The sequence below is a fragment of the Mesoplodon bidens genome (genome assembly GCF_964165515.1).
Source record: "Mesoplodon bidens genome assembly, chromosome: 1".
In the NCBI taxonomy this organism is placed as follows: Eukaryota; Metazoa; Chordata; class Mammalia; order Artiodactyla; family Ziphiidae; genus Mesoplodon; species Mesoplodon bidens.
In genome coordinates, this window is record NC_138176.1 from 33,185,827 (window position 1) to 33,314,248 (window position 128,422).

The following is a 128,422-nucleotide window of genomic DNA, read 5'->3' on the forward strand; positions in this document are numbered from 1 at the left end:
TACATAGAGAATCCTAAAGATGCTACCAGAAAACTACTAGAGCTAATCAATGAATTTGGTAAAGTAGCAGGATACAAAATTAATGCACAGAAATCTCTGGCATCCCTATACACTAATGATGAAAAATCTGAAGGAGAAATTAAGGAAACACTCCCATTTACCATTGCAACAAAAAGAATAAAATACCTAAGAATAAACCTACCTAAGGAGACAAAAGATCTGTATGCAGAAAACTATAAGACACTGATGAAAGAAATTAAAGACGAGACAAATAGATGGAGAGATAGACCATGTTCTTGGATTGGAAGAATCAATATTGTGAAAATGACTATACTACCCAAAGCAATCTACAGATTCCGTGTAATCCCTATCAAACTACCAATGGCATTTTTCACAGAACTAGAACAAAAAATTTCACGATTTGTATGGAAACTTAAAAGACCCCAAATAGCCAAAGCAATCTTGAGAAAGAAAAATGGAGCTGAAAGAATCAGGCTCCCTGACCTCAGGCTATACTACAAAGCTATAGTAATCATGACAGTATGGTACTGGCACAAAAACAGAAATATAGATCAATGGAACAGGATAGAAAGCCCAGAGATAAACCCACACACCTATGGTCACCTTATCTTTGATAAAGGAGGCAAGAATATACAATGGAGAAAAGACAGCCTCTTCAATAAGTGGTGCTGGGAAAACTGGACAGCTACATGCAAAAGAATGAAATTAGAACACTTCCTAACACCATACACAAAAATAAAGTCAAAATGGATTAAAGACCTAAATGTAAGGCCAGACACTATCAAACTCTTAGAGGAAAACATAGGCAGAACAGTCTATGACATAAATCACAGCAAGATCCTTTTTGACCCACCTCTTGAGAAATGGAAATAAACACAAAAATGAACAAATGGGACCTAATGAAACTTCAAAGCTTTTGCACAGCAAAGGACACCATAAACAAGACAAGAAGACAACCCTCAGAATGGGGGAAAATATTTGCAAATGAAGCAACTGACAAAGGATTAATCTCCAAAATATACAAGCAGTTCATGCAGCTCCATACCTAAAAAACACACAACCCAATCTAAAAGTGGGCAAAAGAAGATATGGCACATATATACAATGGAACATTACTCATCCATAAAAAGAAATGAGGGGCTTCCCTGGTGGCGCAGTGGTTAAGAATCTGCCTGCCAATGCAGGGGACACGGGTTCGAGCCCTGGTCTGGGAAGATCCCACATGCCGCGGAGCAACTAAGCCCGTGCGCCACAACTACTGAGCCTGCGCATCTGGAGCCTGCGCTCCGCAACAGGAGAGGCCGCGACAGTGAGAGGCCTGCGCACCGCGATGAAGAGTGGCCCCCGCTCGCCGCAACTAGAGAAAGCCCTCGCACAGAAACGAAGACCCAACACAGCCATAAATAAATAAATAAATAAATAATAAATTTATAAAAAAAAAAAAGAAATGAAATTGCGTTATTTGTAGTGAGGTGTATGGACCTAGAGTCTGTCATACAGAGTGAAGAAAGTCAGAAATAGAAAAATACCATATGCTAACACATTTACATGGAATCTAAAAAAAAAAAAAATTCTGAAGAACCTAGGGGCAGGACAGGAACAAAGATGCGGACGTAGAGAATGGACTTGAGGACCTGGGGAGGGGAAAGGGTAAGCTGGGATGAAGTCAGAGAGTTGCATGGACATATATACACTACCAAATGTAAAATAGATAGCTATTGGGAAGCAGCCGCATAGCACAGGGAGATCAGCTCGGTGCTTTGTGACCATCTAGAGAGGTGGGGTAGGGAGGGTGGGAGAGAGATGCAAGAGGGAGGAGATATGGGGATATATGCATATGTATAGCTAATTCACTTTGTTATAAAGCAGAAACTAACACACCACTGTAAAGCAATTATACTCCAATAAAGATGTTAAAAAAATAAAAGTGGGCAGAAAACCTAAATAGATATTTCTCCAGAGATGATATACAGATTGCCAATAAACACATGAAAGGATGCTCAACATCACTAATCATTAGAGAAATGCAAATCAAAACTACAATGAGGTATCACCTCACACCAGTCAGAATGGCCATCATCAAAAAATCTACAAACAATAAATGCTGGAGAGGGTGTGGAGAAAAGGGAACCCTCTTGCACTGTTGGTGGGAATGTAAATTGATACAGTCACTATGGAGAACAGTATGGAGGTTCCTTAAAAAACTAAAAATAGAGTTACCATATGACCCAGCAATCCCACTACCTGGCATATACCCTGAGAAAACCATAATTCAAAAAGAGACATGTGGGGAGGGTGGGAGGGAGGGAGATGCATGAGGGAAGGGATGTGGGAACAGATGTATATGTATGACTGATTCACTTTGTTATAAAGCAGAAACTAATTAAAAAAATAAATAAATAAACTTAAAAAAAAAAAAAAAAAAAAAGAGAGACATGTACGACAATGTTCATTGCAGCACTGTTTACAATAGCCAGGACATGGAAGCAACCTAATGTCCATTGACAGATGAATGGACAATGAAGATGTGGCACATATATGCAATGGAATATTAGCCATAAAAAGAAACGAAATTATTTGTAGTTGAGGTGGATGGACCTATAATCTGCCAAACAGAATGAAGTAAGTCACAAAGAGAAAAACTAATACTGTATGCTAACACATATGTATGGAATCTAAAAAAAAAAAGGTTCTGATGAACCTAGGGGCAAGACAGGAATAAAGATGCAGATGTAGAGAATGGACTTGAGGACACAGGGAGGGGGAAGGGTAAGCTGGGACGAAGTGAGAGAGTGGCATTGACATATATACACTACCAAATGTAAAAAGATAGCTAGTGGGAAGCAGCTGCATAGCACAGGGGGAACAGCTCGGTGCTTTGTGGCCAATTAGAGGGGTGGAATAGGGAGGCGGGGAGGGAGACACAAGAGCAAGGGGATATGGGGATATATGTATACATATAGCTGATTCACTTTGTTATACAGCAGAAACTAACACAGCATTGTAAAGCAATTATACTCCAATAAAGTTGTTTTTAAAAAAATGGCTGAAAGATATTCTGCTTAGGTGGAAAAAACCTAAAGGAAAATTTTAGATAGATTAAAAGAGACTTTGTTTTGAAGGGGGAGAAAAGCCAGATGACAGCAAAGACAGAATTCTTCCTGCCCTCTTCCTTTTAACTTACCCAGCACTGGCAGGCCTAAGTAACACAGCATATTAGCAATTTGGATAAAAAGGGACTGTACCAGGGAGAAAAACAGGCTTCTTTATAGAAACTATTGAATATTTACATTAAAAATGTGCTAGACTTATCCCACAAAGGTATATTTCAGTCGTACTAAAAGAGAGGTTTTAGGTTTAAACATACATGAAAAGCAAAAATTACAATTTAAAATAGGTGATTCATTAGCCTTCTTCAGCTTCTCAGTGTAAAAGGAATATTTTAGAAGAGACTGTCTATAAGTAACGTAATCCACTGATTTGCTGCTACACCAGAATGATTCTGTTATTCTCTTTAACTTCATAATCTAAAAAATAAATAGGCAGGTGTAGCTGTGGTCCTGATTCTTCCTGCAGCTTGAAGAGGGGCCTATAAAATATGTCCCACCTCCTTTCATGCAAGATGCATCCTTCTATTAAGGACCTTAGCCCTCTACGTACTTTACCATGTTGCACCATGCAATGATTCTGCCCACCTTCACCATTTGACTGTTGGTAAAAAAGTATATTTTACTCTTTTCCACGAAGTTTGAATCCTGTTTTATCTCTGATTATAATTAACACTTGTTTCTGCAAGTTTAGCAAAATGATGACAACTGATGAATTCTGTAATGGACACATGGATGTGTATTGCATTATTCTACTTTGTGTTAGAAAATTCTCATAATAAAAAGTTAAAAATAACTTGTTTCTGTTTAGACCTCTCTGTCCAGGTGATAATCGAAGAATATATCCTTCAAATGGATTTAACTGCAGGAGACAAAGCAGATTCACACCATATTCTTCACAGGGACTTCCATCTTCATGCGTATTCCTAAAAGATGGTTCGGTTGACTAATGTAGAGGTAAAAATCCAAGAGGTACGGCATAGCACAAAAAGTCATATTTTTAAGCTACTGATTATAAATATGTATGCCTGTATATTGACGAGCTTTAGAGAGAGCATTATGATTTACCATCAGAAAAAAGTTCAATTGGTATTGAGCAGTTCACTTTACAAACAGCCCACCATTTACCTATCTTTGCCCCTTTTTCATTGTTACTCGGCCAAAAATCATTTCATAATAGAAAATTTAAGTTGTATGTCAACAGGAAACTTGTGTTATTACAAAATGAGCCATCTACATTTTAAAAAATATTTAAGAGTATTTATAAATATAAGGGAACTAACAGTGTGGAGTATATATAATTGTTGCTTTTTCAAAATCAGAAATCTAATTTATTGAGGCTGTACTTTTAGTTACATATGCTAATGAAATGCATTTCTGGTTGTAAACTTTGTAAAAAATAATTTCCTTATGATTCATTTTTTTTCATTTTACAAATAATTCTTGTGTGCATATGGCAAGAGATTGTAGCTTCTACCCAGCTGGCTAGACTACAAAATCACAGTATTTTCAAACCCATCAGAACTCTTTCATCCTTGGTAGAGTGACAGCAAAGGAAAAAGCTATCAGAGCCAAAAATAATAAGAAACCAGCAGAAATTTTAAAGAATCTTTAAAGGTTGCATGTAGGCGTGCATTATGGATCACCTTCCAGCTCTTTCCCACAGGGTTCTACCAAGAGCACAGAGGCAGTAACTGAAGGCTAGGGGCAGGGTGAAGAGCTGGGAGAAATCCCTCTGAGGCACACCAGTTCTTCACTTGAGTGCCAGGCAGTGGCTCCCCAAAAGCAGAGGGCAGCACAGACAGAAAACTCCTGAGGCACAGAAAACTGTCAAAGGAAGAAACACTTGGGGATGGTTGTGTAGCAGAGGGAGTAAGCTTTGTAAGTGGCAGTCGAGCTGGCCCACGGTGGAACAGGCTGCCAAATGAAGTATGGCAGTCAGGTAGTAGATGGCCACTTATCTGAGAGCCATTAGAAGGAACTCCATGGAATGGTAAAGTAATCTAGATCTTTGATACCCAAAGTTTGGTCCCCATACAGCTGTAGTGGCATTACCTGGCAGCTCGTTAGAAATGTAGAACACCTCAGCCTCACCCCAGACCTACTGAATCATTTTTTATTAATTAAAATTAAGTAATTTTTACTTCAACAAGACCACTGGGTGAGTCATATACACATTAAATTTTGATAAACGTTACCTTTTAAGGTGCATTCTAATCCTTAAAATTCTACTTTAATAATATGTACAATCAATTCCCATGTAGTGAGCTATATTGAAACTAAATGCATGGTCCAGAAGGAAAAGTTCAATGTGGGTAATCAAAGAAGTCTTCATTGAGGAATCAGGAGTTGAGCTGGTCCTTAAAAGCTGGAGGAAGAGGATGGTCATGTCAAGAGAGAACATAAATAAGTATACTGATGCAGAAATAGTGGCAGGGACCAGCCCATCTGGCAATGGACAGAGCGATTAACTAGGACTGTTACCTTAGTTCCTGCTAAAATACCCCTGAGCCCAACTTTTCAAAAAGAAATAGGTCACATATCTTGTCCCCAAGAAGCTTAACCCAAATACTGAATAGGATGGTCTGAATGTTCTAATGGAGGCCCAGGTAAAGGGCTGTGAGAGCACAGGGAAGAAGCAGTTTACGCTGACGCAGAGATTTGGAGGAGACTTCACTGAAGAAGGGTCATTTGAGCTAAGCCTTAAACGCAGAGTGGGGCAAAGGTGCTCCAAGTTGAGCAAATAACCTGAACAGCTCTGGGTAAAGAATCAGTCTACCTTTGCTACAGTGTAAGGAACATCAGAGGGTAAAGTGGGAGAGCTTATAGGCATGGATCAAAGGGCCTGAATGTCTGTTGGAGAGTTTGACCTTATTTCATAGGCAATAGAAAGTCACCAACAGTTTTAGTTGGGGAGCAATGTGATTAAGCCCACTTTTTTTTTTTTTTTTTTTTTTTTGTGGTACGCAGGCCTCTCACTGTGTGGCCTCTCCCGTTGTGGAGCACAGGCTCCGGACGCGCAGGCTCAGCGGCCATGGCTCACGGGCCTAGCCGCTCCGCGGCATGTGGGATCTTCCCGGACCAGGGCACGAACCCGTGTCCCCTGCATCGGCAGGTGGACTCTCAACCACTGCGCCACCAGGGAAGCCCCAAGCCCACTTTTTATAAAGATTAATCTGGAAGTAATAGTTTGGAGACAAGATCATTGTTCCTGATATCAGGTCTCTACTGTGGTGGTAACAACAAGATTGTAAAGGGGAATCAAAATGAAAAATGCTGCAAAAGCAGAATGGGCAGGTCTTGGCCAGGACAGGCCCCTGTCACTTCAACATCGATAAAGTTGATTCTGATCTTGGTTACTAGAGGCAGTGGTGGCATTAATCATGATAAAATGCAGGAGGAGGAGCAGGTTTAGGAGGAAGGGCAGAGTTCAGTTTAAGTCAGCCTAAATACATACTGTTCCCTATCTGGCTCACATGACTTTCCTCCCCTCTCTTCTTAGAACTTCATTATAAGAAATGATGTTGTTTCTTAGGTGACTGTATCTCACTTCTCATTGACTAATTCATGTTCTCTGCTATTCATCATGCAAAAGGGATATAAAAATAAAAAGTCAACTCAGATGCTGATTAGAGTGGTGCCATCATTATATCATCAATTTAAATTTAGAAATTAAATTACTTAAAATAGAGAAATGCAAAAAGTACAACAATGCTTTTACCACATGCAGTCCTAAATACCACTTGTGAAAGAGAAGGCTTTTGGAGACATTCCTTCCCCCTTTATTAAAAAATCCATTATACCTGTGATAAAACCAATTATGTATGTTCAGTTGTATTAGGTTCTTATGCAAATAAAAACTTGGGTAGTTAACTATACACCGTCCTAAACATATAAGGAAAATAAATAGATGGACTCTTAGGAAATCTATCATTTTAGAATGTGAGACTAATTTAGGAGCTGCCAGAGCACCCTGATTAAGGCTGTGAAAAGAAGTTGTAATTGATGATGTCACAGAAGAAATGACATTTTTTAAGAAGAATATTCTTTGGCAAGATAAGTAGATTTTAATTTGAAGAAAACGTACTTTATGTTTTAGTTAATGAGACGCTGTGGTAGATTGAATCGTTGTGCCCAAGTTTCACGAATTTCCTGTGTTAGAATTAGTTATTCATGTCCTTTGTCACATGACTCTGCTATTCCTCCCAGTGTTTCTCCAGCTTCCTATGTTGGGCTTAGTCATATGACTTATTTTGGTCAGTAGAATGTGGATGGAAGTGACAGGGGCCTGTCCTGGCCAAGGCCTGAAGAGGCATCCTGTATTTTCTCTCCCTTTCTTGTGCCCCTACCACTCATCGTGGGAACATGGCTCAGGAAGCCACCAGACAAGGAGAGTGGGAGATATATGGAGCAGGCCTGAACCAGACCTACCACCACAAGTAGATATACTAGCTGACTTGCAGACCCATGAACATGAAAAATCAATGTTTATTGTGGTAAGCCACTGAAATTTTGAGGTTATAAGAAATTTTAAAAAATAATAAAACTAGCACAAACTGAAAGAAATACCTGGCTAGTACAGGCTAACTATGAGCAACTCATGTTCTAATAAGATAGCAACGATTAGACTCTGAATCAGAGAGGAATGAGACCAATTTCAGTGAAATTCAGCTCATCTTTCAAACTGACAATAAATGAGAATATATTTTAATAGTAATGTTACTATTATATGGTAAACTTTGCTCTGTGAGCTATTAAGAGACTAATCTTTATTTTAATATTCAAATTTACATTGTGACCATAGAATATAAGCATCCAATTATCTTGTATTATCTTTGAATCCAGATTAAATTTCCCAAAGGTCTTTCATCAGGCATCTTGGCCTGAATAATAGGCATCTGTGTCTTCACACAAAAGGCAATAAACCTGAGGAGTAATGTGAAATTCTGAGCTGGGATGTTAAAAGCTTGTTAAGAATAATGTTAAACTTCATATATAATAAATAATAGCAAGAATGTTATAGCATCTATAGCTGTTTAAAGAAAATTTCCCCCCTCAAGAGAAAGACAAAGTGTTATTGCCTGTGTCTTTTTAGCTTTGAATGTACTTTTAGACATGTGCTATTCAATATGGTAGCCACTAGCCACACATGGCTATTGAGCACTTGAAATGGAGTCCTGATTAGGATGTACTGTAAGTGTAAAATATGCAACAGATTTCAAAAACAATATTAAAAAACAAAAATCTCATTAATAACATATATTAATTACATGTTGAAATGGGTTCTAGGTACCTTCACCATAAGCATCTTTGCCATTGACATCTCTGCCACAAGCACTTCTGCAACAAACATTTTCATCGAATAACTAATTGGCTGTAAGGCAAATTCCCTGTGAAAGATAAAATAACTGGTTGACAGTTTTTGGTTTGACAGTTCGGTTTCAACTGGTTGAAATATGTTAGCATTTCTTCCAGTTGGCGACATTATTGATGGCTTTATCGAGCTGGCATATGAGAGTGATTTGCCCCAAAAGTTGGTTTCTTATTTTGAAACACATTACAGTGGAGGCGAAAGAGGCCAAAGTCCTGGAAGGTGCAGAGGTGAACCCACATTTCCCACACAACTTTGGAACATCTATCAATGGACACGTGACAATATGCCAAGAACAAACAACAACCGTGTAGAAGTTTTCAAAACACAACACAAAGCTCAGTTACAAAGATGTCTCTAAGTATTTGGAAACTTACATCGCTCTTTACGAAGGAAGAAATTTTAGCAAAAAAGAAAAAGTACGATGCACAATGAGGAGACAAATCAATGAGCAAAAAAAAAAAGTATAAAAGGCTATGAATGAAAGACTTGGAAGACAAGTGCTTAGATACAACCCACAAAATAAAATCAGTTATGTGCACAGTATTGCCATTAATCAACACACACTTTAAATGTACTCAAGTATTTTATATTTCACAATAAGTCTTGAATTTTGTTATTCGTTTCATTATGTCCTTTTAATTATCCCTCTTTGATTTTCCATTATTTTATCTTTTATGGCAAAATTGCTTTAGAGCCAATTATTTGCAGTGAAATGTTTGTGGCAAAAATGTCTATGGCAAAGATGCTTAAAGCAAAAGTACCTAGAACCGGCAGCAAAACTTACAGATGTGGTTCCTGGCACATTTTGTTGTGTAAATACCATGACAGCAAAAAAGGCATGCCACTCTGCACTAATGCAACTCTTTCACTAAATTAAACCCTGGGACAGTACGATATGGCATGGCTTTAAAACTCAGTGAGCATTTGTGGTGCAACTGGTTAGCATGCTTGGCTAAATGGAAAGGTCGATGGTTCAAGCCTACCACAGGATGGTCTAATCCCTAGCCAATAATTTCTTAGTGATGAAAATATTCTGGAATTAGATATTGGTGACAGTTGCACAACATTGTGAACGTACTAAATTTCACTAAATTGTATATGTCATAATGGTGAATTTTAGGTTATATGCGTTTTACTGCAATAAAAACGAAACCCCAATAGATGTGTTGGAGGATGCACTTTCCTGATCTTGTGTTGTAACTGTATTTTTCTTCCTGACATGTGTACACCTACCAGATAATACGCCCTGATATTTGAATGCCCATGTATATGTACAGCAGCTTTTTAAATAATCTCTGGTCTGGGTGTCCCACTCTAGCATTTTGGCATCACCCAGGAATATGTGACTTACCCACATCCCTTTTTTGTCTTAGATTAACTGCACATCCCACAAATTCCTTTGTAGGACTCTTTCGCCCTAGCACATACTTGCCTAGACTAGAAAATTCTCCCATGCAAAGGGCAAGCTGGGCACGGGATATGTGTCTGTCTTCTCCAAAGGCATTGGATGGCTTTCTTAATAAATGGGAAACAGGAGAGAGAAAGGGTCTGTAAGACCACAACTGAATCAGTTCCCAAGTTTCTTCTTTTAGCCAGGGCAACTTCCCAGCACAGGACTCAGGACTCTCAGTTCTTCTGGATAAAGTCAATATTGTTCTTTTATAAAGCAACTATCATGAAAGGAGGCAGGTCTTCAAGAGCTACACAAGCACAGAGTACAAAAGAGAAAGTGGGGTGGGGGGGAGTTTGGAGAGACTCACAAAAGAGACAATGTCTGCCAGGAAGTTCTTGAGGCAGTGGGTGGTAAATACCTCCCATGGAAAGGCTTCAGCAAAAGCCTAGGAAGCTTCATGCTGGTCAAGACTGGCCTTGTACACCACTGTGGAGGAAAGTGCTCCCTGGGCAAGTTTTCTTCTCACTCCAGCCAGCAGATTTCAGCTGTTCCTGCTATACCATGTCTTTCCAGAAATACGAAGGCTTGTGAAAGATAAATATGCCTATTATGACCACTATGACCAGGATCAGGGAGAAGAGGACCATGAGGATGACATATGTGGAGTGGGAGAGAGGTGTGGACAATGGCTCTTCAGATGGGATCATGTTGGTCAGGTTCAGCATGTAGCCCAAAGTCCACCCGACGCTGGTGCTCCGGACCTGCAAACAGTGGGGAAAGTCTGTTGTTTCTGCTCCGAGGATTAAATGAGCTTTCATGCAACCCGATCCATAACACTGAGCAACCAGGAAGTGAGAGCACCACGTTCAATTCTCTAAATGGATTACTTTTGTATTCTGAATTGGGAATATGGCTGTGGGGAAAATGGAGCAGAAGCAAGTGATTAAGAAGGAGAGTGTGGGGCCTCACCACTAAATTCCCCAAAGTCAGAAGAGTGTGGGGCCTCACTACTAAATTCCCCCAATTCAGAAGAGTGTGGGGTCTCACTACTAAATTCCCCAAAGTCAGAAGAGTGTGGGGTCTCACTACTAAATTCCCCAAATTCAGAAGAGTGTGGGGTCTCACTACTAAATTCCCCAAATTCAGAAGAGTGTGGGGTCTCACTACTAAATTCCCCAAATTCAGAAGAGTGTGGGGCCTCACTACTAAATTCCCCCAATTCAGAAGAGTGTGGGGCCTCACTACTAAATTCCCCAAATTCAGAGAGGAATTTGGGGAATGACGGCTCAGTTCTCCTGACTAGAAGAACTTAATTCAAATTAGGCCTTTGGAAATTTGCATTCTTCTTTTTGCTGTTTGTGTGAATGTGGGTGGCTGGGGTGGGGAAGGGGGGGTGGATGACAGGAAGCGGGCAAAGAGTGAGAGAATAATGACTGTCCCTGGCCTTGTGCATCAATGTCAGGCCCAGGAATCTCCTCCATATGAAACCAGGACTTCTTTTATGATTCAACTAGGGAAAAATTAGGGAATAATCCCAGCAAGTCAGTCTTACTTGACAAGATGAAAGACCACATATGCATGAGAAAGGATTATTCTTAAATGAAAAAACATTCTCCAACCTTGCCATCTTCCTAGGAATATTTTCAAGTCACCTCAAAATGTATTGAAATACAGGTAGTCTATGAATAACAAAGAACTGTGGAAATGTTTCTATTACGTGAGTTGTATGTCATCATGGTAGGAAAATCATGAAGTATAGATAATCCTAAAAAAGAAAATAAAAACCACCCCTACTTCATCACTCAGAACTTGCTGCTATTATCATTTTGTGACATATCCTACCAGTCCTCTCTGTGCATGTTTTTCACATAAAAAATGGAATTAAATTGTATGTAGAATTATTCACTTAACAATTCCTTGTAAACATCATCCCATGTCTCTTAAGGGATTTCTGCAACATCATCACTGACATGAACTGCCTTATATGTTCATTTTTACTCACTTTGTTCAATTATTTATAAATCCTAGAAATGGAGCAATTGGCCAAAATGATGTACATGTTTTAAGGCTCCTAGCACATGTTGCCAAAACAGTCTTCCCAAAGGCTATGCCAGTTTACATTCCAACCAATACCATGTGGAATGCTCCTCTCCCCTAAACCTTTACCAGTACTGGGAATTAATAATTTGTAAAAAGGCCCATGTCCCTTTATGGGGAATGGAACCGTATCTGACTGCCTGTGTCAAGGAAGCCTCCAAAGTTAGAGGACTTATCACTTAAGGTTTAGAAACAATGGATCATAGATTGGAGTTCAAAGAATATAAATCACTAGGTAAATTTGACATAGACATATCTCTCAAAGAGACAAACTGATGGAATGGAAGGAAGACTGGGATGTTAAAACAAGGAAAAGATTTTAATTAGCAAAGTCAATATTGACAAGAGTGTGATGAAACTAGTCTCTTTAAGGCTACTACAGCTCTCTGCTGCCTCAATGCTTTGTTTTACTTGAAGTCACCATATTTAATAAAGGGATAAATTGTTTTTGCCATTAGTGGGTATGGGTTTAAAAGGTAGAGAAACACTGTTTTTGATATTTTTCATCAAGCATGAGTGTGCCCATGAGTCTTGCTGCCGATGTAAATGTTGCGCTATGCCTGGATACCTTCAGGTAATGCTATGGTAATGCAAAGCTATGGGCTTGCTTCTTTAAGGCTCATGCTAAGCCTGGCTTCTAAGCAAAGGCCCCCATTCACAGCCACTCATCTCATTCTTCACAGCGAGCTTTCAGATTGGTCAGTCTTGAAGCTACAACCAACAAGGCCTTCACCCCTTATGACAAACCATGATCATCCCTTCTGGATTCACGAAGGGGCCTTTGAGATGGATGTTGAAGTCAGCATGCAGAATCACTGTGGCTGTTGAAATACTGTTATATTACTTTACTATCTCATGTTTTGTTTTATAAGGGGTTAGTCACTGTTATGTGAGCAGAAAGGTGAGGCTGAGAATACAAGTAGCCCTCCTTAGATAGGATACCCACAACTGGCTGGTCAACATTATCAGGAGAGCTGGACACAAAATGCCATCTTGGGTTAGAGGTGAAGTGGTAGGACAGGACATCAGGCCAAAATTAAATCAGGTTGACTCCTACCTCTTTTAAGCCCAAAGCTGCTTCAGTCACTACAACCCAACCTCCCCCCAACCTAACAAACCTTGCCCATGAAGTGAATATTCTTCCAGGACTCAGCTGTAAAATGATAGCCATTCAGAAGAAGAGCGAGGATGTAGGTGCCAGAAAAGCAGTATTCACTCAGGTACTTCTCCTTCACTTCACCAAAATACATCTGCAGCTGGAAGTGAAGTGAAGAAAACATCATACTTGTACAACAACAGGCACTCCTCCATAGCCCTCATGTTCGCGATTAGAGCTGATCAAGAGAGGAAAAAGCCCCAGCTCACATGGGCCTGAGAGTTGGCCCCTGCAGAGAGCTTTGGGAGTGGTGCTGCACTCCTTCAGTGGGTGCAGGGGTTCACAGTTTAGGGTCTGTTAAGTAATCTTTTCCTCCACAGGGTTCTATGAGACATTGATAAGTGTTCTAGGAAAAAAGTAGTTTCTGTGGTCTGATAGGTTCAACAACACTGAATTTTACTCTAGTTTGCCATCCCTTGTGAAACTTGAGTTTCACAATCACATTAGCATATTAAAAACTGTGAAAAATCTTGCATGAAAGAAATCTATTAATCTTTGTTTAACCAGAGTTTTCTGTATGCTCTTGACCAAAGTCTTTGGTTTAGAGCCTCTATAAGCATCTTGAGGAAACAGTTTCATAAAAAGCCTTGCCACTCAGTTAGGTCTCTGGACTAGCATCAGCAGCATCCCCTGAGAACTTGTTAATCCTCACCCCTGATCTGCCAGTGCAGAATGTGCTTTTTAATATGATCCCTGTATGATCACATACATAGTAACATTTGACAAACACTGCTCTGGAACCCAGTTTAGGAAGCATTTTGCTCAAGAACCCGAGATGCTCGTCTTTCTCCACAGATCACCACTAGCTGCAAAAAGCCTCCCCTAAATGTTTTGTAAAGTACTGAGGCATATTTGAGCTGCTCTTTCCAAAAGCCCTGAATACCCTTCCTTCATGTTCTAACTCAGACAAAATACTTAGAGAAAATTTCAGATGTCCAGGCTCTTGCACAACCTTCCTTCCTCTGTTGTCAGTGCCCACGAGAACAGCCTTCATTTTTAATTAATTGCATATCTTCAGAATGAAAGCACTGGTCACTTTTGCGATCACTTTTGCAATCTCTCTTAAAATCACTCATTTTAAGTCACTTTTGTCAATTTAAAACAGCTGCTGTTTTGAGCCACTCCTAGGTGATCTGTTCTTTTAAATCAGAGTAGACTCCATATCTTTCTCTCACGTCCCTGGAAACTTTCATCAGGTAGCACTGGATCTTGAATGACTCAGTGCCTCAGACAAGAAAAATTTTGTGCTTCAAATTTATGAATAAGTAGGAGATACCTTGGACCTGTCTGATGAAAAAAGGGTCTTACCACAATGGTGTCTGTGGCAGATTCTGTGAATTGCCTGTCTTCCCTGGGTGTCGGGGGAAGGAGTGGGCGACAATGCGCTCAGCTCCAGGAAGTAGCTCATGATGGATCTAGGGCTCTAAGCCAGTCATAAAATCCTGCATCCTGCTTTCCCAGCCAGTCCTGGCCAATGAGATGTAAGAGAAAAGACTACTAGGAGCTTCTGGGATAGCTTCTGCTTTCCTATAAAAAGGAACAGATGTATCTGGCGCTATTCTTCTTCTGACCTTGAACGCGGCCGTGATCCCTGAAGCTACACCTTGCTTCCATGAGGAAACAGGCCTAACAACAACTGAAGAATGGCTGAGATAGTCAAGCTGCCCACCCCATGCCAGCAACTGACTACTTCCGGACTTCGAATTAGGTGAAAACAATAAGACCTTTTTTGTTTAAGCCATTGTATGCCAAGTTATCAAGGAATGCCAGTGAACTTACTCTTAATAGGGTGCACCATCTAGGCTTCTCTAACATGTGTGCTGGATCTTGGTCACATTACCATGACTTGAAGAGCAGACTCACATCCTCCATGCTGTCAAGGTCAGAGAGCAATGGTAACAGATGCTGTTTCTAGTCACTTACCTCTTCCCAAGGCTGAGAGCAGAACTTTTCCAACGTGTTAATCATCTTTTTATGAGTTGACTGTTCCTCTGATGTAAGGTTTAAAAACTCCATCACATAGTAAAAAGCTGAAAATGCCTGCAAGAGAAAAATGCTGAGTTTGGTGCAGTGTCCAACACAGAGGGACACTGATTCACTCTCCAGAGGGCCTAATGGAAGTTCCTGGAAATCTCTGATGAGTAAATTATGGATCAGGTGATATTCCATCCCCAACAGTTGCTTCCTTCCTGGAAGGGGGTCACTTTGCTGCTGACATGCATTTCTGAGCCATCTGGTAGCTAATTTTCTTGATAATTTTAATGGGAGAGTCAGGGAGAAAGAAAGATGGGGAAAAAAGAAGATAAGAGGAAAAGTTACAAAACTCTCATCTTTAAAAAAATATGTATTATGTATGAATTTTTAAAAATAAAACCTGGAAAATTCTATACAAAGGTAAATAACAGGAGTGATCTCTGGCAAAATTATAAGGTGTTTTTTTCCTTTTTATTTATGCCCCTTTTTTGCCTATTTTTATAATATACATGTACTGCTTTCTTTAGATAGCCAGTATTTCTTTAACAAATATTTATTGCAGGCCTATCATGAGCTGGGCACAACTTAAAAGTTTTAAAAAATCATCAACATCATACATGAGAACTATGTAAAAAGTTAAATAAACAAAGGAGTAAAAAAGAAAACATTCTAGAGAAATGGAAATAAAAATAAAAATAACCAAATGGGACTTAATCAAACTTAAAAGCTTTTGCACAACACAGGAAACCATAAACAAAACAAAAAGACAACCTATAGACTGGGAAAAAATATTTGCAAATGATGTGACCAACAAGGGATTAATTTCCAAAATATACAAAGAGCTCCTATAGCTTATTAAAAAAACAAAGAACAAAAAACAGCCCAATCAAAAAATGGGTAGAAGACCTAAACAGACATTTCTCCAAAGAAGACATACAGATGGCCGACAGGCACATTAAAAGATGCTCAATATCACTAATTATTAGAGAAATGTAAATCAAAACTAAATGAAGTATCACCTCACACCAGTCAGAATGGCCATCTTACAAAAATCTACAAACAATAAATGCTGGCGAGGGTGTGGAGAAGAGGGAACCCTCCTACACTGTTGGTGGGAATGTAAATTGGTGCAGCCACTATGGAGAACAGTATCGAGGTTCCTTAAAAAAGCTAAAAATAGTGTTACTATATGATCCAGCAATCCCACTCCTGGGCATATATCCAGAGAAAACTCTAACTCGAAAAGGTACATACCCCCGAGTGTTCATACCAGCACTATTTACAATCGTCAAGACCTGGAAGCAACCTAAATGTCCATCAACAGATGAATAGATAAAGAATATGTGGTATACATACACAATGGAATACTACTCAGCCATAAAAAGAATGAAATAATGCTGTTTGCAGCAACATGGATGGATCTAGAGATTATCATACTAGATGAAGTAAGTCACAAAGAGAAGACAAATATCATATGATATCACTTATACATGGAATCCAAAAAAGTGATACAAAAGAACTTATTTACAAAACAGAAAGAGACTCAAAGACATAGAAAACAAACTTATGGTTACCAAAAGGGAAAGCTGGGGGAGGGGGAGGGATAAATTAGGAGTTTGGGATTAACATATACACACTACTATATATAAAATAGATAGACCCAGCTCTACCCACCACCAGTCCCTCCCATCAGGAAGCTTGCACAAGCCTCTTAGATAGCCTCATCCACCAGAGGGCAGACAGCAGAAGCAAGAAGAACGACAATCCTGCAGTCTTTGGAACAAAAACCATGGTCACAGAAAGACAGACAAAATGAAAAGGCAAAGGACTATGTACCAGATGAAGGAAAAAGATAAAACCCCAGAAAAACAACTAAATGAAGTGGAGATAGTCAACCTTCCAGAAAAAGAATTCAGAATAACGATAGTGAAGATGATCCAGGACCTTGGAAAAAGAATGGAGGCAAAGACCAAGAAGATGCAAGAAATGTTCAACAAAGACCTAGAAGAATTAAAGAACAAACAAACAGAGACGAGCAATACAATAACTGAAATGAAAAATACACTAGAAGGAATCAATAGCAGAATAAATGAGGCAGAAGAATGGATAAGTGACCTGGAAGATAGAATGGTGGAATTTACTGCCACAGGACAGAAGAAAGAAAAAAGAATGAAAAGAAATGAAGACAGACTAAGAGACTTCTGCAACAACATTAAACACACCAACATTCGCATTATAGGGGTCCCAGAAGAAGAAGAGAGAGAGAAAGGACCCGAGAAAATATCTGCAGAAATTATAGTTGAAAACTTCCGTAACATGGGAAAGGAAATAACCACCCAAGCCCAGGAAGCGCAGAGTCCCAGCCAGGACAAACCCAAGGAGAAACAGGCTGAGACACATAGGAATTAAATTGACAAGATTTAAAGACAAAGAAAAATTATTAAAAGCAACAAGGGAAAACGACAAATAACACACAAGGGAACTCCCCTAAGGTTCACAGCTGATGTCTCAGCAGAAACTCTACAAGCCAGAAGGGAGTGGCACAATACATTTAAAGTGATGAAAGGGAAGAACCTACAACCAATATTACTCTACCCAGCAAGGATCTCATTCAGATTTGACAGAGAAATCAAAGCTTTAAAAACAAGCAAAAGCTAAGAGAATTCAGCACCACTAAACCAGCTCTATAATGAATGCTAAAGGAACTTCTTTAAGTGGGAAACACAAGACAAGCAAAGGACCTACAAAAAAAAAACCCCAAAACAATTAAGAAAATGGTAATAGGAATATACATATTGTTAATTACCTTAAATATGAATGGATTAAATGCTCCAACCAAAAGACACAGGCTCGCTGAATGGATACAAAAACAAGACCCATATATATGCTGTCTACAAGAGACCCACTTCAGACCTAGGGACACATACAGACTGAAAGTGAGGGGATGGACAAAGATATTGCATGCAAATGGAAATCGAAAGATGGAGTAGCAATACTCATATCAGATAAAATGGACTTTAAAATAAAGAATGTTACAAGAGACAAGGAAGGACACTACCTAATGATCAAGGGATCAATCCAAGAGGAAGATATAAAAATTATAAATATATATGCACCCAACATAGGAGCACCTCAATACATAAGGCAAATGCTAACAGCTATAAAAGAGGAAATCGACAGTAACACAATAATAGCAGGGGATTTAACACTCCACTTTCACCAATGGAGAGATCATCCAGATAGAAAATTAATAAGGAAACACAAGCTCTAAAAAACACAATAGACCAGATAGATTTAACTGATATTTATAGGACATTCCATCTGAAAACAGCAGGTTACACTTTCTTCTCAAAGGCACATGGAACATTCTCTAGGATAGATCACATCTTGGGTCACAAATCAAGTCTCGGCAAATTTAAGAAAATTGAAATCATATCAAGCATCTTTTCCAACCACAACGCTATGAGACTAGGTATCAATTACAGGGAAAAAAACATAAAAAACACAAACACATGGAGGCTAAACAACAATACATTACAAAATAACCAAGAGATCACTGAAGAAATCAAAGAGGAAATCAAAAAATACCTAGAGACAAATGACAATGAAAACACAACAATCCAAAACCTACAGGATGCAGAAAAAGCAGTTCTAAGAGGAAAGTTTATAGCAATACAATCCTACCTCAAGAAACAAGAAAAATCTCAAATAAACAATCTAACCTTACACCTAAAGGAACTAGAGAAAGAACAAACAAAACCCAAAGTTAGTAGAAGGAAAGAAATCGTAAACATCAGAGCAGAAATAAATGAAACAGAAGCAAAGGAATAGCAAAGATCAATAAAACTAAAAGCTGGTTCTTGGAAAAGATAAACAAAATTGACAAACCTTTAGCCAGACTCATCAAGGAAAAAGAGGGAGAAGACTCAAATCAATAAAATTAGAAATGAAAAAGGAGAAGTTACAACGGACACCACAGAAATACAAAGCATCTTAAGAGACTACTACAAGCAACTCTATGCCAATAAAATGGACAACCTGGAAGAAATGGACAAATTCTTAGAAAGGTATAACTTTCCAAGACTGAAACAGGAAGAAACAGAAAATAAGAACAGACCAATTACAAGTAATAAATTGAAACTGTGATTAAAAATCTTCCCACAAACAAAAGTCCAGGACCAGATGGCTTCACAGGCAAATTCTATCAAACATTTAGAGAAGAGCTAACACCCATCCTACTCAAACTCTTCGAAAAAATTGCAGAGGAAGGAACGCTCCCAAACTCATTCTATGAGGCCACCATCACCCTGACACCAAGAACAAAGATTCCACAAAAAAAGAAAGCTACAGACCAATACCACTCATAAATGTAGATGCAAAAATCCTCAACAAAATACTAGCAAACAGAACCCAACAACACATTTAAAGGATCATACACCATGATCAAGTGGGGTTTATCCCAGAGATGCCAAGGATTCTTCAATATATGCAAACCAATCAATGTGATACACCATAATAACAAATTGAAGACGAAAAACCATATGATCATCTCAATAGATGCAGGAAAAGCTTTTGACAAAATTCAACACCCATTTATAAAAAGTCTCAGAAAGTGGGCATAGAGGGAACCTACCTCAACATAATAAGGCCATATATGACAAACCCACAGCAAACATCATTCTCAATGGTGAAAAACTGAAAGCATTTCCTCTAAGATCAGGAACAAGACAAGGATGTCCACTCTCACCACTATTATTCAACATAGTCTTGGAACTCCTAGCCATGGCAATAGGAGAAGAAAAGGAAATAAAGGGAATACAAATTGGAAAAGAAGAAGTAAAACTGTCACTGTATGCAGATGACATGATACTATACATAGAGAATCCTAAAGATGCCACCAGAAAACTACTAGAGCTAAGCAATGAATTTGGTAAATCTGCAGAATACAAAATTAATGCACAGAAATCTCTTGCATTCCTATATACTAACAAGGAAAGATCATAAAGAGAAATTCAGGAAACAATCCCATTCACCATTGCAAGAAAAAGAATAAAATACCTAGGAATAAACATACCTAAGAAGGTAAAAGACCTGTACTCAGGGAACTATAGGACACTGATGAAAGAAATCAAAGATGACACAAACAGATGGAGAGATAGACCATGTTCTTGTATTGGAAGAATCAATATTGTGAAAATGACTATACTACCCAAAGCAATCTACAGATTCAATGCAATCCCTATCAAAGTACCAATGGCATTTTTTACAGAACTAGAACAAAAAGTCTTAAAATTTGTATGGAGACACAAAAGACCCCGAATAGCCAAAGCAATCTTGAGGGAAAAAAATGGAGCTGGAGGAATCAGACTCCCTGACTTTAGACTATACTACTAAGCTACAGTAATCACAACAATATGGTACTGGCACAAAAACAGAAATATAGATCAATGGAACAGGATAGAAAGCCCAGAAGTAAACCCACACACATACGGTCAACTCATCTCTGACAAAGAAGGCAAGAATATACAATGGAGAAAAGACAGCCTCTTCAATAAGTGATGCTGGGAAAACTGGACAGCTACATGTAAAAGAATGAAATTAGAACACTTCCTAACACCATACACAAAAATAAACTCAAAATGGATTAAAGACCTAAATGTAAGACCAGACACTATAAAACTCTTAGAGGAATACAAAGGAAGAACACTCTTTGACATAAATCACAGCAAGATCTTTTTTGACCCACCTCCTAGAATAATGGAAATAAAAACAAAAATAAACAATTGGGATCTAATGAAACTTAAAAACTATTGCATAGGGCCTCCCTGGTGGCGCAGTGGTTGAGAGTCCGCCTGCCGATGCAGGGGATACGGGTTCGTGCCCCGGTCTGGGAGGATCCCATATGCCGCGGAGCGGCTGGGCCCGTGAGCCATGGCCACTGGGTCTGCGCATCCGGAGCCTGTGCTCCGCAATGGGAGAGGCCACAACAGTGAGAGGCCCGCATACCGCAAAAAGAAAAAAAAAAAAACAAAACTATTGCATAGCAAAGGAAACTATCAACAAGATGAAAAGACAACCCTCAGAATGGGAGAAAATATTTGCAAATGAAGCAACTGACAAAGGATTAACCTCCAAAATATACAAGCAGCTCATGCAGCTCAATATCAAAAAGCAAACAACCCAATCAAAAAATGGGCAGAAGACCTAAATAGACATTTCTCCAAAGAAGACATACAGATGGCCAAGAGGCACATGGAAAGCTGCTCAATATCACTAGTCATTAGAGAAATGCAAGTCAAAACTACAATGAGATATCATCTCACACCAGTCAGAATGGCCATCATCAAGAAATCTAGAAACAATAAATGCTGGAGAGGGTGTGGAGAAAAGGGAACACTCTTGCACTGCTGGTGGGAATGTGAATTGGTACAGCCACTATGGAGAACAGTATGGAGGTTCCTTAAAAAACTAAAAATAGAACTACCATATGACCCAGCAATCCCACTACTAGGCATATACCCTGAGAAAACCATAATTCAAAAAGAGACATGTACCAAAATGTTCATTGCAGCTCTATTCACAATAGCCCGGAGCTGGAAACAACCTAAGTGTCCATCATCGGATGAATGGATAAAGAAGATGTGGCACCTATATACAATGGAATATTACTCAGCCATAAAAAGAAACGAAACTGAGCTATTTGTAATGAGGTGGATAGACCTAGAGTCTGTCATAAAGAGTGAAGTAAGTCAGAAAGAGAAAGACAAATACCGTATGCTAACACATATATACGGAATTAAAAAAAAAAAAATGTCATGAAGAACCTAGGGGCAAAACGGGAATAAAGACACAGACCTACTTGAGAATGGACTTGAGGATAAGGGGAGGGGGAAGGGTAAGCTGTGACAAAGCGAATGAGAGGCATGGACATATATACACTACCAAACGTAAGGTAGATAGATAGTGGGAAGCAGCCGCAGAGCACAGGGAGATCAGCTCGGTGCTTTGTGACCGCCTGGAGGGGTGGGATGGGGAGGGTGGGAGGGAGGGAGATGCATGAGGGAAGGGATGGGGGAACAGATGTATATGTATGACTGATTCACTTTGTTATAAAGCAGAAACTAATAAAAAAAAAAAAAAAGACACATGCACCCCAGTGTTCATTGCAGCACTATTTACAATAGCCAGGTCATGGAAGCAACCTAAATGCTCATCGACAGACGAATGGATAAAGAAGTTGTGGTACATATATACAATGGAATATTACTCAGCCATAAAAAGGAATGAAATTGGGTCATTTGTAGAGATGTGGATGGACCTAGAGACTGTCACACAGAGTGAAATAAGTCAGAAAGAGAAAAACAAATATCGTATATTAACGCATATATGTGGAATCTAGAAAAAATGGTACAGATGAACTGGTTTGCAAGGCAGAAATAGAGACACAGATGTACAGAACAAACGTATGGACACCAAGGGGGGAAAGCGGGGTTGGGGGTATGGGGGTGGTGGTGGGATGAACTGGGAGATTGGGATTGACCTATATACAACTAATAAGTATAAACTAGATAACTAATAAGAACCTGCTGTATAAAAAAATAAAATAAAATTCAAAAAAAAATTAAAAAATCCATTCATCTGTCAACATCCATCAGTAGAACTTTAGGTTGTTTCCACACCTTGGCCACTGGGAATAGTGCTGTAATGGTCATTAGTGTGCTAATATCACTTCCAGATCCTGATTTCAATTCTTTTGGATAAACACCCAAAAGTAGGATCACTTGATCATATGATAAATATATTTTTAATTTTTTGAGGAACCTCCATACTGTTTTACATACTGGCTGCACCCACACTATACAAGGGTTCTTTTTTCTCCACATCTTCACCACACTTGTCTTTGGCTTTTTTTTTTTTTTTTTTTTTTGAGGTACGCGGGTCTCTCACTGTTGTGGCCTCTCCTGTTGCGGAGCACAGGCTCCGGACGCACAGACCCAGCGGCCATGGCTCACGGGCCCAGCCTCGCCGCGGCATGTGGGATCTTCCCGGACTGGGGCATGAACCCACGTCCCCTGCATCGGCAGGCGGACTCTCAACCACTGCGCCACCAGGGAAGCCCCTGGCTTTTTTGATAATAGCCATCCTAACAGGTATGAGGTGATACCTCACTGTGGTTTTGATTTTCATTACCCAGATTATTAGTGATGTTGAGCACCTTTAATATACCTGTTAGCCATTTGTATGTTGTCTTTGGAGAAGTGTCTATTCAACTCTCTAGCCCATTTTTTTTTTTTTTTTTTTTTTTTTGCGGTATGCGGGCCTCTCACTGTTGTGGCCTCCCCCATTGCGGAGCACAGGCTCCAGACGCACAGGCTCAGCGGCCATGGCTCACGGGCCCAGCCGCTCCACGGCATGTGGGATCCTCCCGGACCGGGGCACGAACCTGTGTCTCCTGCATCGGCAGGCGGACTCCCAACCACTGCGCCACCAGGGAAGCCCTCTAGCCCATTTTTTAACTGGGTTATTGTTTTTCTTGCTATTGAGTTGTTGGAGTTCCTTATGTATTTTGGAAATCAACCTCTTATCTGATACACGGTTTGCAAATATTTTCTCCCATTTTGCAGGTTGCCTTTTCACTCTGCTGATTGTTTCCTTTGCTGTGCAAAAACTTTTTAGTTTGATGTAGTCCCAGTTGTGTCTATTTTTGCTTTTGGTGCCTGAGCTTTTGCTGTCATATCTGTGAAGTCATTGCTAAGACCAATGTCATGAAACTTTTCACTTATGTTTTCTTGGAATTTTATAGTTTCAGATCTTGTGTTCAAGTCTTCAATCCATTTTGAGTTGATTTTTGTGGATGGTCTAACCATATATTTCATTCTTTTGCATGTGGATATACACAGTTTTCCCAATACCATTTACTGAAGAGACTGTCCTTTCCCCATTGTGTATTCTTGGCACCCTTGTCAAAGATCAGTTGATCATATATGTGTGGATTTTTTTCTGGACTCTATTTTGTTCCATTGGTCTATATGTCTGTCTTTATGCCAGTACCATACAGTTTTAATTATATTAATTTTAATTAAGTGTAATGTAATATATTTTAAAATCAGCAAGTGTGACACCTCTAGCTTTGTTGTTCTTTCTCAAGACTGTTTTGGTTATTTAGGGTCTTTTGTAATTGCAAATGAATTTTATAAATTTTTCTTCTATTTCAGTAAAAAACACCACTGGGATTTTGATGGGGATTGCATTGAATTTGTAGATCACTTTTGGTATAATAGTATGGGCATTTTAACAATGTTAAGCCTTTCATGAACAGAGGATGTCTTTCCATTGTGTCTTCTTTAATTTCCTTCATCAGTGTTTTGTGGTTTTCAGTGTACAAGTCTTTCTCTGAGGGACTAAGTGACCAAACAGAAAAGCTACCAGGAGGAGCTCCTCCATGCTTTTCCAACTCTGTATCCCTACCTTGATTGGGGGAGGCACATTCAAAGGCAAGAAATTCCACCCCCAACCCCCAACCCCCAACCCTGCGAAGTCAGAAGCGTTTGTCAAGCTTGAAGGTGAGAACTGGGCCATGTTCTCCCAGGAGGCAAAGGTTTCAAAAAAGTGAAAAGGTCAACACAAAATAATATATTGTTTTTCCTTCAGATGTACTGCAATACTTCCTAGCAATGTCTGGAATGGAAAGGGCCCTTGGCTGTTCCCAGCATTCCTGGCCACCGTCCTCCCTTCTGTGGCACCCTCCTTTCTCTTCCAGCAGCTAGATCCAAGGCAAGGGACTTGGCTCAAAAAAGTCCAGGATGGGCAGCCAGTGCCAGTTCAGCTATAGGGCATCCAGGTGAGAGTCTAGTTTGTTCTGAATTTGGGGTTGGAGCCAACAAATGACCAAGTATTACTCTGCCATCATTGTGCAGTCATGTATTTCCCTCAGGAAACTGGAGGGGCAGGGAAACTGCAGTCTGGGCCATGGTTAAGGTAAGCCAGGATCCTTGATTCTACCCACTGCTGTTTTCCAGAGACCAAGGGAATGAAGAGCTCCATATAGTTCACAAATGGCAAAGCCAGAATTTAAGCCAGATATGATTACTACAGGGCCTGTGCTCTCTCCAGGAAGTTCTTTCTGTGACATTGGGTTGGGCCAGGAGACCTTGGGAGAAACTCTTCTGCTGGGGTTTGAGAGGGGAGTAGAATCTCCTTCCTTACATGTGGATCTATTTTTCTGAAAAAGGGAGAAAGAGTGTGAAGGTAGACAAAAGCTCACTGTTTCTTTGAATGATATCTTAAAGTGATTAAGTGAGATAACAGATCTGTTAGTCAATAATTGGAACTCAATTGATGGTAGCTAACTTAGCAGTATACTAATAAACAATGATTACTATCATTCTTGGTCTCCAAGACCGAAATATGACATTTGAATAATGACTAGATCAAGGGGCACCTCTTCTATTTCTGCTCAAATATTTTATCTTATTCTGGAAAATCAGGAAAAGAAGGGATTTGGAGTCAGGATTCAAATGGTCCCCCAACGCTTCAAAATGTAATGAAAATGATGCTATTTTCTTGTTTCCTTGGGACTCCCTGAGTTTCTACTTCCTAAGTGTCTTTATAGAGGAAAATCCTTATCCAAGACATCTAACTGCTGCTTCTCCTTCTTCTGACATCTGAGAAGCCACCTGTGGCAGATCCTAATGGGTGCCTACCCAACAGCCAGCTCCCATCTCCTGGATTACAGATTCCTGATTATACCTAGTAGAGGAAAGCAGTTTGCTCAGGAAGACTCCCCAGTTTCAGGGGATGAACAGTGATTAGTCTAAACCATCATGGTAACCCATTCCCCTTTATCACAGATTGGTTCAGAGGTGTGCATTTTTTCTTTTTTTTTTTTTTGCGGTATGCGGGCCTCTCACTGTTGTGGCCTCTCCCATTGCAGAGTACAGGCTCCAGATACACAGGCTCAGTGGCCATGGCTCACGGGCCCAGCTGCTCTGCGGCATGTGGGATCCTCCCGGACCGGGGCACGAACCCGTGTCCCCTGCATCAGCAGGCAGACTCTCAACCACTGCGCCACCAGGGAAGCCCCAGAGGTGTGCATTTTACCAAATTCTGGCCAATGGCATCTGAAAAGATGTTTGTTGGCAATTCTGCAAAGTTGGAGAGAGATGTATGTGAGATAAACTTCCTTCTTTCCTATGCTGGCTTTGCATGTGAAGACATAATACTTAGTTAGAGCAATAGCTGCCATCGTAGCACCACAATAAGGCCAAGAAAATAACTGAAAAGCTGAACCCACGGCCTGACATAATTAAGCTAAAGAACTAACCCTGAATTATCTACCTCAAGGCTTATTACCATGTGAGAGAAAAATAAATCCTACTCTTTAAACCCTTTGTAGGCACATGTTCTGTAATTTGCAACCAAAAACCATTGTAACAAATACATCATCATGTCACAAACTTACCCCGAAATTCCCTTGGAGGGGTGGCAAGAAAACCCCATTGAAGGAACAGCTGGAGTAAGGGCAGTAACTGGTGTTAAAGAGTTGAAGGATGCTTCGCCGGCATTGTCGATAGTTTCCAGTGCCACGGATTTCAACTTCAGGGAATGGAAAAAATGGAAAAGTCTCCTCAAATCTCCTTGTGCAGGGAGCCTCATAAATGTCACTCATGTTCATTTTCCTCCGGTATCCAGAGTGAAAGCATGGGTCACGGATGGTTCCATTTGTACCCTGAATAGAAAAATCACTTGAAGGCATCATGTGCAAATGCTTTGAGTACAAAAGCACCAGTCTGACTTCAATAATGTGTAGCAATTGAAAAACAGCCAGGCACTCAGCCCTGGCATCAATATGCCCCTGCTCTGCCTTTTTTACCCTTGGGTAACAGTCATATTTGTATAACAGGCACCAGAAGTGGTATCAGATGTAAATGAACTTTCGCTATTCACAGAAAGCTAATATAGTTGAAGCTGGGCCCAGAAATTCCATTAGTTTAGAATGGCCCCTAGCGCTTGGTACTAATCGCGTAGGTCAGAAGCAGATCCACAAGGAAAACTCTCAAGGCGCTCAAAATTCCGAGCCTAGGGTAGTTCTCTGGGGGTCTGCCTATATCCCTGGCCCTACCTCCAAGCCAAAAAGCAAAAGCTTCAAGAGCTGGAAGTGCCTCAGATCATTTAAGGCAGGAGTATCAAAATGATTTTCAACCCACAACCCAGTATGTTCAAGAGAAGTAAAGGGGCAGCTGTGGATGAGAGGCTTAGTGGAAACTTAGGGCTCACTAGGCATCTCTCAGCAGCCCCTCCTCCCATGGCAGTCATCTTATTGATAGTGTTTCTGAGAACCAGAGAGCGAGCTTTGGAGGAAAGCAGAGAACTGGTTGTCCTTTCAGTAGAGACAGGGAACAGCTGGATTTGACATCCTTGCTCTGTGTTTGTCAGGATGTGCCGGTACTTGCATGATTTTGAGTATGTTTAACTTTTCTCGCCTTCAAAATGCAAAAAGTGTCTGGGGACAAGATTTGAAGTGTTGATCCATAAACTCTGCATTTCCCTGAAGTTTTTTTCTCCTCCTCTCCAGGTTGTTTCTAATAGCCTTGTTTTCTGCAGTTCGTAGGAAATGGAGATTGAAAAGTGGGAAAGAGCTTAAAAACTGTGTGTGCGCGCACACGCACACACATACACACACTACTGTAGCATGTACTTTTCATTGTCAGCCCCACAGGGGTGAGAAATTATTTCCAAAGAAAGGATTTGAGTCATGTCCTTGGAGACAGTGCAGTAAACAAACATAGGAGGTGGTGTCTGGATGGGACAATTCACAGGGCTTGAACAGATGTAGTTAGATATCCTGCCTGAAAAGGTTTGGAAAGTACAGTAACCAACTTCAGACCAGTTACTGAAATAGAAAGAGAAAACAAGGACACGGGGGCTGGTGGCCCAGTTGTGGGGAGGGTGGTCTGGATTCAGTTACACTTGCCTGAAGGTCCTTGGACAGTTTCTGCAAGAGGGCTTGATCCTTCCCATAGCACAAGAAGCTGTGTGTGTATACACCATAGTTCTTGCCATAGAGGCGAAAGTGCAGAGTGTTGTTAGGAGACTCAGTCGTTTCGTTTCGAGGCACAAAAGTGATTTGTGTAGAGGCTCCCCCAAGGTCTAAAGCTCCATAGGTTTCCTGAGTATTGCCTTCACTTGGTTTCAGGTTAAACCAACCCAATTTCTGAAAGACAGTACAGTCACCAGTGGTAGAAGGATCTGGACATCCCCCTTTTCATGCTATTTCTTGGACTCAGGGACTTCCTAAGGCAAAGGAGCAGGAGGATAAGGGTGAAACTAAGCTCACCAGAGGTTCCTGAGTCTGCATCAGATCAACAGCAAGAAAACAGGGGCTTCAAAGACATAGCTCAGACTGCAGCAACATAGGAGCAGTTTACAAACACGAGATCTGGGGCCAGAAAGACTCAAGTTCAAATCCCTACTCATTGGCTTATTAGCCATGTGACCTTGGGCAGAATAATTGTCTCCTCTAGGCCTCGATTTGAGGCTCTAAAATGAGAGAACAACTCATATGGTTATTCTGAAGATTAAGTCAAACAGTACATGAAAAGTGCTTTGCATAGCACAAGACACATGGCACTAGGCAAATATTAGCTATCTTTATTTTTAATGATAGATTAAAAATTTTTTTTCTGTATCTCTGTATATGGCTTCCTTATTCTCCAATAGTAAGAGTTCTTGTGAGAGAATTATACCTCTGTTGACCCCTGCAAATGTGAGGGTAAATTAATTTGTTCATTTATCCATCATTCATTCTGTCTAGTGATCCAAGTACTGCCTGAGATATCAATGGCATTGACCCACAGGGAGCAACCTCCATGGATGCTGTGAGACAATCACCTGAGTGAATCTCCCCAGCAGATAGTTGATAGTAATCCAGCCATAGGCACCTTCCTCTTGGCCAGTGATGATTCTGGCACCCTGGAAGTCAAAGGGGTAGCTGCTGATGCTCTTTGCCACCGCAGCCAGGATCTTGTCTGCCAACCGTTCATTTTCCATCCTGCACAAAGAGCTGAGGTTACTGGTTTTGTCTGAATAACTATGACTACCCATTGCAGCCAGAACTTCCAGCCAGTTCCCCTAGGAAGTGAAGCATAAACTCACTGCAATAAATAGAAGGATGGAGATCCCCACACATGGTGTCTGAGAAGCCCTCCTTTGGGGAGAAGCATAACTACTCTTTTGGCCCCTCTTCTCCAAATCCAGATCCCTTCAATCCCTACATAGGTTGGTCCTCTTAAAATACCATTTTCGTTGTTGTTCCCTGGCTCCAAGAAATTATCAGAGTAATTTTAATTGCTGTGGTGGTGGTAGCTGGATATTGTTTGATCACCAAGCCTAGAGCTGATGTGTGCTACATTAGCCATTGCCGGTGGCTTCAAGCTACTTACGTAGCCTCAAGGCTCTGCTTGAAGTTTTTAATTAGGGCTCTAGTAGACACCAAGTGGAAAACGGCCTGGGACAGATACCCAACCTCAGCTGGTGCCAGAGTGGGGTAAAAAAATCTTTCTCATATTTTGCCTTGGTTTTTAGGTCTGAGACCTTGAGATCTAAAGAAGAAATCTTCCAGGGTTGTCACAATGAAGATGGAATACAATTGCTTCCGAGATCTAGGCAATATAATACTGAGAGTCTCTGGGTCAGAAAATGCTGCCTTCCAACTGGCATTAGACCCCAGTAAGCTCTCATTTGAATGGCTTCCTTACCCTATCAACTGGCCTCCTTATCCCTAGTTTTCCTCTCCTCCAATCCACCTCTCTATCATGTTGTGTAACATCCTTTAACGGTTTCCCATTGTTTCCCAGACAAACTCCAAACTCCCTAGCATGGCCCACAAGGCACTTTGTGATCCGAGTCTTGCCTTCTCAGAATCCCACTCAGAATCCTGGCTCTACCACTTGCCAGGTGTGTGACCTTTGGTGACTTACTTAACATCTGTACACCACAGCTTCCTTCATCTGGTTAATAATAGTTAATAATACCTGTTACTTCATAGAGTTACAGTGATTTAAATTAAAGCACAGTGCTAAGAACATAGTAAGGGCCCAACAAATACAAGCTGCTACCATTACCATTGTCATTATTAGTATTAACTCTATGTACCCTACGTTCTATCTATGCAGAACTATCTATACTCCTCTGAACATGCCCTGGTCTCTCACATATCACTCCTTTGCACATCTGTTAGAACACAAGATCCAGGAAAGCAGGGACTTATGCCTGACACGTAACAGGTGCCAAATAAACATAGGTTATGGAACGCATGATGTCTGCTCTGCCTGTAATGCCCTTCCCCCTCCCCCCACAAGTCCTTCATGATTTGGCTCATGTATCCCCTCCTCTGGTGAGTCTTCTTGACCTCCTCCCATTCTTGGCAGGGACAAGTATGCTCCCATAGCAGCTCTGAGCACTCTTCTATCAAAGAATTGGTCGCCTTGTATCAAAACTCTGATCTTGGAAGATGAGTCACCTACTTCCATGTCCTGGGACAGAGCAGGCAGTCAATACAAACTGAATGAATGAATGAACAAACAAATGAACAAATAATGCCCACAGATACTAAGTGGTGACCAGTAAAGATGTGCTAATTGTGATGATTTGTGTCTCCGGATGTCTGCGAATCTCCTCTGGCCTTCCTCCTCCCAGATGTGGAACTGCTAAATCTGTAGGCCCAAATCCCAGAGTATAAAGGCTCAATCTTCCTCTTTTTGTGCCATCACTCCCTTGAATTCCCTGTGGGGAGATGAGCAAGAGGCTTTTTTTTTTTTTTACATACTTAAACTCCCATCATTATGCAAGCTAAGAGTTTGGGAATTTTACCCACTTACTGAGATTTTCTTTCTTAGGTGTGGACATTTAGCATGTCTAGAATTGGGGTGTTAGAGAAGTGTGGCATTCGCCCATAACTCAGAGGCTCTAGCAACTGCCAAACCTATCTCCCTGCAGCTCTCAGTCCGTACAGGCTGCTATACCTGAGCAACCGCATGCCTGCCGTGGCTCCCAAGTAAACAGGTGTCTCTGTGTGCTGGGATGTTGGAATCACTTTCCTGGCTCTTTCCATGCATTCAGTCAGATAAATGTCTATTTCACTTAATTTTTGAGCAAATTCTGAGATTCCAGGACCTAGAGAAAAATGTAGAAGCAGATGAAAATTGTTTTTAAAAGTAAAGGACATATCTTCACATTATTAGAGAAAATACTGATGTTTTCTGAGAAAATGGAAGGAGACAATTTCTTTTTGTGATATCTGTTAAGTTTTTGTACTTAGAGGGTAACTCACTGAATCTAGCCTCGGTAGGATTTATTTTCAGGCCTCAAGCCCGGTCTGTCTGCTGTTCGGTAATCTTGCCATTGGATGGCGCAATTTTCACATTCAATTGCATGCATAACCTTCCTAAAACCAGGCTCTCTCAGAGTTAAATGGGGATCTTATAGATAACTACTCTATATAGCTGCTTTATTACATTTCTTCCACTAAGTTGTAATTAATAACACTAATTCCTGGAAGATGGGAAAGGCAAAAGATAACAGTTAGAACAAAAATTAAAATATGTACCAGGCACATGGGCTTTTACTGAAAAGACAGGAACAGCTACTAACTAACCCTAAAATTTCTGAAGTAATGTTTCTTCCTTTGTTAGAAGAAACAGGCATAGAACCCATGTCTCCTCAGCAGTTTTTCCACTCTGATACCCTGTCTGCCTAGTAAAACTGTCCAGTTTTAGAGCCATTTTAACTGCTGCTGTGGAGAGGATTAGAGAGCCAAGATGCTTTACGCTTTTTGAAGTTATTTAACAGTTAACAATTTTGGCTCACTTTAAGCTAAACATCTACATTTTCAGTGCTTTATAGTGAGGATTTGCTCTAACAATAAGTAACCAGATATCTGATCCATATCATTCACCAAATTTTAAATAGCCTGTTTACTTAACTGTAATGAGAAAATCAGCTCCAAGTTTTCAGCTAAGTGTTTTGACTCAAAAAGCCTGGCCTTCAATAACTGGTAGCTTTCAACTCACCTTTCTATTTAAATATTTGATTAGAGAACTCCATCTTTTGAGAAGGGAAAATTACTGCATTTATTAGGCCAAACACGCATGGGGATATGTGTCTCAGGAGACAGCTGCTAGGTTAACACCACAACAACACGTGGAAGAAGAAATGGAAGGCAGTGAATTATTAAATAGAAGTCAATAAAATGAGGGATTTGGATTTTAAGAAATGCTTGAAATACTACCTCAGAACTGATGGGGCCAGATTCTGAGGACATCAGGCTACTGGGTAGAACGACTTGCTCTCTTGGAAACGTATCCTACCTACAGCTTTCTTGATAAACTATGAAAATTAGTGGACCCCACAGGCCACCAAACTAAAAGTCAATTATCTTCTGGGGCCTAGGTTACTTGTCTGACCAAAACTAAACAGTGAGTCCCTGGCTCAAAAGGCCAAGAGAGATGAAGGTCAGAAAGGTGAGGGCGCGGGCGGGAGTGTTGGGTGGGAGGGAGAGGGAAGAGCTGCTGTCCGCAACTCTAACTTGTCTTGTGGCCTTAAAAGGAAACTAACTAGGAAAAGACTCAATATGCAATGCGGTGACTCAGAGTAGCAGGAAGCCTGCAGTGCAACTTGGAGGTCCAGATTCTTGTCCTGGTTCTGTTCCTCCTTGCCAGTCACTAGTCTTTCAGGTTTTTGCTTCCTTTTCTATAAAACAAGACTTCAGTGATCCACAAGGTCCTTTTCGCAGCCCTAAGGGTCTATGATTTGCCTGCCTATACAGAAGCTAAAGGCTTTTGAAAATTCCTTCCAAGCCATAGATTAGAGGACAAAGATTAAGAGCAGCAATCCTCTGGATCCACCAGCCTCAACATCACCTGGGTGCTTGTTAGAAGTGCAAATTCTCAGACCTCATTCCAGACCTACTGAACCAGAAACTCGGGGGCGAGAGCGAGCACCTGTGCTTTAACACACCCTCCAGGTGGTTCGACGCAGGTTCAAAATTGAGAGCCACTGGCTAACACATGGGTTTAAAGTTGGGCAGATCTTTGCACAGCAAAGGAAACCACTGACAAAACGAAAAGACAACCTACTGAATAGGAGAAAATATTTGCTAATCATATGACCAATTAGGGCTTAGTTAAATTTGGGCAGATTTCAGTTCGAGCCCCAGTTCCATCACTTACTAGCTCAAGTAACCTTAAACAAGTGCCATAACTTCTTTCAACCTCAGTGCCCTCATTTTTAAAAAATGGGAATAATAATACATTCCTTAAAGGGAGATTGTGAGGATGAAATAACACATTTTCAGTACTAAGTGCATGGCACATAGAATTGTTCTGTTGATGGGAGTTACTATTACCCAATTATTTGAAAGTTTATCTTTCAAGGGCTTCATCATTAAGGACTGATTTCAGTACCGTTTTCATAATAATAAAATAACAATTATTTATAAAATAGCAACAATAGCAGCTCTGCTGCGTTCTCACTTGACTTCCCTTTTTCTCGCATGGTTGTTTCACTTCCCACATGCCTCTCATGCTCTCATGCCCACTGTCTCCCGGTCCCTTTTTCTTCATCTTACCTTTTACCTTGCACTCTTCTATCTGAGTCACCACCCCTGTGTCATTCTCCTTTTCTGCTGGCCACTTATAGATGTACAAATTCGTGTGAGAAGAGCCCGCATCCAGCACAATCCCAAACTGAGGGCAAAACAAACCAAGAACTTATCAGCATTACATCATTCTTCTCCATATTCAGCTTGCAACAGAAAGGAGACAGAGACATGGGTTTTCAAAAACACAGATGAGAAAGTATTTTAATTCATAGTGGGGGTAGGTTGGGGTGGAGTGAGTCCCTGGAGTCGTGCTGATCATAAGATCTACCAGGACACCAATCCCTCTAGAACTATGGCTCTCAGTGCTGGTTGCACGTTAGAAATATCCAGGCCTCAGCCAAGGTAGAGCCCAAGCACCCATATTATTAGAAGTTTCTCAGGTGATTCTAAATTGCAGCCAAGATTCAGAACCATATACTGAAGTAGCCGAGACAATATAGAGGGAGTAGAAAGCCATCAATCTAGCAGTTCCCAAACGTGTATGCACATTGGAATCATATTAGAATCATCTGAAGAGCTTCAAAGGCTACTGATGCCGATGTCTGACCCCCAGATTTGTGATTTAACTGGCCTGGTATGTGGCCTGTACTCTGGAAAAGAGACATGGAAAAAACTAAGTGTGCTTGTTTATAATTACAAATATAACTATAAATTGTATTCAATAAATTTTAAAAGATTTGTACTTTAACATCATGCTTTTGGCTCTTAAGCATAGAAGGCAATGAAAGGAAGAATAAAGTAAGAAAGAAGGTGGAGGAGGAAAGGTAAAAAGACAATATGAGAAAGAACTAGGTGGTCAGAAGAGAAAGGAGAAGAACAAAGTCACCACATCACATTTCATGAGGGCATGACATGCACCAGCCAAGTGTTGTGAGGAGTATTTTATAAGAATTATCTGACTTAACTGCTAGACCAGTACTATAAGGTCCATACTGTTTTCATCCCCGCTATACAGATGAGAAACTAAAGTACAAAGAGGTTAAGTAATTTCGTCACGATACAAAGTGATTAGGTGACAGGGCCTGGTTTTCGATCAGAGGCAGCCCTTTCAGTGGGGCACCAATTTGAAAACTATTGTCCGGACCTTGCTCCTTTGTTCCTCTGTAAAAGGAGCACAAGGTCTTGGGTCTGACTCTGATCCAAATCCAGGCTCCGTCACCTAATCACCTTGCCCGAAGCAAGCATGCGGGCCCTTTTCTTTACGGGGGCATAATGCTGATAACCACAAGGAAGCCCCGCTGTGCAGAAGGAGGCAGAGAATACTGCAGATGTTATGGAAGGTCAAGGATGCTCACACAGCAGCACAGTGATACTCCCTGGGGTGAAATGGAAGAAAACGTGACACCTCAACAAGCTCTACGTTTAGTTATCCGCAGTGGTCCAGGGAGTTGAATTCCAATTCTTGTCTTCTTTTCTCCCTGGAGTTTTTAGGTTCTTCCCAGGTGATAAGACAATATGAGGGGACGGATGTACAACACCTGCTGACTTAAGCATTATCAAGTGGCAGATGGCACTGTGAGGGCCACAGCTCAGATGAGCAACAAGGAAGGAAGCTGCACAGACTCCTCAGCAACTAGGCTTGCAGTGAGATCAAACCAAGAACCGGCTTAGGCGGTGACCTCTGTGAGCAGACAGGGGTCTAAACTGAGGTCTGGGGCCTTTGAACCCGTGGGAAACCTCTCAGGGTGGAGCAAAAGCCTCAGGGGTTACATGGCAGAAAATCCTGCTGTTCCCTAGCAGGGTCCCTGAATTCTTCCTGTCAGAAGATGTTCCAACCACAGAAGTATATGATAAAAGATAGCAAGGCAGCAGCAGCAAGCAGCCTTTATCTGGAATCAGGGTGTTCTATTCCATCTACTATGTTGACATGAAAGATCCTCTTCCAGTAGAGCACAGGAACCAGCCTTGCTCCTATCAGCCTGTTTCTCTAAGACCTTATGCAGTGAGGTGGTTGAGAAAGGAAAACTTTTACTACATTTCATTTGGCAAGTGCTTGAGAAGGGTGGGTAGCGCATTAACACGGGAATTGAGGGCACTTCCTGCTGTATATAGCAGCCTGGAATGCTAACCTGTTGAACTGGAACAAATGGTTTTTGTCTTCCAAATGGATTGCAGAATAAAAATTTGGCATCGCTTGCTGCCTTTAGGGAAAGATAAAGCTTGATGGTCTGAAAATTCTCTGTTTGAACATTCAGGGAGTTTGCCTTTCATTGTCACAAAACTACAAGCATATTCACTTGTTTTTAATAGCTGGCCCATTTTAGAGCTAGAAGTTCATTTCATCCAATCCTCTTATTTTATAGTAGAAAACTGGGTCCAGAGCAGTTTGACTTGCTGAATGGGTAGTAAAGATAGTTATATCTCACCTGATCCATCTAGAGCCCCAGGAGCCACCAGCTTTTGCTCTCTTTCCCCACATAAGCATTTTCCAAAGCATGTTCCAGAGAGCACTAAGCCTACAAGGGCCTGAGTGAAGAAAGTTTCCCAGAAATCTGGGGAATGCTGCATGCTCTCTCCCCATCCTGGGCTCACGAACCCACTAGATAATGACTGCTTCAGAGAAGTCTGACAGTGGAGAAACCTGCTTAACCTAGTTTAAACCAGCATCCCCAAGACTCAGCGACAACAGAATTCTGTTTTAAATTAAAATTCCATCCTATAGAAATGTTTTGTGAAACGCTGTGCCTTGTCATGCTATTACTCGTACCCAATGTTTCTCTGTAGCTCATATTTAAAACATTTCTAAAAGTCCCTATAAGTATGTCCTTCACATCAAAGAAAAATCAAAGATTTGAGTAGTGAGGAAGAGATCTGACATCTCCTTAATATTATTATTTCAATATGACTTTCTCTTTTAAGAGTACTATAATTTTATTAAGTAACATCTAGAAAATGAAAGGAAAACGAAAAAAAGACATTTAAGATTTCACCAACTAGCCCCAATGTTCATTTACAGCACTATTTACAATAGCCATGTCATGGAAGCAACCTAAATGTCCATCGACAAAAGAATGGATAAAGAAGATGTGGTACATATATACAATGGAATATTACTCAGCCATAAAAAGGAATGAAATTGGGTCATTTGTAGAGACGTGGATGAACCTGTCATACAGATTGAAGTAAGTCAGAAAGAGAAAAACCAATGTCATATATTAACACATATACATGGAATTTTAAAAATTGATACAGATGAACCGATTTGCAAGGCAGAAATAGAGACACAAATGTAGAGAACAAACGTATGGACACCAAAAGGGAAAGGGGGGGATGAATTGGGAGACTGGGATTGACATATATACACTAATATGTATAAAACAGATAACTAATGAGAACCTGCTGTATATATAGCACATGGAACTCCACTGTACAGTAGAAACTAACACAACATTGTAAAACAACTATACCCCGATAAAAAAAATAAAATTAAGGAAAAAAAAGATTTCACCAACTAGACATCACTGTTCTTTTAATTTATTTCCTTCTGGTCTTTTTTAATGTATGGCAATTTTTATATAGTTGCAATCATACTGTGTATAAACTTCATCTTAAGCTAGTTTTTTATCATACACATGATTTTATCAACCATAACTGATCTTCATGAGCTATGCTGAGTGAACAGAATCAGTGGTCTAGAAAGAGGGTCAACAGAAATGACCTTGCTTGGTTCATGAGACACCAGTGTGCCTTGGTGAAGATCTGGAGATGTGGGTAGCAACAGAGCCCGAGCTCAGGGAGACTGGAGGCCATGTGGAAGTGGGGCAGATCCTGTCTTTGGATGGAAATAATTCTACCTGTGCAAATGTCCCAGGTCCAGGCTTCTGAGTAAGTCTCCTTCAATGTGAAAAGAAAGAGAAAATTGGAACAGTAGATGATGTACTTCTACTCCTGACTCAGCAGAAGTGGGATGTTCAACCCTCTCCTCATTCAGAAAACACCCACCCTCACACTAGCGTACTCTCAGTTCCCCACTGGCCATGAGGTTACTGTTCCAGAGACTTTGCCCAGAAAGCCCTTCACCTGAGATCCCAGCCTTCCCTGACCTTCTCAGATCTGAGTCTACCCTCCTAATCCATGTCTCAGACAACCTGTATTTTCCCTCTAAAGACAGCACTTGCCACAATGTGTAATTACATATTTATGTGGCTATCTGATTAACGTCTGTCTTCCCTATTAGATCCTAAGCTATATTAGGGCAGGTCTGTGTTGCATACTATGGTATATCCAGCATCCACAATGGTAGATCCTATTATATGTTAGGTACAAAAAAGGAATTCAACAGACAACTGTAGCTCAAAACACATGAATGAATAAGGGGAGTTAGAACTATATAGTCCCTAAACTCCTTCCAGTCCTAAAAGATGTTAATATACACAGTCTAATATAAAGGAGTGCCATGGAGCTGAATTCCACCCCATCCCCACAACAAAAACCCCAGAAGCCAAGTAACATGGGCAATGGTGGGAATTAACTTCTTTTGGTCTCTTCAGACATACTGGTCCTTTAGAATCTTTCTTATAAGTCCCTGTAGCTTTTTTATTATTTTTTTAATCAAATTTATACACATCAGTGTATACACGTCAATCTCAATCGCCCAATTCATCACACCACCATCCCCACCCCCCCGTGGCGGCTCTCCCCCCTTGGTGTCCATGCGTTTGTTCTCTACTTCTGTGTCTCAACTTCTGCCCTGCAAACCAGTTCATCTGTACCACTTTTCTAGGATCCACATACATGCGTTAATATACGATAATTGTTTTGCTCTTTCTGACTTACTTAACTCTCTATGACAATCTCTAGATCCATCCATGTCTCAACAAATGACCCAATTTCGTGCCTTTTTATGGCTGAGTAATATTCCATTGTATATATGTACCACATCTTCTTTATTTATTCATCTGTCAATGGGCATTTAGGTTGCTTCCATGACCTGGCTATTGTAAATAGTGCTGCAATGAACATTGGGGTGCATACGTCTTTTTGAATTATGGTTTTCTCTGGGTATATGGCCAGTAGTGGGATTGCTGGATCATATGGTAATTCTATTTTTAGTTTTTTAAGGAACCTCCATACTGTTCTCCATAATGGCTGTATCAATTTACATTCCCACCAACAGTGAAAGAGGGTTACCTTTTCTCCACACCCTCTCCAGCATTTGTTGTTTGTAAATTTTCTGATGAAAATCAGAAATTCTAACTGGTGTGAGGTGATACCTCATTGTAGTTTTGATTTGCATTTCTCTAGTAATTAGTGATGTTGAGTAGCTTTTCATGTGCTTCTTGGCCATCTGTATGTCTTCTTTGGAGAAATGTCTATTTAGGTCTTCTGCCCATTTTTGGATTGGGTTGTTTGTTTCTTTAATATTGAGCTGCATGAGCTGTTTATGTTTTGGAGATTAATCCTTTGTCTGTTGATTCGTTTGCAAATATTTTGTCTCATTCTGAGGGTTGTCTTTCCGTCTCTTTATGGTTTCCTTTGCTGTGCAAAACCTTTGAAGTTTCATTAGGTCCCATTTGTTCATTTTTGGTTTTATTTCATTACTCTAGGAGGTGGATCAAAAAGATCTTGCTGTGATTTATGTCAAAGAGTGTTCTTCCTATGTTTTCCTCTAAGAGTTTTAGAGTGTCTGGTCTTACATTTAGGTCTTGAATCCATTTTGAGTTTATTTTTGTGTATGGTGTTAGGGAGTGTTCTAATTTCATTCTTTTACATGTAGCTGTCCAGTTTTCCCAGCACCACTTATTGAAGAGACTGTCTTTTCTCCATTGTATATCCTTGCCTCCTTTGTCATAGATTAGTTGACCATAGGTGCATGGGTTTACCTCTGGGCTTTCTATCTTGTTCCATTGATCTATGTTTCTGTTTTTGTGCCAGTACCATATTGTCTTGATTACTGTAGCTTTGTAGTATAGTCTGAAGTCAGGGAGTCTGATTCCTCCAGCTCCGTTTTTTTCCCTCAAGACTGCTCTGGCTATTCGGGGTCTATATTGTCTCCATACAAATTTTAAGATTTTTTGTTCTAGTTCCAGAAAAAATGCCATTGGCAATTTGATAGGGATTGCATTGAATCTGTAGATTGCTTTGGGTAGTATAGTCATTTTCACAATATTGATTCTTCCAACCCAAGAACATGGTCTGTCTCTCCATCTGTTGGTATCATCTTTAATTTCTTTCATCAGTGTCTTATAGTTTTCTGCATACAGGTCTTTTGTCTCCTTAGGTAGGTTTATTCCTAGGTATTTTATTCTTTTTGTTTCAATGGTAAAAAAGAGTGTTTCCTTAATTTCTCTTTCAGATTTTTCATCATTAGTGTATAGGAATGCAAGAGATTTCTGTGCATTAATTTTGTATCCTGCAACTTTACCAAATTCATTGATTAGCTCTAGTAGTTTTCTGGTGGCATATTTAGGATTCTCTATGTATAGTATCATGTCATCTGCAAACAGTGACAGTTTTACTTCTTCTTTTTCAATTTATATTCCTTTTATTTCTTTTTCTTCTCTAATTGCCATGGCTAGGACTTCCAAAACTGTGTTGAATAATAGTGGTGAGAGTGGACATCCTTGTCTTGTTCCTGATCTTAGAGGAAACACCATTGAGAATGATGTTTGTGGTGGGTTTGTCGCATATGGCCTTTATTACGTTGAAGTAGGTTCCCTCTATGCCCACTTTCTGGAGAGTTTTTATAAACAGATATTGAATTTTGTCAGAAGCTTTTTCTGCATCTATTGAGATGATCATATGGTTTTTCTTCTTCAATTTGTTAATATGGTGTATCACATTGATTGATTTGCATATATTGAAGAATCCCTGCATCCCTGGGATAAATCCCACATGATCATGGTGTATGATCCTTTTAATGTGTTGTTGGATTCTGTTTGCTAGTATTTTGTTGAGGATTTTTGCATGTATATTCATCAGTGATATTGGTTTGTAATTTTCTTTTTTTGTAGTATCTTTGCCTGGTTTTGGTATCAGGGTGATGGTGGCCTCATAGAATGAGTTTGGGAGTGTTCCTTCCTCTGCAATTTTTTGGAGTTTGAGAAGGCTGGGTGTTAGCTCTTCTCTAAATGTTTGATAGAATTCACCTGTGAAGCCATCTGGTCCTGGACTTTTGTTTGTGGGAAGATTTTTAATCACAGTTTCAATTTCATTACTTGTGATTGATCTGTTCACATTTTCTATTTCTTCCTGGTTCAGTCTTGGAAGGTTACACCTTTCTAAGAATTTGTCCATTTCTTCCAGATTTTCCATTATATAGGCATAGAGTTGCTTGTAGCAGTCTCTTAGGATGCTTTGTATTTCTGCAGTGTCTGTTGTAACTTCTCCTTTTTCATTTCTAATTTTATTGATTTGAGTCCTCTCCCTCTTTTTCTTGATGAGTCTGGCTAATGGTTTACCAATTTTGTTTATCTTCTCAAAGAACCAGATTTTAGTTTTATTGATCTTTGCTATTGTTTTCTTTGTTTCTATTTCATTTATTTCTGCTCTGATCTTTATGATTTCTTTTCTTCTGCTAACTTTGGGTTTTGTTTGTTCTTCTTTTTCTAGTTCCTTTAGGTGTAAGGTTAGATTGTTTATTTGAGACTTTTCTTGTTTCTTGAGGTAGGCTTGTATAGCTATAAACTGCTTTTGCTGCATCCCATAGGTGTTGTATCGTCGTGTTTTTATTGTCATTTGTCTCTAGGTATTTTTTGATTTCCTCTTTGATTTCTTCAGTGATCTCTTGGTTATTTAGTAATGTATGGTTTAGCCTCCATGTGTTTGTGTTTTTTTACATTTTTTTCCCTGTAATTGATTTCTGATCTCATAGCATTGTGGTCAGAAAAGATGCTTGCTATGATTTCAATTTTCTTAAATTTACTGAGGCTTGATTTGTGACCCAAGATGTGATCTATCCTGGAGAACATTCCGTGCGCACCTGAGAAGAAAGTGTAATCTGAGGTTTTTGGATGGAATGTCCTATAAATATCAATTAGATCTATCTGGTCTATTGTGTCATTTAAAGCTTCTGTTTCCTTATTTATTTTCATTTTGGATGATCTGTCCATTGGTGTAAGTGAGGTGTTAAAGTCCCCCACTATTATTGTGTTACTGTCGATTTCCTCTTTTATAGCTGTTAGCAGTTGCCTTATATATTGAGGTGTTCCTATGTTGGGTGCATATATATTTTTAATTGTTATATCTTCTTCTTGGATTGATCCCTTGATCATTATGTAGTGTCCTTCCTTGTCTCTTGTAACATTCTTTTTTTTTTAGAGTTCAGGTAGTGTTTTGGTTTATTAGTGTTGCCACAGTGACAGGAACACCCAGAGTAGGAAGAGGAACTCCTACTAGAACCTTTTTCTTACCATTCCCTTCCCCTGGGGCTCAGAGCCTCTAGGCTTTTCCTTTCCCCCTACTTCCAGGCCTTTCCTTGGCCCTTAGCATGCTAGGATGTGGACAGGAATCAGAAATGGATCCTTTTCCCAGCACTAGCTGTGTGCTGCATTCATGGAAAGCGGGAAGCTATACACAGGTATCCGTCTTGGGTACCAAGATTACCAGTTCCCATAGGGCTGGATCTTGGTTGTCTGGTAAACCAGTGGCACTTCACTGCCCCAGGGTGGTTGGCCATCCTTCTGGATTTTTTCCCAGTGCGGCAACTGCCACCATTCAGGATGGCTCCCTACATCTGGCATGGCCACCATGAGTTCTAGGAGCCAACAGGGCTTCCTCCTCAGAACAGTGCTTGGGCAATCTTCCTCCCTGTGGCCTTGATCTTGGGAAAAGAACCCCCTCCTCCCTCACTTGGGGGAGCTCCCGAGGCAGAAGGGCCACTGGCACGGCCCAGTGTAGCAGTGGAGGGCCGTCGCCACTGCCGCAGGAGGAAATTGAGTGAAGCTCCACCCATAGTGTAGAAGACGTTAGCCGAGCGGGGGATGGTCAGCTCTCACTCCCCTGGGAGCAGCTGCACTAGCTCATACTCTGAAGCCACCGCAAAATCATGATTGTTTTTCTTAAGAACATGACTGATGACACTTGGAGCCTTGTACTGGCTTGTCACCAAGATGCTCTTGTAGACACTGCCATCTTCCCCCAACTCCATCTGGACTTGGATCATGTGGCAATCAGAGGCCCCCTGACCCAGGCCCCCCTCCCCCATATCCAGCCCCCCTGGAGGCCCCTTCTGCACCCCCACTGAGCGGGGAGCCACAGGAGGCTGAGCGGCAGTGACCTCGAGAAGGCCTCGGGGAGGAAGCTGGGGGAGAGAGGTGGCTGGGGTCAGCGGGACCCTGCAGGGCTGGAGTGCTTTCCAGGGCAGAGTCCAGAGATGAGACAGACGGTCACTTCATGTGCTGAGCCAGCTGCGTCAGCAGTGGAGCGGGGGTTCCAGGCACCTCCTCTGCCCCCACACTGGGCCAGTCCCAGGAAACAAGGGGTGTGGGACCTCCAACAGAACCCAGCACCTCTGTCCACTGCAAGATGACCAGCGTTGGTCAAAGCACCCGCGGGGCAGGAGGGTCATTGGTACTGGATGGCTCCACCTCACAGGGCACTTGATGGCTCTGGGCCTCTGTCAGTGGCTGGAGCCCCTGTAGCCACCGCTGGATATCGGGGTCAGGTCGGAGGTCATAGACACGACATTTGTTCTGGAGCTGCCTCAGCTCAGAAAGGACAGCAAACTCCTTCCTCCGCTTGTCAAAATCGATGTATCCGTTCTCCAGCTCATCCTTGGAGGCTGTGTCCAGCATCATGAGGTCCTTCAAGAAGGTGCCAAGGTATGGGACCACACCCCCACCCCGGGGACTTCTTGGAATTTGGCTCCAGAGAAGGCTGCAACTTCACCTCCTGCAGGAGGAGCTCCCGGCTCTGGGAATAATTATCCTCCTCGGGGAAAATCTGGCAGAGGCTGGAAAAGACTCTGAGGCTGTCCCTGACTGCTTCCCCCAAGGCTGCCCGAAGCCTGTAGATGGGGCTGGATTGCAGGGCCAACACCACAGCATACACTGAAGAGAAGTTTTGGAGCAGATGGCACTCCTCTGCCACACAGATCCACTTCTCCAGCATCCGGGCCCTCTGGGGTGGATGGAGTGGCCATATGGTTACCTCCTCAGGCCCCTCTCCGGTTGAGGTAGCCCCCCAGGACAGAGCTGACCACTGCCCCTGCCACCTTGTTGAACTGTATGACAGTAGCCTGGACAGATGGGAAGAGGTGGGAATGTCCTGGCCGGTCTCTGTGACCCCACAGGCCCCCAGGCACTGAGAGGGGACCAGATTGAGAAATAGGTCCGCATCTAGCAGGGTCAGCTGTTTGGCCAAGTGGTCAGTGAGGAACACCAAGACATCCGTGGGGTCAGCAGGGCGATCGCCGGGGAGGGCCGGGGCTTAGGAAGTTCGGGGGTCTGGGGGTCCACCCAGGACCAGAGGTTGCGGATGAGGTCAGCGCCACCCCCCCCAACACCCTCCCCTGCTACATACCCTCTCTGAAGCAAGAAGCTCTCAAGCCATTCAATCTGACCCTTGACCTCAGAGCAAAAATCCTCAGGGTGAGAGGCCAGCCAGGTTGACAGTACAGAGATGGCTACCCCTTTTGTCCTCTCTAGCTCATCAGTAGGATGAGATTCAAGGGCTTCCAGCCTGTCAGCCATAAGCCCTAGCAGGGCAGGCGTGGAGGTAAAGGCCCGGTGAGTAGCCAGGAAGGCTGCCGTGAAGGTCATGTCAGTCCCTGATGTCCGGGCGTCCAGCAGGTGTCTGACCAGGGCTTCCAGAGTGCCAGCTCGGAGCCTCCAGGAGGAATGCAGGGGAGGCCTCAGGGCCAAGAGATCAACAGGCCGATACTGGCAACTTGTGACAGTAAAGGTGACACCATCCTCCTCCTCATCCCAGACAGACACAGGGGCCTCGTCATCTTCCTCCTCCTCCTCCTCCTCCTGCCCCCCGCCCACACCCCGGCCACCTGCGCCCCCACCCTCTTTGGGGTCTTGACTCCGGAAGCTGCTCAGCACCACTCCCCCGTGGGGGCTCATGTCCCAAAACAGCCGCAGGGGCCGCGGGAGCATGGCCGAGTGAAGGAATCAGTGGGGTTGGGCCATGGGGGTGCCTGCTGAGGAGGGGTGGGGGCAGCACGGGTCCCGGGCCGCTGTTCCCGTAGGTCTCCGGCCCCTGATCCTCTTGTAACATTCTTTATTTTAAAGTCTATTTTATCTGATATGAGTATTGCTACTCCAGCTTTCTTTTGATTTCCATTTGCATGGAATATCTTTTTCCATCCCCTCTCTTTCAGTCTGTATGTGTCCCTAGGCCTGAAGTGGGTCTCTTGTAGACAGCATATATATGGATCTTGTTTTTGTATCCATTCAGCAAGCCTGTATCTTTTGGTTGGAGCATTTAATCCATTCACGTTTAAGGTAATTATTGATATCTATGTTCCTATGACCATTTTCTTAACTGTTTTGGGTTTGTTTTTGTAGGTCCTTTTCTTCTCTTGTGTTTCCCACTTAGAGAAGTTCCTTTAGCATTTGTTGTAGAGCTGGTTTGGTGGTGCTGAACTCTCTTAGCTTTTGCTTGTCTGTAAACCTTTTGATTTCTGAATTGAATCTGAATGAGATCCTTGCCGGGTAGAGTAATCTTGGTTGTAGGTTCTTCCCTTTCATCACTTTAAGTATATCATGCCACTCCCTTCTGGCTTGTAGAGTTTCTGGTGAGAAATCAGCTGTTAACCTTATGGGAGTTTCCTTTTATGTTATTTGTCGTTTTTCCCTTGCTGCTTTCAATAATTTTTCTTTGTCTTTAATTTTTGCCAGTTTGATTACTATGTGCCTCAGCGTGTTTCTCCTTAGGTTTATCCTGTATGGGACTCACTGTGCTTCCTGGACTTGGGTGGTTATTTCCTTTCCCATGTCAGGGAAGTTTTCAACTATAATCTCTTCAAATATTTTCTCTGGTCCTTTCTCTCTTCTTCTTCTGGGACACCTATAATGCAAATGTTGTTGCATTTAATGTTGTCTCAGAGGTCTCTTAGGCTGTCTTCATTTCTTTTCATTTTTTTTTCTTATTCTGTTCCACAGCAGTGAATTCCACCATTCTGTCTTCCAGGTCACTTATCCGTTCTTCTGCCTCAGTTATTCTGCTATTGATTCCTTCTAGTGTAGTTTTCATTTCAGTTATTGTATTGTTCATCTGTTTGTTCTTTAATTCTTCTAGGTCTTTGTTAAACATTTCTTGCATCTTCTCGATCTTTGTCTCCATTCTTTTTCCGAGGTCCTGGATCATCTTCACTATCATTATTCTGAACTCCTTTTCTGGAAGGTTGCCTATCTCCACTTCATTTAGTTGTTTTTCTGGGGTTTTATCTTGTTCCTTCATCTGGTACATAGCCCTCTGCCTTTTCATCTTGTCTATCTTTCTGTGAATGTGGTTTTTGTTCCACAGGCTGCAGGATTGTAGTTCTTCTTGCTTCTGCTGCCTGCCCTCTGGTGTCCCTGTAGCTTTAACAGCAACTTCAGCAACCTTATCAGTCTGCCTCAGTTAGCCCTTTTGAATAAACAAAGCTTGTCCTTTTGAATGTGACTTTAGTACTCTATAAACAAATCAGGTCTCCATTAGCTACAGTGATGCTGGCAGGGCCTGGAAATAGAGACCATTTTCCTCCTTTGTTTTTTCTTCATTTGGAGTTTCTAGACCTTTAATATAAACTTCAATTTTGTTGTTGTTTGTTGTTTTTATTTTTTTAATTGTGGTAAAATACACTGAATATAAAATTGACCATTTTTACTATTTTTAAGTGTACAGTGTGGCATTAAGTACTTTCAAATTGTTGTGTAACCATCACCACCACTCATCTCCAGGTGTTGTTTTTTAAAATCCAGTGGAGTAAAAATAATATATTTTCCAAGAGTATTTGAGGTTGAAAATTGAGGTAAATTCTTCCAAATTCTCCATAAAAAGATAAAATCACAAGCGCTCATCTAAGAACAGCACTTCAGTTCCCGGTGACAAAAGAAGATGCCTGGGGACAGGCCACTTTCCCTTAGCAGCAGTTGGAAATCCTGGGAGTACCCAGCTCAGTGACCACAACACACCAACAGCTAAGGGCCTTTCCTAGAACTCATCTCCCCCAAAGCAGTGTTGACAGCTGGTCTCCACTGAGGGCTTCTGATGTGCTGGGCACTCTGGTAAGTGAGTCAGTAGTATGATATTATTCCATTTAATCCTCACAACCATCCTCCAAGTAGGTACTATCTCCATGTAACACATAAGGAAACAGGTGTAGAGAGAATACACTTGCCCAAAGTCTCAGAGCTGGCAAATGGCAGATCTGGGATTGAAATCAAAGCTGTCTCATCTCTGGCCAGCATTCCACAGAAGTGGCAGCTTTTAATTAAGGCGTGTGGTTTGGGACTGGATCAGTTTGGTGCCTTCGAGAGAAACCTGCGGGGTTCTGTGTGTGCCAGAATGTGCAATGTTTGTGCTAAAGGAATATCTGACAACTCGCTGCCAGTGTTCAGTGACAAACCAGCAATTAAGGAAGTGGTAAACCAAGCAGACCTCAACTCTACCTCCCCACCAAGTCCACCAGGACAAAGGCACTTGCCCAGAGGACACAGGTGCAGCTCATGATTCTTCAGTTCATTAAGCCCTATGTTTGTTTGTTTCTGCAATGTGGTCATTGCGTATCTACTTGGCAGTAGTTCCCAGACTTCAGTGTCATGAGAACAGCCCAGGACGCCTGTTACCTGTGTAGATTCCCAGGTTCTACAACCTGGAGGTTTGAATTGGGTATGCTCTGGGAGTGAGAACGAGGAGTCAGCACCCACAGGGGAGCCTGAGGCAGAGGCTGACGGATTCTGTTGCCAGGCTAGTCCTTCACACGCTCTTCACAGCCAAGGAGGGAGCAGTTTTACCTGTTCAAGATGCTCACTCTGCTCACTGAGTCAGCAAACTTCTATGAGGCAGCCACCCAAGTCAGAGGCTGTGCTGTCGTAATTTAACATTTATTTTGTGACTATTTGGTTAATGATTATCTCTTCCACTAGACTATAACCTTCATGAGGGTCAGGACTTTGCCAGTCTTGCTCACTGCAGTATCCCTAGGGCCTAAAGTAGAGTAGACGGTCAATGACTATTTATTAAATGAATAAATTGAGTGAAAGAGTATTAAAACATAGGCAAAGACAAATGAAACCCAATTCTTGTCCTCAATATGCTTACAACCTGGGTAGCTGGGCAAGTAGAGTCATCAGTACAATAGACTTCCTGTGTTTTGCCAGATGTGGCCCAGGCATGAGGCCACCACCTTCCCAGCAAGGCTGAACCCAGACTGGACCAGGCAGGAAGACAACAAGCCTGGATCTTCAGGACTGGAGGGCCGACCAGAACTGGGCTAGAAGAGGGCAAGTCAGATGGGAAGAGGCAGGGAAAAAGATAAGTGGCGATTTGTCACCATACAGATAGGCTACAAAGATGATAATGATAATACATGAGCTACCAACCACTGAGTATCTGCAATGGGCCAGCATCCTATTCCATACTTCACACTGCATTTGCTTTATCCCACTTCATTCCTACAGTAATTTATGAGATATCAATTATCAGTTCTGTTTTACAAATGGAAAAACTGGGGCTCAGAGAAGCTATGTCCTGTGACTATAAGAGCAGGGCTGACGTTTAAACCCAGGCAGTGTGAATCCATGGCCCATGTTGTGTCACACTCTGAGCAGACAGAATAATTATCCCTGCAATGAGACAGGGATGAAGAATCAGAGGCAGTGGGTAGAGAGACAGCTGAAAGTCTTTCCATAGAGGGGCTTATGGCCACCACCCTCTTTAAACAGAAGCATGCAGAGGTTGTTCTCAACATTACATCCCAACGTGTTCCATCTTTATCCTAAAAGGTCCTCTAAGGAATCTAATCACTAAGATCTGGTCAACATAAGTGTCTCTCACATTATCTCCTTAATGCCTTAATTCCACAGACAATGCCTTAGTTCCAGGCTCAACTGCCTTGTCTACACAATGTCAGGAACATCCTAACTGGTCTCTCCTCCTCTAATCTGCTCTCCAGCCAAGAGGAATCTTGGAAACACAATCTGGGCATAACCTCCCTGTTTGAAACCTTCGAAGCAGTGGTTGGCAAGCATGACTGCTCATTAGAATCACCTGGGAAGCTTTTAAAATATACCAGTGCCTAGGCTTCACCCCCAAAGATTCTGATTTAATTGACCCAGAGTAGGGCCCAGATATGAGTATTTTTAAAAAGTTTCCCAGGTGCTTTTAATATGGAGCCAATCTTGAGCACTACTAGAGTTGAATGGATGAGACGTCCACTCCTGAGCTAGGCAAACTAAGCTCAGACTAAAGTCTCCTCTCCCACCATTTCTTCCTGCCCTATATTTAATATTCCAGCCATACTGAACTGCTGGTGATTCCCCAAGATCACTTGCTATTTTAAGCTGCCACTCTGTAACACATGGTATGGTCTTTGTAAAGAACATGTCCTACCTCACCTCCTGGGAAACTCCTTAGTGTTCTTTATTAGACCCAAGGCTGCCACCTCCATGAAGTCTTCATATGACCAGGCACAATTGGTGACTCCTTCCTCTGGGCTGCCATAGCACTGCACCTACCTCTGTATTAATATGTCTCTATTGTTCTGAAACTATTTGTACAAACGACTCTCTCCCCCCACAAAAAGCAATAGGTATAGTGATGCTTCAGATACCTCTTGTGGCCACTTCACATGTCCTTGACCAATCTTCTTACTCCAGCTCCACCTGTACCTTCTCATCTCTCTATTTTTTCTCAGGGTCTTCTCTCCTACCACCTAGTAGGTCACCTGTGGTACCCACATAGCCCTTCTGACACATGTGCAAAACTGGAAGTGCCAGGGAGTTAACAACCTCTGGGACGACCCTTGACCAACAGGGGATGAGAACCAGGAGATAAATACCTAGGGTAGATCATTCTGAAGTGCTTTCTCCACGGCTCTTCAGAGGGTCCTAGTGGGATCAAGCCAGTGACATTGCTATAAAGATTCACTTCAGATGCCAAAGACCTTGCTCCGTTTTCCCAGGCAAACACAATAACACAGAATCCCGGCAGTCTTGAAGACAACCATCATGAATGACGGAAGGTCATCCACGACCACGAGCATTCACCGAGAACACAGAGCCTAAGTCTGTCGTGGATTTTGCCTCCTAGGCAGTCTCCCTCTCCAGTGATGCAATAATGAACATATAAAAAGTTCAAATCAAGAAGGCAATCATGTACTTTTGGAGCTGGTAAACAAATAGCAAAACCAAGATGTCATGAGCCTTCAGTTATGAGTGAAGTTTTGCCAGGAGAGCCAACATCACTCAATATTAAAAGGCAAGAGACCATTGACAATGAGATAATATCAGCCTTCTGTGCTGACAAAGGAACTGCTGTGCACAGCCCCACTGGGTTGAATCTGTGTGGCAAACGGATGCCAATGTAATCCAGGCCTCTGCTATATAGCAAATGGTTTGGGTGGTTGGCAATAGTTTCAGAGGCCTGGCATATGCATCCATTTTTCCAGGCTCACAGTTTGGGATTTTCAAATGCAAAAAAATATATACTTCTGTATATGTATTCCAGGGCCTCTGTAGTCAAGTTAACTTCTGGATATGTCACTGCCCACATGTACATATGCATTCATTAGCATATTGGTCTCTTGGCCCTTGAAGATTTATTTATTATAATTCAAATGAAAGTTTAACATTGGTGTATTTGCAATACAAATTTAAACTTACCATGTGTTTCTAAATTAATGGATTAAATAAAATGATGGCCATATTACAAGGTATTAGTGAGCTATCCATGTCTCTGAAATTCTACTTTGATGAATTTGAAAGGAAGCAGAAATAAATCACAGCAGAGTTAATGACCCTAATTATTTTTAATGATACTAACTAGCTCCTCAAATGTGGAAATTTCACAAGAAGTCTGTCCATCCATGAATTCATTTCAAATTACTATATTTGATACATGTATGTGTTCTCTGGGGTCTTTTTTAAATTGATTTTAAAATTGATTTGTTTAATATTTTGGAGATGAGGAACAAGTCTTCTCCACAATCTTTGTCTCCCAAAGTGCTTTATACAGAGCTGTCTAATAAATTTTATAACTTTGGTGATAGTGATAATAACAGAGTAAGGGGACTTCCCTTGTGGCACAGTGGTTAAGAATCCACCTGCCAACACAGGGAACATGGGTTTGAGCCCCGGTCCCGGAAGATCCCACATTCTTGTTGGTTTTTTTTGTTTTGTTTTTGTTTTTTTGTTTTTTGTGGTACGTGGGCCTCTCACTGTTGTGGCCTCTCCCGTTGTAGAGCACAGGCTCCGGACGCGCAGGCTCAGCGGCCATGGCTCACGGGCCCGGCCACTCCGCAGCATGTGGGATCTTCCCAGACTGGGGCAAGAACCCATGTCCCCTGCATCGGCAGGCGGACTCTCAACCACTGTGCCACCAGGGAAGCCCCGGAAGATCCCACATTCTGTGGAGCAACTAAGCCCGTGTGCCACAACTACTGAACCTGTCCTCTAGAACCCGCGTGCCACAACTACTGAGCCTGAGTGCCACAACTACTGAAGCCCACGCGCCTAGAGCCCATGCTCCGCAACAAGAGAAGCCACCACTATGAGAAGCCTGCACACCACAACTAAGAGTAGCCCCCGCTCACCGCAACTAGAGAAAGCCTGAGCGCAGCAATGAAGACCCAACACAGCCAAAAAATAAATAAATAAAATAATAATGGAGTAAAAAGAACAAAGAATGCAGTGTTCAATAAACAAAGAGTTCACTGTTTCCACAATGAAACAGTGAGTAAGAAGCAGAGATAGCACTAGATTGTAGAATACCAGCACAGTATATCACAGATCTGGATGTGGTGAATAAAGCATTTGTCTCTATTAGAATATTGATTTAATCAATTTGCTGAACAATCAAAGACAATCATCTTCCCACCACTAATTGATTCAAGGCATTCTTTCCTTCAGAATGAGCATCCGCTGCCATTTTACTTGCCTAGTTCCACGGAGACTGAATTGCTCCTGGGCTTCCAGAACCGCAACTCCTACTGTATGCTCTGATTTACCATAACCTCACTTTCCCTCCGCCCCACCCAGGGCCCCTCAAACACATTTGCATGCACACACACACACACACACACACACACACACTCAGGGGTTTGAGTTACCTTAACATTTTCTGGCAGTGGTTTGTTCTGGGTCAGTCCCAGAGCGAGCAGTGCTACCACAGCGATGACAGAGGAGAAGCCAAGGATGCCCAGTATGTTTTTAGAGCAAAATATCTTCACTGCAGACTCTAAAAACAAAAGAAGAATAGAAAATATCAACAAGAAATCAATAGACATTGATTTTCTTCCCCTTTCTATATGGCCTTGTGCTGGCTTTCTGGAGACAGCAAAGATAGATAAAAGCTGATCTTTATCCATGAGGCACTTGCAAAGTAATTGGGAAATAATACAAGAACAAAAGGATTTGTCTGTACTGTGATGAGGGCCAAAACTGAGTTAGTGGCTATGGTAAGGAGAATGGGCAGAATTAGATCAGTGATCAGATATGGGATGAGAAGGAAAAATCCCAAAGTGGCAGTTTGTTTAATAGGTCATGTAGGTCTATCAAGGTTCAAGTAACAAAGAAAGCAAGGATAGCCCTCCTCATTTTCAAAATCTACTGGAAAATGAGTATGATATTAAAAAGTATTCAGAGTATATCATCGAACATCGTAGTCCCTCTACTTCATGACATTTCCTGGCTTGACACATTCCTTCACTTCAACCACACTTATATGTTAAGTAATTGGTAACAGCGTAGGGGCTATGGAGTTTTGAACATTTCATCATTCACATTATCTTGTCTATCCTGTTCATACTCTTACCATCATGGGGCATAAAAAAGTTCCAGAAGGAGAATTCTACAGAAGGCAAATTTACTTTGATCAGGATAAATAGAGCTTACAGCAGAGGTGAACAGGAAATGGAATGGTTACACCATTCCCTCCATTCTCATCCTTCCTCTCTCAGCTTCCCAAGCTATCCCCAAGCCTTTTTCTTAGGCTTTGGGGAAGAAGGATAGGATCAAGTAATAAAAAAGCATGTGGAAATGAGATGGGTTCTCCAAAATAGTTTTCACTTCTCTAAGGACAGGGCAAGGGATTAAAGCAACTGAAAGAGGAACCTGTGTCCCCTCCTCCCCTTTCTCTCTTTCTCAGCAGCTATGGTTGCACCAACACAAGAGCTCCCCTTCGAGCTTGTGAGCACAGGTTGGACTTAATCCAAAGGACTGGAACTGCCTGGGTCTCCAGTCTGCATCCATCTCTAGAATCTTGGACCAGTTTGTACCCATCAAACCGAACAGTACAAAACTTAGGAGAAAAAGTTTTATCAACACCATTATCTATTCCTTCCAAACAAGGGAATCATAAATGAAATATACAGCACTTCCCCCCTTCTCGCTTCCCAAAAGAACCTCAGTTTTGTTCAGATGCCTGCCACTCCCCCAAGCAGCCCATACAGCTCCTAGAAAGGGGCTGACTGTTCTGCATAATCTCATTCCCTGTCCAGTGATTGGTTCAACAGTGGGCATATACTCCCAAAATGGCCTGTGAGACCCTGGAGGAAGTCTGCTGGGGCAAGCCCAGGAAAAGAAAGGAAGCATTCTCTCTTCTTCCTCAGATACTGTCCAGCCAAGGATGGCTGAGCAGAGAGATGGAAAGAACTTGAGTTCTTAAAGCATTTTGAGCTGCTAAAACAGCTAACCCTGATCTGATCCTCCCATGAGACTTATGCTTTGATCCAATTAGAGTCATGATTTAAAGACCTTGAAGCCAAAACATCCTGGTGTGGGAGAAACGTCCTTTTTGCTGCCAGGGCTCTGGAATCTGGAAAAGAGCCCCCTAAGTACTACCTACCTACCTGAGTACTACCTACCTCACTTCCCAAAGTCGTGATATTGACAAACACAGCTTACAACAGCACGTTTTAGACGAAAAATTACATATCTAATACCCAAGGGTTGCACACTGCAGCAATGTTTCTACTATAATAGAACTTTGAATGCTTTACTCCTTCAAAATGTCCAAAAGGTCTACCTATTCGTTTCCGTAAATATAACAATTTTGATTATATCATTTTCCTTCCATCCATTCAGGCACTAATCTTAGTAGCCAATGAAAATGACCAACAAGGTCCCTGATCTTTGGAGTTCACATCTAGTTGGGGAGATAGATGAACCAGAAAAGAAGTATGCAAATAAGTGACTTCAGGTCATGAAAAGTGTTGAGGAGAAATTAAAACCAAGGAATGTTACAGAGTGACTTGCAGCAGAGTTGGGGTGGGGAGATTAGACTGAGGGTCAGGAAACGCTCTCTGAGAAGGTGATGTTTGAGCTTAGACCTGGATGATGAGAAAACAACAGCTACGAGAAGGAGAAAGAACTTTCCAGGAAGAGGAATTATCAACTGCAAAAGCCCTGAGGTGGGAAATAGATTGATGTGACTCTAGTAGTTTCTTCCTTTTCTTAATGAGAATATTTACTAACTCATTATTATCACTGAACAGTTGAAAGCGTACTTTTCCAGGGAACCCTCCTATACTGTTGGTGGGAATGTAAGTTGCTGCAGTCACTATGGAAAACAGTACAGAGGCTCCTCAGAAAACTAAAAATAGAGCTGCCATATGATCCAGCAATCCCACTGCTGGCATATAACCCGACAAAACTAAAACTATAATTCAAAAAGATACATCAATCAAGACAGTATGGTACTGGCACAAAAACAGAAATATAGATCAATGGAACAGGATAGAAAACCCAGAAGTAAACCTCCACACATATGGTCACCTTATCTTTGACAAAGGAGGCAAGAATATACAATGGAGAAAAGACAGCCTCTTCAATAAGTGGTGCTGGGAAAACTGGACAGTTACATGTAAAAGAATGAAATTAGAACACTTCCTAACACCATACACAAAAATAAACTCAAGATGGATTAAAGACCTAAATGTAAGGCCAGACACTATAAAACTCTTAGAGGAAAACATAGGCAGAAAACTCTATGACATAAATCACAGCAAGATCCTTTTTGACCCACCTCTTTGAGTAATGGAAATAAAAACAAAAATAAACAAATGGGACCTAATGAAACTTAAAAGCTTTTGCACAGCAAAGGAAACCATAAACAAGATGAAAAGACAACGCTCTGAATGGGAGAAAATACTTGCAAAGGAAGCAATTGGCAAAGGATTAATCTCCAAAATATACAAGCAGCTCATGCAGCTCAATATCAAAAAAACAAACAACCCAATCCAAAAATGGGCAGAAGACCTAAACAGACATTTCTCCAAAGAAGATATACAGATGGCCAACAAACACATGAAAAGATGCTCAACATCACTAATCATTAGAGAAATGCAAACCAAAACCACAATGAGGTATCACCTCACACCAGTCAGAATGGCCATCATCAAAAAATCTAGAAATAATAAGTGCTGGAGGGGGTGTGGAGAGGGAACCCTCCTGCACTGTTGGTTGGAATGTAAATTGATACAGCCACTATGGAGAACAGTATGGAGATTCCTTAAAAAACTAAAAATAGAACTACCATATGACCCAGCAATCCCACTACTGGGAATATACCCTGAAAAAACCATAATTCAAAAAGATACATGTACCACGATGTTCACTGCAGCACTATTTACAATAGCCAGGACATGGAAACAACCTAAATGTCCATCGACAGATGAATGGATAAAGAAGATGTGGCACATATATACAATGGAATATTTCTCAGCCATAAAAAGGAACGAAATTGAGTTACGTGTAGTGAGGTAGATGGACCTAGAGTCTGTCACACAGAGTGAAGTAAGTCAGAAAGAGAAAAACAAATGCTGTATGCTAACTCATATATATGGAATCTAGAAAAATGGTACTGATGCACCTAGTGGCAGGGCAGGAATAAAGATGCAGATGTTGAGAACGGACTTGAGGACACAGCGAGGGAAGAGGAGGCTGGGATGAAGTGAGAGAGTAGCACTGACATATACACACGACCAAATGTAAAATAGATGGCTAGTGGGAAGCTGCTGCATAGCACAGGGAGATCAGCTCGATACTTTGCGATGACCTAGAGGGGTGGGATAGGGAGGGTGAAAGGGAGGCTCAAGAGGGAGGGGATATGAGGATATATGTATGCATGTAGCTGACTCACTTTGTTGTACAGCAGAAACTAAAACACTGTAAAGCAATTATACTCCAATAAAGATTAAAAAAAAAAAAAAGACACATGCACCCATATGTTCATAGCAGCACTACTCACAATAGCCAAAACATGGAAACAACCTAAATGTCCATCAACAGATGAATGGATAAAGAAGATGTGGTGTATATATACAATGGAGTACTACCCAGCCATAAAAAAGAACAAAATAATGCCATTTGCAGCAACATGGATGCAACTAGAGATTATCATACTAAGTGAAGTAAGTCAGAAAGAGAAAGACAGATACCATATGATACCGCTTATATGTGGAATCTAAAATATGGCACAAATGAACTTATCTACAAAACATAAACAGACTCCCAGACATAGAGAACAAACTTGTGGTTGCCAAGGGGGAGGGGGGGAGGTAGAGTGATGGACTGGGAGTTTGGGGTTAGTAGATGCAAACTATTACATTTCGAATGGATAAACAACAAGGTCCTACTGTATAGCACAGGGATCGATATCCAATCTCCTTAGATAAACCATATTGGAAAAGAATAAAAAAAAGAACGTATATATGTGTGTATAACTGAGTCACTGTGCTGTACAGCAGAAATTAGCACAACACTGTAAATCAACTCTACTTCAGTAAAAAAAATAGAGAATAAAAATAAGGAAGTATACTTTTCCACATGTGCCCAGTGTTTGCAATGATATCCATATTATTAGAATATATTCAAGGCTTTCATCATATTTGTCTTATTAAAGATATGATAAGGAAAAGAACTTAGATCAGAGAAGAAGTTTAGGAATTTTTCATACACGATTTTCAAAAGCTGTATTATCAAAAAAAATAATGGCTGTTTGTTTTTCATGTGACCGACTAGATTACCCAGAGGGGAATAATTAAAACACTGTGTTTTCTATGAACCATGGCAGGTAATTTTCAAAAGCCCTTATCACACGGAGGAAGCCAGACTCTCCTTAGGAAGTGGTAGCAGACGCGGGGGTCCCGGTGGGCATATCTAGGATGTATTCATAAAAGGGAACCACTTCAGTAACTGCCCTCTCTTCCCAGGCCCCAGAGCTCTTTCAGATGCCATGACTGCTACAGTCAAGTTCTGTTACAGAAAATTCACAATGACTGTATTTCCCCCTGAAAAGCCATTCATTTCCCTTGTGGATAACAGAAACTTGACTTGTATCATACAACGTGAAACAGTATTTCCAAAAACAATTTCAAGGAACATTTTTACTGAAAATATCTAACAGCAAAGTGTTGTATTTGTTTTCCTTTGAATTGTCTCACTATCCTGGAGAATTCAAGACTGCCACTTCCCTCCCATTCTCCTCCTTTCATATGACAAATGAGAAAGCTTTTCTGTTTGAGGTGAGAGCCAGGTAAAAGTGTCAGCTCTTCACTTGACAGAGACAAAAGTGAAGGAAACCAAGCTCTGAGAAAACACAAACTGATTTCAAGCCAATTAGCTATGTCAGAGGCAAAAAAAAAACAAAAAACTGATTCTTTTTCATTCTTACAGAAACAGCCATCGTGACATCCACAGTTGGCATCCTATTAATGATTAAAATTATTAAAATCTGTCCTTAGTCAAAATTCTGCTATACAGAGAAATCCCAGCATCTCTACTTCATGATACCAAAGATGTGTTATCCTAAAATTTTACTCCATTAATAAAAAGATTTGGGGTGTTGACAGATGTGGTGGGTTTTTGGCAAAAACAACAAAAGTTTTGCTCTGCGGATTCAGTGAGACTCACTAGATTCAAATCACTTCCAACTTCTGATGGGTCACATCCGGACCAAGCTTGGCTTGTCATATAGAGAACAAAGCAGCCAATACAGACAAGCACTGGAGAGTAAACATCAGTGCAGTGCTGTGGTCCTTCCTGTGTTTACACAGCCCAGTGATGGAAGAATCATCACTGAAGCTCAGGGGACTGGTCCTAATCTGGCTTTGCCATTTCCCCAACTCCTAGATTCTCTGCCCCCTTTCTGCCATCTTCCTTCCTCTCCATCACGGGGGAGTTCTTGGTGATGCGCATTTAGATTGTTCTCCCACTCAAGGGCTTTAAGATCCTTTCCCAGGTACTTCATTCCAGGGCCCTTAAACCCAACCTCTTCTATGGTGATATCCACCCCCCTGTTCCAGTCACCCCCACCTCTTCTACAATAGCCCTTTCTGGTATTTCCCTAATTCCCTTTCCTATCAGAATCCATCCTTCATGCGGCTGCAGAATTCCTCCATAATTGACATTCCCAGGGTTCTCCCTAATTAAGAATTTAATGTAGCTTCCTTCTGCTTGCCAGATGAAAGCCTCACTGGTCTACTTGGACCCCTCAGCCCTTCAGAAATTTAAGTCCTTCCCATCTCCCCATTCCAATAAGCAGATGTGTGTGCCCGAGATCATAATTCCTGACATTATGACCACTAGACTGTAAGTTCCTTAAATGAAGAGACTTTTTTTCTGGCTCATTCATTGCTATATCCCTAGTTGAACGCATAAATGAATTCTGGATTCTGACATTTGTCAACATGAGATTTCCTTCCGTTGGAATTCTATTCCTCTCTTTCTCCAACAAATCTTTTTCCTTGTCACCTTCAAAATCAAGCTCCCCTCCGTATGCTTCAAAGCTCAATTGTTCCAGTAGTCCTCTCTTCATGTGCTACCTCTAGATATTTAATGGATTGGCCTATTTCAGTTTGGGAGTTCTATAGTTGTTGTTTCATTCATTGTTCAACTAGTCAACAATTATTTATTGAATGTATTATACTATTCACTAGACCTGCCCTAGGCTCTGAGCTACAGTAGTGAACAAATCAAATAAACACCCCCATCCTCATGGTGCTTAGATGTTAGTCTGAAAGAAAAGATAATAAGCAAGATAAGTAAAATTTATAGTATGTTACATAATTATAAGTGCTAAGGAGAGAGAAAAAGCAGGTGAAGAGGCAGGATAGGGTAATTAGGAAAGACCTGAGATGGTGATATTAAAAGTGATAGGAATAAAGAGAAAGCAAGCATACCACTTGGGCAATAGAATTTAAGGTAACTGGAACTGCATGTGCAAAGGACCTGGGGTGGAACAGTGCCTGGCCATAAGGCCAGTGTGGCTGGATGAGTGATGAAGGGGAAAATAGTAAGAGGTGGTCAGGGGTGGGGTCAACTGGGTGCCTTGCTTGTGGGACCTTGCAGGTTCTGGGCTTTGTCTTTCTTTAAGTGATCCGACTTCCTTCTAGTTTGTATAATTTACACTCAGCACCATAGGGGTAAACAAGGAACCACCAGGAACCTTTGAAGTACCTGGACAGGAAGGGTGTGGTCTTTTAGGTGGCGCACCCCTGTCTCTTGTGATGAGGTGCTGAGGCACCCCCATGAAGTCAGGTCATAGGACAACCACACAGTCAAGCGTGGACAGAGCATGGCTCTGCTTGTGCCAGACCAGAACTGAGAAGACGCATCCAGGAGGAGCAAGTACCATATCATGACAGCTCTTCTCTATACCTTCTGGGCTTCTTGGTGACCCAGGACTGGTGAATCTTTGCTGAGAGAGCACCATTATGAGGGGTCGCCAAGCCAACAGTCACCAGGATCCATCAGTAGAAAGCCAAACTCCACAGACTTCTGAAGGGTGGCTCAAGCTAGAGCAGAGTCCAAACAACCCTGTCTTTGCTCACTCTCTCTAAGCCTCCAATTCCTTGCATGCAAAATGGGAGTCACAATAGTACAGAATTCATAGGGTTGCTAGGTAACAGTCAGTGAGCTAACAATTTACATAACAACCTACAAAAGAGCCCTCACTGCATTCAGGTTCTGCTCACAGCACTTTAAACACAGCAACTGATTTAACCTTCACAACACTCCTGTGAGGTAGTACTATTATCATCACCTGTATCAGTTTCCTAGGGCTGCCACAACAAATTACCACAAACATGGTGACTTAAAACAATAGAATTTTACTCTCTCACAATTCTGGAGGCCAGAAGTCCAGAATCAAGGTGTCAACAGGGCCAAAGGCCCTGGAGAGATTCCTTTCTTGCCTTGTCCAGCTTCTGGTAGCTCCCAGCATTCCTTGGTTTATGGCTGCATCACTCCAATATCTGCCTCTGTCTGCACATGGCCTTTTTCCCTGTCTCTGTGTGTATCAAATTTCCCTCTCCTTTCTCTTATGAGGACAGCAGTCATTAGATTTAGGGCCCATCCTAAAGCCAGAACGATCTCAAGATCCTTAATTACATTTGCAAAGACTTTACTTCCAAATAAGGTCACAAATTACAGGTACTATTATTATCCTCAGTATTGTCACTTTACAGGTGAGGAAACTGAGTCAAGAGAGAGGTTAAGAAGACTGCCCAAACTTACACTGATGTAAATGTTGGGACCAGGAATTAAAGTCAGGCATTCTGGATCCAGAGGCCAGGCTTTTAGCCACCACCCTACCCTATACCACATGACTAAGGCTTAGTACAGTGCCTGTTGTGTGGTACTAGCGCTGTACGTAGAAGCCAATCTCATGATTCAGAAGTGAAAAGTGACTGACTTTGAGGATTTGGCTGAAGGGGCTGTCTGGACTGTTGTCACTGATGACAGCAGACAATGTTATATTTTTAAAATATGAAGTCTTAGAGAACAGACTGGAGGGCACAGTGGGGGAAGGGGAAGCTGGGACGAAGTGAGAGAGTAGCATTGACATATACACACTACCAAATGTGACATGGATGGCCAGTGGAAGCTGCTGCATAGCACAGGGAGGTCAGCTCGATGCTTTGTGACCATCTAGAGGGGTGGGATACGGAGGGTGAAAGGGAGGCTCAAGAGGGAGGGGATATGGGAACATATGTATACATATAACTGATTCACTTTGTTGTACAGCAGAAACTAACACAATATTGTAAAGCATTTATACTCTAATAAAGATGTGAAAAAATAAAATAAAATATGAAGTCTCTCGGTCCCTGATGGTCAGAAGCTAGCAGCTAAGAGGCAGAGGCTGGTATTACTGTTCCTAGGGAGGCTAAGGGACTTGCTCAAAGTCACACAGCTTGCAACTGACAGAGCAGTGACTGGATCCAAGTCTCTCAACTCCACTCCACTGCCTCAAGCACTGCCCTGCATTAGAGATGCATAGAAATTACTCAGCTTCATTCCTTCTCAGGTGACACAATGCAAAAGAACTCACCCAAAGTTCTGTTCAAATAGAAAGATCTTACATTTCACACATACCCTCCCCCCCATATTTTCCCAAGTAATAAATCCAGAGTCAAGTTTGAGGATAAAGCAGTTTAATTTGGTGGGGTTTTTTTCCTGCCTGCTTTTAAGTCGAGGAAATCAGTACAATGTCAATAAATAGACAAATACTAAAAATGTACTTCAAGGCCTCAATGATGACCAGTTAGTTAAAGGGTGAAAAGTAAAGGAGAGGGAGGGAAAACAAGATAGACACAGGCTTGGGAGAAGGAGCCAGAGAATAAGAGGGGAAGGGATAGGCGGGGGTGGGAATAGAAAGAGAGGTAGAGAGACAGGTTATTGAGCAAATACCCATGTCCTGTTCCACTCATCTCCTGAACCCAAGACTTCAGAGAAATTTACTTGCTTTTACTTATGATCTTTTGTTTCTGCTCTTTGAGATGTTAATTAGCTGGTTAGTCTCAGTTCACAGCTCTTTAGTTAGAAAAGGAGTGTATTTATCCTAACAAAGTAGACTGGCTGATCCTGAGTGGGCACCTCAGAGGTTCAGCTTTGGGTGGGAAGAGGCCATTTAGTGACCCGGGGCAGTGGAACCGGGGTGGGAGTGCACAACAAGCTCTTCCTGCAAATCAGACTCTGCCAACCCCACACTCTCCATCCCACCATTCTTTTTGCTGTGGGCTGTGCTCTTCTCAGATTAGCAGCAAGTAACTGACTTGGCACTGGTGTGCCTGACTCTAAAAACGTTAATGACTGCAAAAATCAAATGCCAACAGAGGATCTGGGTGTGGGAAATAAGGAAGCAAAGGAATCCCCTTCCCTCTCTCTCCTTCTCCTCACTTCCTCCCACCATTTCGTCTACCTCCTCACCCACACCCCTTCTGGCCTTTCCTGAATTCTTTTACCCAAGACTGCATGGAGCACAATAGGTCTTTGCGGACATCGTGGAATCCCCTACTCAAGTATAGGGTTGGCAAGGAGGAGGGTTGTTTCCGGCAGAGTGATATCATTGAGACTGCAGACAGGAATACCCTGTGTCCCAGCCAACAAGTGTTAACAATCTCCTGTATTGATGGTCTCTGCAATAAACACATTGCTTCCTCTAAACAAATCATCTTCCACATCTGAAATTGAAGAATTGTGCCCTAGGGATTCTATCTTTTCTCAAAGCAGCTGCGTTTGTCAACAAGCCTTGGGTATGTGTTGCTGGTGAGAAAGACTGAGACAATCTGTGCTGGCTAAATATCACTAGTGTGGGGGGTCAGAGTGGGGATGGGGTGAACTGATTCACCCACGTTGCCCAGCCTTACAGCCCCCTGTTTTCTACATCTCACATTTGTAAGTTATCTTATTTCTACCTCCTCATTTTTGTACCTACGAGGTACAAAAGTCAGAAGCAACATAAAAATATTTCTGCAGCAAAATATGCCATAAGCAAAGTAAAAAATAACAAACTGAGGAAAATGTCTGCAACGACTATGAAATAGTTGGTTTCCTTAATATACAGTCATTAAAAATCATTAAGAAAATGATCAACCCATCTAGTAGAAAAATGGGCAAAGAACATAACTAGGCAACTTAAAGAAAAAGAAATATTTTCAACATATTAGAAGTATTCTAATTACCCTAACTTAAAGAAATGTAGTCAATGAAAATTGACATACCTTTTATTACTTAGAATAGCGAAGTTTTTTTAAAGTTTGATAAATATATAATGTTATTACATACTCATTAGAATGGCAAAAAAAACCTGACAATACCAAATGTTGGCAAGGATGCAGAGCTACTGGAACTCTCATACACTGCTGCTGGGGATGCAAAATGGCTCAGCTACTTTGGAAAGAGTTTGGTAGTTTCTTATGAAGCTAAACATATACTTACCATATGACCAGGCAATCCTACTCTTAGGTATTTACCCAAAAAGAGTGAAGACATGTCTACACAAAAACCTGTACCTAAATATTTCTAACAGCTTTATTCATCACCAAAAACTCAAAACAACCCAAGTGCTCATCAACTAGTGAATGTACTCAAATTGTGATACAATGGAATTCTATTCAGCAACAAACAGGGCATAAACTACTCATAAATGCAACAACATGGATGAATCTCAAAAGCATTATGCTAAGTGAAAGAAGCCAGACTCAAAAGACTATGTGTGATTTCATTTATATGATATTCTGAAAAAGGCAAAACTAAGGACAGGAATCAGATCAATACGCAGTTTCAGGAACTGAGGATTGACTACAAAGGTCCACAAGGGAACTTTCTGAGATGATGGAAACATTCTGTATCTTGATTGTGGTGGTAGTTACAAGACTACACACATCTGTTAAAATTCACAGAACTGTACACCTAAAAAGGGTGAATTTTATTGAAAATTTGATAAAGAAACGTATATCAACAAAAATATGGGGAAACAGGCACTTCTTGCATGTTCATGGGAGTAAAAATCCACACAGCCTCTTTGGTGGGGGGCAATTTTGCAATATCTATCAAAGAGCAAAGCATATATATCCTTTGACCCAAGAATTCTACTTCTAGGAATTTAACCTGCTGGTAATACTTATCAATGTATGAAAAGATGCATGTATAGGAATGTTCAATGTAGCATTATTTGTAATTGCAATAATATAAGTTACTAAAGGTCCATTAATTGAGATCTGAATATATAAATTCTAGTACAGTTATCCATAATACTATTCAGGCATGGAAAAGATTGAGATCTATGAATGTTGATGCAAATGGTCTTCAAAACATTTTATATTGTGAAAAGCAAGATGTGGAACAATGTGAACAGTATGTTCCCACTGGGTAAAGGCATAGACATCTCTGAAAAGTTATAGATTCACTAGGAGGACTCACAGGACTCAGCATGTAGTCATAACTCATGACTAAGATTTATTACAGTCAAAGAATATGAAGAAAAATCAACAAAGAGAAAAGAAGTATGAGACAAAGTCTAGGGGAAACCAGGTGCAAGCTTCCAAGGGTCTTCTCCCAGTGGAGACCACAGGACACATTTAATTCCCCAGCAATGAGTTGTGATAACACATGTGAAATGTTGTCTATCAGAGAAGCTCACCAGAGCACAGGGCCTTCACTGGGGGCCAGTCACACAGGCACCTACCATCCAGCATACATCAAGATTCCAGACTCCAGAGCTTCCCTGGTGGCGCAGTGGTTGAGAGTCCGCCTGCCGATGCAGGGGACACGGGTTCATGCCGCGGAGCGGCTAGGCCCGTGAGCCATGGCCGCTGAGCCTGTGCGTCCGGAGCCTGTGTTCCGCAACGGGAAAGGCCACAACAGTGAGAGGCCCGTGTACCGCAAAAAAAAAAAAAAAAAGATTCCAGACTCCAGATGGAAAGCAGATGCCCAACACAAACCTCACTACCTGCACAAACAGTCCAGGCACAGCAAGCCATTTCCTTAATTGTCAGAATGGTGAGAACCCTCCCCAAATCCAAGCTCCCAGACACCAGCCAAAGGCCAACCCTGTAGGCAGGTCCCCCCAAGGATAGAGTCCCAGGCCTGCATGTTAATGCCCTTTTGCATTGAGCAATTCATAAACTATTTTACCATGTGACCTTCCTCACTCCCTCCCTTCTTCTTTCCCCTCCCTTCTTTCTCCTCCTTCTTCTCCCCCTTCCCTCTCTTCCTTCCTTCCTTAATTCTCTGAGCAATTAAAAATTCTTAATAAAAATTCCTGAAGACCCAAAGGCTCTGAGTTGAAGAGAAAGAATCTACAGCGGGTTTCCAGTTTGGATTAAAGTGACAAAGATGCTAGGAACCTGGAAGGTGGGCATAGGGTAAATAGGAAGAGATGCGTTGGTGGTTTGATGTCAACTTTGCTGATCCTCTGCCCACTCTACCACTGTGCCAGCCACTCACCCACTTAATTAGTCCAAGCATCCGTCTCTGGGTCCCCACTCATTCAGTCTTCCCAGGTCAGTGTCATCTCTTTTGTATTCTTTAGTGCAAAATCGTCAGGTCTCATTGGGCCAGGCTTTGGGTGGATTAAAAGCTTTATTCGAAGGGAAATTTGGCACCTCTGCTGTTATGCATCAATACAAGAGGGAACAGCTCTCTGAATAAGATATGATCAAGTTTCTAAATGTCCATGGTAACTCTGTCACAGATCATCTGGTATCTAAGCAGCTCTCTTCAACAATCAACACAGAGTATCTGCACTTTAGATGCTTATGTGAGAACTCAATCTTAAATTGTTTAGTATCCAGGTCCTGTAATCTGAGAGTACCCTAGATGTTTTAAAGCCCATTTTCTGTACTCATTTAGTGAGGTGGAAAGCAGGAGGGGTTAAAGAAAGGTTCCTGGACCTTGGAGAAAGTGTCTTCCTTAAAGAAAAACTAATAAGATCAACCCATAACAGATGAGGGCAGCTCCTACCAAAATCGCCCACAATTTTTTAAAAAAGTATGTTCAATCTTGTGACTTGAGTGTTTCCTCGAATCCAGAATGCAACTAAGAAAGTGATGTCCTACTCAATTTTGTATACTGAATAAAGAAAGATGTGTGAATATGGTGAGGCAAGGTCATCTGCATGGAGTGAAAAGGCAACTAAAAGAACTGGTCAATGCAGTGCGCCTCTAGCACAGCCTTGGGAGAGAAGGTGCCTTGGCTCGTGGTCACTTCCCTGAAAGTTCTTTCTCCATAGTGATGTAGGATGACTCCTCAAAGTTAATCAAACTAACCCCCTACTATGATTTTTCTACAAGGTGAAAAGTGAGCTAATCATTGTTAAACAATAGGGGGTATTATGTCACATATAGATACCTCATATGCATGTTTGGTTTCATGGGATTCTCATTTTCTTTATTCCACAAAGTGAAATAGATTGTCTCTCCCTATGAGACACAGGCTGCCTGTAGAATACCGATGCGATGCGGAGACCACAGGAGCCACATGTATAGCACAGTCTATGCACTTCTTGCTCACACCCAGGCGGGCTGCTTTCTTATTTGCTCAGACTCACAGAGGTAGGAGGGGTTCAGCCAGACAAGGAAGCACACTTTAGGGGGTCAAAGCAAACAAGAGGGATCCCATATACTCTCCCTTCTTTGGAATTATAATAATGTTCTTAGTGGAGGGGAAAGTGTCTCCACCTCAGCAAAAGCTCAGGATACCACACAAGGATACCGTACAAGGAACCATACCTTATGGTCCTTGGAAATGGTGGCTAAAATAGTTTAAATTCTTTATAAAAATTCGTACACACCCAAAGACTCTGAGGAATGCAAGAGATGAAGAGGAAAATTTTACTCCACCTTCCAGGAAAGTCTTTGTTGCCTAGAACTGACCTCTGAGAATGCTGCATTGGTAGACCATCTTCAGCGATGAGATAGCTAAATCAGATAACAAAGACGCTCCTGGGCCCACCACCACCAAGGCTCTTAGGACAGGGTGGAGAAAGGCCACTCCCCCTTTTCTCAGAGCTTTATACAGCGCAGGGACATTCATTCCATTTCTCTTGCCTTCGGCTCTCTGCCTCCAGCCTCCCCGTGAGCTGATACGGGCCGCACCAGTTCTTAGGATTTGACTTCCTCTGACTTGTTCTGTTTTCCTCCTTGCACTCTGTGCATTCCTAAATTCCACCTTCCCACAACCCACTCACTCCCTGATCCACCACACCTGGCTTCTGTCCCACCATTCTACTAATGCCACTCACACAAATATCCGATGGATGATTTTCCATTTCCTATAGAAATTGACACTGTTTACTACATAAACTCTCTTTTCTTGGCTCCCATGACACCAGACTCTTCTAATTGTCCTCTTACTTCTCTGACCCTTACTTTGCTGGCACCTTTTTCTCACCATACTCTTTAAACAGGGATGTTCCACAGTGTTCCATCTTGGAAACTTAGCTCATGTCGCTTCATACACATACGACCAACTGAACGGTGATGGCTCCCTAAACTTTATTGGGATGACCCCCTGATCTGTATCTCTGGTACAGGACTTTATCTTGAGCTCCAAATCTATAATTCTAGTCACCTACTGAACATACCTGCTTTGATGTTCTACAGCCAAAATCACCATGTCTAAAACTAAACTTTCTTTCCCACTCCAATTGTTCTGTATAATCTGCTCAGTGAAGGTCAGCACCATGCCCCCAGTCTCTCCAGACTCTCCCTTCTCCCTCCAAGCAAACTCCCTCCGAGGTTTTACTGATTCTACCCACTAAATATCTCCCAAATCTTTTCATTTATCTATTTCTTGCCTGGACTTCTACAATAGCTTCTGTAGAGGCCTCCCCACATCTAGGCTCTTCCCCTTTAATCTGTCCTCTACTTTGAAGCTACCATGATCATCCTAAAAATGCAAACCTGATTATATGACCCCACCAGTGTGAACTTCTTCAATGATTCCCATGTGTCTCCAAATAAAAGTTAAACTCTTTAACCACAATTTTAAGGCCAAGTCCCCACACAATTCAGGTGTAGTTCAAGGTGGTAGTCTCTAAATTGGCCCTTCTTTTTCATATCTTCATGTCTTGTACAATGTTCCTGCCTTTTTCTTCTGCCTGAAGCTCTCTTCATTATCTTTTTGTACCTTATGAAGAAATTGAAGCTGAGGATAATCAGTTTATGTGTCACCACTTCCAGAAAGTCTTCCTGAAAGCCTCTTTCCCCTCCTCTAATGATGGATTAAATACCCTCCTTTGCATCTGTCTCATAGCTTCCCTCCCACAATGCTATAATGGCCTTTAACCTGTGTCAGTCTCCTCTATGAGACTGAGCACCTTGAGAACACAGTATACCTTTTTAGGTCTCCAGAAACCAGCAAAGGGTCTGGTCTGTGTCAGTATTCCATATGTCAGTTGAATAAATGAATGGGTAAGATTGATTTGAATTTTTAGTACACAATGTTTTCCCTCAAGAAAAGGGGAGATTTATTTGATTATTCCAAATGTGTTTTAACTTCTCAACTCTATGGTTCTGACTATTTTTAGTGAGCTGCCAGGCAACTCGACTTCAGTTTGCATGTATTGTAGGAAGCAAGAGGGCAGATGTTTAGGCAGTAAATCCCAAATCTGGATCCCAGAGCTTAGTCATAAACTCCATGGAATACTTTCTTGCTGAATTACCAAGAATAATAGACTCAGATGATAAGTGTATAATGGAAGGAACTACACATTTAGCCGGTCCTTTCTAAGCAAGCATGGTTAACTACATTGTCTCTGACAGTGAGTCATTCTAAGAGAAGCAGTATGATTAGGTAATAATGCATCTATTTCCTTGTTTTTGATTATTATAACTATCCCGTAGGATGGACACTCACCCCTGCCTCTTAACTAGCTGTGTGACTTGGGAAAGTTACTTAGCCTTTTTAAATTTCATTTTCTAGACTGAAATTTTAAAAACATCCATCACTTAATTTGGGAAGCTGATGTGAAGATGCAGTGAGCTCTGTATGAAAAGGATTAGAGTGATCCCAACCAGCCCCATGGCGTCGGTTAGTACTGTCCATATGTGGGAAATACACTAACTTATATTTAGCCCAGACATATGTATTCCTGACCTTTCAGCTGCCTCCTTGACCTTTCACCTTGGATAACTCACAGGCACCTCAAACCTTTTCTGCCCAAACAGAATTCATGCTTTCCCCTTCTCCCCAAACCTGTTCCTCCCCCACCTCTCCACAGTTCAATGCCCAGAGCTCAGTGAGCATCTCTACTACTCATCCAGTTGTGACCCAAGAAAAATGGCATCAACCTCCATTCCTTCCTCACCCTTGTCCTTCACATCCAAGGAGCCTGCTCATTCAGCAAATGTTACTGAGCGCTTGTGTCAAGTCCTGGGATTCTACCTCCCAAAGATTCTGATGCCCACGCCCCCCCTCCATCACCCTGCCACCTTCTTGGTCCAGCCACCACCACCTCCCACAGCAGGCTCCTAACTGGTCTCCCTGCATCCACTCTTGCCTCTCGACAATTTGTTTGCCACACTGCAGCCGCAGTGACCTTTTCAAAGTCTCCATATGACCACATCACCCACTAGTTACTTAAAACCCTTCATAGCTTCCCATTACTTTAGAATAAAGACCACAATCCTTCATGTAACCCATAGGTCCTACTTGTCCTGCCCCTTCTTGGGTTTCCAGCCTCCCTTATCACCACCCTTCCCTCACTCTTTGCCTCCTTTCAGCCCTCACTTCACCTTTCTTCCCCTGCCACCGGGCCCCCGCACAATTTTTTAACTCTGCCTAGAACATTCTCCTCCCACTCTCTTTCCTTAGCTATATTCTGCTCGGCCTTCAGATTCCAGGTGCAAGTCCTTCCTCAAGGATGCCTCAGAGACCCCTTCCATGAACCCCACACTAGCTGGCACTCCTCACAGCACTCTAAATTTTTCCTCATATCACTTAAGGCTACTGTAATTAATTAGCTACCTGCTTAAGTCTTTCACCTCGTCAGTCATTCTCAAGTCTAGCTGCACATTAGAGTCACTGGAGAACTTTGTGAAAATACAAAACCCCGAGTCCCATCCCAGACTAATTAAGTCAGAATCACTGAGGTGAAGCCTGGGCATTGTTAATTTTTAATGGCTTCCTGGTGCAACTAATATGTAGCAAAGGTTGAGAACCACTGCTTTGGAGGGCAAGGACCAAGCCTGCTTATCCACAACTTTATCCCTAGTGCCAAGCACACAGCAGTGTCTGCACACAGTAGGCATTCAATAAATGGTAACTGTAGTTATGATGATTATTGTTGTTGTTATGGTCAATATGGTTATGATTAAGATAATAACTTTTTCACACTTCTGGCATCTGTGATTCTTTACCACAAAACTCCAATTATGTAGCAGCCAAATCATGTTTTTAAAATTCAGCAAGTTTCTATTTTCCTGTCAACATAGAGCTTCAATTAAGGACTGACCAGACCTACTAGACAAAATATTTTCACAAGCTACGTCTCCAAGGTGAAACAAAATACAGCATATTAAAAGAAAACCTCAATTCATATCTTATAATTCCTTTCTATGTAGGTATGTATTAGTAACTATAGTCATTTGAATAGGAACTTTCTAGTTTTGTAACGACGAGTGTATTGGCCACTGCCTTATCATTCTGATTCCACTTGGTTTTGCTCTTCTCTATTAGTAGTTTTTCTCTCCTCCCACATGACCTATTTTACTAAGCAAATGTCAACTCCACTCCCCACCCTGGCTCAGTGGTTACAGCCGAAGTTTCTTCAGCTTGCAGTTTTCCTGTTCAGCCCTGTGTCAGAGGGCAGGCTCTGTACAACTTTTAGGGAACCTTCTAAAGACATAGTTTCTATAGTCCTATAGTCCAGTTCTCAACCATAAACCTGCTCAGAATCACCAGGAAGGTTTATTAAAACAAAAACTGCTGGACCCCATCCTCAGAGTTTCTGATTCAGTATGTCTGGGGTGAGGCCAGAGAATGTGCACTTCTAACAAGTTTCTAGGTAATGCTGCGGATGCTGGTCCAGGGACCACACTTTGAAAACCACTGCTACCTCCCACTTAATGGCTGATATTTTAAAAAATAGAGAAGACAAGTTATGAGAGCTTTTAGGGGTACAGTGGGTGAAGACTGTATCCAGTTTATTCTTTATATTTAAGGCACAACCATGGGACTTTTTCCCATGATTTCAGAGGGATTTTCTCTGTGCTATTTTTGTAAACAACTCAACACATCCCACCCATACGTCTCTTTTTATAAGAGACTGTGAAGGTATGTGGGGAAGCACACCTCCAGTCTGTTCCCAACAGGCAATTCCCTCAGCTACCTCCAGGCTCCTTTTTAAAGGCAGCTCTGGTTCACCATCCCTGAAGCCAGTCAGCCTTGTGAAGCTGACTTTAGGATTGTTTAACACAGTGGTGGAGGGGGGTTGAAATAGCAGAAAGGGAATTCCTAAGCAGCTCCTCAAAGAAGCAAGCTTCAAAATCACTCTAGGAGGTTTCATCAGGGGTTGGCAGGGAGAGGTGGAGTAAGGGATTCCAAGGTATACCAAAGAAAGCTACTGAGCCCAACGCCAGCACCCTGGCAAGATGGCAGGCAAGCAAGCAAGCAAGACACTGTCACTGGAAAAAACAGCTAGAGTGCACGTGAATTTTATCCTTAGCAACTGCTAAGCATATCATGAAAGACTTTGTTATACATCTTTCTCATACTGAAGTACTTACCAGTAAAATTACCTAATATGTGGGATTTGCTGTAAAAAATTCCGATACCAACAACAAAAAGGCTTGGTGGAAGGGAGAGTAACAGAGGAAACAAAAATCTCAGAACATGTATTGATAAATGTTGAAGATGGGTAATGGGTATGTAGAGGTTTATTATACTATATACTACTCTCTTTGTTTTTGTTTGAAATTTTCTATAACCAAAAAATTTTGTGACCCTCTTGCTGAAATAAAGTACACTATTTCTATAAATTTGAGAGACCACCAAAATCTATTAACTCTAAGAAGTTCCTGCACATCTTCCCCATAATTACCCCATATCAAATTGGGCTAATTTGATATAACTTGACTTAGTAAAACTATGTCAGTTTCAAGTGATTGGGGACTGTTTTTGTCCTAGGTGTTAATAAATCTTTCATGTTTATTTTAAGGATTTGCCAAGAATCAACCTCATGTGGAGTTTCCTGAATCCATCCTCTCCCATATTTTATGATTTAGATTACTAACTCTGAGAAGTTAAAGAACATCATCTCTGTAATGTTCTTTAAACTTATTTAGAAAAGTCAGGGGCTCTCTTAATAACTTCCCATCTGTTTCAATGACTTCTTAATGATACATGTTTTAGTTTGAATTGATTGAACTGAATTTTTCTAGATTGAAGCAAAACAGAAGTTCAGAGGTTCCAGTTCCTTTGTAAAATCCATTATCATTGTGCACCTCCCTTCCTGTTCATGTTCTTGCACTGAACCATAACCAAAATAACATTTTTTTTGTTATCTTTAGCATTTTTTCCTGCATGCCTCATCTCCAAATGATACTTAGCCCTAGTGATACTACTTTTAAAAGAATTCTCCTAGCTTCTAAACATTTTCTCAACTACTTACCATTTTTTCTCTATTGTACAAATACCTGGGGAAATGTTTTTTATGTTATAAAAGTTATGGTCATCATAGAAATTTTTAGAAAATAGAGAAATATATAATATAAAAGAAAAAACTCCTTATCAAACTCCCTCAGGTCAAATGAGTGTTTTCAATGCCTTTCACTTTTCTTATCCATTAAAATTACTTGTGATTACAAAAGCATATTTCTCATTTAGTTGGTTATTTCATTTTTAGACTCTTAACTTTTTTGAGCCATATTCTTTAGCAAATCTGGCCATGATATCTCACCCATCATATTTCTGATTTTTTTTTAAAATCTGCCTTCTTAAAAATTGAAGCCATGTGCCTGATTGCCTTACGTTTCTCTTCTTCAGGATTATTAATGCCTAAATGAACTAGTCATTTCTCCTACATTCCTAACTATATCTTTCTTTTGTATCAGAATTAAATCAAGGAAGAAGAGCACTAATATCTTCCTCTAACTTGCAAGGAAAATCAAGAATTTTTCACACGTTGTATTTTTTGGAAAATTATATTTCCAATAAATGTCTACATAAAGTTATAGTGCTTCAGAATTTCATACAGGATTGTGGTGGGGGATAGTGGAGGACAGGGTTGCCAACATCTCTTGTGACCTTCTTCAGGCCAGGCACTATAGTAGGCAATTCACATAACTTTTTTTCACTTAATAATCTTAAAGGTCCTGAATGTTAAGTACTGTTTTAGCCCCTGTTTTACAGATAAGAAGAATGCAAATGAAATAGGTTAAGCAACTTCTCCAAGACAAGGTGGTAGAATATCTTTGAAATACTGTACTAATAATTTGCATATCCAGTGTACCAAGTCCTCCCTTAGTTGAAATACTCCACTGATGGTCTATTTTGCTTCTGTCCTTGCTTTGTAATTTGTAAGAAAAACACTTCATCCAAAGCCTCCACTTGACTGGGGTGGCTTATCTTATTCTCATACAACAATGCCCTTTTCACTCTCCTTTGTATTCTTACCCAAAGCCCTTCATAGAGCTGCCAATCTCATGCTTCTTTGTATTTTGATATAGACAAACACTATCTTTAACATTCGCTCCCCATCCTAAAACATCTATGTCTTTAAATAAGAATAGACTTCGTGGCCCTTAATGAATTAGGAGGTCCATCCTTCTAACCTCTTTGTAACATATAGACCTTCATGTTTATGTAGAGTAGAAGCAGCATGTCTATTTCAAGAGGTTACACTTTGATTCGGAAAAAAAAAAAGAAAAAAAAGAAGATAGTCAAAATAAAACTTGGAATACTAGACTGATCAAATTTCCCTAAAAGTTGTATCATGAATCATAGATTTAGTCTCCTTTTTTCTCTCTCAGCTCTTTTCCTGGAAATTAATATAGTTTATTATGCTTGACATTGGAAGATGCAAAGTCCATAACCCAGCACATTTCTACGGTTCATTCTAACGTTGGTCATTCACCTAAATCAAAAAACAAAAGCAAAACAAAAGCTAGAGGTTACTGGATCTGGGATCTTGAGTAAACACACATTCTCACCCTTTGTTTTCTCAACTGTAAAATGAGGATTAATGGTAATACCTACTTGACAAGGTTGTTAGGATGATTAAATTTAATTGAATAATGTGTAAGAAACTGCCAAATGAACTGTAAATTAAATGACTGTGATGATTCGTATGATGATGATTATAGTCCACAATGCCATAACTTCATCTGTAATCTACATATAAAATCAAATATGCAAATATGCAATACCCGAGTAACCAGAGGCTTTTTACATCTGTAAATGGGGTTGAAAATTTTTTTAATTTCCCCAAATTCCAAGGTTCCTCTTTTTCTCATGATAGAAAAGTCTAGGGTGAATGAGAAGATTCCTGTCACTTTAGCATTTGCTGATACTTTTCCTCCCAGGATTTGGTGCTTTTAGGAGCCAGTTTTGCTGCTGACAATGGGCATGGGGAGCCAGAATCTAGGGCTGACCTTGGCTTGGTGGGTGTCAGTCCTGAGTTGCCCTCTCCCTTGGGTAGCAACATCAGCCTCACGCTCTAGAATCAGGATTCGCAAAGAAGCGGGATGCAGTAGGGAGGTTAGGGAACCCACACATTCTTCCTCTCCTGCTGATCCTACCCCTTTCCCCAGGTTTAGCTTTCAGGTTCTTTTCAGGGCAATATGGAGGGCCTTGTGCTCTAAGTACCCTCTACGTTCCGCTGCTTCTCACTCAACTAACTTCCAATTTGGAGGAGTTAAAGAAGAAACAGTCTGGTGACCTTAAAAGTAGAAGGGAGTTGTGTGGTCCTTCACACCTTAGAGTGAATTGTTGAGATGGACTGTGTTCCCCAAACCTGGCTGTGGCAAAGCTGAACAGAAAGAATAGGAGTTTGGAAGTAGTATAGACAGTGGAGGGGCAAATCACCCCTTGGGATGGTTTAGGAGCAAAGGGCTTTAGGCAGCTCCCAGGCACTGGGCAGCAGGGTGGGAGGACATAAGGGATCAGGAGTAGAAGAGTGGCTCAGAAATGAGGCCCTCAGTTAACACATCTATTACTTCACCAGCACCCAGTTTTGCCCAGTACCTACCCTGTCTCCTTCCCACCTCCTCAGGTGGAAAGAGCAGGACTCTAGACCAGAAAAGCTCCCGTGATCCTCACAGTCATGTTCATCATCATTTGTTATGTGCTTGCTGGGTACCAGGCACTGTGCTAAGCACTTTACATGCATTATTCATGAAATCCTCCAACACTGTAGATATCATTAGCCCACTTTGCGCTTGAGGAAACTGGGGGGTCAGAGAGTTTAGTAATGTGCTCACGGTCACACAGACACTGAGTGCAGAGCTGGAATTTGAACACAAGCCTGTCTGAGTCTGGGAAATCAATGCTCTTAATCACCAGGAGGAACTGATAATCATTTAACTCTTTTCTCTTCTATCCCTGCCACTCCCACCTACCACCGACCCACTTCCTTAGCCAAGTGGAGCCAGTTTACATAGCCATCCTCTGAGAAAAGTTGCAACAGATGGTTTCTGTCTCATAAGTTGCTAGGTTGGGTTTTGTGACTAACCTTCCAGTCCTGTGACCTTATGATCTTGGCCACAGAAGACTGTTCCAGCAACTGCTGCTTGAGCCAAAGTGTGGGCTGGGCTTGCATCATCTCATTTAATATTTATAGCAAAGCTATAAGCTAAGTACTAATATTAATCCCATTGTACAGGTGGGAAAACTGATACTCAGAGAAGTTAAGTTACCAACCTGAGGTCATATAGCTAGTAAGAGGCAGAACTAGGATTGGAAGTCAGTTCATCTGAATGCTTGAATACCCTGCTCTACCTTCTTTTGGGGGGAAGATCAATGGAGTTGGCCTGGAACAAGAGACCCTCCTGAAATCAATTAGTGACAACAGAGGGGAGTTGTCCAGCCATGGCAGCAGATGCTGCAGAACAGAGAACAGAATCAGAGAAGAGTGGAGTTTTTGCCACATGCAAGAATGATCAGAGGGGGAGACTTCCACAGTAGCTGTTGATTCACATGAGCTGGAACTACAACCACAACAAAGGGGCCCCCGTTCCAGCTGATATGCAGTAATAGAGCCTGTTACTTCTGTTTCCTAACTTCTCCGTATGGGCCTGTCAACTCCTATAACCTCAGGTAAAAGAACCCAGTCCGGGGCTTCCCTGGTGGTGCAGTGGCTAAGAATATGCCTGCCAATGCAGGAGACACGGGTTCAAGCCCTGGTCCGGGAAGATCCCACATGCCGCGAAGCAACTAAGCCCATGCGCCACAACTACTGAGCCTGCGCTCTAGAGCCCATGAGCCACAACTACTGAAGCCCGCGCACCTTACAGCCCGTGCTCTGCAACAAGAGAAGCCACCAAAATGAGAAGCCTGCACACCGCAACGAAAAGTAGCCCCCGCTTGCTGCAACTAGAGAAAGACCGTGCACAGCAACGAAGACCCAACGCAGCCATAAATAAATAAATAAATCTATTAAAAAATGGTAAACTAATTAAAAAAAAAAAAGAACCCAGTCCATGTCATCTGCGCCTGACACATACACACTCCCTTAGGCTTAAACCCCCTGCAACACGCCCCATCCTAATCTGGCCTGATGGAATGGAGTGGGGAGAGCCTTGGAGCCTTGCAGATCCTGATGCTTGAATTCTAACCACAGCCCAGCCTCCAGCTTTACTTCCTCTCCCAACAAGTAACTCTCTCCCCTCCTTCCTCATTGTCTGCCAGCTCCAGGAGAAGGACATTGAGGCCTAGGGCTGCTTTCCAACAGGCCCTCAGTATTCTGGGTGTACATCAACTGTTTCCTGGGGGAACAGCAAGTCAGATGCAGTGTGCAACTCAGAAGGCCATACAAGTATTGGTCTCCAGAATTTCCACTTCCTGGGTCTACCAGGGTCTTGGGGTGGCTGGGGAGTAAAGCCAGAATCTTTTTCCAGGCCTTCACACCTGCAGTTAGCCCATGAGACTCTCTACATGAGACATCAGAGTGCACAGCAGTCCCCATGTCTCTGAGGTTCGCCAGAGTGAAGAGTTGCTGGTGAGAGTCAGTGTGGGAAATGCTGGCAACAAACCACGTAATACGTTTTTAGTGCTCCCATAAAGTCTGGGTACTCTAAGGAACTTGTATTCATGAGCAGCTGGTGCTGTATCTTCAGATGTCACGCATGATGGGCTGTTCCAAGAAAGATCCAGGAATACAAAAAGCAGGATTTCTTGGCTTCAGTGTCTCTTCCCTTTGATACTCTGTCTTATGGACAATTTGGCAAATAGTCAAATTGCTATCCTGATCTTTCCTACAAAAAACAAAAAACAAAAAAACAAAACTGAAGAAGAAAATCACCTGGGTATTAAAGCATCCCACCATATTCTGCCCTCAGGAAGGCAGTATACAGTAATCAGAAACAGACAAAAAGAAAAAAATTTTGACTAGGAACCTGTATTTTTTACATAGATCTTCTACTTCCTTCCACCCTCTTCCAGGGCCTTCTGCTGTTCTATTTCTTGATAACCAAACTGTCCCATCTCCAAATCTGTTCCTCCTTTCCATAATCAGTAATATCTAGAAACTGAGTTCCCAAGGCAACCACAAATATTTGCTATCCTTTCTGTTATGTGACTTGCCCTAAAAATAAACTCAGATATTTTTCCTACCATCAAAATGCCAGGAAGAATGTAAATGGATATTGGGTTTTTTATGTAGACCTATGAAATAGAGAAGGCACAGTGCTACTTAGGCAAAATTTCTAGGAATACTGTGAAAGTCCTAAAATAGAAGATATTTATAAAAATTCGGCATGTTAGAAGATTATTCCATGTATAAAATGGAACAAGCAAAGGAAGGCTTGGGGAAAAAGGATTAGAATAAGCAGATACACATAAGTTACACACACCCAAGTAAGTAGAATTTGTTTTCCTTTTTAGAAAGGGAGTAGCAAAGAGAAGAGTGCACATTTGCTCTGAGGTCTAGTCAAGGTTTAGCCTCTTTTCTTTGAAATGCCCCCTTGATGTGCCAGCCAAGGACCCCCCAAGACCTCCATTTGAAACTGACAGTACTTGAAGCCAATTCACAAACAAGATTTGCTTTCTGTTCTCATGTGACTCCGGGGTGGCTGACCCTTCAGGAATCATGGATAAAGTCTCCATTTAAGGCTCCAACGTGGTAATGACCCCACTACACAAATCATTGTGAATTAGGGAGCTTCCAAATTAAACGAGGTTCAGCAAATGGCAGTGTCACAAGAGCAATAGTGACAGTCTTAAAACTTTACATTTTGATGGTCTCAACAACAGTTTGCAAACACATTTATGTCCACTCTCTTTTCTGATCCTCAGAAAAACTCTCTAGGACACAGAGGATACATATACACACATATATAAATCCCGTTTTCAGGTATGTAAAAGCTGAGGCTAAAAAGCAAGGGAACTTGTCCAATCTGTATGTGGCTGGGTGTACAAGGCTTCCACATCCAGCCCCGTGTCCTTTTATCTTAGATGTTCTCTATGTCTCCACCTCGCCATTCCCACTATCATCCAAGAATCCTAAAACCAATAGGATTTGTGATACAGAGGACTGGAATTTTAAAAAGCATCCTTAGAGCTTTCAGGGAATCAATTCAGAAATAGATAAAACAATAGAAAGACTGTGGAGAAACAAACAAACAGTAAGTGTTCAGATGAATTAATGCAGGATGAAGTCAGTAAGGCAACAGGGAAATTCTCTCTCTCTTCCTCCTTCACACCCTCCCTGCTCATGACTGTCTGTTCTAAGACCCAGAACTTCCCCAAATGGCCCTATAATAACCCTTTTCTCCAATATTGGACAGTCCCTTAAAGTCCTCTGGCTAAACTTCCTGAGTGACCAGGAGCAAGTTTCCAATTTTTTCTTGGAACTACCATATTAGTACCAGTCACATTCATGTCCCTACCCCCTTCAGCACATGTTCCTTATATAACATGGCCTCTGGATCCTTCCCCTTTCTGGACACATCCACCCACCCAGTTTATCAACATCTCACTTTCAATGTGATGCACAAAGGAAATGTACCACCCATAAAGCGATTTTCAGTTCTTCACTCAATAAATCAACCATAAAGTTGGGGGCGAAAAGGCTGTTGTAGGAGTAAATGAGGTAGTGAAAGTCAAGCACTTAATAGGGGCTGGCACAACCTAAGTCCTTTATAGATGGCTGCAAATCAGTGCCTTCATGGCACTATCTCTGCAGTATTAGCTACACACGTCAGAGCAGTGAGTTTTGATAAAGACATTAAGAAGCCGGAGGGAAGAAGGTCCAAAGAAGAGAAAGAAGCTCCTACTCACTGAACTTCCATCAGCAATTTGTCCCTCTCTGTTTGCCCCTGCCCAGCTTTGCCCTCCTCTGGAAAAGATATAATTGGTTTTCATCCTGAGGAGCAACCCCACCTAAGTCCTGGAATATATGAGGAACTTTTTCACCTTAGCGGGAGAGCATCTGAAAAACCATGATTGCTCCCATGCCTGGGGTCAAGTGTCCTGGAAGGACTCTAACCTCCCCTTTGGGAGAATCTGGAAAAACTTCTTTAGCTAAATCCATCCCAAAGTGTATACCAGTCTGTCTGGCTACCTTTCATTTCCACTCCAGGACTAGAGTCTGGCCATATATGTTAACCAAATTGGTAGGGGGCTAACTCCCTCTACTGGTTTCAGTCCACTCCTTTCAAGTAGGATCTAAATTCAGTTTCTGATGTCCCCCTGGTGCTCACGCAGACCGATCTCCCTACCTGACGATTTGGCTACAGACCAAGAATGTACTCCCCAGATGCCCCTGGAGCTGGACCCCACACCTCAGATCAAAACCCTTAAATATGGCCATGGCCTGGATCAAACATGAGTTTATTCCTCTCCCTTGGACATGATGATCTGAACTAACCAGGGCAACTTCCTTTCACTCTCTCCCATCTGCAGAGCTGCAGGCATATCTCATGTCTACGTATATCCCATTTAGAACACTGACAGCAAGGAAAAAAAGTACAAAGAGCAGACATATGAGCTCATAGAGCAAAGCAGTCTATTTAGGATTTAGTATAGGGGCAAATAAGTCTCAAAATACTAATAGACCTAAAAACTTTAATAGTCATTACGGTTTTATAATTTCATCCATTCATTCATCCATTAATTATGCACGCATTCATATACTCATGTGTGCATTGATATTAATCATATTTGATTGCCTGGAATGTGCTTGGTACTGGATATATAAATATGAATAAGACTTAATCACTGCTCATAAAGAACCATAAAAATTAATACTCAGGATGTCAATGTCATCACCTTGACCTATCAAATACATTTTTTTTAATGTTTGGTGTGCTCTCCTAAAGAAAAAGGAAAGATGCATTATACCTTAGTAAATTAGATAATTCCATTCAACAATATCAGCTATAATTAGCACAAAGTGTAATGGGTGAGCTTCATTTCTTTAGGTAACAACACTATCAGCCTTGAGTCTGGCATTTCTAGGTTTGCATCTCACCTTTGGCCCTCCTAGTTATACGAGGCATTGCCCTCACTTCCTCACTTCTAATACAGGAATAACAGTAGTTCTCACCTCTTAAGATTACTATAAAGGTCCAGTGAGGTAATGTGTACAAAACGTTCAACATGGTGCCTGGAACAACCCTGTTCATGTTGTGCTTTCCTTTTCAAATATGCATATTATAGTTTTCATTTATGCACTTTACGTTAACAAGATCTTTCCATTTTTCAATATCACCTTAGCACCTCCGTTTCGGGTTAATACTATCCAAGGTCAAGTGCAACTGGCCTGGAAAAGGAAATCCTAAGAGGTTAAAACAGTAACTAACAGAGAGTCCCCCACCCCCAACCCTTCACTAGACACTTCCGTCCCCAACACCCTCCCTGTCCCTTACGCGAACCAAGCCTCTTCACGATGCAGGGCCTTGGCATATGCTGTTTCCTTTTCCTGCTGTATGTCCCCCTTGCCACATCCTCCCCCAGTTTCTGCCTTCTCATTTCTTAGATCTTAACTTTACCTCACTTAATCGTACCTAACTTTTGTTGGGTGCCTGCTGTCCTCCTGACACTGTAATGAGTGCTTTCATGGGCTTTCTTATTCAGTCCTGGCAACAAACCCTGAGCCTCTACCCTCACAGAGGCTTTCTCACAATAATCAGGTGACCTGTGGAGACAGGACTCAGATGCAGACTCTGTGCCCCACCTCCCTGCCCCTACCCACCTGTACCCCCTCACCTCCCTGCATCCCACCTCCCTACACCCCCACCTGCCTGCATCTCTCACCTCCCTGAATCCCCACCTTCCCCTCACCCCTCACCTCCCTGCATCCCCATCTCCCTGCATCTCCCACCTCCCCACACCCAACAAAAAAAAAACCCATAACACTAATCAAAAGCAGCCCAGAAATTAAAATTTGTGAGAAACTTATCAAAACGATCACCTACTAGGAAAAGATGCACATGAAACTTCCCAGGCTAAAACTAAACCAATGGCAGGACACAAACAAACGTATGGACACCAAGCAGGGAAAGTGGCAGGGGAGGGGGGTGGTGGGATGAACTGGGAGATTGGGATTGACATATACATGCTAATATGTATAAAACAGATAACTATAAGAACCTGTTGTATAAAAAAAATTTTTAATTGCTATAAATAAATAAATATAAATAAAATGAGACTATCCCATTCAAGGCTCAGTGTTTCAAAGCACATCGGAGTCTGCATTAAGTTACAGATACTACACTTAAAGTGAGACCTCAATAGCTAGAAGCTGATCCAAAGCCTTACAAAATGTTAGCCAACTGGAGCTTGACAAAACAGTGAAATACCGTAGGAGAGACTAGGCCTCTTCAGGCTTGGGAATGGCAGACACAGAGGAGGCATGACAGTATCCTTTCAAATATCTAAGGGACTATCCTATGGAGGGGGATTTAGATTTGGTCCATATCTCTATGGCCCAGAGGACAGAACTAGTGCTAATGTCAGAGGAAAAATGCGGGGAAGGGAAAAATGTTTCAATTAAACATTAGAACGATCAGATCTTTCTAACAGAGCTGTCTAATACAGTAAGACAACTGTCTCTGGGTATTGCGGGGAGGTAAAATATAGGAGGGTAAGAAGAAACTTTAAAGATTCAGTAGAGAATCCAACTTGATGGAGAAGCTGGACTGTGGATGTGGCTGGTCCATGATGACTTTTTCAGGCATCCATGGTAAGAAAAATAAAACAATGATATACTCTCTAAGACCCGTTAACTATAAAATGAGGATAATAATAATATCAACCAGATAGAATTGTGTGAAGATAATAATAATATGTAAAAAAAGTCTTCAACATGAAAGACAGAAATGAAAAACAACAACAACAACAAGAGGAAACAGAAGAAAGTTTCAATTTCTAGCCTCAGAGAAATAAGAAAATATTACATCTATGAGACCAAAAGTGTGTACAGTTTTGTTTAAAGAGATCAGAAAATAAAAACAAGCTTTTACAAATTTAAACTATAATAACTGAAATAAGAAATTTTAACAAATGGTTCAAAGATAAAGTTGAGGAAATATCCTAGAAGGTAGAGCCAACTGTCAAAGAGTAAAGAGAGAAAACAAATGAAATGAAAATTATTACCACAAGAGAGACATCTGACTAATAGGCCTTCTAGAAAGAGAGAACAGAGAAAATCGTGGGCAGGAAATTATTAAAGAAATCATATGAGAAAATTTCCCAGAACTGAAAGATCTGAGTTGCCAGACGGGAGGGGCTGAATGCCTAACACAATGGATGAAAAACACACACCAAAGTACATCAGCATAAATTTTAGTACGTAAGGGATAAAAAAAAATCCTAAATGCTTCCTGGAAACAGAGGGTGGGGTGGGAGGAACAAGTGATATAAAAATAAGTGGGAATAAGAATAGCATTGAACTTCAAAATTCTCATACACAAAGGCCTCAACATTTTTCCTCCAATGCACCTTTTCTCAGGAAGTTACTGAAGGGTATGCTCCACCCAAATGAGGTAGTGAACCTAGAGAGAGGAAGAGATATAATACAAACTGAGAATCAACACAGGAGAGAGGTCAAGGGAAGCCCAGCAAGACAACTATGCAGCTGGCCAGGAGAGCAGCCAGCTTAGACTAGAACAGGACAACAGATTCAGAAAGGAGGTTTTAAAAAAGGACAGACAGGGGGACTTCCCTGGTGGTGCAGTGGTTAAGAATCTGCCTGCCAATGCAGGGGACACGGGCTCAAGCCCTGCTCTGGTAAGATACCACGGGCCATGGAGCAACTAAGCCCATGGGCCACAACTACTGAGCCTGCACTCTAGAGCCCACGTGCCGCAACTACTGAACCCAGGTGCCACAACTACTGAGCCCGCATGCTGCAACTGCTGAAGCCTGCTGGCCTAGAGCCCGTGCTCCACAACAAGAGAAATCACCGCAATGAGAAACCTGTGCACCACAACGAACAGTAGCCCCCGCTCGCCACAACTAGAGAAAGCCCGCACACAGCAACGAAGACCCAACACAGCCAAAAATAATAAATAAATGGATTTGCCTTAAAAAATAAAGTAAATAAATAAAAATAATAAATAAATTTTTTAAAAAAAGGACAGACAGGAAAAGAAGGGGGACAAAAAGAAAAGATTACTATGTAGGAAATTATATCAAAGGGTTTGTAAAAAAAATTATTATTAGAGACATAGATGAAGAAATGAGACCTTATTAACACCAGCAAAAATGAAAAGTTGTACAGGAAAGGAAATGTAAAGCACAAACAATACTTACCTAGACATGCTAAGGTAAATATTGGATACTGATTTAACCAAAAATTGTGATATCACTATATAGAGGTGGTATGGAGAGGACAACCCTGGGGGAATGTAAGAAAGCAAAGTACTCAGCTACCACAATAGAAAGCAACAGATAACATCTAAATTAGCAGAGGAAGCACAAATGGCAAAAGAAATCCTAAAAAGATTTAAAGGGCTACTCTGGAGAATAGAGTTTAAGGGTGAGGGGAGGGTAGAAAGTGATGGGATGAGTGACTGCAGTTCTTTGCTATGATTATTAAACTTGACTTTTAATTATATGCATGTATTACTTTGGTAAAAATTGATATTGACTTTTTAAAAAGAAAAATCCTGCCAGTCCATCAAATTTAAAAATTCCTGGGCTTCCCTGGTGGTGCAGTGGTTGAGAATCTGCCTGCCAATGCAGGGGACACGGGTTCCAGCCCTGGTCTGGGAAGATCCCACATGCCGCGGAGCAACTGGGCCCGTGAGTCACAACTACTGAGCCTGCGCGTCTGGAGCCTGTGCTCCGCAACAAGAGAGGCCGCGATAGTGAGAGGCCCGCGCACCGCGATGAAGAGTGGCCCCTGTTCGCCGCAACTAGAAAGCCCTCGCACAGAAACGAAGACCCAACACAGCCAAAAATAAATAAATTTATTTAAAAAAAAAATTCCTGTAGCCACTGAACTAGGCGGTTATCAAGGCCTGTTCTGCTTTGAGACTTATTTGATTTCCTCATGTCCTCTAGTGGAGCTATTGCTCTGTGCTGGGAAATTTCATTTACAAGGCAGGCAAAGGAGCATTGTTGCCAATCTTACTATACCCATATGTTAAGAGTTTAACAGTTTTCAGTTTTGTAAATACATGTTCTTTTTTAATCCAATATAATTTCCTCATTTCACTTTCATTCTTATTTTCACCTGCTTCTGCTATTTGAAATTCATGAGTATTTCTTACCTGCTTAATTTTTTACTAGTCAATTAGTTACTTTTCATTTAACATTAAAAGTTTTTCATGACAGTTTTATGATTGCAAAATATTATATGCTTACTGTTAAAAATTTGGAAAATACAGAAAAGTATAAAAGAGGAAAATAAAATTCACTCTTTTGATCACCCATAAATAGTCCTTTTAATATTTCACTATATATCTTGCCAGTCTTCCTCCTGTGTATATTTCATGTCTACATTTATTAAATATTTTAACAAAATGGGTCTTGATTGTTCAACTTTATAACTTGCTTTTCTCCCAACAGTGCTTTTTATCTCTTGTCCTTGGAAATTCTTTCACAACATCATTTAATTATTTGGTTGTTTCACCTAGACATATACATTACTTTAGGTTATTTCTAGTTGTTCACCATTACAAACAATGCTCTAATAAATATCCTTGAAGGCACATCTATGCACACATCCAGGCTGCTTTACTTAGGGTGAGTTTTCATAGTAGATGTTCTGGGTCAGAGTGTACACATTTTTAAGGCTTTGAATAATTATAGCCACATTTCCCTCAAAAAAGTTTACCCATTGCCAACAATCTCGCCAACAATTTGGGCCACCTCTTCAACAACAATGGACATTTTTTAAAAAAAAAAAACAAAAAACTTTGCCTTTTGAAAAGTGAGAAACACAGCCCTGGTTGGGTGTTCAGGGGTCAGTGGCAGACCTCCTGGAATCTATCTTGGGGATATTCTGAGATGTGTAACTGGTATGTTTTCTACAGCATATTTTTGACATCTAGGATCATTTTACATATTAGGATGAATCATAAGAAATTGCCAATACTTGACAATTTTTGACTGTACAAAACTGTCAGTTTCAAAAGCTTCAACCTAATAAATATATTTGTAAATTGGGGATGGTCTTATAGGCTAAGAATTGGCCAAGTCGCCATTGCCTTTTAAAAGTTTCTCAGTTATGGAAGAGCCACCAGTACAACTTGCTCCAACGTGTAGGCCTTGCTGTGTTTCTGCCAACTGGTTGGATGGGTTGGGGTGAGTCAAAGTGAACCACGACTGGGGTAGGAGGGGGACTCAATCACTGGAGTCCATTGAAAGGTGGCCTTCCTATAGAGAAGCACTACTGTGAAGCAGGGTTTTAGAAAGAACGTATATAAACAGTAAGGGCAAAAAGAAGTCAGAGAAACCTCAGGAACACTTCATGTGTATGAGGAAATGTCTAGTGGGTATGGCTCTTGACTAATAAAGAAATATTTATCACCCTAAAGGGGAAAGGTATCTGAGGAGCACCATCGTCTCTCATGAAAAAAGGTGTCTCTAACTGTTCAGAGTTCATGCCCACAGATGAATTAGAGGACTAGTTTGGCATGAGTGGGAGCCACAGAGTTTGCAGGAAAAAATTATATGTCATCAAGGTCTAAGGGGTCCTGCAGGACATCAATAACAAGAAGCTGAAATGTAACAGGAAGCATGGTGTCAAGGAAAAGGGTCTCTCAAAAGACAGGGAGCTGGACTCCAAAACACACTCAGCCACTGACCAGCTGAGTAACTTGGGTATATTCCTGCCTAACTCAGGACTTCAGTGTTTCTGTCACTCAGATACTGCTGTAATTTGGAGAACAATTTAGAAATTCTACTTTTAGGAATTTATCCTAAAGAAATCTTCAAAGACATGCACTGAGATTGATCCACAACAGTTTTTATAATAGTAAAATATTTGGAAATTTCCTAAATATTCCATAAAAGGTAATCGTTAAATAAGTACCTGGTATATGTTCAAATGATGGAATGCTATATGCAGTCATTAAAAATCATACAGTAAAAGCCATTTGATTGTCATGACAAATTATGAAGTAAAATAGAAGATTGCAATCAGTATGAATAACATGGCTCCAAGTTTTAAAAAAATAAATAATAATAATAAACAATAAAAAGTAGGAGAAAGAAGAGAACAAGAGGACATGACAAAGAGGTATGAACAGTGAGCTTACAGAGAATTTTTATTTTCTTACTTGTTCTTTATGTATCCCAAATTTCCTGTAATAGACTTGTATTATTTGTGTAATTTTAAAAGACAGCAATGTAATTAATTCTATTTTAATGAAGAGATTTGAGAATACTCAAGTCCCTTCCAGTGCTAACATTCACTGAGTCTTTTTAAAATGCCAAATGCAGAAATATCTAGACCATGTTTGAATTGTGATTTCCTACTCCTACCCTGCCCTTATCCTCTCTTAAAGTGTAAAGTCCTCCAAATCACTGGATTTTGCAAACAGATATACCACATGAAACCATAAGGCAGTTCTGGAAAGTGTAACAGTGACTAGGAGTCTGGGGTTTGGGCTATCTTCACAGTCTGAATCCTGGAGTGAGCTCACTGAGAAAGACACATTTGTAAAAGAATACACTTCCTAGCCCTGTAGGGCCTCTGGCTTTTCTTTCAGAGAAAATGTCTGCAATCTGGATGGTCTATCAGCACCAGGGGTTATATGCCTTCCTATAAAAGTTTCCATTCCTAAAAATCTTTACAGAGAACTGATGCTAGAGACTGTAAATAGGATACACAGGACAGAAACAGGCTATTTCTAGCTAAAGTGAACATTTGCTGTACTGTCTGCCAAGAATCCATTTCCCCTTCTTCTGGTACTAGGACTCTGAATTTCCTTTGAGGAACCATGCCTCCCTCACACTCAACCATGTTCTTCAGGTACCACTGATTCCTCCTTAGTTCAGGGAGGGAGAAGGGGGGAGAGGAGAAGCAATAGGATGAACTCCAGTGAGAATTTTGCTCCCAGCACTCCACCAAACGGGCTCTTCCCAAGATCACCATGGACCTCCACTGTGCTAAATGCAATGGTCAATTCTCAGTTTCACCTTATTTGACCCATGAGCAGCATTAGATCCAGCCAACCACTTCCTCCTCTTAACACACTTTCTTTACTTGGATCTCAGGACAACATACTCTCCTAGTTTATCCCCCTTCTCCCACCCCAACACACACACACACACACACACACACACACACACACACACTCTCTCTCTTTCTCAGTCTTGCTGGATGATTTCTCCTCTTGTCCCCAACCATTAAATTTGTAGCATCCCAAGGCTCAGTCCTTGGAATTTCTTTTCTATCTACATTCACTCCTTTGGTGCTCTCATCCAGTCTCGTTGCATTTAAATCCAGTCTCACTGAGTTTAAACACCACCTAATGACCCAAATTTGTATCTCCAGCACAGTCTTCTCCCCTGAACTCCAGACTTACATATTCATCAGCTTAATTCAAAATCTCCATGTCAAGTAGGCACTTCTTTTCTTTTTCTTTTTTTTTTTTGGGGGGGGGGCACACTGCACAGCATGCTGGATCTTAGTTCCCTGACCAGGGATCGAACCTGCACCCCCTGCAGTAGAAGCGGGGATTCTTAACCACTGGACCACCAGGGAAATCCCCAAACAGGCATTTCTTATCAAAGGCATCTCAAACTTAAAACATCCAAAACTGAGACCCTGAGCTTCCCACTCAAACATGTTCCTCCTACAGTCTTTCCATTTCAGCTCAAGGCCACTCCATCCTTCTAGTTTTTGGAAGGCCCAAAACCTTGGAAACAAATTTCCTTCTCTCTTTGTTTTCCATCCAGATCCAGTCAGAAAATACTATTGGCTCTGCCTTCAAAATCCAATCACTTCTTGGGAGAGTTCCCAAGAGGGTAGAGTAGGAAGCTTATATCTTCTCATGGGCACACCAAAATTACAACTATTTACAGAGCAACTATTGATGAGAAAGACCAGAACCTACCAGAAAAGACATAAAGAAGGAACTACAACGAGATGGGCAGGAGAGGCAGAGGCACAGTACAGTCAAGACCCATATCCCCAGGTGGGTGACCCCCCAAAGGAAAGAATAATTACAATTGCAGAGGTTCTCCCCAAAAAGCAAGGGTCTGAGCCCCACATGGGGCACCTCAGCCCTAGGGTCCTGCACAAGGAAGTCGAGCCCCCAGAACGTTTGGCTTTGAAGGCCAATGGGGTTTACTTTTGGGAGACCCAGAGAGCTATGGAAATGGAGACTCCACTCTTAAAGGGCTCACACAAAATCTCACATGCCCCGGGACCCAGGGCAGAAGCAGTCATTTGAAAGGAACCTGGCTCAGACCCACCTGATGATCTTGGAGAGTCTCCCAGAGAGGCAGGAGGCAACTGGAGCTCACCCTGGGGGCACAGGCACTGGCAGCAGACATTTTTTGGAGCTCGTTCTGCTGTGTGGACACAGGTGCTAGCAAGCTCCATTTTGGAATCCTCCTTCTACCTTATTAGTCTTGGGACCTAGCCCTAGCACCGCTCACCAGCCAGTAAGCACCAGTACTGGGATGCCTCGGGCCAAGCAACTAGCCAGGCCGGGACACAGCCCCACCCACAGCAGGCAGGCTGCCTTAAGATCCCCTGAGCCCAGAGCCATCCCCAGACACAGCCCTGTTCAGCAGAGGGCCCAGAACCTAGCCTCACACACCAGTGTGCAGGTACCAGCTCCAGGACACCCCGGGCCCTGGCCCCACCCACCAGCGGGCAGACACCAGCCCCAGGACAACCGCAGCCTTGCATCCTGCCATGGTAGGACCCAGCCCACCACCAGCAGGTAGGCACCAACCCCAGGACCCACTGGGCCCCAGCTCTGCCCACCAGCAAATCAACACCAGCTCTGAGGCAAGTTGAGCCACTCAGCCAGCCACACTGAGATGGGGCCTCACTTACCAGCAGGCCAACACAAACTCCAGTACATCCCAGATCCTGCAGCCAGCTGTGCCAGGAACTGGCCCCACCCACCAGCAGTCCAACACCTGCTCTTGGACCCCTGGGCTCTGGAGCCAGAGACTCTAGGACCTGGTTCTGCCCACCAGTGGGCCAGCACCAGCCCTGGGACTCCCTGAGATCCAGCCCCACCCACCAGCAGGCTGACACCAGCTTCAGGACCCCCAGGGCCCTGTAGCCAGAGACCTTGAGACATGGGTCCACCCACCAGTGAGCCAACATTATCCCTGGGATCTCCTGGGCTCTAGCCCCACCCACCACCAGGTCAACACCAGCTCTGAGATACCTTGGATTACTCAGCCAGCTGCCCCAGGTTCAGCCCCACTCACCAGCAGGCCAGCACCAGCTTTAGGACACCCCAGAACCCACAGTTAGCCATGTCAAGAACAAGCTTCACCCACCACCAGGCCAACACTAGATCAGGGAACCCTGACGCCACAACCACCACCCCAGAACCTGGCTCTGTCCGCCAGTGAGCCAGTGCTAGCCTTGAGACCCCTGGGGTTCTTCAGGCAGCTGCCTCGTGACCCAACCCCACCAACCAGCAGCTAGCAGTCCCCACACAAGGCAGGACCTGGCAACCAACCAGACTGGGGGCCAGCCACACTACCAGACAATCCACAGCAGTCAGCCTGCCGCAACAGAAGGACTCAGCCCACATAGGGGCACCCCTAGAGCATATAGCTTTGGTGACCAGAGGGGAGTGTGCTGCTGGGACTCATAGGACATCTGCTACAAAAGGTCACTTCTCTAAGGTTGGGAAATATAACCAACCTGCCAGAAACATAGAAATAAAAACAGCAGCTTAGGCAAAATGAGGTGACAGAGGAACATGTTCCAAAGGAAGAAACAAGATAAAATCCCAGAAGAAAAACTAAGTGAAGTGGAGATAGGCCATCTATCCAATAAAGAATTCAAGGTAATGATTATAAAGATCAAAGAACTCAGGAGCAGAATGGGTGAACAGAGTGAGAAGTTAGAAGTTTTTAACAAAGAGAAAATAAAAATAAGAACCAAACATAGATGAAGAATACAATAACTGAAACGAAAAATACACTACAAGGAATCAACAACAGACTAAATGATATAGAGGAATGGATCAGCGAACCAGAAGACAGAGTAGAGGAAATCACTGATGCTGAACAGAAAAAGGAATAAAAAGAAATGAGGAAAGTTTAAGAGGCCTCTAAGATTATATCAAGCATAATCAGCTGACTTTTCAGCAGAAACTCTGCAGGCCAGAAAAGAGTGGCACAATATATTGAAAGTAATGAAAGGGAAAAACCTACAACCAAGAATACTCTACTCAGCAAGGCTTTCACTCAGATTTAACGGAGAGATCAAAAGTTTCATAGACAAGCAAAAACTAAAAGAGTTCAGCACCACCAAACCAGTTTTACAAGAAATGTTAAAGGGACTTCTCTAAGACAAAAGAAAAAGCCACAACTAAAAACATGAAAATTACAAAAGGAAAAAGCTCATCAGTGAAAGCAAATATACAGTAAAGGTAGTAAGTCAACCACATACAAAGCTAGTAGAAAAGTTAAAAGACAAAAGTGGTAAAATCATCTATATCTGCAATAAGCAGTTAAGGGATACACAAAACAGAAATATGTAAAATATGTTGTCAAAAATAGTAATTATGCTCAACAGTGTTAATCATCAGAGAAATGCAAACCAAAACCACAACAAGATATTACCTCACACCTGTTAGAATGGCTATCATCAAAAAGAACACAACTGGGCTGCCCTGGTGGCACAGTGGTTGAGAGTCCGCCTGCCGATGCAGGGGACACGGGTTCGTGCCCCGGTCCGGGAAGATTCCACATGCCGCGGAGCGGCTAGGCCCGTGAGCCATGGCCACTAAGCCTGCGCGTCCGGAGCCTGTGCTCCGCAATGGGAGAGGCCGCAACAGTGAGAGGCCTGTGTACTGCAAAAAAAAAAAAAAAAAAAAAAAGAACACAACTAACAAATGGTGGTGAGAATGTGGAGAAAAGGAACCCTTGTACAGTGTTGTTGGGAATATAAGTTGGTGCAACCACTACAGAACAGTATGAAGGTTCCTCAAAAAACTAAAAATAGAACTACCATATGATCCAGCAATTCCACTCCTGTGTATATATCCAAAGAAAACAAAATCACAAATTCAAGAAAAAGATACATGCACCCCCATTGGTCACAGCAGCATTATTTACAACAGCCAAGATATGGAAGCAACCTAAGTGTCCATCAACAGATGAATGGATAAAGAACATGTGGTATATATATACAATGGAATACTACTCAGCCATAAAAAAGAATGAAATTTTGCCATTTGTAACAACATAGATGGGTATTATGCTTAGTGAAATAAGTCAGACAGAGAAAGACAAATACCGTATGTTATCATTTATACGTGGAATCTAAAAAATAAAACAAATGCATGAATGTAACAAAACAGAAACAGACTCACAGACATAGAGAAAAAACTAGTGGTTACCAGTGGGGAGAGGGAAGGGGGAGGAGCAAGATAGGGGCAGGGCATTAAGAGATACAACCTACTACGTATAAAATAAATAAGCTACAAGGATATATTGTACAGCATAGGGAATATAGCCCATATTTTATAATAACTTTATTTATTTTTTTTTATTTTTATTTTTTTTGTGGTACGCGGGCCTCTCACTGTTGTGGCCTCTCCCGTTGCGGAGCACAGGCTCCAGACGCACAGGCTCAGCGGCCATGGCTCACGGGCCCAGCCACTCCACGGCACGTGGGATCCTCCCGGACCAGGGCACGAACCCGTGTCCCCTGCATCGGCAGGCGGACTCTCAACCACTGTGCCATCAGGGAAGCCCTATAATAACTTTAAATAGAGTATAATCTATAGAAATTTTGAATCACTGTGTTATATACTCAAAAGTAATATAATATTGTAAATCAACTCTACCTCAATTTTTAAAAATCCAATCACTTCTCACAACTTCTCCTGCTACCACCTAGGACTAGACACAATCACTTCTCACTGGTATTATTGCAGTGGTCTCCCAACTGATCTCTCTCTTCTACCCTTGCCCCCTTTCAGTCTATTCTCCACATAGTAGCCACGGGGAGCCTATCAAAATGTAAATTGAATCCAGTCACTACTCTGCTCAAAACCCACAGCAGTTTCCCATTTCACTATAAGGGAAGCCAAAGGTTAACAATGGCCTGCAATACCCTAGACAGTCTGTTCAGTTCAAATCCACCTCTCAGCTCTCACCTCCTGCATTTTTTCTCCTTTTTTTTGCCCACACAGCTTGTGGGATCTTATTTCCTGACCAGGAATCGAACCCACACCCCCTGCATTTGAAGCATGGAGCCTTAACCACTGGACCGCCAGGGAAGTCCCTCAGCTCTCACCTCCTTGTCACCTCTCTTCAAGTCAGCCACACTGGCTTCTTTGCTCTTCCTTAAACACTTAATTTCTCTGCAGGACTCTGTATTTGCTGGCCTCTCCACCTGGAACATTCTTCCCAGAGAGAGCCACATACTGGACTTCTTTACCTCTTTAAGGTCTTTCTTCCCAATCACCTTCTATTTTACCACCCTATGTAAAATTGTAACCTCCCAATACTTCTCAACTCCCTTTCCTGCTTTGATTTTTTCTTAGTACTTATCACTAACATACCATACATCTTACTTTTTTTTTTTTTTGCTAATTATCTATCTGCCCTCACCCCACCCCTCCACCCAGAACATAAACCCTGTGAAGTTAAGGATTTTGTTTTGCTTTCCACTGTATCCTCAGTGCCTAGAACAGTGCTTGACAGATACTCTTTGCTCAATAAATATTTGTTAATGAATGAGTCCATCTCCCTTCCATTGGCTCTTTTTTTTTTTTTTTTTTTTTTTTTTTGGCTGCACCGTGTAGCTTGCAGGATCTTAAGTTTCCTGACCAGGGATTGAACCTGGGTCTGGTGGTGAAAGCACGGAGTCCTAAACCACTGGACCGCCAGGGAATCCTCCCTGTTGGCTCTTATCCTTCAAACATCATCAAGTCCACTCTAGTCTGCAACAGTCTTCCCTTGATCCAACTCATCCCTCACGTCAGCTCTCTTTTTGCCTCCACCACCTCACTTCTTGAGTTATGTAATAAGCTCAATATTCCTACTTTCATAACTTCTGCTGTTTAACCTCTTAATATTCTACTAAGTCTGTTTTCACCAAGGATATCTATAGGCTCCAAATTCTCAAACCCAATCACCACATCTCTTCCACTGTAAAATGTACCATTAGAGTTTTAAGGGTTTTTGCTGGAGGGATTAAGGGTCTGTGGGTAGGAAATATTATAAAGTGCATCCCAATTCCCAAAAACATTACACTGTGGGGCAGGGGTAGAGGGCAGGGGTGGGAGGTGCTAGAAGAATAGAAAATACGATACCTCTTCTCATTCTCCTTCTTGTCTAATCTGCAGTTTGGGCACTTCTAGAAACTCTGGTCTCAAAACACACTCTCCCTTGGCTACTGGGTTCACACTCTCCTTGGCTTTCTCTTACCTTTTTAGGTTTTCTTTCTGAATCTCTCTTCTTAAGGCATTTCTTTTCCCATCCCTTTATTGTTGGTGTTTCCTTGGGTTCCATTCTTCATCTCTTCTGTTTTCATTCCCTATACTTTCTTTTCTTTCTTTCTTTTTAGTATAATTGTTGTTTTATTTTTTATTTTTTAACATCTTTATTGGAGTATAATTGCTTTACAATGTTGTGTTAGTTTCTGCTGTATAACAATCATCCCCTATACTTTCCAGGGTGACTCATACTTTAAATGCTCATATTTTCAACTATTGACTCCATGCTCCAACTCTAACTTCCATTATCTCTTGATTTTGGCCAGACCTCTCCAAGCTCTACATCACATTTCCAGCAACCAACAGAATATCTCTGCCTTGATATCTTATAAACATCTCATATTTAGCGTGTGCCAGGATAAACTTATTATCTCCCTCCTCCCCTGCCAAATCCACTCTCCCTCCCTCATTCCCAGTCTTATTCATAAATATTAATCTAATCATCTAAAGCTAAACTTGAGAATAAATCTTAACATCTCCTTCTCCTTCCCTCCCAACAAACCACCTAGCCCTCTATCTCAAACTCTACCTCATAAATATTGTTTAAATCCAGCTTTTCTCATCCATCCCTCTCCCCCACCCACCCACCCACCATCAATGCCTTAGTGCAGGTCCCCATCAACTCTCACCTACTGTACTATTGCAAAGGCCCAATACTAGTCTCTTCCCATTGCTCACCAACTTGGTTCATTCCTGCCCGAGAGATCTCACAGAGCCAAGTCTTATGACCACTAAGTATGATGACAGCATCAGTGAAAATACTTTGCCACACTCTCCCACATTCTTGTGAAAATCTATATCTGTATCCTAAAAGAAATGATATTTTTTCCTCAAATGAAACGTCAGTGCATTAGCATTAAGAAATGACCCTAAGGGCCAGCATCACCTCTTCTGAGATAAGGCAGCATGACCAGGGGCAAGCAAGCAGAGGCCTCAGCTGGCCCACCTAACACTCATTAACTTGGGATCAACAAAAGCACACTGTGGGAGAAGAGAAGCACGGTGTGACGGGAGGGGCACAGGGAACTCTTTGGGAAGTCCCGGGTTTGTTGTTTTGTCTTGCTTTGTTTTGCTTGTTTGTGTGTTTATTTTTGCCTCTGTGAACTGATAACCTCACTCTACCATGAGTATAAAGAGACTTAGAACTGATCTCCAACAAAAGACATTACTTGGGCAAGGTGCTAAGCAGTGGAGCAGGAGCTCATTCCGCAGTTTAATGAAGGTTTGCTCTCAGTGGGAAAGGGGCAAAGGCAAGAAAATGGGCCCAGAGAAGGGTCCTTCCTGAATGCCTTTATGCCTCTGGACAAAAATACTGACAGAATCCTGAGAGCCCTAGCCTCTCTATCCTCTGAAACATGACTCTATGGCAACAGGACTGTTGCCTTCTTTCCTGGATCTGAGTGAGCTTTTTGGGTAGAGGACTGAGATGTCTTCCCACACATAGAAGGGGATATTGCATTTGGTGATTGCATTATTCTAGGATCCAAACGGAATCTAAGGGAGCCAAGGGTAGACCATGCATTCTCCAACTCTAACACTGAACTGGGATGAATCTCCCCTAGAGCTTCCTTAAATTCTTTTTAGAATAAGATGAAAAACACATAACATTCATTTGTGCACCCCTACAGAAGGTATCTCTTTTCTTTCAAGGATAAGGCCTTAGATTAAATACATTTTGCAATAAGTAGAAAGAATGGTAGAGGAAAAGCTTGCTTCCAAAATAGATATGATGCAGGAAAGAGAGGGAAATCTTACTTTATTTATTTTTTGGTTATATACAAGAGGATGTTGGTCTCAGAAGAGAACAGATTAGGATAAAAGATTTCATGGAAACCAAAAATACTGTAGCTGAATGAAAGTTTATACTAGAAATAATTAAGGAAAACTGAATCAGTGATGTAGAGAATATTAGGAAAATATTGTCAGAATACAAAGGAAAATAAAGAAAGGAAAGGAAAGAAGGAAGGAAGAAAGGAGAGAGAGAGAGAGAGAGAGAGAGGGAGGGAGGGAGGGAAGAAAGGGAGAGATAAACGGATGGAGTAAGTTCAGAGATAAGATATCCAAATAATAGGTCCCTGAAGAAGAAAAGCAAACAGAGTAGGAGCACTGATTAAAGTTATAAAAAAAGAAATCTTTCTTGCCCCTAAAGAAGTCCTGAATTTGGAAATCAAAAGGGTTTACCATATTCTAAGCAAAATCAATGAAAGGAAGTCTATACTCAGTTGTCTCACTGTGAAAATGTCAGGAATAGAGAACAGAAAAATGTTCAGGATGAAAAAGTGTCCTCAAAGTACTCAAAGTACTTCACAGCACCAAACTTCTCAAGACAATGGGGGAATATTTCCAATTACTTGAGGGGGATAAGCTATCTGTATTTAGACAAGTTGTCACTCTCTTACCACATTGATGCCCTTTCTAAAAAATTACTTTCATATGCACCAGATCATTTTGACAGGAACAAAAATTAAGAACTCAAAAATGGGGAAAGTCATAGTGAGAAAAGAACTATATTAAAGTTAATTAAATTCATGCTAATGGGTACAGGGTTTCCTCTTGTGGTGATAAAATGTTCTAAAATTGATTGTAGTGATGGCCGCACGATTCTGTGACTACGTTTAAAAACAATTAATTCTAAACTTTAAGCAGGTTAATTATATGGTATGTGAATTATATCTCGAAATAATAGTAAGATCAACAACTATGGGTTCAAATCTCAACCTCAGCACTTACCAATTGAGAGACTTTAGGTAGGTCACTTAACTACTCATTCCTTGGTTTCTCATTTGCAAGACAGGGACAGTATCAACTTCAAACAGTTGTTTGAGAACTGAGTTAACATCTGTAAGTTGACTGGAACAACACGTGGCTCAATACACACTACAGACCTGTAGATTAACTAACTAAACCATCACCACTTCCATGTATTAAACACTTACTCTGTTAGTTTGCTACACCTGCCATAACAAATTACCACAAACCCATTGGCTTAAAACAATACACATTTACTCTTACAGTTCTGAAGTTCCAAAGTCTGAAATCAATTTCACTGGACTGAAATCAAGGTGTGGGCAGGGCTACTCTTCCTTTTCCATCTGCTTGATGGCATTCCATGCATTCCGCATTCCGCATTCCTTGGCTTGTGGACCTCTCCTCCATATTCAAAGCCAGTAGCACAGCATCTTGCTACAGTGGTTGCGTTGCCTTCTTCTGTGTCAGGTCTCCCTCCTTCTCCCTCTTATAAGACCATCTGTGATTATCCAGGATCTCCCCAGTTTAAATTTCTTAATTTAATCACATCTGCAAAGACTCTTTCCGTATAAGGTAACATTCATAAATTCTGGGGATTCAGAGCTGTAATCTTTGCAGCCTACCACTGTTACTATATCAACCAAGAAAGAAGAAAAAGAAAATAAATCTATGAAAGAGCCCTAATGATTATTTGTAAGTACACCAAAATAAAGCAATAAAAAAGAAGACATTAAGCAAAAGATGGTATCACGAACATTTCACACAGCTTAAATTAGAAAATATGAGTACTGCACTATTACTTTCTATTTACCAACCTTTGTTCACTGGAAACTTTTCGAGTCCTCCCTACCCTGCCTTTTCAGTTCAGTGCCTAAAAAGTTATTTTGCTGATGACACACTGCTTCAGGTGTCTTTTGTGCATGTGTCTGAGGCTTTATCCACTTGAGCAATACTGTTTCAATTTTATAGTTCAGAGATTCTGACCCTCGCCTCCTATATCCTGCCAACCAGACCCACCTCCTGGCTCTGGGCTCCTGGGGCCTGCCATGATTATTTGGGAGGGAAAGACTTGGTAATTTTCACTCACACCATACTACAATACTTCCTAAAGTTATGTAGCCGTACAAGGCTCAGCTGCCTAAGATGCTGAGAACTTTATCTCATCTTCTTTCATCTTCCTCAAGACTTTATTGACTTACTCCTTCTCTGCATCTACTTTACTTCCTTTTATAGTCCCAACTCTCTATCACTGCCCCCCACCCTTTTCTAATAAGCCACAATAAAAAGTTATTGACAGCTCATTCTTTTTCCTGGAATGAAAATTCTCATAGGTAACAATAAAAGTATACAAAAGTAAATGCAGATGTACTATAATTTCACATAGGAGAATATTATGGTTGAGGAGGGATTACCATATAATTGAAATGACTGGATAGATTTACAAATATCCAATTTTATATCTTAAAAACAGAATATATCTTATTCACAAGTGTTCACATTTATAAAAATTCACTACATGCTTAGGTACAAAGAAACCTCAGAAATATTAAAGCCATATTCTCTAATCATTGTGAAATAAAATGAAAAATTAATAAAACTTAATGGGTTAAACAAAAATGACAATTACTTGGAACTTTCAAAAAATTATCCTGGGTTAAAGAGACAATAAATGTAATATCAAACTTTTTTGAAAATATAACACCACAGATAAAAATGTATTGGATCTATTCATAGTTGTAAGTCTCTGTATAAAAACGCTAAGGTTTTGGAAAAACTGTTGCAAATATAGTAGAAAAACCTGAATATCTTTATTTTATCAAGAACTCATATAAATTAATTTAAAACATAAAATCCAATAAGTAATAAACAGGCAACGGATGTAAACAGTATACAAAAGAAGAAGCACATTATGTGAAAAATGTCAAATTCACCAGTAATTAAACAAACTAAAACAACATAAAAGTGGACACGATTATTTAAAGAAAAAAACAAAACAAAACACCTAAGTTGTCAGGGATGCAGCAAAACAGGAACTCCCTGTGGGAGCATGAAGGGTCCATCCTTTGGTAAAGCAACTTGTTAATAGTAATCAAGAACTTTAAAAAACATTTACAAATTTTAATCCAGTAATTCTACTTCTGGGATTCTATCCTCAGCATGCAACCCTACATATGGAAAAACTTCACTCACAGAGATGTTTATTGGAAATGGGAACAACCTAAATGTTCAATAACAGGGACACTGTTAAAAAAAAACTATGTGACTATAAAAATTATGCTAACAAAGACTATGCTATAAGGTGGAAAATACTTGTGCTTCACTGCTACACTAAAAGTCAGGCTTTAAAACTGTATGTATAGCCTAACAATCACAATGTCACCTCGTAATTTTTCAAGGTTGTAGTCAAGTAAGTGCTAAAAAAGAGAAACAACCCAGGCATAGAAAAAGGAACTACAAGGAAATACACCAAAATATTGTCATGAGCGATTGTTTTTCTTCCTCCTCTAATCCATATTTCATGTCTTCTTTAGCGAGTATATGCCATATTACTTACATCTTCATGGACAGAAAGAAATTGTCCACATCCTCCTTATGGATCAGAAGGAAACATCTTTTTACATAGGGCATGTACTGCCATTGATCCTGGGTCTCTAAATTCATTTTGATACTCTAGCACAAAAACTGTGGGATGGATGTATGTTAGGCAAACTCCCTCTTGCCTTCTCTACTCCAACGACTTCTTTTTTCCTTATGATTCCCTCAATTTTCCAAACCTAAAGAAATCCCATCAGTCCTCTCTGCATTCACTATCCTCCTTTGCGTCTGGGATCATTCTCACCTCACTTCTGCAGTGCAGACAGTGCCCCCTGGCATGCTGTTCCCAGTCTCAGAGTCCTGAATCCTTGCTAGCCCCAGCTCTAGGGCACTCTAAACACCCAGTAAAGGGTTCTGGGGCAACCAAATGTTCTGTTCCAGTACTTCTCAGGTTGGAGGCAGGGAATGAAGGCAGCATAAGGAATCTTGGAGCCATAGAGAAAAGGTGGGAGATGTTTAGGAAATCCAACACAGGGCCTTTATGTGCAATTACAGATTGTATGTGATAAAGATTCAGATTTGTTTCTTGTATGGCAAAATTCTAGGACATATGTTTACTGAAAGAACAAAGGAATGCATGAATTAGGTTTCCCATCATCCTGCAATGACATAACTGATAAGTGACTCAAAGTGGTAGCTTCAGAGGAGGGGGCGGGGGGGGGGGAGCACTGGGGAAGGGAGGGCTTGGTTGTTTGGTACCAAAATAAGCCCTGACACTATGGCATGCAATGACACTATGACATGGCTAGTCGAAGTGTGGCCTATGTAGGGGCAGCATTACTATAACCTGGGAGCTTGTTAGAAATGCACAATCTCAGACCCCACTCCAGAGTTGTGGGATCAGAATCTGCATTTTAACAAGATCCCCAATGATGCACATGCATATTGAAGTTTAAGAAATACTGCCTCAGAACACACACACACATTCACCAAGACAAAGGCAGTGCCTCTGCTCATCTGCACTTCCATCAAACCTTCAAGAGGTTTGATGATTCTTTACCACAAGGGCTGCCCTCAACTTTGGCCTCCCTCCAAACTTTTTCAGGGAATGGAGCTCACAAGGAACAGACCCTATGGGATGTGCCCCAGTCCTCACCTTCACTCTGCATAGGCAGGTGGAATATTAAACATTAATGCCCTTGGGCACAACCACTGGTTATGGAGTGCAGAAGCAACCATAAAGACAACACAAGGGAGAAAATACTCTTAAAATATGGTTTAGCCAAGTAAAAGCAAGGCCAATCACTGCCATTTGTAAAAACTGTTTACCACATGTGCCCAATGACCATGCAAGACAATCATGATTAAAGAAATCATTTAGGGGCTTCCCTGGTGGCACAGTGGTTGAGAGTCCGCCTGCCGACGCAGGGGGCACGGGCTCGTGCCCCGGTTCGGGAAGATCCCACATGCCGCGAAGCGGCTGGGCCTGTGAGCCATGGCCCCTGAGCCTGCACGTCCGGAACCTATGCTCCGCAACAGGAGAGGCCACAACAGTGAGAGGCCCGCGTACCGCCGAAAAAAAAAGAAATCATTTAATATGTACCTGTTGACTTTGTAAAGGTTTATTAGATTACAGGACTGGTAATCCCAAACTCATAATCAAGGCTAAACTTTGGACTTCTGCCTGCAAATCTCCAGGATGAACATGTAAATAGGTTCCCTACTTGGAACCTGGAAAAAAGTGAAAAAAGCTTTTTATTCTTAAATCTAGGCTGCAGTTTTGGTAAAAGAGAGAGAAAGGTCTTTAAGCACTGCTGGGATTTGGAAGGGCTTATTGTGGGCACCAGACTCTACTCATCTTTCTAGGTCCAACTGAAGCGTTCCATCCTTTGAGAAGTTTTCCCCAAAATCATCAATCCCTGTTCTGTTTCTCATGGGATTTTCCTTAAACTTCTATTATGGCTTTTAGGGAGGTAGGAGAACTTATCTATTAGGAGAACCCATGCTTTGCAGCCTAACTATATTGGTCTAAATTCCCCCCTTTGCCTATTACTATCTGGATGACGTTGGCCAAGTAACTTCCCTCCACAGCTGTAAGATGCAGAAATCTCTATCATAGGTTTTTTTGGGAAGATGATATGAGACAATGCCAGATGTATGTATAAAAATTACAGTGCCTTGCACATAATAAAAAACCAATGTTAGCTATGATTATTAGCACTTCACAGAGTCTGGCTTCAATTAGAGTTGGTTGTATATATGTCTGCCTCCTCACTAGACTGTGAGCAAACTGTTTATATCCCACACATCTGGCATATGGACTTACAAATGGGAGACACAATAATATTTGTCAAATGGGTTTGAAGGTATGCCAAGAAAAGGAAAGGGAGGGTGCTGGAAACAAATTTAATGTACTTTATGATTTTATCCAGGGCCAACCTCTGTGGTGTTTGTTTTTCTTCTATTACCAGAGTATGTTGTCTCAGACTACGAGGTTGGTCGCTATAAAATGGGGCTGGTGGGACACTATTTCTGGAACCAGATGATCTGTTCAGAGATAGTGAAGTTGTGCTATGAGGCACCTGAAATCTCCAGTTTGGTTCTCAGCTGAAAGGGGACTGTGGGCTGAAGTTCAGCCAGAGCTGGACGGGCCAAACGGGGTGCCCTAGCATAGGGTCACATCAGCTCTGAAGGTCACCCACCTAGAAGAGATGCATTTTGTTTTTCAGTATATTCACTTAGAGGGATGTCTTTACATATTGTACAAAAGAGCTGTTTGTACCAGCAGGACTCCACTGCAAACTCAAAGGTCCCCTTTTAAACCAGCCTACTGACGCTTGGATGAATATCAACTAAGATAATATTACTTAGCTTACTAAATATTTATTGAGTGCCCATTATGTGTTAAACACTGTGCTAGACACTGAAGATCCAAAGGTAAATAAAGAAATTATAGTCAGGGGAAGGTTGGGAAGCAATGCAGAAGGCAGGAGTGTGGACAAGTATGACAAGTGCCACCTTAGGTGTAAGTGGTGAGGTATTGCAGAAACATCCAATATAAGGCTACTATAAGGCTCAAAGGGCTGGAGAAGGCTTAAAGGAGGGACTAACAATCAAGATGAGGCTTGAAGGAGTGATTGCAACAGCTAACATTTATTAAGCACATATTATATACATCAGGCCCTGTTCTGAGAACCCTGCATGAATCCCTCATTTAGTCCTTACAACAACCTTGTGAGGTAGATAACATTATTCTCTTCCTTTTACAGATGAGGAGACTGAGGCTCACAGGAAAGGGTGGAGCTGGGATTCAAACTCGAGCAGCTTGGTTCCAGACTAAAGGAGGATGAGAGGGCCAAATCAGCCTTCAAGGCAGAGGCAAGTGTCTTGAAACAGTCTGGAAGGGAGGAAAGAAGTTCCCCAAGTCCCTTGAGGAACTGAAAGTGTCTGGGGGTGGGGACAGAAGTTCAGAGATGACTCAGCTCGATCTGCAGGTTAGAAGGGAAACCAGAGGCAGGGAATTTCTAGTCTGCTTTGGACTTCTGAAAACTAGCTGTGTGATTCCTGCCATCTAACCCCTCCTGGCTTCAGTCTCTCCCTTTTGTAAAAGGCAATAATAACAATACCTGGGCCCTACCACAGAGAATGGCCACGGGCACCAAATGGGAAAAATGCATGTAAACTTGATAGCAAAGAACAAATTCCTTCCCAGACTTGAGATTTCACCAGTATCATTTCCCCTGTAGCTTCAAAGATTTGCAAACCCAAATCAACAACGTCGGAGCAGTAACAAGAGACTCTGAAGTGGAGCAACAGGGTAGGGAAATAGACCCTCGGACCCTGCATCCGTCACCTGCATTCAAATTCACCACTTACTGTGTGATCCCAAGGTAAGCTACTCTCTCACTACCTCAACTCCATCATCTGGGAAATGGGGATGATAATGATAGCACTCACCTTATAAGTTGCTGTGAGGAATAAGTAACACGTGTAATACGCTTAGAACAGCTCCCAGCACAGAGTAAAGACGAAAACGTTAACAGCTATCATTACTGTCATTACTAAGAACTCTGTTGACTACTCATCCCATTCCTCCACGTTCTATGTGATAAAAACAGGTGGGGATATTAGAGACCAGAGCTGATGAAGGTTTGCAACCCTACACAACCACAATGCTGCAGACATTCTTCCTGGCTCCCACGGGCTGGCAAGCAGCTGGCTCTCTGTCCTGGCAGAAAATGCCCAAAAGAGGTAAAAGACAGAGACCACACACCATCTGCACAAACCAGGCTGCTCTCGCAGTTTTTAGACAAAATCTAAATATAGTCCGTCCGATAAGCCTTGCTTTTTTAAGATAAAACTGTTCTTCGTACCTATACCCCTTCCCTCCCTCCCCACACCCATGCACACTCCCCCACACCTCCCAAGAAAAGTTTAGTCTTTTGCAAGACATACTCTCGGGTCCTGTTGTGACAGGCTCTTGCCACATTAACTTCTCTGTCTAATTCCAGGCAGAGAAGCCTTTGCTAATTTCACAACAGGAAAGCACACAGGAAATTCGAGAACAAGGCAAATCTACACACAGAGCCCAGCATCTTCAAGCAAACTCACTGAGGTACTGACCCGAAGCAAGACGACTCTGGACTGTAAATGAGGCAGCTGCCTCCTAAACTGCGAGGGGACGGAAGAAGCCTTTTGCCTCTAAAAAAACCAGATCTGAATACCAATTGCTAATGAATATTCATGAGCTGCTCCAGCTTGCTCAGGAGCCACCCTTGACTCTAATCCCGGAGCTTGGCTTCCTAAAATGTTTCCCGAAGTTTTTTCTCTGCCTCCTCTCAGAAGGAGAGGGTGGGAAAGTGTATTTAGGGCTTTTTGCCTCTTGCTCTTTCAAGTACTTGCTTTTGGTCCGGGCTTTTGGTTTTCTTTTTTCCTTTTTTTTTTTTTTTTGTTTGTTTGTTCTTAAGGATTCAGATCAAATCAATTTTGCTCTTACCCCTTCTATCTTCCATAATTGGCAGCTTTTGTTTTCTTCCTCTTTGCTCTTTATTTTTCAGCCTCTGCTTGCTGTGGTCGGTCTCAGTGAGAGAGGTACTCAAGGAACAGAGATATAACAGACCCTCGGGCTCGTGGGAGGGGCTAAATTAGCCTGCCCCGTTTCGGAAGGAACCTCAAACCCTATGTCTTTTTCATTGAAAGGACAGACTGGCCGAGAAGTCCAACAGCTCATTCCCCTAAAGTTTCCCCGGGTTGCAGTTTTTTGTATCTTGAAACAATGTATGTTCAGCTATCTCTCTTCAGCTCTTTCCCTCTCCCTTTGTTACAGAAATCCATTTTTCCCCTTGAAAAGTATATCTTGGCTGCAAGCCAAAAAAAAAGCTATTTACTTTTTGCAATTTTGAAGCAAGATAACAAGAAACTTGTTACCTTTATTCTGCTCTGCAGTAGTTATTTCCACTATTTTATCTTCCAGGTCACTTATCCGTTCTTCTGCCTCAGTTATTCTGCTATTGATCCCTTCTAGAGTATTTTTAATCTCATTTATTGTGTTGTTCATCGTTGCTTGTTTTATCTTTAGTTCTTCTAGGTCCTTGTTAAATGTTTCTTGCATTTTCTCTATTCTATTTCCAAGATTTGGGATCATCTTTACTATCATTATTCTAAATTCTTTTTCAGGTAGACTGCCTATTTCCTCTTCATTTGTTAGGTCTGGTGGGTTTTTATCTTGCTCCTTCATCTGCTGTGTGTTTTTCTGTCTTCTCATTTTGCTTCTCTTACTGTGTTTGAGGTCTCCTTTTTGCAGGCTGCAGGTTCGTAGTTCCCGTTGTTTTTGGTGTCTGTCCCCAGTGGCTAAGGTTGGTTCAGTGGGTTGTGTAGGCTTCCTGGTGGAGGGGACTAGTGCCTGTGTTCTGGTGGATGAGGCTGGATCTTGTCTTTCTGGCGGGCAGGTCCACATCTGGTGGTGTGTTTTGGGGTGTCTGTGGCCTTATTATGATTGTAGGCAGCCTCTCTGCTAATAGATGGGGTTGTGTTCCTGTCTTGCTAGTTGTTTGGCATAGGGTGTCCAGCACTGTAGCTTGCTGGTCATTGAGTGAAGCTGGGTCTTGGCGTTGAGGTGGAGATCTCTGGGAGATTTTCGCCGTTTGATATTACGTGGAGCTGGGAGGTCTCTTGTGGACCAGTGTCCTGAAGTTGGCTCTCCCACCTCGGAGGCACAGCACTGACTCCTGGCTGGAGCACCAAGAGCCTTTCATCCACACGGTTGCAACCTTGCCCGCCGAACATGCTCACCCAGTGCACCCGCAGAGTCTGGCGCCGGGTAGGGGACAGGCTTCAGGGACCCTTCCTCGCTCCCGGCCTCTCTCCCGCGGCGTCCTCTCCGGGGCTGCTGCCGCTCCCTCTTCCTCTGGGCTCCTGTTGCTCAGCGGGTGCCTGCCACTACCCGCCTATGGCACCCAGCCCCAGCCGGCCGAGCCCGCGGAATTGGAAACCAGCAACAATGTAGATCTTTTAGGATGTGTTTGATCTTAAAGGACTACCTGCTAGTGTTGGAAGGTCTCCTGCAGAGGCGGGGGGTGGCTGTGGCTCACCGTGGGGACAAGGACACTGGCCAAGAAACTTGTTACATTGATACCCACCAGAAAAACTGTGGGACCCAAGAACCGTTCTTCCAGCCCCATAAATCTGATCACTTCTGGTCCCCTGATGAGCAATCCCTTTTAGAGGCTCATTACACCAGAAGAGCAACGGGTCACCCTAGCGAAAGACGCTGTGGCGAGAGAAAGCGTGGTATCGGTCAGAAGGCAGGGTGGGACGGCAGGGGAGGCTGCTCGCTGGGCACAGCTGTCTAGCTGTACTGATGCAAGTTGTCTACCTTTTCCAAACCTTGACCTCCTACCTCTGAAGTCTTATGAATAAGAATTGCCACACCCAGGCTTTGCCAACATGACCCAAATGCAGATGAGAAACTGACCAAAACATTTTAAAACTGTGTATATGGGCTTCCCTGGTGGTGCAGTGGTTTGAGAATCTGCCTGCTGGTGCAGGGGACACGGGTTCGAGCCCTGGTCTGGGAAGATCCCACATGCTGCAGAGCAACTGGGCCCGTGGGCCACAACTACTGAGCCTGTGCTCCACAACAAGAGAGGCCGCGATGGTGAGAGGCCCACGCAACACGATGAAGAGTGGCCCCCACTTGCCACAACTAGAGAGAGCCCTCGCACAGAAACGAAGACCCAACACAGCAAAAATAAATAAAAGTAAATTAATAAACTCCTACCCCCAACATCTGCTTTAAAAAAAAAGAAAAAAAAAACTGTATATTAAGTTATTTTGAAATCAGGACAATAGCCAACCCTCAGAGAGGAAGGTAAGTTCCCAAGTTCCAAGGCTGCCTGTCTGGGCAGCTTCCCCTTCCACAAGGCTGTCACAAACCTTAGCATTTTAGATTTGAAAGAGACCCCAGACATCTAGTCTAAGCAAGGATAGAGGCATGGAGATGTTAAGCTACAAGTTCATGTTCACATTGAGAGCAGGGAGCTGGTTGCTACCATGCTCTCCAGCACTTAATATAGTTTCTCCCACGGTGTAGGCTCTCAGTAAATTTTTGATAAATGGTTGAGTTAATAAACAGCAGCAAAGCAGAACATAAATCTGATTTCACTGATTGCTGGTTCATGCACTTTCTACACTGTTTCTTCAGCATGAGAGGTGGTATCTAAAGCCAATTGTACCATAAGACATTTTTCTTCCAAATATACCATAAGCCATTAAATTTGTAACCAATAAAGATTGTTTTTGACTCTATATATAACATATATTCTCCATTATACTTTTAATCATACTTCAATAAAGGCAGGGGCTTTTTTTAGTTTAGGTGTCTCTGTTATCTGCACAGTGCTCAGCAGCATAGCATGTGCTCAATAAATGTTGGTGCTGGACTGCCCTGGTGGTCCAGTGGTTAAGACTCTGTGCTTCCACTGCAGGGGGCACGGATTCGATCCCTGGTCAGGGAACTAAGATCCCACAAGCCGCATGGTGCGGCCCCCAAAAATAAATAAATAAAAATTTTGGTGCTTTAATAAATCTGGGTCTGTACACTACTCTTTCTTCACCTTACTAAAGGTTTCAGATTTAGAGCATCTGCCATTTATAATAAAAACTAATTATACTAAATGAAAATCCAGTGGATGCTTCTCCAGAGCCAGTTTAGACTCCATTTCTAATAATATTGGTTTGATATTTGTCCTATTGTGGTAAAAAAAAATTTTACTCCTTTTTTATTTAATTAATTTTTATTGGAGTATAGTTGCTTTACCATATGTGTTTACAATATGTATTTTGTGTTAGTTTCTACTGTACAGCAAAGTGAATCAGCTATACGTATACATATATCCCCTCTTTTTTGGATTTCCTTCCCATTTAGGTCACCACAGAGCAGTGAGTAGAGGTCCCTGAGCTATATAGTACATTCTCATTAGTTATCATTTTATACATAGTATCAATAGTGTATCTATGTCAGGACTTCCCAGGGGTAGAAGGTAATAATTTAGTGAAGACCTGGGGGAAATGAGCTGTGTGGTTATTTATGTCCTTTTGATATTATTTAAATGGTTCTTACTCATGGTTGGTTTCAAGGCTAAAAGGAGACTGTAAAAGGATGGGGTTTTATCACTGATAGGGATGGCAGAGGCATGATAAATCATACTTCAAGAAACATGTTAAATGTTGTATGGCAATTAACAAATCTAATCTCAGGAATTCATAGATTTCTTTTCCACCAGGAACACACCCAAACCCTATCTCCTTACACCTGCTGTAAACTAAGATACTAAGTCAGTACTCTTTGGTATTTGGTGTATGAATACTCAACAAACAAAATTTGCCAGCACCTTTTGAAAATCATATCAAATTTTCTTGACACTGTTTGACATTGTACTTTGACAATCTATCAGCACCACATGCACATCTTATCAAAAAAAATTGTTTAGATGAACTCAATCATATTTGTAGTTCTCTACCATCAGTAATAACCTCTGCCCCCACTCCACCTGCCTGCTTACAGGTATTTAGGGATGATAAAATCTCCTGTGAAGGATAGGAAATAGGGCATGGGGTGGATATAAAAGTACTCTGAGAGTATTTAGAATGCACACTGGTTCAGAAAATGCCCCTTCCCTTCTTTTAGGAGAGGAGTAGGAAAGGCACTGTCTCTCAGAGCAGAGCCATGATTCTCAACCCTACCTGCACATTATATATATACGTAATCACTGCAGGTGCTTTAAAAATGCTAATGCCCATCCCCACCCTCAGAAATTGGAATTTGGTCTGGGGTTCAGGTAAGGATTTCTCATAAAAGAGCTCAGGTGATTTTAATGTGCTGCCAGGGTTTTAGAGTTAAGGAGATCTAGGTTTGAATCTTCACTGTGTAAAAGTAGACAAGTTAGTGAGCCTCTTTGAACCTCAGTTTATCTGTGAAATAAATATTTAAAAAAAATCTACTTCATAGAGTCATTGTAGGGAAAAGGGGGAAATAAATGTGTAAGAAATCCCAACAGAGACCCTAGCACATAGTTGGCACTCAACAAGTTTGAGTTCCTTTCCTCTTCACTTATATGCTAGGTATATGGTTCAGATTAAATAAAACATTGTCTTCTCTTCTTGTGTCCCTTACTTTCTCCCCCTCCAATATCTTCCACTTATTTTTCAGACCTTCTCCCCCTCCCATATCTTCCATTTATTTTTCAGAAGTAACCCCAGGGCAACTGAAGGGAATGAGAACAGAAGTCTCTTCCCTCCTACAGCACATAGTACCTCTCCACCTCCCTTCCCTAAATTTAATGTGATCCTACATATTCAACAGCAACTGTGGGGCTAGGGACATGCTGAGAGAGGGGATTGGGGAGTGAAGTATGACCAAGGGTCACCCATGCCTTTGCTGTTCCAGGATAAGCAAGTGGCCTTGGTAGTCAGGAAGGAATGCCCTGAACTCTTGAGTTAGGGGAAGCCCATGAATGTTGCAGAATGGCCAGCTCTTCCAAAGTGGAAGTATGTGACCAAACAGTTGCACCAGAAGAAGGCACGCTTAGAGCACATAGCACAGCAAAGTCAAGCACAGCAGACACTCAGTAAGGAGTGTGCAGAATTGAAATAAAGGTCCCGAACTGCAGGTAAATGCCTAACCTGATCCCAGTACTTGATAAAGTCTGTGTTGTGTAAGGCATCATCTTGGTTTACGTCAAGTATTTCACAACTGATTCATAACCACTCTTATCTGAGCTACAACTACCCCTTATTTCCCCTGCATTAGCTGAAATCTCTTGCTTTTTCTGTTGAAACATCCCCTTTACCTCCTTCATCCTCCTACCCCCACTTCAAGTGCCCTGATTCCTCTGAATGTCTCAGAGGTTTGCAGACATAATGAGTGAAGTGTCCCTTCATTAAAAAATGATAAAATTGTATTGTTACTCAAGAGGCAGGCCCCAAATCCATGAGTTTCAGGTATAATAACTGATAACAGCTATAACATCTTTAAGGTCAAAGACATTCATTTCCAAAGAAAGTACTCACTATCTATGAAAGTCCAATCGATTTATAAAAGCCCCAACTATTTAAAAAATTTTTTTAATTTTAACATATTTTTTAAATGTTAAATTTAAATAGAGATGGTAAACAGATCAGTGGCTGCCTGAGATTCACTGGGGTGGAGGGAGGTCTGAATAGGTGACGCTCAGGGGACTTTTTAGAGTGTGAAACTATTCAATATGATACTGCAATGCCAATGTAAACATGACGATATTCATAACCTATAGAAATTTAAAGGACAAAAATAAACCTTAATGTATACAGTTTTTAAAAAAATCATCCATGAGGTTAAGGGATCCCTGAATGGAATGTTGATTGTGACAAAAGAATCTAACTGTATTACGAATGTATGAAAGAGCCTCATTGAAGGGAGTAGGGGAAAGGGTACTAACCTGAGTCACTTTGGAAATGAGTAAAGTTTGTAAGACTAAAGGCAAAAGGAACTATACAGAAACATATTACTCTATTTGATGAAGCTGTTTCCCATGGGAATACAGGTTCATAATTCTGAGACCACTACATATGTATACTGGAATTGGACAATTATGTAAATACATGACAGTAGGAGTCAGGGTTCTCACTGTTGGAGCGGAAGGTTACAGACAGGCAAGGGTAAGTGGCTAATTATAACAATCTATCACACTAATTTAAGATGTTAACAGGGGAAGCTGGGCATGGAGTATATGAGAACTTTCTGTACTATCTTTACAACTTTTCTATAAATGAAAAACTGTTCTAAAATTAAAAGTATATTTTTAAAATTATGTTGTTAAGCATTGTATAGGTGTTTAAATGCACCTGTTGTACCAAAACCCCTTGCTGAAGGACATCTTTACTAAAGTAACTGCTAAAAGGACATGGTTTTGCAAAAGCATTTGTTACACATGATTTCTTGTTCAAACAGAATTCCTTGTCTCTACATCCAGCAAAGCAAAGTTAACTCAGGCTGTGGGCCAAGACATGGAAACAGCCTTGTTATATAGACTCAGTGTGATACTGGTAGTACTCAAATCTTTTCATCCATGACACACAATATTCCCATTGGTCTAAAAGAAAAAAAGCCTCTAAGTTGATTCCCCACTAGCTCAAAAAGTTTCCAAATAAGTGTCTCTGGAGAAACTCTGGGGCCAAGGGAGGGCAGGAAGGAGAACTGACTGCTGGTTCCAGAACTTGAAAAAAATAATAATAAAGGAAGGGAAATGCCTACGCTTCTTCAGATGGCCACCGTCATATGGGAACATTGCCAGAGAACTTAAAGTAGCTCCGAGAAGGATAAAAGTTGGAGTTAAGAAAAATTCATCATATTTAACTGATCCTAAGTGCCCGACTGCATATGCTAAGCAATCAAGATTACAAAGGGCATAAATCTCTGTCTTCTAATTCAGGACATTTCTGGTCCTAGGAGGCAGGGGAAATTCTTAAAGAACACATGGCTTCTAGAATCTTATGCTCAAGACCTTAACAGGGTGGCTCATACACCCAGTTTTTGAAGACAATAATAGCCCATAATACCAGGCCAGTCTGTAGCAAGAAGCTCCCATGTTGCTGTTAATGACTCTGCCTCTGCAGAGACCTGCCGGGGGTGACAAACCCTGGAGACAAGGCCAAAGTCAGGCACCCTGCACTCCTTTACATTAGGCCCTTCATCCATTCAGGACCATCAAAGCCTGAAGAAATAAGAGAGTGGGAAAAGATAATAGTGATTTTCTGACTTTTGAGATTATTACTTAGCCTAGACAGTTATCCCAGCTCATCCTTCCAGGTCTAGTACAAACCTTAAATCTTTAAAGCCTTCCAGCTCCTTCAAATTCTGAGGGCATAATTCTTCTCGCAAAGTGACAAGTAGCTTGGCACTTGCTTAATGCCTTGCATTGCTAGCTTCAAGTGTGATTTATCTCATATACGCAACGTAGAGTCTGACTGCAAATTCTTTTTCTCTCCTCCCCATCCACATCTTCCATATTCCACAGCACCCAGTCCAGGGTTTTGCATATGTGCTTAAATTTTAGGGGGAAAAGTTAGCTAGAACCTTTTAATAGATGAAACTTTCTCAAGTAAAACTCCTTCTCAGCATATGAATTGGTCACACAAATCTCTCCCAACTCCGAAATTTTCTGATCTAGTCCAAAGTATGTAACAATTCCTATTGTTTTCTTAAATTCATTACTCAGCATATGACAGGTAATCTTCCACTGCTGAACTGTAATCTTTAAAAGGTTTCAAAAGCCAACTGGGAGTCAAGAATTAAATTAAAATTCACCTGCATTAGGCACTGTTACAAACAGCTCATCTGAGTTGGCAATCAGATGAAAAGACACCTTCCACACAACACTAAGCATGCACGTGCACAAAGACAAACACAGCATAACTTACAGTTCTGCCTGGAAACAGACTGATTTCTTTTGACATTAATTGCAAGACACACACAATTTCAAAACATTAAAATCTGTTTTTATCACGTGTTTTAGAATTAAGGATATACAGACTACATATAGAAAATGTCTGTAAGCCTACCCACACAACCGTTCTCCTTAATTTCCAGGAAAAATAGAAATTACATAGGGTTCCCTGCTCCAAAGCCTCTGCAATGGCAAAGAGAAAGTTGCCGGATGAGAAAGGTGTCTGTGGGAGGGACAGATGCGGGAACACAAGGATCTGCACTTTGTGTGTCAACAATGCCTTGCAGACAAGACAATGTTTTTTCTGCTGCCATAATCCAGAGGATGGACAACATGGATTTTACAGGACATACTCAAGTGTGACATGCAACTAGAGGAAAGTAGAAGGAATTACCAGGATATAATACTTCATTAATATTTGACTAAAATATAAATATTTACCACATGTACAATTATGTTACTGTGCTTTGAAAAGGGAGTAACTTAGAAGAGAATCAGTGAGGAAAAGAATACTTTCCCCTTCTCTGCTTAACTGCCCTCCATTTCCTTCTTCTGCCTAGCCAGAAAAGCCCTGTGAAAGAGACTGCAGTGCTCCCAAACAGCAAACAGTATGCTATGATTTATTACAGCTGTGCTACATCCCTTAGCCTCCCATACAGCCAGCACTTGTCATATTCTGTTTTTGTTTTGGTTATTTATGCATGGAGCAGATTCAATCTTAAACCACCACATTTAGGTATCCAAGAAATTCTGCTATGTTTATTTTCTTTATATCAACTTAAACCCATCTCAATTCCCTCTGAGCTGCCAAGAAAATCAATCACAATCATTACTGGAGTCCCCTTACCTCCATGGTTTACACCATAATCTAGGAGAAGCGCATGTATCAGAAAATAGGGGAAGGACTCCTGATCTCTCATTTATTTTGATCCCTTTTGATATTCTCACTGCCCAGCCTTGAAATGTGACAGGCTTTCTGTTCCAGTGCTGAATGGGGATGGAGGAGGACTGGCGAGGGAGCTTTGCCTCTGACGGAAGCGCTGGCCATCCTACTGACCAGGACACAACCACAGAACAATCAAGGGTGCCCAGTACCCATGGCCCACCAACCTCCACCCCCTTCCCAGTGCTCCAGAATTTCCACTCTTCCCTGACCCTCAAAGGTAGCCCTTTATTTCTTCCTGAATACTCTATTGATTCAGAGCACCTTGTGCAATTTCAATAACAAGCTAGGGTAGGATTGGAGACCCACAATAACTAACACCTTAACAGAGTATCCTGTCTCTTACACTGGTGTTATCATTCCTTCCCACCCCAAGCTTCCCTTCAGTCCTCACTACACTCTCCATCACTACTAGACTTGGAGTTCTGGAGGGAAAGGACAGTTTACTACTCATTTTATATCCTCTAAAATACCTAACATGGGGATTCTCAACCACTGCACACAAGAAGTCAACTCCCCCCTCCCCAGTAAAAATTTAGTCCCTCCAAATTTTTACTGATTTTTTTTTTTTTTTGCGGTACGCGGGCCTCACTGTTGTGGCCTCTCCTGTTGCGGAGCACAGGCTCCAGACACGCAGGCTCAGCGGCCATGGCTCACGGGCCCAGCCGCTCTGTGGCATGTGGGATCTTCCCGGACCGGGGCACGAACCCGTGTCCCCTGCATCGGCAGGCGGACTCTCAACCACTGCGCCACCAGGGAAGCCCCTTTACTGATGTTTTAAAAAAAACTTTTTGCTACAGTTGAGTATAAATATTGTCACAGCAATGCCTGAGGCGTGAAATGAAGCACATCAGGCAGCTGAGCGTAGAGCAGCTTTGCTGTAACTAAGCAGTATGAGGTTAGCATATCACCAGATAGGGCTACAGAGGAATTCCACAAGCTCTGCCTCCAAGAAGAGCACAGCCGGGCAGAATCAGCTCTTCTCCCACAGCAGCTATCCTGAAGAGCAGCCCATAGATAACCCTGATACCTTTATTGACATTATGGTGGCGATTGCATTATAATCATTGCTGGCCTGATTTGTGTGGCTGTCAACCATTTCATGATCCCACAGTATGTCTCCAAAAATTCTAAAATTTGAAGTGTTCCTCTGAAGAGACTGCTAGATGTTCACTCCTCTTATTCTCATTTTCTTCCGATCTAAAAGAATATCCATTGTTTAGCCACCCGGCATAAAGACTACATTGCCCAGCCTATTTCGCAGCTGTGTGTACAAGACCAGTGAATCACTCTGGGCTAGCAACAATGGGTATCCATGACTACACTTGACCTGAAGGGGCAGGGAGAGGAAGGAAGAGGTTCCTGGAACCCACAGAGTAAGCTGTGGCTACAGAAGATAGTCGTCTGACAAGAACTGTGGCTTCTGCATTGGGTTGGGGTCCCCCAGAAGTAATTCTCAAAGGTAGGATTTCAGCACAAGTAGTTTATTTAGAAGCAATTCCAAGAGGCACTGGAAGCGGGTGGGTAAGTGAGACAGGGGAGGGAAGGAGGCCAACACAGCGTGCACTGATCAGCAGATCACCACTGAGTGCAAATGGGGCTCAGCCTCGATAGGGACCTCTAGGAGATGGTGAAGAACAAGGCTCAGAGTTGTCCCAACCTGGGGGAGAGGACATGGGGGTGTTTACCCACCAATTCCCATACATCATTGGTTAAGGGCTGCTCCCTGGGGATATCAACTGTCCAGCACCTTTGCCCTGAGCATGGGGTAGGCATGCTTCCATGGCCAGAAAAAGCCCTCAGGCAGAGAGTGGGGGGTGGTCACACAGGAAGGAGCCACCACTGTACATCAGGCATGGTGAGGACTGAGGGTACCTGGGCGGGGGACCTATGGCATCTGCTACACCTTCAGTTAAGGACTGTAGCCACTGCCACTCTGGCCCAGCAGGGACGGGGCAGAGGAATAAATACCTGACCTCCAATCTCCTGCTGAACCTGATCAGAAGCCCCTTGATTCAGTTCACTCTGAACAACCTCCCACGGCACAGAGCAGGGTGGAAGAGGATCAACAGTGGACTGTGGAGCAAGCAGAGAATATCCAGCACATCTGCCTCCCACTGTTTCCAAATATCTATATTTAAAATCTAGGACAGGGACTTCCCTGGTGGTCCAGTGGCTAAGACTCTGTGCTCCCAATGCAGGGGGCCGGGGTTTGATCCCTGGTCAGGGAACTAGATCCCACAGGACACAACTAAGACACGGTGCAACCAAATAAATAAATATATAAAATATTTTTTAAAAAAATAAAATAAAATCTAGGATAGCACTCTTTGACTATAGAAATATTGTGATACATTTATATCTTCGCTAAAACTAAAGAAACCTGTGACTGGAAAGGACCTTGGAAAACATCTCAGTGAGTCCAAGCAGTAGAGAGAGCACTAAGAAAATGAGAGGAGACTTAAGTTTTAGTTCTGGATCTAATAATTACAAATGATGCCACTTCAGGCAAGTCATTTAGTACTTCGGGCTGTTTCCCCATCCTTATAATAGGGCAAGGTCCTACTGACATAACAAAGATATTATGAAAATCAAAACAATATAAAATACCCTGTAATTAAAAGGGTTATACAGTGAGGTGTTAGTATACCCTCACTGTTCCAGACAGATGAGAAATAATACCACTTTTAAACACATTTAGGAAGGAAATGCCACTATTTTGTTTAACTATGATTTTTTCAATTAGGAAGATATTTACATATCTACCACCACAAAAAATTTGTAATGAGACAAGGCAAAAATAATTAACATGTATTTACTTACAATTATTTTCTGAGGACTAATCCCCCACCAAAAATATCTACATTCAATTAATTACATCAGTTTCTAATGAATAGGCATAGTCATTTTTCTCTAGTTATTTCCTTTTATTGTTGACAGTGTGTTTTACCCTTTTAACCACTTCTTCTTTTATCCTTATGTGTTCAACATTTCTGATGATCCAGTAATCATGCCCAAGATCACAATTCTATGTCTTTTCTCTTCTCACTTCCCTTTTAATGTAGAAAATAAGGCTAATGATGGAGGCACCATCAGATTATAGTAAGAAATACTAGGTAGAACATCTTCTAGGTGCAATCACCAATCCAAGGAGTGAATAAAGTTACAATTATTGTTCCTAAATGAAGATGTCAGAGTTGCTGCCTTGTTACAAATCAGGAATCAAGATAACATTAACCCAGAGAAATTCATGAAACAAAAGGCAGTGTTTCCTGTGGTGTTATCACACTGTTACTGCCTTAAGATCCCAACCAGTGTAGTAACTCATTTGGCTGGCCTAAAGTTTTCACGATGGAACTCTGGGGGAGGGGAGATTGTTTTTAAATGTACCACCACTAGGAAAATAAGCATTTGATAGTTCTTACCCATCTACAAGGTAGAGGAAGGTGGAGACAAAGTCATTAAGGAAACAAAATAAGACATTTCATAAGAATGAACAATTTTTTTAAAAGAGTGAACATAAAGATATCATTCTTTTTGCTGACTCTATTGTTTCAAGTCTTTGTGGTGGGTAGGAACAGGAAGACTTTAAAGCAGAGGGAAGGAAAAGGCTTTGCCCTTTTCCTTAAAGTAAGTTAACTCTATTTTAGTTAGCTTTCTGGCTGTTATCTCTTTGCTTCACATCAGTAACACTGCAATACCCCATTATCACACCATCTTGAGGAAACAGATACTGCCCTCTTGAACTTTGGCAAGAAGCATAACAGACATAGCAGCTCAGGACTGACCACTCCAGGAAAGTTTTTGCATAGACCCTCCTCCCAGTGAGGTTAAAGGAAACTACTTAAAAAAAAATTCTCTATGAAATGATAAGCCATTTTCCATGTAGGTAATTTTCATTGTCCATATTTACGTTTCTCTGAATATAATTGTTAGAAACTCCATTTAAAATGCTAGAATGTCTGATATGTGCTTTAAAAAAAGAGGGGGGAAGGAGGGAAGAGGGAGGGAGAGAGAGATGATGGGGAGAATATTGGAGAAGAAAATTCAAGTAAGATGAAATATATTCAGTGGTTAGCTAGCCTTAATAAGCTATTATTTTTATATTCCTAAACTTGCTAAAGATTATTCCAATTTGTAATACCTAAAACAACAAACTTATATTAGGATTTAAAAAAAGTTTTTGATGGAAGGGATATTCAAGTAATTTAATTTACAAAGAATGTTAAGTGAATACTCTGATATTTACACAACTTTCATTCCAAATGTGGAAACTCTATAGATTGGTTTGGGTTTCGGCATCAGATTGCTAGGAATAATCAAACAGATAGACATTATGTGGGTGTTACTTTTAGGGTGCTGTTAAGAGAGCCTCAATCAAAATTTAAATACCTCTACCACCTGCCTGCTGAGATTTTGGACCTTTGTTAACTGTGGACAAATTCACTCCACAATTAGTTGTAAATAGCCATGAGAAAAGTAACAACAGATACCATTTCTAGGTTTAAAAAAGAAGAAAATGCATGTACTTAAATGAATTATAAATATTGATATTGATATGAATTGTAAATATTGATCTGACCAATAAATGGGAAAGAGAGGATAGAGAGATCATGCTCTCCCCAGAACACATTTTGAGTTCTTCTATGGCTGATTGACTAGTGAGAGAGTTCTTTCCCAGTGAAATGGGTATTAATTAAAATAAATCTTTATGATTGTAAAGTATGAACTGCATACATATTATCTGCAGGAAATTCCTAGACAACTTCCAAACAGGAGGTAGAGATCTTGAGGTCATCTCTAGACTGAATTCTGACCACAGTACTCAGATACGGAGAAGAAATTCTAGAGAATAAATACAAATAGAAGTCTTACATTTTGGAGGTTGTCTAGACTCACTGATACAAGAGTTTTGCTTGATTAAATGAGTCCTTTTTCCCCTCAAATAAGAAAATTCAATGTACCAAAGCTACGACTCACCTCTAAAGGTCAGCAAACATTGTGAGTACCAAGTGTGATCACAACCCCTGATGTTAGATCTCCATGTTATGGGACAAATTGGCATCCTATCAACTTCTGAACCTAAGCTGGGGCATAATTTACTGTGGAAACACTGTTGAAGGAACTTCATGTTCTTGGAAGCTCCCTGGATTATAAACTCTGAACTAGAGCTAGCAGTGAGTGTGACTAGACAAAGTTTGAAAGTTCATGCTCCCAGAGAAGTGGTAATGCCTTCAAACCCAGGCAAGGGGCCCCAGCCCTAGTCCTGCACCTTAGAGGGACCCATAAACCAGAAAACCATAAATGATGAATTTGGTAAAAATCACACTGGTACTTCTGTCACTCAGGACCCAGTGCTCAGTGATGACACTGGGCAATTCACAATCCAACACATCTGCTGCTGTGATTCACACCATTTTGGCACTGGAGAAACACTCTACTACACTACCCTGTGTCCCTGAAAGACAACAATGTTCAAATGAAGAATTGAGGACTGTGGCACTGCTGATATCAGAGATGGACAACGCTTCAGAGTATGAGGAGCATTTGAGCTGGAGAAATAACTAGGTAAGAAAAAAAATTAGCTCATCATATCTTTTTTTCAAATATCGTGACCACAATAGATTTTTGAATAGCAAAATATTTGTCATAGAGCAGAGTGTTCATTTTCTTGAACTCTCTACATCCAATATTTACAGTTTAGCACAGTTTTTACAACAGTTGCACATGGTATCTGAGGGAAAATTTACAATATTAAACAATTTAATAACATCCTAAATCGGTATATACGTAAGTCTAGATAAAACATATATTAAACACAACACCTATTCTTCACATTGATAGCTACAATTATGAATAGGTTTAGGTTTATAGAAAAAATTTATAATAATTAAATTTCAAAAAACAGTTAAAACTTTCAATTATATTTAAATAAATTTAACTTAAATTTTGACAGTCATTATTTTTATGTTTTGCCTTTGAACTTAGCAGATAATATTGAATATATTTGAAGAAAAATAATTTCTTTGTTTGTTTTGCTCTTGGTTTTTTATGTTTATTTATTTATTTTTTTTATTAGTCATCCATTTTATACACATCAGTGTATACATGTCATTCCCAATCTCCCAATTCATCACACCACCACCGCCACCCACCACTGCCTTCCCACCTTGGTGTCCATATGTTTTTTCTCTACTTCTGTGTCTCAATTTCTGCTCTGCAAACCAGTTCATCTGTACCATTTTCTAGGTTCCACATATGTGTGTTAATATACAATACTTGTTTTTCTCCTTCTGACTTATTTCACTCTGTATGACAGTCTCTAGATGCATCCACGTCTCTACAAATGACCCAATTTCATTCCATTTTATGGCTGAGTAATATTACATTGTATATATGTACCACATCTTCTTTATCCATTCGTCTGTTGATGGGCATTTAGGTTGCTTCCATGTCCTGGCTATTGTAAATAGTACTGCAGTGAACACTGGGGTGCATGTGTCTTTTTGAATTATGGTTTTCTCTGGGTATATGTCCAGTAGTGGGATTGCTGGGTCATATGGTAATTCTATTTTTAGTTCTTTAAGGATCCTCCATACTTTTCTCCATAGTGGCTGTATCAATTTACACCCTCCAGCATTTTCTCCACACCCTCTCCAGCACTTGTTGCTTGTAGATTTTCTGATGATGCCCATTCTAACTGGTGTGAAGTGATATCTCATTGTAGTTTTGATTTGCATTTCTCTAATAATTAGTGATGTTGAGCAGCTTTTCATGTGCTTCTGGGCCATTGGTATGTCTTCTTTGGAGACATGTCTATTTAGGTTTTCTGCCCATTTTTGGATTGGGTTGTTTGTTTTTTTTTAATATTAAGCTGCATGAGCTGATTATATATTTTGGATATTAATCCTTTGTCCAATGATTCCTTTGCAAATATTTTCTCCCATTCTGAGCGTTGTCTTTTCATCTTGTTTATGGTTTCCTTTGCTGTGCAAAAGCTTTTAAGTTTCATTAGGTCCCATTTGTTTATTTTTCTTTTTATTTCCATTTCTCTAGGAGGTGGGACAAAAAAGAATCTTGCTGTGATTTATGTCATAGAGTGTTCTGCCTATGTTTTCCTCTAAGAGTTTTATAGTGTCTGGCCTTACATTTAGCTCTCTAATCCATTTTGAGTTTATTTTTGTGTATGGTGTCAGTGAGTGTTCTAATTTCACTATTTTCTGTTTAGCTGTCCAGTTTTCCCAGCACCACTTATTGAAGAGACTGTCTTTTCTCCATTGTATATTCTTGTCTCCTTTATCAAAGATAAGGTGACCATATGTGCATGGATTTATTTCTGGGCTTTCTATCCTGTTCTATTGACCTATATTTCTGTTTTTGTGCCAGTACCATACTGTCTCAATTACTGTAGCTTTGTAGTATAGTCCGAAGTCAGGGAGCCTGAATCCTCCAGCTCCGTTTTTCTTCCTCAAGATTGCTTTGGCTGTTCATGGTCTTTTGTGTTTCCATAAAAATTGTGAAATTTTTTGTTCTAGTTCTGTGAAAAATTCCACTGGTAGTTTGATAAGGACTGCATTGAATCTGTAGATTACTTTGGCTAGTATACTCATTTTCGCAATGTTGATTCTTCCAATATAAGAGCACAGTATATCTCTCCATCTGTTTGTATCATCTTTAATTTCTTTCATCAGTGTCTTATAGTTTTCTGCATACAGGTCTTTTGTCTCCCTAGGTAGGTTTATTCCTAGGTATTGTATTCTTTTGGTTGCAATGGTAAATGGGAGTGTTTCCTTAATTTCTCTTTCAGATTTTTCATTATTGGTGTATAGGGATGCAAGAGATTTCTGTGCATTAATTTTGTATCCTGCAACTTTACCAAATTCATTGATTAGCTCTAGTAGTTTTCTGGTGGCATTTAGGATTCTCTATGTATAGTATCATGTCATCTGCAAACAGTGACAGTTTTACTTTTTCTTTTCCAATTTGTATTCCTTTTATTTCTTTTTCCTCTCTGATTGTCATGGCTAGGACTTTCAAAACTATGTTGAATAAGAGTGGTGAGAGTTGACATCCCTGTCTTCTTCCTGATCTTAGTGGAAATACTTTCACCATTGAGAATGATGTTTGCTGTGGGTTTGTCATATATGGCCTTTATTATGTTGAGGTAGGTTCCCTCTATGCCCACTTTCTGGAGAGTTTTTATCATAAATGGGTGTTGAATTTTGTCAAAAGCTCTTTCTGCATCTATTGAGATGATCATATGGTTTTTATTCTTCAGTTTGTTAATATGGTGTATCACATTGACTGATTTGCGTATACTGAAGAATCCTTGCATCTCTGGGATAAATATGATCATGGTGTATGATCCTTTTAATGTGTTGTTGGATTCTGTTTGCTAGTATTTTGCTGAGAATTTTTGCATCTATATTCATCAGTGATATTGGTCTGTAATTTTCTTTTTTGTAGTATCTTTGTCTGGTTTTGGTATCAGGGTGACGGTGGCCTCATAGAATTAGTTTGGGAGTGTTCCTTCCTCTGCAATTTTTTGGAGTTTGAGAAGGATGGGTGTTAGCTCTTCTCTAAATGTTTGATAGAATTCACCTGTGAAGCCATCTGGTCCTGGACTTTTGTTTGTGGGAAGATTTTTAATCACAGTTTCAATTTCATTACTTGTGATTGGTCTGTTCATATCTTCTACTTCTTCCTGGTTCAGTCTTGGAAGGTTATACCTTTCTATGAATTTGTCCATTTCTTCCAGGTTGTCCATCTGATTGGCATAGAGTTGCTTGTAGCAGTCTCTTAGGATGCTTTGTATTTCTGCGGTGTCTGTTGTAACTTCTCCTTTTTCATTTCTAATTTTATTGATTTGAGTCCTCTCCCTCTTTTTCTTGATGAGTCTGGCTAATGGTTTATCAATTTTGTTTATCTTCTCAAAGAACCAGATTTTAGTTTTATTGATCTTTGCTACTGCTTTCTTTGTTTCTATATCATTTATTTCTGCTCTGATCTTTATGATTTCTTTCCTTCTGCTAACTTTGGGTTTTGTTTGTCCTTCTTCCTCTAGTTCCTTTAGGTGTAAGGTTAGATTGTTTATTTGAGATTTTTCTTGTTTCTTAACGTAGGCTTGTATAGCTATAAACGTCCCTCTTAGAATGGCTTTTGCTGCATCCCATAGGTTTTGGATCGTCGTGTTTTCATTGTCATTTGTCTCTAGGTATTTTTTGATTTCCTCTTTGATTTCTTCAGTGATCTCTTGGATATTTAGTAATGTATTGTTTAACCTCTATGTGTTTGTGTTTTTTACATTTTTTCCCCTGTAACTGATTTCTAATCTCATAGCATTGTGGTCAGAAAAGATGCTTGATATGATTTCAATTTTCTTAAATTTACTGAGGCTTGATTTGTGACCCAAGGTGTGATCTATCCTAGAGAACGTTCTGTGCCCACTTGAGAAGAAAGTGCAATCTGCTGTTTTTGGATGGAATGTCCTATAAATATCAATTAAATCTATCTGGTCTATTGTGTCATTTAAAGCTTGTGTTTCCTATTAATTTTCTGTTTGGATGATCTGTCCATTGGTGTAAGTGAGGTATTAAAGTCCTGCACTATTATTGTGTTGCTGTTGATTTCCTCTTTTAGAGCTGTTAGCAGTTGCCTTATGTATTGAGGTGCTCCTATGTTGGGTGCATATATATTTATAATTGTTATATCTTCTCCTTGGATTGATCCCTTGATCATTACGTAGTGTCCTTCCTTGTCTCTTGTAACATTCCTTATTTTAGAGTCTATTTTATCTGATACCAGTGTTGCTACTCCAGCTTTCTTTTGTTTTCCATTTGCATGGAATATCTTTTTCCATCCCCTCACTTTCAGTCTGTATGTGTCCCTAGGCCTGAAGTGGGTCTCTTGTAGACAGCATATATATGGGTCTTGTTTTTTGTTTGTTTGTTTGGTTGGTTTAGGTTTTCTTGCGGTACGCAGTCCTCTCACTGTTGCGGCCTCTCCCATTGCGGAGCACAGGCTCCGGACACGCAGGCTCAGCAGCCATGGCTCACGGGCCCAGCTGCTCCGCAGCATGGGGGATCCTCCCGGACTGGGGCACGAACCCATGTCCCCTGCATCGGCAGGCAGACCCTCAACCACTGTGCCACCAGGGAAGACCTGAGTCTTGTTTTTGTATCCATTCACAAAGACATTTTGTGTCTTTTGGTTGGAACATTTAATCCATTCATGTTTAAGGTAATCATCAATATATATGTTCCTATGACCTTTTTCTTAATTGTTTTGGATTTGTTTCTGTAGGTCCTTTTCTAGAAGATAAATAATTTCTTGAAGACATTGTTTGTAAACTTTTTTACATTTACTTTAATTTAAACTTTCTGTATAAAAGATATTCACAGTTTGTATACATTTTGTGGCAGTTTAAAAAATTGGCCTCAATTTTTTTACACACCTCCCATAGAGAGTTCAGGGGGGTTGTCCATATAGTACTCTGAGTAATCTTGAAACTTCTTCAGCCAATGAAGTAAAGTAGAAGTGACACTATATGGCTCTTAAGTCTATATCAAAAAGGCCATTCAGGTTCTGCCTTGTTCACTGGAACACTCACTCCTGAAGCCCTGAGCCACCATTTAAAAAGTCCAACTATCCTGAGGCTGCCATACTGTGAGGAAGCCTAAACCACAAAGAGAGACCACATAATAGGCATTCCAGTTAATAGGCCCAACTAAACCCAGTCTTCAAGTATCCCCAGCCCAGGCACCAGACATGTGAGTGAAGAAACCTACAGATGACTCTGGACCCTGTCTAGTAAAGTCTCCCCCAGCTCTTCAAGTCTTGCCAGCAGAGACCTCAGACATCATGAACCAAAGATAAGCCATCTCTGCTATACCCTGCCCAAATTCCTGACCCAGAGAATCCATAATGACAATAAAGTAGTTGTCACTTTATGCCACAAAATTTTGGTATGGTTTGTTATGCACAAATAGATAACTAGAATGTTTTGACTACAGTTACATTTTATTTTTTAACTTAGATTACTGAAGATGATTATTAGTTAAACTAGTGATAGAAATTGTAAAAGTGGAGGGAAGGAAAAAATGTTTAAGAGACAAAAGCAGAAAGAAGGACTTGCAGTTTTGGCAGCATGAGGGATTCAGCAATGCCTCTCTGTAATAAAACACATAAATGCTTCAAGGAAGAATGAATAGATATATTTTTCCATATTCTTGCCAGTTAAGTACAGTTGAAAACTCTGAGGGCTTCCCTGGTGGCACAGTGGTTGAGAGTCCGCCTGCCGATGCAGTGGACACGGGTTCGTGCCCCGGTTTGGGAATATCCCACATGCCGCGGAGTGGCTGGGCCCGTGAGTCATGGCCACTGAGCCTGCGCGTCCGGAGCCTGTGCTCCGCAACGGGAGAGGCCACAGCAGTGAGAGGCCCGCGAACCGCAAAAAAAAAAAAAAAAAAAAAAAAGAAAACTCTGGACACTGTATATAAAAAAATAAGAAGATTCTAAAAGATGGAGAGAAAAAGGCAGATGGGCTAGTGACCTAGAGACCCTAGAAAAGACACAGTGATGAGTTCTCTAGGATTTATTTTTGCCTTATACATCCCAGACTTGGAGGAAGCTGGCTCTCACTCCCACCCAGCAGTAACAAGCAGTGTTGCTCCCTTGGGTATCAATGGGGACTGAGTGGGGAACCAGGACTTCCATTGCCACCTGGCAGTAATGGGGCAGCACATCCCTTCCACAGTAGTGTCAGAGGAAGCTGGCTAAAAGAGAAGTAAATTAAGATACAGAGCCCCATAACATAATAACCAAAATGTCCAAGTTTTGACCAAAAATCCACCATACATATAACCTAAGATCACAAACTGAATGACAAAAGATAATCAGTAGACACCAACACAGAGATTCTAGTTTAACTCTAGTTTAAATTCTACCTTAGTTTCTAGTAAAAATTCTAATTTAAATATGTAAATATATTTAAATTAATCATGTGAATCAGTCTTTGAGAGTTCTAATTATTATGAAAGTATGGGTAAGCTGTTAAAATATGTTACGGTTTCCTTTACAAAATTATTTCTCTTTCATATGAAAGAAGTCCCGAGGTAGGAAGTCCTGTGCAGGCACAAAGTTTTTATGGGTGTCAGGGATCCGGGTTTCTTCCATTTTGCTGCTTGGCTTTACTTACATGTCTTCCCACGTTCCAAAATGACTGCTCAAGCTCCAGCCATTTCACTCAAAATTTAAGCAGCAGGATAGAGAAGGGAGGAAAAGGGGGAACAGCCTTCATTTCTCAAGAGATTTCCCTGAAGTCCCATCAGTTCATTAATGTATATCTCTTTGGTCAGAACTATATGCAAAACTGCAACTTGCTGCAATGTAGTCATCTTTCGGCTACATTGTGCTCAGTAGAAAATTGGGGCTCTGTTTATTTGAGAGAAAGGAGAATGGGTATGTGGTCAGCAATTAGCAGTCTACTCGAGATTCAGACTGGAGAAAAGGTGGGACTATAGACAGTCTCCAAAGGATGAAATGAGGAAGAAAAGTAAAAAAAGAAAAGAATGGAAAAGAAAAGGAATAGATACTCCTCCTACATTAAGGAGAAGGATAACATCATAAGTGAGTTTCTATTTAGGAATGGTAGGCAGTGTCTAATTAGTATAATACTTACTATTAATACTAACAGCTAAAGAAATTTTTTTAATAGTTTCAAAGTGAAAATATATTTTTTCCTTCTATAATGTATTCTTTGTTTATTAATCTCTTAATAAGCAAGGAAATTAATTCCTCCAGAGTTACTAAACTTTTGCTTTCTGTTAAACATATAGGTACCATTTATTTGATTTACTTGGATAAATGCTTGTGAACCACTGTTTAAATTACACAGTTATTGGACTTCCCTGGTGGCACAGTGGTTAAGAATCCACCTGCCAATGAAGAGCACATGGGTTCAAGCCCTGGTCCAGGAAGATCCCACATGCCACAGAGCAACTAAGCCCGTGTGCCACAACTACTGAGCCTGCACTCTAGAGCCCACGAACCACAACTACTGAGCCTGTGTGCCACAACTACTGAAGCCCACATGCCTAGAGCCTGAGCTCCACAACAAGAGAAGCCACTGCAATGAGAAGCCTGCGTACCGCCATGAACAGTAGTCCCCACTCGCTGCAACTAGAGAAAGCCCATGTGCAGCAATGAAGACCCAATGCAGCCAAAAAAATTAAAAAATTTTAAAAATAAATAAATTACATAGTTATTTTAATTGTGGTTATTATAAAAATTAATGATGGTTAAAAATGCATTCTGGGGAGAGAGAGTCGGGGGTGGGGTGGGAATGGTTATGAAAGAACAACAGGAAGGAACTTTGTGGTGATGGAACTGCTTTGAATCTTTACTGTGGTGGTGGATGCATGAAACCACATGTGATAAAACTTCATAGAACCTAATATACACGCACGCACGTGTAAAAGTAAAACTGGGAAGATGTGAAGAAAATGGGCGGATTGTATGAATGCCAATATTCTGGTTGTGTGTACCAAAGTTTTGAAAGTTGTTATCTTTAGGGGGTACACAGTATCTCCTTGTATTATATCCTACAACTTCATGTGAATATACACTTATCACAAACTTTAAAATTTAATTTAAAAAATATCTGTTGATGAAAATGATTCAATGCATATTCATTGCTTATTTTCTTAAGGAAAAAAATTGAGAAGCTTGCCTTTTTATTCTCTTAATGGCATAATTTTATTAAGAGAAGTTCTCAACTTTAATGATAAACTATTTATCAATCTCTTTATGATAAGTGATTTTTCTGTCCAGTTTAAGAAATATTTGCCTTCCCCAGATCATAAGGATGTTCTCTCATGTTATCTTCTAGTAGCGTTGTTGTTTTACCTAAGTCTACAATCTATGTGAAATTGATGTTTGGGTATACATAGCTAGGAGTCAAGACACACTGTGGTCTTATGAATATCCAATTGACCCAGCATAATTTATTGATAAGCTCACACTTCCTCACTGCACTGCAGTATCACTTTTGTCATAAATCAAAAGACTATATATGTGTCGGTTTGTTTCTGGCCTCTGTTCTTTTTATTGGTCTATTTGTCTATCTTAGAGCCAAAGCTGTACCATTTTATCCTAATAATGAGTTTATCTCAATAATAAGAGGTAATATATGGTAGGTATAGGCCCTCCAACTTTGTTCTTCTTCAAGACTCTCTTGGCTATTCTTGGCCTTTTGCAATTACATATACAGTTTACCCTTGAACAACGAGGGAGTTGGGAGTGCCAACCCCTACCAGTCGAAAATCCACAGATCATCTAGTAACTTAGTATTTACTATCGAAAAAAATCTACATGGGCTTCCCTGGTGGCGCAGTGGTTAAGAGTCTGCCTGCTGATGCAGGGGACACGGGTTCGTGCCCCGGTCTGCGAAGATCCCACATGCCGCAGAGCGGCTAGGCCCGTGAGCCATGGCCGCTGAGCCTGCGCGTCCGGAGCCTGTGCTCCGCAACGGGAAAGGCCACAACAGAGAGAGGCGCGGTATCGAAAAAAAAAAAAAAAAATCTACATGTAAGGGGACCCACACAGCTCAAAGCCATGTTATTCAATGGTCAACTGTAAATTTGAAATCAGCTTGCCAATTTTTACCACAAAATGTCAGTTTTTACTGGGACTGCACTGAATCTATACATCAATTTGGAAGAAGTAATATGTTTTCATTAAAAGTCTTCCTGGCCTGAATTTGGTGCAGCCCTCCATTTATTTAGGTTTTCTTTAACTCCTCTCAGAAATAGTATATAGTTTGATATGAAGAGATCTTGCACTATTTTAGATTTATTCATAGGTATTTAATTTTTTATATTATTATAAATTTTATCACCTAAAATTTTTTATTTTCTAATTTATTATTGCTATAATATAGGAATACAATTGAGTTTTATATACTGACCCTGTATTTATCCTTTCAATTGCTCTTAATTTATTCCTGCATTTCTGTGCTTCCATCTGGGATCATTTTTCCTTTAGCCTGAATAACTCCCTTTAACAATTCTTTGTGTGGGTCTGTAACAAAAAAGTTTTTTTCTCAATTTTCATTTTCTAAACACATTTGTATCTTCATTTTGAAGTCTATTTTGCTGGGTACAGATTTCTAGGTTAACTTCTTTTAAAACATTATTCCACTTTTCATGGATTTCCTTATTTCTGTTAAGAAGTCAGGTGTGAGTCATATTATTGCTCTTTTGAAAGTAATATGTCCTTTTTAAACTATATTTTTGG

The 128,422-nt window shown here is 41.3% G+C and overlaps 1 protein-coding gene and 1 pseudogene across 3 annotated transcripts; both read right to left on the reverse strand.

Annotated features, from left to right (window-relative positions):
* Window positions 1-7,877: 7,877 nt before the first annotated feature.
* On the reverse strand, window positions 7,878-104,411 carry ENTPD1 (ectonucleoside triphosphate diphosphohydrolase 1). 2 transcript variants are annotated; one of them, XM_081253158.1, is made up of 10 exons: window positions 104,199-104,411; window positions 51,980-52,107; window positions 33,748-33,865; window positions 31,145-31,295; window positions 29,013-29,172; window positions 28,096-28,335; window positions 26,584-26,850; window positions 15,072-15,188; window positions 13,111-13,248; window positions 7,878-10,656 (listed from the first exon to the last, which is right to left on the reverse strand). In XM_081253158.1, the coding sequence occupies exons 1-10, from the start codon at window positions 104,212-104,214 to the stop codon at window positions 10,450-10,452; spliced, it is 1,542 nt and encodes a 513-aa protein (XP_081109284.1). In that variant the 5' UTR covers window positions 104,215-104,411; the 3' UTR covers window positions 7,878-10,449. The 2 variants fall into 2 exon arrangements, with proteins under 2 accessions (XP_081109284.1, XP_081109283.1); XM_081253157.1 differs by lacking the exon at window positions 104,199-104,411 and adding an exon at window positions 76,722-77,232.
* On the reverse strand, window positions 42,500-44,920 carry LOC308627250 (ral guanine nucleotide dissociation stimulator-like 2; annotated as a pseudogene). The gene has a single exon. The product of its transcript is annotated as a ral guanine nucleotide dissociation stimulator-like 2 (transcript).
* Window positions 104,412-128,422: the final 24,011 nt, after the last annotated feature.

Coding starts and splice junctions, on each gene's coding strand:
- ENTPD1 (XM_081253157.1), bottom strand. CDS start 76,779: ATGGGGACTGCTGTGCACTCTGATGTCTCATGTAGAGAGTCTCATGGG. Junction 31,296..33,747: donor AGAAGAGTGCAAGGTAAAAG/GTAAGATGAAGA, acceptor ATTTTTCTCTAG/GTCCTGGAATCTCAGAATTT. Junction 26,851..28,095: donor AACTGTCCAAGGACCTTCAG/GCAAGTGTAACT, acceptor TTTTCTATTCAG/GGTACAAATGGAACCATCCG.